Here is a 140037-nt window from a genome sequence, read left to right as displayed (position 1 = left end):
GCCTGGGGATTTTTAAAAGGAAGTTAGATGAGCACCTTGCCGGGGTCATCTGACCCCGGTGCTCTTTCCTGCCAAGGCAGGGGGTCGGACTAGATGATCTACCTAGGTCCCTTCCGACTCTAGCTACTATGAAACTATGAAACTATCATGTGTTGGGGGTCAGTAGGAGGAGCGGTGGATATTTTTCCTCTTAAAAATTGCTATTTCTTTTTGTTAAGTTATTTTGAAACTTGTATGGATGTCAAAGATCCTTGATCTTTCAGAAGGGTGTTTTATTATGCTTTTGAAAATTGTCATGCTGTTTTAATGATCAAACCATACATGTATCTCACTTCAATTATCCAGTAAATTATTGTAACCCGTTAGTCCTGTTCATCACATTTGATATCATGTATTACAAATCCATTTCAAATGTATTTAACCAAGTCAGTCAGTTTTCAGGCTATGTGGTTATATTAGTTGGGGGGGGGTTATACTGTAAGTAATATATAGGCTGCAAGCACACACTAACAAGAGGTAAAATGATACATGAGGGATTATAATCATCCAGAATCCTGCAAGAACTCCAAGTTATGCCTAACTGCCCACCGCTGATTCAAACAGTGTCCCCTTTAGCTGGTGGAAGACAGAAAGGTATCCTTCATTTATAAACTGATCAGCATGGTTTGTGTTACAATTTTAACATGGATTTAAATATTCTCACTGGAAGTCTTTGAAGGGGAGCATAGCGACTATTCTGGGAGCAGTAAGGAATTAGTGCATGGTGGAGGTAATGAAGAATAAGGTTGCTGCACAGAAAGTTTGAAAAGAGACAGCCTCCCGTTTTCAAGGTTTCTTAGCCTTTGCTGGTCTAGTTAGCCATGGAACAGGCTCAGGACTTAAACTGATGACCCTTCAACCTTCAACCTTAAGTGGTAGTGCAACATGCTATAGCTTGGCTGCCAGCCTGGTTTCTTTTCTAAATAATACATAGACACCTAGTTCCACCTGGCGCGCCCCCTAACTTGCTGTTAGATCAAGGATTAAATGCAAAGTGAAAGTGTTTTGGGTAGAGCTGTAGAAGCCTGCTTATTGCTTGTAATATTTAGAATTAATGAGAGCAGGGGTGAATAATTGATGAGCATTTTAACGCAAGCAAGAATTCAATTAAATTTGAACACGAGAAGCCCAAGCATGTGGTAAAGAAATCTATTTCGGCTGCAAACAATCCCATCAGATCTGGTCACTGGCAATGAAATGGGTGTGTGTAAAGAGGAGGAAACCAGATATTATGTTACTTAAAAGTCATTCATCATGTCACAGGAAGGCAGGTATCTGAACTCCCGAAATGGATTATCACTGGGGGTGATCTCTTCACATGAAGGGACTGTAGAATAAAGCTGGTTCCAGTCTGGAAAATATCTGTTATCTAATTAGGCCAATCACTAGGAAAAAAAATTGTGCATGCACAGGCAATAACAGCAGCAGCAATAGTAACAATGAAGAGATTCAAAAGCAACACTTGTTAATACAGCTTTTACATCTCTATCTGTGGAAATAAATTTGATCTTTCTGCTTTTCTTCTATCAATGCAGAGGGCATTACAACACTTTAGTGATACTTTGCATTAGGGTTGAGGGTCTTTAAGGGTGTTGGTTGTAGCCGTGTTGGTCTAAGGACATAGGCAGACAAGGTTCTTTGGGTAAATCTGTTATGTTTTATTAGACCAATTCTTTAAAACATTTTACAGGCATGTGTTAATACAGAGTTACAGTCTGATGCTCTGTAATTGTCATCTCCATTTTAGAGGTAGGGAAACTGAGGCAGAAAGAAGGCGGCAAAGAAGGAATCGAGACTGGAGCTGGGAGTGGAACTCGTCTCCCTTGATTTCCACGCCTCTTTTGTAACAGTAAGATCATCCATCCCCAGCAAGTTGCTTAGTATTTCTTCTATGCTCCTCCTCATGGAAGCTAAATGAATTTAAGTAGTTGAGCAAAAGTGTTACTTTTCACAATCCCTTAACTACACTTCCATTTCTTTTCCTCCCCTCTGTTTGTGGGTCCTTCTTCAACTTTCCTTCTTGTAAGAAGGGCTCTATACAATGGTTGCTTTGTACTGTATATGTGGATGGCTTCAAAAGTCTAACAATCCCAAAAGGGTACAAATTTCCTTAAGGAGAATGTCATTGGAGTCCCTCAAAATAAATATAATCCAGGGCAATTTACTGAGACAGAAAACTGGCAATGTGCCTGGAGTCTCATGGAGTCAGGGGGTCCGGGTTCTGTTCCCACCTCTTCCCCAAATTTCCTCAATGACTTGCCCAAGACTATCGTATTATCCTGTTTTCCTTCCATTGTTCATTTTGGGTGACAATGGTAACTTCACAGAGCTGATGGAAGGTTTCATTCAATAGTATTTGTAAGGTCCTTCGTGGTTCTTGAGGGAAGGTCCTAGAGAAATGCATTTTACATAGTCATCTGAAAGGTGGAACCGTGTGAGGCATTGGCTCAGAACACCCTGCATAAAACAGGCAGGGGGATTTCACTCCATAATTTCCATGCACAGTACGTCTATGGGTTAAATCTACTTGTCTTCCCCTCTCTCCTTCTCAGCTTTACACTAAAATCAGACATCCACTGTGATTCTCTCTTTCAGCAACCATGAGAGTAACTTCCAGTGGTGTATATGCCCAGTGATGGGTGTTACAGTCAGGAATTAGTAATAATGTCAAATGCAAATATTCTATATCAGGCTAGATTTTTACACTAGCAACCATAACTGTATATGATCTGCATGCTTCCCTGCACCTCCTGCTTATATAGGAAGTATAGGATTGCACATTCAGGCTAGAAGTGTATGCGTAAATAAACACACACGTATGACTATGCTGAACCTCTAAATAGATAAAGTTGTATTAAAAAAGTTAATGAAGTGCTGTATAAATCTGAAAAAATATAGTAAGCTCTCTTTCTCTCTCTCTACTTCTTTTATAAGCATTTTGTAAATACAATGAGAAACTCAGCTTTTAGTTGAGTGTTGGCTCATGTAAACTCAGTGTGAAGATACCACCGTGAAAATACCTACAGAGATGCATACAGAAGATGCATGCAGCCTCTTTTTATGCCTGGTCTCTTTGAACAACGAGATTCTAGTAGGAATAGAAAGAAGACAGACAATGTGTGAGTTCTTAAAATCCCTTATCCCATCGGTTTTTGGGGAGCAGGGAGGGAGGTTGGCAAACGTGTGGTATTGTGAAGATGCTTCCCTAAAAGGGTACCCATGTTGTAAAGAATGGACACATGTATTAGAGCGATGAGATCACACAGGCAATGATGAGACAAGGAAGCAGAGAAAATTTACTATTTGAGGTGGGAGCCCATTAAAGATTAACAGGTAGTCTTAGCATCAGTTCTTCCCGTACTTTTAATTTTTAAGCATCACCTAGACTAGGCCCTGGAAAAGAGATACTGTAACCGAGAGAATATGCATTATTAACCTTAAAGCTTCCAGCTCAGTGCAGTTCCTACAGTTTCTAAGGTTTAAGGTTCTGAAAAAGCAGGTGAGCATACTAACACCCATGCCTTTTATAACTGGAATATGACAGGTGAGGCTGGAGAATTTTAATGCGTCATACTTAAGCTCTCTTACTCATTTCAATAGTTAGTAATTAGCCTGTAATGTTATTACTGACTAATCAAAGATCAAAAGTGACTGCAACATAATCTCAAGGAAGATACAGTATCTAGTTCTTATCTCTGAGAAGCAGCCACTGTGTGTATATGAGTATCCATAGGAGAAAGTCACTGACACAGCATCAATTATTAACAATGCTTTACTCAAGCCAGGAAGTAGCCTCTCATACCTACCTGACAGTGTTAAGCCATCTGGGACCATAAACAAGTTCAAAGCAGTTTTGAATGGTTTAGCTGGAATAATTGTTAGCAACTGGCTTGTTCAGCATTCAGGATGGACACCCAGGTAATTTTAATTCTTAGTGGATGTAGTGATAGATGTATTAGTCAGTAGATGGCGATGCAGCTGTAAATAACCTTGTTGTGTGATGCTTCAGCAAATATTTGGTGAGCACATTAAAACAGGTTCGGTTATGACACAGTCATTTTAGATAAATATTCGTAGGAAGCATGTCCTTGACGCAACGCAGGCGTAAATAACCAGGCGCTGTCCAAGAGGTCATGGTGCGTAGACAATTTATGTTAAAAATTATTTGGATGCTACTCCTAATCAGTAAGAGGTATTTTTAGGTAAGACACCTGGCTATTCTTAAACACTTACACTTCCTCCGTGTGTGGTAGTTTAATTTAATTACAAGGGGACCTAGATTGAAAAAAATATCCCTTCTGAAAACAACCTTATATAAGACGTTCCAGCTAAGGCAGCTGGCATGGAGATAAACACTGATAGCGGTGATAGTAGATGTGACCCTGGCATTAAAACAGCCACTTTTTACCTGGATTAGAATAACAGGGGCTTTGAATCAGGTTGCCAGCTATGGCTGATGATTTTCTCTTTGCCACAGGTAGCAGCCAAGTTTAAAAGGGAATTGCTTTACTTGGTGGGAAGGAAGCAGCAGGAAGTGGAGTCTCTTCCAGGCAACACTAGCGCTGCTGCATCACGGGTGCAAGCTGATTGCTGGGTAATGACTAGAACTCAGTGCAGCGGGTTTGGAAGCATTTTGGAAGCCCTGAAGAGTGGCTCGTGTGGACAGGGATCCACAGTCACAAGAGATTACTTCTTGCCCCAAAAACCTCTTTCAAATACCACCTTAAAGCTCATTTCTTCCACAAGGCATGTCAATTCCTGATCAATACCTACAGCAAGCAACTCCAACTAATCCTGACGCTACAGACTACTTTTTCCACAGCTGATTTATTAATGTCTGCACTATACTGCGGACTCCTTTAGGTAGGGGATGGTGACTTCCCACATGTTGAGTCCTTTTTTCATAGATTTCATAGACTTGAGGGCTGGAAGGGACCTCATGAGATCATCAGGTCCAGCCCCCTACCCAAGGTGCAGGAAGTCAGCGGGGGGCCAGGTCAGCCCAGCAAGATAAGCATCCAAGCTATTTTTTGGCTGCCAAAGTAGCTTATTTTTTCCCATCTGTTCTTTACTGAGCATTTGTACACTCAGTCCTGTTCTAATGGAAAATGGTTTCTTCTGTTTCCTCTTCCCAACTCCAAAAAATTACAATCTACAGTGGACAGAGATAGCAGAGCCCACACTCCCAATACATTTGTTAAAGTCACTCAAGCCAAAAAGCAGGGACTGGGGTTGAAAGCAATCATCAAGCAATTTGAAAGGAAAGGGAGTCAGGTCAGCACATGAGAAGCGGGTGGCACTTTCTAGCATAGGGGGAGGCTAGTTGTGAAGATTAATCATTTAGGAGAGAAACTCAGGAGGAGGAGGTAAGCAGTGCGAGGAAATAAGTGACACCAGGGATGTTAACAGAAGTGCTGCTAGCAGAGGGAAGACAAAAAGACAGCTCTTGATGCCGAAGCCAAGGAGAAGTAAGCAAATAGTTTCCAAAATAAAAGAGAAAGGGAGTGCATGATACATTATGGCAGATGCTGTATTCTGAATTGGATGGAGGGAGTCCAGAAAGGAGGTCATCACAGTCCAAGGAAAAGATGAGTTCAGGATATTTTAATTTCCAGTAAGCTGTATTCCTGTTTCTTTCCTTTTACTTCCTCTATATGGGGCAGGCACCAGACTAAATGAAGTAATAGTGTATTTGCATTAATGGTGTCTTGTTACCCCTTGATCTGACAGAGAGACTAAGGGATGTAATTTCTAATCAGTTGTGTTGTTGATGGTTAAACTTGCTGCAAGATGATTTCAGTGTTTGATTCTTGATAGTCCCGTTAGATGCTGCTGGAGCACTGTTTACCACAAATGGTGCTATTTAGTGTGTTATTTCCAATGCAGCTACTCAGTAGGTTGTCTTCCTTTAACCCGTCACAAGTATGAAAATTTATCCCTCATGGTCTGCATGTTTTATGTACTTTGCTGATGAGAACAACGTACCATCAGAGCAACTCTGATCACGTTTCTATATTGCATAGCCTATGCATGCCGAGGTAGGAGTTGATGCCCGTTCAGACCCAGATTCAGCAAGATAGTTATGCACATATTTAACTTGAAGCACATGAATAGTCCATGGGATATTCAAATCACCTTATTAAATCAGGGCTGCAGGGGTGGTCTGTTATCAGAGTGGGAGAACTGGTTTTATGTTCTATGTAGAAGGCATTCTTCCCCTGGAAAACAAAATATATGAGCAGATATATATTGTGAGATTTATTTTTTGTACTTTGACATTAGAGAAAGGAATGTGGATTCTGGTCTTTCCAGCTGTTTTGTCAGACACCTCAGTCAAAATAGAGCTACTAAACAAAAAGAAATCCTTGAAAAACCCTCTTTCCTTGTCAGGTTAACCAGGGTAATTTCTTTGGTATTAGTGATACCAAACCTTTGAAGTCTCCATTCACCCTTCTGATCTTTCAGGGCAGAACAGAGTCAACAAGGCCTGAGCACAAATGTAAAAAAAAGCCTAGAGAAGAATCTCTCCCATCTCACACACTTAATTTTGTCCCTTTGAAGGTCAACTTTAAAGATGCGGTAGAACAAGCACCATGATCCTGACAACACCTTGTAGTAATTCTTCATGCAAAGTCACCCTGTGCTTCTACTCACTCTGCATTTCACAGATTCAGGAGTTCTGATATTGTGACGACTCTTGCATTTCTTCCGGCTCAGTCTGGCATATCCCCCACTATTTGTTTCTGAGATGTCTTATTAATATCTGAACTTGACAGTAGTCTCTTGGATATTTCATAGACATCAGGGCTGGAAGGGACCTCGGGAGGTCATTGAGTCCAGCCCCCTGCCCAAAGGGCAGGGTATGGAAACAGCAATCCCTTATTAAGCATTCAGCATGGGTTTTCCAAAGGAATGCAAAGGAGAACTCTTTCTCATTTTTACTATTTAACAATAAGTCCAGCCTCACCCCATTTGGTGTATTACATGGTCCAAGCACATTGCTTGCACTGGGTCTTGCTCAGCAAAGAGCTAGTTTCTATATTAGGGCGGGCCAGGTAAAAAGCGTTCTTCTAGGATTTGGGTCCCTCTAAGGGGAAAGATGGCCAATTACTATAAAAAGACAAGGAGGTGGCGAGGTAGTGAAAGAAAATGCAATGTAGAGCTAGCAACAACTCCTAGATAGTCTGAACCTGGCTATACCTTACCTCTCCTCCTGGTGCTTGAAGCAAGAAGCAGGGGATTTCAGCAAACATGTATTGTGCCACTAACTGTTGTCATCATCTGAGTTTAGCACAAGACATCCCTGCACCATGCTAAGCAATGAACTTGAACAGAGGGGTGTTTCCAAAGTGCAAAGCTACCAAGTGAAAAAACTTCCCATCTCCACTTTATGTAGGGGACAGAACTGGTCCTGTCACTCATGCTTTACTTTTTGTCCTTGTTCACTACCTACCCAGTATGGATAGGTGAATGTCAAACATCTCACTTCTCTAGTTCCAAGAAAGTTTTGACCCTATAATAATTCTCTGTAATAAAGAAGTGTCCTTGCTGGAAAGAATTACAGACTCAGAAGAACTGACCCACTTTTTCCCCCCTTCAAGGAATAATCAGAAAACACCCTTTGCAGTCAGTTTTACCTGGAGTGGTAACATCCAGAGCTGAGGGTTATTATCCAAGTTAAACAATATGTAAAGCCATAGTAGCCTCTACACCAAGTCAGTTAATATAAAAGTATTTCATTTTAATTAGATTTATTCCCCAAGTTCTTTATGACCAGGCAGCGATAGCAGCTTCTGACTCAGATATGCTTATAAGTCTTAAAGTCCCATATTACCACCTAAAAGGTGCTGCAATAAATGTATCTGGGTCAGGTCACCTATTGATTTTTATTTTTTTAGATTTGTCAACCTACAATTACATTACAAAATCGAATTTTCTCAAGTAGTCACCCATACAGTTTAGGTAGAAATTTAAAAAAAAAAGGAGGTGCAACATATAACTCATTGATAGTTCCAAAGCTGACTGTAATTGCATGTTTCTATAGGGAATTCACACTCAAATGCTTTATTTCCCCCCCCCATATAACACAAATAAAGTAATCTTTTGGGGATAGAACTATATATATTCTCCTCATCTAACAGGCTATTTTTTGATTGAGCTATTAAGTGGAAGGTGATGCCAATGTTGTATCACAGCTGTCTATTTAGTGCAGAATTGCCAAAGCTAACATACCTTGAATATGAACTCATTCCTGCCACACATTATATCTATTTATTTACACTCTCCAATTTTTTAATGGGGACAGTGTTGTGTGCACCAGATTTCTCATTATTCTCAACAGGATTTCCTTGTCTCCAATGGTCTCTGGCAATTAAGAATACTTTTAACCATAAAACCAAACACCTGTGTGAGACACCAGTGCTTCCATGAGGAAAGCATCAATATATAAAGTGCTCATAATGGGCAGCCTGCTGCCTAATGAGAAGGGGTTTTGTTTTGTTTTTTTAAAGGTGTTTATTTCCTAAGTAAAAGTATGGAGGAGGAAGAGGTGGTGGTAAGCTCCTAACTTTTTAGGATGTAATGTGTGTCTTATTGTGGGTGACTTTTGTTGTATCATACATAAGAGGTATTTACCCCTTACCTCCCACCTCAGAAGCTCACAGACTGGTGTTCTGTTGACCAAAAATGTCTTGGGGTTTTTTTCAGAGGACAGGATATGATTTTTGTTCCTCTAAGATGACTTGGAGGGAGTTGAGTGAAGGGGCAAATTATAGTTTTGGAAGTGAAGTCTGTAAAGGAAAAGGACAGATGTGCTCATCAGTGGTGAAAAACAGTTTGTAAGAAGACAAATCTGGAAAGAAATGTTCCTCCTTAATAGCTGTATACACGGCTCTGCCCCTAATAAAAGTACTCTAGAGAAGGCTAGAGATGCCCTGCTTCTGCAACCCTCATGCACAAAGGGAGCCATTCTTGTTATTTTTACTGTAGTGGTTAACAAAAAATGAAACTATTTCTCCAAAAATATGTTCCTTCTGCTTTTTCCCCCCACCAAAAACTGGTGCAACAATATTTTCCATTCCTCTTGAGTAGTCCCCTTCAGCAGAACTACAAATGCTAGCAACAGGGCCTAGTGTCTACCCTGTCCAGTTCTCTTCTTGTTACCAGAACAGCTTTGCCCAACATTTTAGAGAAAGCACAAAAAAGCCTAGTCACAGCCTAGCCTGGCTTCCTCCAGGCTTCTTTAGAAGAACGGGGCACACTCTTACATCATGTGATGAATACACTTCTATTTTTGTACCTACCAGTGCAGGCAGTTGTGTAGGAGCAGGTGGTCTGGCTGGCAGTCTGCACAATGATATTCATCAGTTAAAAGAAAAGTAGCAGTCTTTTAAAACAAAGTATTGTGATTCCTCTGACGATCTCCTCACCTCTGACTTAAGTTCAAAGGCCTTCATGGCTTGCTACCTTTGTGTCCCCTAGATTCGGGACAGAAGTTCAATAAATTGTTTTAACTTAAATCAGTTGAGTCTGATACTCTATCTATCCAGGTTTATTTTAAACCAGTTTTGGCCACCGTGCACTGAACTTCTGTTGTACTACAGATCTGAACCAGTTTCTTATCACTTATACCAGTTTGTGTAATTTCTGTCCCTAGCCCTAGAGACGCTGGGAGTCTGCCTGGTTCTGAACACCATGCTGCCAGAGTGCCTGGAAACCAGGCTGCCTGGCAGAATAAAAACAGGAGCAAATGCTTCTTGGATAGGGATGATCCTGCTTTGGGAAGGGGGTTGGACTAGACCTCTGGAGGTCCTTTCCAGCCCTACATCTCTATGAATCTATGACTTACAAAAGCGTTTGACTACTTATGAATGGCCCTGAAAGAGCTTGCTATGCTACCTTGGTACTATTGTCCACTCAGGACTTGTTGAAATCATTTCCTAACCAGTAAACCTTGCAACTAAACTGTTGCAGTCGCTATGACTAACTACTGAACCACTGGCTGAATACAAATGTTGCATTTCTGTTGCTTAGTATTTCTAAAATAAGATTCGTCTAAAATAATAAAAGGTTTTAATCTGTAAAAGTGAATAGGTTGTAATTGGGGTTATGGAGGGAAATGACGTCACCTGTTGACTGGCAAAAAACCCCCAAACATTTCTCAGTAGATGACACAAGTCAAACAGCAGCTTTTTTTTTTTTTTTTAAAGAATGTGAAAATATGTGAAGAGGAAGAATAGTAGGTGGGGATATGAGAAACGTCTAAGTCAGGGCATACTTGTCTTTTTCTACAATACAGATGGTTGGGGTGCAAACAGAGGAATGGGACTTGGAAATCCAAGTTCAATTCCCATGCTCGCCCTCAAATTTCCTGTGGTTATGGGTGAGTTATCATATCTTTGCCCTCACCTGTTAAATGGGAAGAAAGCAATTACTTCCTTTCTCCTACCTTTTGTGCCCTGTCTGTTTAAACTGCAAGCTTTGCAGGACAGGTCTGATGCACCAAGCACAATGAATCTTAATCTTGGCTCAACTCTCTAAGTGCTACTATGATAAATGGAAAATAATACTTTAGTCTGTAAGGATAATTTGGGCTGTGCAGAAAGTGGAGGCCCCGGCAAACGAGATCACGCTAAACATACTATGAAACTGATTTTTAGGAAGCCTTTACCTTTAAAGGGATAAATAGAAAAAAAAATGGCCTTGATATACTGTGTATTCTTCTCTAATCAGCTAATTTGGTATCTGGCACTATATTTTTGCTAAGGAGCAAAGGTTACTAGTAATGCTGTATGTCTTGTTAGTCTGAGGGGGGAAATACAGCTTCCATTATCTTTGAACATTTCAAAGTTAACATTTCCCTAATGTATTGTAGCTCAAGGACTGTCCTGTTCCTTTACTAGGAGTTGCATAAATCTACTGTCCTTTCTGTCCAGAAGTTGCAACCCTGAGTTTTAGCTTTCTGGTTGAAGGTACCATGCCTATTAGTTAGCGGAAATACTTTTTATGGACCTGATCAGCAGTTACATGGTTTTTAGCAAGACATAATGTTCTGCAAATAATGAAGATTCAGTGCATGCTAAAGCAGCTGTTTCTGGTCCAGAAATAGTAAATTTAAGCCTGTCATTGTTGAAGAAAATTATGGTATTTGCATTAGAAAGCAATGATTTATAAAAAGCAGCACATAAAGCCTTGTGTTAGTCCAACTGTAAATCTTACAAGCCATGTACCATGTTATAAGTAGCCAAGTAAAGCATAAACTCTTCTCTAGTTGCTAGTCACTCCTTCACTTTGGGGCGTTGGGTTGGGATGGGACTGCAACTATATGTACATGGGTAACTTGCCCTGTGTTCAGATGTTGATGTAGTAAAATGATGCACATCAGTGTTAAAGTTATGCAAAAAAAATTAACTGGTAGAAATGATGCGACTTTGATGCATTTTTGCGTGCTGATGGTACCCCATCCTGCAACCAGTTAGATGGTCTGACCTCTCATTATCCCACATTAAGGAAAGATGTGGTTGATCTCCTAACCTGTTTCTGAGGAGTGGGATTATTGACACTAACCCCAAATTTGAGTCCTCCTATTAACCTGACAGGCAATTGTTTTATTAAAGCTGACGCACTGAATGGGTCTCTCTTTCATGATATTCTTTACCTGTCTCATTGTGTTAAAGTGGGGAAAGGAAAAGGGCCTAGGAGAGGAGGGCCTAGGAGAGGAGGGCCTGAGGGAGGGCGAGAGCTGGCAGGTGGAACCGAGTATCAGTACCAGTTTCATGTATTGAACCGCCCAGCTTAGCTGATGTAGAGCGCATAACAAGAAAGAGTTGCTAAGAACAAATCTCTATTGTTCCCTGTCATCTTTAAATGAGTGTCAAAGTAGGCAGGGGGGCTTTGACCGTTAACCGCACAATTTAGCCTGCCTGTTGTGTCCATCAGGCCCCACCTCCTTGGAGTTTCTCAGATTAGAAAAGAAGGCCTCAGTCCCTTATAAATGGGCCAGCTCTTCTCCTTTGTGCGCAGACTGCCCAGTGTGAAATCTGCAGTGACGTTAAATGTTTTCTAATGAATAATTACTGAAAGGAAATGTAGGAATATATGTGTAATGGATTGTAGCGCATTAAAATGTTTTATTTTGCGCACAAAAATGTTGTCCTTCACAAGCACCACGATTGTTTCAAAAAGCCTTTTGTGCAGGTTTGATTCTCAATGGATTATCTGTGAGCTCTTACATTTCAAATAGAAATCAAAAGGGTCCTTTGGCAAACTAATGTTTTTCAAAATGGCAGCCATGAAGCCCATTTAGTATTTAAGGTTTGGGTTTTAAAGAAATGTTTGAACTCTGGAGATTTTCTCACTTTTTTTCTTTCTTTTGATTTATGAAAGTGAAGTGGTTCACCTCGACCTCTCTCCTATTCAGAAAGACAGACAGTCACCCTTTAACAAGTCTATAGTAGACTATTCCCTAGATACAGACAAGAGGCCTTAAGAATTGTTGGCATTTCCCTAGGCTGTTGATTAACCTTAAAACCTTCTTATTCTGTATTCTTTTGAAAAGAAATTAGGTTACAATGTGTAAACGTTTTCCACAATATAATTGTATTTATGGATTCTGTTGCCTTGAAAACTGTGTACTGTAGTTCAAAGATGGTCTAGTTACTGGTTGCAGGCCTTAAGATGAAAGCTTCTTGCAACGTGGCTGAACATAGTCAATATATAAGAAAATTGAAATGCAGCTGACATGTGAAAAACATAAAGGGGTGCCTTGCATATGCCACAGACTTGCTGAAATTTTGAGAGAAGGTTACTGCTCGTAACTTTGTCTTCCTTGCTGGCCGCATTGCAATCAGGAGCTCATTAGGAAAGCTACCTACAGAAAATGTCCTCTCTATGGAAACTAAAAAAAAAGAAAGTATGCAAGGGAAATCCTAGATGAAGACTCGAATTCATCTTGAATAGGAATAACAGAGCTGAGGTTTTCCATGTGCTGTGCAAGTTTAAATCTTTTCATATTTGTGCTGAAGCTGAAGGGATGTGAAGATAGCCAGGTAATAACCTCTGGAAAGGAATATGCCCTCTACACTCCTTTGGGAAAGGAGGGAATAGATCACGGCAATATTTACCAGGGGCTCCTGTGCAGCAAGCAGTCTTCTATTGACCTAGTATTGTTGCTGGTATTTGACAGAGGGATTCAAACGCTGCCTTCCCCCCTTAGCCCTCAGCTCTTAGCCCTGAAAAGCCAGGTGAAACATCTGTTTGCGGACAAATACAACTGTCCGAACAAGCTGATGGTATGACACTATTTATGACGTATCATGTGTATGAAGTGGGATAACAAAGCTCTATTTCAAGCATTTTTTTAAAAAACCTTCTGATGTATTTTTATGAGCTGCATGGAGTCTTGTGGAGTATTCAGAGAGGCTGTTTGCCAAAATCCAGAAACCTCCTTGGATTTGCCAGCTACTGGGATTTTCACCCATGACTCCAGGACCTTCCTGCAAGCAGGCAGTCGTAGTCACTCCCTCTGTTCTGTAATGCTCATGGCAGATGATGGGTTTGAAGTCTGGGAAGGGAGCAGAAACCTGTCTGTCCTCAAACACATACTTGCAGCTGCACTACAAGCTTCCCTCTGCCAACCTTCTCATGTGCTTCGACCCTGACCTTGAATGCTAGGGGTGAGGAGGAAGGGTGCCTCTGCCTGGGCTTATTTAGTCCTTGGTTTCTGCTGACACTGCCATTTGTAGCATTTGTGGGGGCAGGTGTACCATCCAAATGCATCTCCCTAGTAGGGTGGTAATTGGTGAGAGCTGCAGGCTGCCTGCTGCAGGGAAGATGCATGCTTTACATTTCCAAAACCTACCGGTAATAATCCCAACATCTGAAGAAGCAGCCCTGCTGAGGATTACTATATGATCACTTGTTCTCAGGCAATTTCTCTTTTACATCAGTTCTCCAAAAGCCTTTGACTAATGCACTCTAGCCCTAGCCTTTCTGTTTGCTGGCATGTCAAGGTATAATGGTGCAAGAGCCAGAAAGAGGCCTTGGATGTCTTGTATTGCAACCAGCTTGCAGGAGGGCAGCCAAAGGATAGATCTCTATGTAACCACCAAGACCTTGATGTTGTTAAATTTGTCAAACCTGAAATAGGGTTTCAGTTTCCTGTAAAAATTTGCATTACTCAGAATACTCAGCTCCTTACCCACCTAGGGAAAATGTCTCTGTTTGTAGGAGATCATACAACACTGCTTTTACGAGTGTGTTGGGAGGTGTGTACATCATTTTAATAGGCAAAAATAAAAGACTGCTTTTGTCTGAAGTAAAACGTAAGTAATTTTTACCTAACCCCCTCCTCCAAAACAACCCAAAACAGTCCAAAACTTTGAAGGTCAAAAATGTGGTCTCTCTTATGTCTTCCTGTTTTATAAGTTGTTCTGTTCTCTTATTGTAAGCCTCCCTGAGCCTTTGCTGGGAAGGAGGGGGCATATAATTCAAATAATAAATAAATTAAAAAAACAGAGCAAATGAATTGAGGGCTTGTCCCTTTCCTTCCTTTGCCCTGTACTGGCACCACTAAAAATATTCTCCCCTCTCTCCCTGCCTTTACTTTCAGCCTCTAACATCACTGACATCCAGTTGTTTATACATAAGGTAATCTTTTAATAGCTTAGTACCCAAGAAATATAATTAATAGCTCCCAGCACAAGTCAGTTAATAAGCCAGAGAACCTGTAAACGTGACTCGCTGTGACTTACATTTTATTTGAGGCTAATCTGTTTGACTTTTATACTTGCTTATGCAGGCCAGGAGATAAGATTTGCTGAAAAATGGCATAAACAAATGTTGGAGAGTAGTGCATTGCATAGATCAAACTTTCTGAAGCCACGGTCAGCCGGATGGGCCTACAATTTAAGGAAAAGGATCTGCTATTAGTGTAGATGTTGATGGCGTAGCAAAATTGGCTAGGTGGTCAGAAATCAGCCGATCAATCAATGACTCATTGATAATACCTTGCTGTACAAACTGAGACCTAGTAAGGAAAAACCTGTAAGACCTGCTCAACATACTCGTGTTTCCAGACATTGGCTTTCTAGGCCTCTTCTCATGCACCAGTGACCCTCCACAGATGGATAGCCTTGCTTGGGATTGTGCTGAGCCTGACCCGGGGCTGAGTTTGCATCTCAGATGTGAATCTGCTGCATGAAAACACACTACTGCTGCTGGTGGTCTGCCAGGCCTTGAGACATCAGTCCTGGCTGCTGACTTCTCCACCTTTCTTGTCAAGCATCCTATTGTAGGTTGGGAACATCCTCTAATAAGGACTGTATCTTCTAGAGAGCGACTCCTAGCTCCTGGGGTTGGAGTAAGGTAACAAACCTGCTAAAACACACTCCTCCCACTCTCAACAGGTGTTACTCTCTGCAGGGAAAGTATTGCCCCAAACCCTGCCTGCCGATAGCATCGCTTCTCTATGAGCTCAGAAACCTTGCTCCCTTCTCTTCCTGGTCAAGGAGTGAAGGCGGTGTCTAGGACTATTGCCTTCTGCTCTTTTTCCTTTTCCTTCACTTTGCTCTCTGGCTTCATTTATTATTACCAAATATACTAGGACCATCTGTTTGCCTCGTCTTCTATTCTAAGATCTGCAGACCCTTGGCAAGCACCGAGTTTCACAAATGCCCTTGTGATACTACATGCAGAAATTCCCCAAGTAGCTCCCCTGTGTCACGTGCAGCAGGAATTTTCATGTTCTTCATAGTTTCTAGTCCTGATATAACCCCCTCCCTCCCCATTACCCTCAGTGCAACCATGCAAAGTTCAGTGGCAAATTCATTACAGAACCAGTTGTATAGCGTGGACTGTATTTGAAGAGGAATGCTGATGCTCCACCTTCTTTGTATTCATAACCGAATGGATCGCATCCCCTCCCGTTGGCAGTGGAATAACACCCCTCCAGCAATGCTTTACACGGTCAAGCAGCAGTAGGACAGTACTTGTTTCCATTATTTGTCCTCCAGTCCAATCCTATTAATTCATAAAAAGCTTTTAATTCATTTTATCAGACCAACTCAAATAGTTGGAAAAATTCTTCTTTGCAAGCTTTGGGGTATAAATGCCCTTTGTCAGGCTTTGAAAGCTTGCAAAGAAGAATTTTTCCAACTATTTGAGTTGGTCTGATAAAAGAGACCAGATTTACCCAAAGAACCTCGTCTGCCTATGTCCTTAGACCAACACAGCTACAACCTATACCCCTTTAATTCATTTTGGCAGAGGAAAATGAGGAGCTTTATCTGCTAATGTTCTGCAAGCCATCAGTGGTTTGAAAACAGTGTTGTTGGAGACCCACACGTTGCACGTAAGCAGTAGAAGGGGAGGGAACCTTAGGGAAATGTTGGGTTTTAATATGAAAATGAGTTTTATGGTGACCTCTACTGGGGAAACGATAGCAAGAGCTACTGTGAGAGAGGGGGCAGCATGCAGCTTGACACTTGAACTTGAACTAGGCTGCCTGCTGATGTGCCTGGGTTTGCTCCCTAAATTAGGATTTAATATTTGAAACACTAAAGCTTGGGTTTCAGGACTGCGCTGATTCTCAGTAATCTCAAGATCTCCCAAATGATACTGCAAGCACAAACCTGATGGGGCCAGCAGTTTGTTAGATACTTTCCTAAAAAGGGAGGATGTGACCCCTGTCTGAAGGGGCCTAAATTGAAGAACAGACTTGACATACACACAAGAGCAAAGTGCCAGAGTTCGTTTCTATGCTGCTTTCTGTGGCAGTGTTGTTGACAGACTTTTGGCAAGAAGTGCCTCTTAAGAGAGGATATGAAAAGGGAGTGTTATGGAAGGAGACCTGAAGCAAGATCAGCACTGGCATTTTTGAGACCCTTTGTTAAGAAAGTGGTGCGTCTCCTCTGCAGACAAGATTAGCTTGTTGGAGGGTACAGCAGCCAGGGAAGCCTCAGCAAAGTCGTGTGATCTGGGATGGCAATCTGCTGCACTTGTCTCTATTCAAGGTGGGAGCTATGAGCTGATCTCCAGAGACAACGATTTAACAGTGCCATCAGAAATGACTGTGTTCTTAACTTACTTTTTTGTCATAGAGCAAACCGTTAAAAAAGGCAGATGTCTTTGCCTGATAACTGGCTGGAAAATATTACAGACCTGCACTTTTAACATGCAATAGGTTGCCTTCTATGATGAGATGACCGGCTCTGTGGACACAGGGAGACTGGTGGATGTAATGTACCCTGATTTTTTTAGCAAGGCTTTTGATACAGTCTCCTACAATATTCTCACAGGCATGCTAAGGAAGTATGAGCTGGATGAATGGGCTGTAAGTTGGATGAAAAGCTGGCCGGAGCATCGGGGTCAGAGGGTAATAATCAATGGTTTGATGTCTAGTTGGCAGCCAGTCTCAAGTAAAGTGCCCCAGAGGTCGGTCCTGGGGCCAGTTTTGTTCAGTGTCCTCATCAGTGATCTGGAAGATGGCATAGAGTGCACCCACAGCAAGTTTGCAGGTGATACCAAGCTGGGGGGAATAGGATATACTGGAGGGAAGGGCTAGGATTCAGTGTGACCTAGACTAACTGGAGGACTGGGACAAGAGGAGGTTCAACAAGTAGAAGTGCTGCACTTAGGACAGAACAATCCCATGCAGTGGGACAGGCTGGGGGCTACTGGCTGGGCAGCAGCTCTGCAGAAAAGGACCTGGGGGAGACAGTGGACAATAAGCTGAATATGAGCCAGCGGTGTGCCCTTCTTGCCAAGAAGGCTAACGACATCCTGGGCTGCATTTGGTAGAAGCATTACCAGCAGATCAAGTGAAGTGATTAGTCCCCTCTATTCAGCACTGGTGTCCTGTGTCCAGTTTTGAGGCCCCCACTACAGAAAGGAAGTGGACAAATTGGAGAGGGTCCAGCAGACGGCAACAAAAATGGTTCGGAGGCTGGGGCACATGACTTACAAGAGGCTGAGGGATGGGGCTGGCTTAGTCTAGAGAAGAGAAGATTGAGGGGGGATTTAATAGCAGCCTTCAACTCCCTGAAGGAGTGTTCAAAAGAGGATGGAGCTGGCCTGTTCTCAGTGGGGGCAGACGGCCGAACAAGGAGCAATGGGCTCAAGTTGCAACAAGAGAAGTTGAGATTAGATATTAGGAAGAATTTCCTCACTAGGAGGGTGGTGAAGCACTGGAACAGGTTACTCAGAGGTGGTGCAGTCTCCGTCCTTGGAGGTTTTTAAGCCCTGGGTAGACAAAGCCTTGGCTGGGATGATGTACTTGGGGTGGTCCTGCTTTGAGCAGGGGGTTGGACTCGATGGGACCTCCTGAGGTCCCTATAAATTGGAGACATAAATATTTCCCAGCCCTCACGTTCTATGACTCTGTGATAATAGCAAAAGACTGGCAAAGAATTGGCAAGAAGCTTTTTTGTTCTTCGACCAGCTTTACACAGTCTTTTTGTGTTGGCATTTTCATTAGTTAATTTGACACAACATTTCTGCCAAATGAGGTGGGTGAAGAAAAGATCAAGAACTAAACACCTCCTGAGTTTAGTAGTGTTTGAATCCCTCGCTGATTCTTGTCAACTTCAAATGTTGAAAATAAAATCTCAGTGGAAACGCATCAAAAGGCTAGGTGCGAGTAAAATATTCCTATGCAGTTCACTGGCTAGATTCCCTGATAAAATGAGTGAGAAAAATCTATGATTCTCATAATGTAGCTGTTGAGAGGAAAAATTTGAGGCAGCCAGGGTCAAACGAATACCCTACATTTACTACGTGAAAGGTGTATTTGCCCTTCCCGGAACTCGGGTTTGGACCGGGGGGAGAAAATAATGGTGATAATAATTATGGAAAGATGTTGCCATCATCTGAGCAAACTGAGTAAATCAGAGTTAAGCCTAACTTGAATATGAGTGATGGATCTCTGCCTAAAAGTGAGCAGACTGTCATGTGCCAGTTAATGTATTGGTAAAGGAAATAGGTTAAGGAAACTTGATCAGCAAAGCAGCTCCTGGGATTTCAAGATTAGTCATTCTTTTGTAGTTCTGGGCTGAGGAGAAAATAAAACTGGCTCTTTACATTCTGGTGTCGGTAGGCAATGAGAATAATAAATCCATCTTGGCAGTGCAGCTCTGTGCATCACATCTTAAACTTTACCCTATTAAAAAAAAAAGAAGTCTTAACTTGGTTATAGGAGGGTGGCTGGCTGGCTGAAACAGTGAAAAATAAAAATTTCCGACAGGTTGGGAGCCAAGAAGGAGGGAATATGGTTTATATTGTGATGCAGTTTGGGTTTGGATGTTCTTAGGCTAAGTGAGGTTTAGGTTTTCACCGTTCGGTTTCATTTCTTTGGTTTGGCTCATGGGTTTCAGTCAAGGGAAAAAGTGTTCGTGAGGCTTCTTATGAAATATTTATCATGCATATGTTTGGCAGGCATCAAAGCATCTAAGAGATTACTTGCTTATAATGCCTATTGCTTATATTTTCAAAACAGTTTTGCCTGGAATGCAAGTTAAATGATTCCTGTCCCAAGTAAGAGAAACAGAAGAGCTTAATTGGACAGGTTTTTTTCTGAAACCAGTCTGGAGAGGGCAGTGGAGTGGAGACAGGCAAGCATGAAAGGATGGATGGGCTGTTCGGAGAGAGCAGGCTGTTCCTGGCTGAAAGTTGAGGAGGCTCCAGAAGAGGATGATCAATTAATGTAATGCTCATCTTTTCATGGATGAGATGTTAATGATAGGCTCTCAGATAATAGGGATACAGTCCAAAGCATCCTGGGACGGAGCAGTTTAAATGTTTTGCTGATGATTCAAAATGACCAGCTAAGATTTTAGGATGTGTAGGGACTGTCCAATAATAATAATAATTAATAATAATAAGATGCAGTCAGGCCTCCTAGGATCCCAGCCTTGCTATGGCTGAGCATGCTTATCATGGGGAGTAGTGGGGGGCCGTATTCTGCTTTGTACATGCAAGCAACATGGGTTGAAGGTGTTGAATGCTTCTGCCTAAAGAATGCCAGTCCTGGATTTCTCCAGCCTCACCAGTGTCAGCTGCCTACTGGCTTCTTTTATATTTACCCCTTCTGTCTAGCAGTCAAAGCTGTTCTGGTCAATCTTAATATTCCCAAGAGCCTGTCCATCAGGATTGTGTTTTATATAGAGCTGGGTATTTGACTGGTCAATAGACTGATCAAATATCAGTCAAAAATTGTTTTGAAAATTACCAGTAGGTCCAAATAATGCATGGAAAAAGCATAAATTTCCCATTAAGAAATGTGTCAAAAACACAATTTAAAAAAATCCTATTTCTGTCAAGGGTTTTTGGGTAAAAGTGCTATAATCTTTGACCAGTCAAACAATATGCAATGAAGTGACAGGTCGGTTGACAATATTTGGGTAGGCTTGCCATTGCCAACCCTAGTTTTATGCCATGGTTAGTGGGACCAAGCCAGATCATGCTTTCAGTGCTCCAGCAGTAAGCTTGTACATCACGGGCCCACTTGTCTCGACTAGTAATACATAGTAAAGAATGTGGATTTGTGTGATCTGATCCCTAACCCTGGACTACTTCACGTTCACTCGCCTCCAGTCAAAATCCTTGTCTCATCACATCCTATTGTGTTACAGCCGGAATGAGTGTGTTTGATTTGAGACTTGAATCACTCCCTGTTCCAGGGTGATGACAAGTAACTTCTGTTCAGCTGTGACCCTGAGTAGAGGCAGAGCTGCTCTGTTAACTCTGATACGCGCTTGTGCAGCTGGGTCAGGGACTGCAGAAGTTGTGTGCCCTCCCAGGCATGTTCGTGAGTTCCGATTGGTGGGGCCATTCTCCAAATGCAGTTGCCATTGCAACAAGATTAAGAAAGTCCAGATAATTAAAACTAGAAAGTGTTTCTTCGCTGAATGGTGAAGAAAGTAGCAGGGAAGAAACCAGATCTGCAAGGTAATTTTCATTGTTTTTTGTTTTTTTTTTTTTTTAATCCTTGTGCATTCAGTGGCATGTTAGATGCAAAATGTATGCCTGTACCTGAAATACAGCCATATATAATCTTTATATTAAAAAATATAAAGATTAATCTAGGACAGCATTCAATCGTGCATGATTAGGTGTTATCTCCAAAAAGACTGCCTTCATTGTTTTGCAGTGGAAAAATGTCACTTGTACTACTGGTTTATATTTCCCAGGCACAGTAGTATTGAATACCATTCAGAAGGAAAGGGAACTTCATCAAAAGGGCAGCATTGATGATAAATGTACATTTATCTTGTATTTTCAACATACAGCATTTGTTGTTCATATCGTGCCAGATCAGGAAAATTCGAACGGGTTTTTGCTGAAAGTGGATGTTTTAATGTACTAATTGTGAGCAAGTGATACAAAACCCAGGTATGAATGCTTCGCCTGTGTTTCAGAGCAGAGAGATTCAGGGTAATAGCTTTGTTCTAGTCAGAATTGTCATTCATACTGAAAGAGACCACAATTGTCTCTCATCTGTGCACATTTGTAACCCTTTGGGGAGATCAGTGAAATGTGTTCAAACTGTTCTGTGACTAGTGGTAAAAAATGCCAGCGTGACAACTACTGAACTTGCTAATCAGGTGACGGAGGCAAATTCTCAGAACAAAAGCAGTCAGACTTGCAGATTGAAAGCTGAGAGGAAATTTCAATCTCTAATCGTTCATGTTTTTGAGTCAAAATTGGAAACCCACCAGACTGGGAAGTGATTTTTGCCTTGTTTTGTGTGGGGGGTTTTTCTTCCTCCAAAATGACTTTCTATTCTTGACTCAAACAAGAACTTTAAAGTAATTCTGAAGATGACTTTTCAGGTTGCTTATATATTTTGAGTAAGGCATGCCTGATGCACAGGGATAAAGTACTTTATATGTTAAGTATAAAAATCCTGCCATCTACCATGAAACATGCAGCCACCTCTGGGGTGGAACAGAAGCTGTTTAACAGAGCACAGCAGCCATGCCACAACTCGAAGGAAATGAGGAATATTCCATTCAGTTGAACCTAGAAAGAATACGCCATCCACTGGAGATTGGAGTGAGTTTTAGATGAGCAGAGGGCCATTGCTTAAGCTAAAATTTGGTCCAGATGCCATTCTAGTTCATAACAGTAATAATCAAAGCCCTCTTCCCTTTCATATCTGAAAAGTGTGACCAGGATCATTGCTTATTATATGAAACCAGCAAAATGGAAGTACTGGCTGTACTGTGGACAGAAGGAATAAGCCTTCAACAAGAGCTGAAGCATATTCTTTGGCATCAACCAAGTCATGACATCACATTCATGAAAGAAGTTGTGACCATGAGGTCAGGACATTGATATTTCTTCCTCATGTGAAATTGCTGTCAGAAATGCAGCTTTCTTCTTTTATTGCAGGTCTTCCCCAGAGCTGAAATCCAAATAAGTGAAAAGTTAAAAATAAAAGCCTCAAGATGTGTGGCCACTTCTCCTGATCAGTTCCTACTAAATATATAAAAAAATAAAATAGCATTATGACCACTATATTAATAGCCCCTCACTCCATCCTTCTAATGTGGATGCCAGATCTTGTGCGTGTCATCTCTCTGAGCCAGTGGAGTGGCCAAATCTAAAGAACCAATGTCAGAAAGGACAACATGAGAGCAGCACACAGGACTGATGCTAGGTTTCTTTAACTGATGCATCATCTTATAAATTTGGCTGACAGTCTCTAAATTGCTATGTCTGGTCTAATTCACAAGATCTGGTCTTGTTGAAAGGTGAGCTCAAAATGGGCAGTATAGCAAAGAAGAAATAGAACAAGGATATATGCCTTATGCATTAATGTAAAATTAAATGCTTAAAAGTGTATAATCTTTATATGAAACACTAGCAACGTAAATGCTACAGGAGGTTGCTTGCTTGCTGGTATGTAATATGTTGACTTGAAAGCTTTTTAAGGAACAAAAGTGGTGAAACCTGTAAATCTGAGAATTTTAAGAGCTCCATCCCGATAAGCGATCTTTAATTTCCAAGGTAATGAGTCAAAACTGGGTAGTGAGGTGGTCTTTTCCTCTGCAAGTAACCTTTTGTAGAAGGGGGATTGTTAGTCCCTATATTATTATCTGCAGATCACCCTAAAAAGTGCGGTAGAGTATTTTAATATCTAACAAGACAACTGTGTTGTATCTAAGATTTTTGTATTGCTGCACTTGCATTATAGTCTTATGTTCTGTCCAGACCCGTCTCCTTGGTGTATGGAGACATCTGCTGTCCAAGCGTAAAAATTTGTTCTCGGTTTGCTTGCTAGAAAGACAAAAATACAAGATGCAGCAAGATGGGAGTTAACTTTTGGGTTTCCCTGGAAAATCTTAGGTAGGATGTTTCTTTAAAAAGAATCTCCTTTCTTAAGTAGCTCCAGATGTTGCAGTCTGAGCAGCTTGATATACTTGGGTCAAAACCAACACAGCTGGGATTGGTTAAGTAGACTTGGCGCAGAGTTGATAATTTCCCCAAGGTAATTTAGTGATCTTTAGAAGCACAGCTAGGTTTAGGAACCTGGGTTTTCTTTGGTTTCTACACAATTGCTTTAAGGGTTAGAAAATTACTGGACAGGTGAATTTCCGCTCCCCCCCCCCCCACCTGATCTTGGTCTTGCAGTCTATTTTTCACTTGAAATGGCCATTCCTAATTGGGACTGGAGATGGCAGTACTAAGAAATGAATATTCCTTTTACCAGCACTCCATGTTGCAGAGAAATTCACTCATTAGGCGTGCACGCCTGAACATGTCACTTTGAAGATTTGCCCTTGGAACACCCATACACCTGTTTTTCTCTAACTCTTTCCCTCTGTGAAACAGTATGTCTTATTGCAACTATTCAGGTATTTCATTATCGGAGAAAATCTGTTGGGTCAGACATAAATACATACATCCTTTTAATTCTCAGGTACCTTCCATCCTTTTCCCTTTGCTAATTATCTCCAAGCTTCTGATGCTGAAATCTCCCTCCTTCTCTTCCTGCCTTTCCACAGTGTCACGAACCAAGTCTTAATGTTGAATTGGCTCCACTGCTGTTACCTGGATCCTGAATATTTAGTTGTTCCACCTTTTGGAGACCATCCTCACACCACGATAGGGCACTATTATTACCCCTGTTGTTCAGATGGGGAACTGAGATGAGAGAGGGTGGGGAGAGACTATAGGTGATTTACCCAAGGTTACATGGGGAATCTGTGATGAAAATCAAACTCTGGTGTTCCAGGACCTCAGTTACCACCTGGACCACAGGGCTATGAGGATGGTGTATGAGGTTAAGGCAGGATTTACTCCAAGGTAACAGTTTCCCCTTAAGAACAAGGAGAAGATCCAGAAAATATTATTGGATCGTTTCCCCTTTCATTGTAGAAAGAAGAGGAGGGAGATAACGTCACCCTGAACATGGAAGGGGCTCTGATAGCCCGAGACAAAGTTGGGATACAGGACTTTGTTCTCTTGGATCCCCACACCAGTGAGAGTGCTTTCATGGACAACCTTCGCAAGCGATACCAAGAGGACCTCATATATGTAAGTAAGCATATTTTTATGGTTCTGCAGCTTTTGTGATGCTGCTGATGGGGCGCATTAATGCACCGATTCTAGGGACCGAGGTGACTTGCATCATAACTTACTCACTTGTATCTGGCCCTACTCCCAGAGCCAACTAGTCTTCCTACATCTCCCCAAGCTTTCCACTGAAAATTATTAGGGTAATAATGGACTAAATGTATTTAACTACTTTACTGACTAACCATAAAATCAGAGTGTAAATATTGTTGGGATTTAGGAGGTATGAGGTTGGATATATGGAAATACTGAAACCCTGGAATTGTTACAGAAACATACCACGACCACCACCTTTCTTCTTGTGGTGGCCTGATGTTTTTGACATTTTGCTCCTTTAGGAGAGCTTGCTTTAATTCTGGCACTTGCATCCTACATCTGTGCTTCCTCCTTCTTCTCACAGACCTATATTGGTACCCTCCTAGTCTCGGTGAATCCCTATAAAGAGCTGGATATCTACACAGAGAAACAGATGAAGCTTTATCGAGGAGTGAACTTCTTTGAACTGCCACCACATGTGTAAGTCTCATTAAAGGCCTCTAGATTTCAGTTTCCTTGAACATGTTGACTTTCTCTTAAGTGTTACAGAGTGGTTGCTATTGTGTGTAATGAACAGTTTAAAAGCTATTTAAAAACCCCTCTTCTCATACTAGCATTCTTACCAAGTAACGCACACCGTTTGGGAATGGCTTGTCAAATAACTATACCATTTTAGGTGGGGGTCCAGAAGGTGCACGGTGCTCAAATTGGGTGTCAGTTTGGGAGGAAGGTGATTTCTATTTGGTGGTATGAGGAACAACTATACAGCAAAATGAAGGTGTCATTTTTGTAGTCTGTTACTGCTAGCACGGAGAACAATTGTAGTGGCTATGTGGTGGTATGTGCTAAAGTCCATGCTATAATAGGGAATGTGTTCAGAATCCTTGGGGAATTGTATCACTGGCACGTTGACGACGTTCGGTGAATGCTGATCTTCACAAATTCCCTGAGAGGGTAAGTGAGTGTTTCTTGCTGTTTCACAGGTGGGGAAAATTGTGAAGGTAATTTGTTAAGAGGCACAAGAGAGGTCTGTCAGACGGGGTTAGTCTAGGAGTTTGTTCAGGAGTTTCAGTGCCAGCACTGTCTCCCTTCAGCTGGTCTGAAGTATTCCCTCTTTTTATCCTTCCTCTTCCCCTTGGGCTCCTTCGCACTTAGCTCTGCCTATTGACTCTTCGGTGCTCATGCATTTTTCTCAACTTGTTCCCCCTCCACTCAGAGTTCAGGGAGACGGAAGTGGACTGAAGTCAACAGTCAAAGCCAGAAACTTAACAGCTTTGCATTTTTTCCCAGTGGCTCATTCAGCGGCGACTCTGCTAATTGCTTAAAAATAACTTTATGGGCAGAAGTCAGGTAGGCTTGGCCAGCCCCTTCTTTTGCTTTGAAAGAACACTTTAAACCAGCATGTCTGAGTTCAGATGAAATTTCTGCCAAAGTATGGGTAAGGCATGCCAGGCTTCATAGCCAACAGCACATAAGAGGGTAACGCAGTTGGTATCATCTCCAATCACTTGACTGTCCGGCCAGGATGGATAATGGTTCCTTGTGAATGCAGGGAACTGGACTTGGTGGTCCACATGGTGCCTTCCAGTTGTATGACCCTATGAATGGCCAGGGGCATTTGGGGTGGGAGGTGGCTTTTGATGTGATTGCAGACCAAGACTTGAACTCACATCCCCAGTGAGATGTCTTGCCTGTTTCACAACTACAGCCTCTCCTTTGCTTGGTGGACCTGCAATGTGGTAGGCTGCATCTGACAGGGGTTCAGGCAACCCAAATGAATTCTGTTAATAAAGGTCCTCTCTTCTTCTTTACCCTCTCCACCGTTCAAGCACCCACTTTGAACTCCTTCAAGAGACATTTGGAAGTTTATCTTGCTGGGATCCTATGACCCCCGCTGACTTCCTGCCCCTCGGCAGAGGGCTGGACTCGATGATCCTCCGGGGTCCCTTCCAGCCCGAATGTCTGTGAAATCTACCTTACTCTCAACTGTGAATTAAGTGTTTTTAATGTGAAGACCCAGGTCAGTAAACTTGGCTTAGAACATGCTACTGTTTCCAGTCTGTTGGGTTAGTGCTAAGTGTCCCATGAAGTGCTGATCAAAGCTTTTTTTGTCCTATTTTGTATGGGCATTGCACATTCCGAAGATTTCTTAATGCTGAATTCTTGACATTGTCTTTGTTCAGATACGCCATAGCGGACAATGCCTACCGGGTAATGTGTGCTGAATGCAATAACCAGTTCATCCTCATCTCTGGGGAGAGTGGAGCTGGGAAAACAGAAGCCTCCAAGAAGATCTTGCAGTACTTTGCAGTGACTTGTCCAACAACGGAGCAGCTGCAAATAGTCCGTGATCGCCTGCTGCTCTCCAATCCAGTTCTGGAGGTAAAGGCAAACCTTTATCAAGGAAAAAGGTTATCGTGGCTGGTGTCCATGGGCTGAGGTCCGCCAGAGCCCTCTGTCTGTGTGAGACTGAAATGTTTCTAAATGCCCTCTCCCTTACCGACATTTGCATTAGGAAAAGGAACTCAATTCACCAATGAGCTCCTAACCCTATGCAGAGGAAACTAAATACAACCCCCCTCCAACCTCCCAATGCTTCCTCTCAAGCTTAGAAAATGGATAAGAATGAGTGTATTATGCTGATTTTTGCTAAAAGTTCTCACGGTACAATAATTCTCTGTTTATGTAAAGCCACAGATCTTCCCCTTGAGAGATCTGCTGTGTAAATAGGGAATTTTGTCAACAGTGTCTCAGGGAAATAAGGGGTGGTGGGGAGGGTACTGAGAACATTTGATGCAGGCTGCCTTGTGTCCACAAATAAACACACCTCTCTGAGTATCCCTCCCTCATCCTGTGAGCTCCCTGATCTGCAGCAAGGCCAAGTATCTTTGGATGTTTCTATTAAGGGCAGCTCTCAAGAACTCTCCCCAAACTGAGCTGAGCCCTGTAAGAAGATTCATAAGATGCAGTGTTATAAATACAAGAGTAGTGTTTTTCCCAGAGTTTCCTAAAATTAGCTGCACATTGGCTGTGAGTTGGAAATGTAGGAGAAATTGGATGGAACACCTAAAGCTGTAAGTGCTTATATTGCCTGCCACCAACTCATCAAGGCTGCGGACATAGAGCCACATTCTGCTTAGACATACCATTGGAAATGCAGAGTAATCTGTTATACTTGCACCTGCATAGTTTTTATCCATTCGGTGTTTCAGTTTGACTAAAGATGGAGCAGCACGTATTGTTTGTTGCTAGAATGTCTGTCCTTGTCCTTTGGAGGGTGTCATCCGGGACACTGGGCTCTCATTTGGAAGTTCTCAGTTGGTCTCATCTCTTTATCCCCAGGCTTTTGGAAATGCAAAAACTCTGCGCAATGATAACTCAAGTAGATTTGGAAAGTACATGGATATCCAATTTGATTTTAAGGTAAGAACAAATATAATGGACCAGTATGAAAACAAGCATGTCTGGCACAGGTGTTGGAACAGTTGGTTTATGCAATTTTATTGCACAGCCAGAAGCAACTCTCATCTGACCCCTTATTTTGCAGCTATTGCTTTTAATGAGTGATGTGTCTGCATCCCTATCTGTATTTAAGGAATTAAAGATAACTAATTCCTTAGCTACAGAATGTGCTTCTTCCTAAGGGATGCTTTTAGTAAAGATGATGAGGGAGAGAATGGCTATGCTCTTACTCTGACAGATGGACTCTTAGTGATATAACTGCTTGTGTGAGACTTGGGGGAGGAGAGGAGTCACAGTGCTTCTGCTGAGTCCGTATCTCTTGGACCTTCTGAGGGTGGAAGGTGTAACCTGACTACTTTTTTCCTAGGGATGTGCAGTAGGGGGACACATCCTCAGTTACTTGATCGAGAAATCCCGAGTTGTCCACCAAAACCGTGGGGAGCGGAATTTCCATGTCTTCTACCAGCTGCTGGAGGGTGGAGATGAAGAACTGCTTAAGTCTCTTGGACTGGAGCGTAATCCCCGGAAGTACATGTATCTTATACAGGTTTGGAAACCGCTCCATCCCCAACATGGAACCACCTCTGGGCTGTTATGGGCTGAGTTTGGTGGCAGGTATCTGCATTACCTTGGCTTGCAAAGGTCATATAGTGGGCTTACTATAACTTGGAGGAGAACAACCACTAGGAATTTCATTATGCTGAAAGTCTTGACTACAGCCAATGACTTAGAAACCATAGTTTCTAAAACAGTTATTAGTATGTGTTCTTTTTTGGCACTGATTTGTTCTAGAGATTAAAGCAGGTGTTCTATACATTCCTGCACCCATTGATAAAAATGTAGATTTATCTGAGCAAACTGCTGCTTTGTTAACCATTTATTTTTTTTATGACTAATGTGCAAAGAATATACATTAATAATAGCAACTGCATCACTGTAATAATAGATATCTGGAAACCAAACACTTAGGAAAGCTTGGCTGTAAGTGGGCTGAGCACTTTAGTACCCAATCTCCACACATTCGTGCTTTTAAGTAACTCAGTAAAAGACCTGACCAGTAGACTTCTGAGGTGCATAGGCCATGCTGGAGCAACCATCTTAGTAGATGACTAAAAAGTGAGTTTTGCTTTGCAAAGTATAGTAAACTAAGACTCTTCTAGGGGTGCTGGGAAGCCTTGGGCTGGACCCGATGATCTTGTGAGGGCCCTTCCAGCCGTAATGTCTATGAAATCTATGAGAGAATGGGGAATCAGACAAATAATCCAAGTGCAGTGAATTAAAAGGGGTGAAGGAGGGTGGTTCCCAGAACAGCTGATTCATGGCACTAACAATCTGCCTGCTCTTAGTTTGTGGTAAATGAAATCTTGGATAAGGGAAACTAAGCTCTGTTACATTCAGGTGAATGTCAAGCCAAGGTATCTCTAGTGGTATCTAATCAGCACACCAACAGGATTACTATGGATGCAACGTCTTCATGTACCTCTCTCACGCTCTGCAGGGTAAATGTGCCAAAGTGTCCTCTGTTAATGATCGGAATGACTGGAGGATAGTCTGCAAAGCCTTTACCATCATTGACTTCACTGAAAAAGATCTTGAGGTATGGACACATATGTCTTATCCAAAAAAGGCAGCTACTGACTGCCTGGCTGTTCTGGCGTGTGCTGGAGAATTTCCAAATAACGGCCATCTAGCTATTTTTCAAGGAGGTGATGTACCGACGTGGTACTGAAGTATGTGCTGTAGTACAATCTTGCTGGTTTCAGTATTCCACCGAGAAGAATGATGTCTAGTATTATGCAACCCTTCTTGCTAGTGAGTAGTTTTTTGATTGGCCCCTAGGCTTTTTTGCAAGTGTGTTTGTGATTTTTATAGCTACCACAGTGGTGAAAACTGCCATAATGATATAGATGGAGATGGACACCAGAAACACATGATGCTAATGAAACACTATAAAAATAAAGGGTCTGTTGTTACTCTTCACACAGTTAAAACATCTATGTGATTCACAGATTTTCTTTCAAAACTGGAAAAGCTGGTCTGAACTGATCTCCCATGCTACCTAGGATGGACTTAGGAGTTTCTGGGGGAAGGGATGGTGATGAGAGATCAGTTTGTCTTTCTGAAGAAATAGAACAAATTAAAACACACTTTGCTTCCTCAACTTCTCTTTCCATCCCCTACCAGCAATGGCTTTTGATGACCTTTGGTCACTTTTAGTTCAAAGCTTACATGCTTCTCTAGCTTTTACAAATGTAATGGTTCCCTTTGACTTAAATGCATCATGTAGCAAGCTGTCTCTACACTCCCTGAAGCTCAGTAAGAGGAGGAGCTATGGATAGAAAAAATGGACCCAGAACCAGAGGGCCCGAGCTGGAAACTATGTCATCAATGTGCATTGGTATTTGGATGACCTCCTTCACCTCGCCGCTTGGCCATAGTGATTCCCACCAAGTAGATGTAGGCACTACCCCATTCCTTTTAGGCTAAGCGAGTGGCTGCTTAACTCTGTGGGGGCTAAAGATCCCTATTACTTGACATGGAGCCCGATAAAATCCAGGAGCAAGTCTAGAAAGTTGCCAATCTCCCTCAACAATAGCTTGTTTTGTGAATCAGGGTATCCACCCCTAGGCCAGCCAAGAGTCTGTGCTGCCACTATGCTGTGGCACTTACCACTGTGACTCTGGCTTCTCTCAATCTCTCTGTTTCTTTTGTCATCAGAATCTATATGGGATCATTGCCAGTGTCCTGCACCTGGGGAACATTCGATTTGAAGAAGATAGTAATGGTCACAGCATCATCCGCAATGGCACCCAGATCAAATGGATCTCCAAGGTATCCATCCCCTGATTCTAGCGCCAATGTTGTTGCTTCCTTCCTTTGCTAGGCACTTAGTTTTATGGTAGCACCTCCCAAGGGGAGGCCTGACCCTGAAGAGCTCACACTGAAACTTGGTGTGTGCTGCTTCATTTTACTTAAGGATACATGCCTGAGATCTAGTAATGCCCTCTGCCCCATAACAGCAAACAGGTCAAATGGAAAATTTGAACTAATGGATTCACGAGTTCATGGGGAAGCATACTTCTCTTTTTGAAAGTGCTTGCCAGTATAGAGATAACCAGGCAGTTATCTTAGCCCTGTGCAAATAAATAAGAATGCAGTTATAATTAATGTAATCCCATTGTGACAAGTGACACCATAGTTATTCAAGTGGCTGACTGTGTTTTTTCTGAAATCTTAATTTCACCACTTATCTCTGGAAGCAGAGAAATCCATTTGTTGATTGCTGTATAACAGCTTATATTTTCCAGAGTAATAGACATTAAATCAAGGAGCCTGAAAAATTTGCTCCACTTTAAAGACAAATATGGGATTGTACTCTGTGTGTTAACTGGAAGTCTCTTTCTCTCTGCAGTTACTGGGTGTCCACTTATCGCTTCTACAGGAAGCTCTTACGAATAGGAAAATTGAAGCCAGATCAGAAGAGGTATGTATAATTTAGGCCAGTGTCACACTTACCTGTTCACTGGGAGTCAGTCTGATCTAGGGGTTAAAGCATGAGATGACAAGCCCTGCTCTTGATTTGCATGGGTGTTTTTAGTAAGCTTGGCCTGATTTGTTTAAACTTGGTGTGACTGTTTTCCCACTTGCACAAAGCCAATGCTAAGAACCCTTTTTTTGCTTGTTTGCTTCCAAATTAGGGGGTTAATCCTTAGTTACCAATAGTCCAGTGTTGGTGCCTCTCCTCTACAGCCTGTCCTCTTACTGGAGATATAAAGCTACCATCCTGCAGCTTCCCTTTACAAAGGACAGGGTATGGAGTGTGCCAACTATTTCAAAGCTGCCCAGACTTTAACTCTGTCTCGTAACTGTAAGACTGGATGAGTCTCCACATGCAGCTGAATGGGATGTGGGCAATAATAGAGCACAGCATGGAGCCTCAGAGTTAAAGGCCTAAACTATTAGTCCCACCAAGTAGCAGCAATGGTATGTGGAGCTGTGGTTGGCTCAGTTGTTCTTCTCTGAAGACCGAATGTGCTGGCTTGTACGTTAGGGTGAAATGCAGGTGGTCAGGGTGGTGGCCTGCTCTTGATCCAGCAGTGTTTAAATTATTTTAATTCACTGTATTATATGTTAGTCCCTTGCTCAGGCACTCTGTATTTCCCTTATGGCTTTGTCTTTTTTTGGTTCATGAATCTTAACATTTACTATATTTCCTTTCTTTAGGTCTTGACTCCATTGAATACAGACCTGGCAGGCTGTGCTCGGGATGCCATGGCTAAGGCAATTTATGGACGGACTTTTACTTGGCTGGTCAACAAAATTAATACCTCTTTAGCCAACAAGGTTGGTTCCCATTCTCGCACCTACTTGGGTATTACTGATGTGTCACGTGTTGAGTGTTAGTGTTGCCAGAGCGTGACATGACTCTGGGTTCACCAAAAAATAGTTTGCATAACTGCTATCTGATGTTGGATACCAGACCATGGAGTTGGAGTTTCATGTTCTGGATAGTCAGCAGTCTCTTCAGTTTTGTATCCAATGCTAAAAGTGCGTTGTCCAGCAGCTTTGGCAACCTGTGCTCTTTACAAGCATCTCAAACATGATAACAGAGTGTTTTAATGTGTTTTGGCAGGACCCCAGCAGGAAAACTGTGATTGGGCTGCTGGACATCTATGGGTTTGAAGTATTGGGTACAAACAGGTAAGTGCACATGAAAATGGGGCTAAATTGTATTATCCCCACTTCACTCATTGTCTCAGGTATGCCTGACCTCTGCTGTGTGCACCACAGTGTGTAAATGTAACTGGAGAGGTGAGCCACCCTGGCTGGGTCAGGACCTTTTAATGCAATTTTAGAACCTGGTGTAGCACTGCAATTTGGCTGCTGCTTGAATGTGCCAAGTCGGCAAAAAGGACCAGGTATCTTGTGCATGCAGCTGTTCAGTGAATACTCTGGCATTTCCTTCTGGAGCCTGCAAGTGCAGAACTGCAGCATAGCCACAAGTGTGCACGAGAGGAGGGGAAGGGAGTTGGGGCTAACTGGGCTTTTTCCAAACTCTCTCCTTGCGGTTGGATGTTAGGGATGAGGTGTGGATGGGAAGCTGGAGAGATGGGTATGTAGACCCATTAAACACCTGCACTAGAGACCCTTTTTAAATATGGCATGGGGTGTTTGTAGAAGGAAGCTTCCCAGTGGGAATGCAAAACCACAGCTATTTCCTGGACTGTTTGTACCAGAAAGAAAGATTTTTATTGTTGTTGTTGCTTTTTACCTAGTTTCACTAAAAATCTAGTGGCAACTAGAAATCAGTTCTTCCTCAGAAGGACAGTTCTAAAACCATCTTGTTTTTAAACAAATCTTGCATTCCTCCCACTTACTTTACTACTTAAAAAAAAAAAAGCTTTGAACAGTTCTGCATCAATTACTGCAATGAGAAGCTCCAGCAGCTGTTAATTGAGATGACCCTGAAGGCAGAGCAGGAGGAATACGAGCAGGAAGGCATTGAGGTAACTTTCATTGCTCTTCCTTCTCTTAGCGATAACTTACTGCACACTAACTAGTGGTGAGTGATGGGAAATGTTCCACAGGCCCTGAGTTAAAGGGCAGGCTACCACTGAATTCAGTTGCTGCACCCCAGTGGCATTGGGATTTGAGGGCACCGGAGAATGGGGGCGGTTGCAGGCAGCATTGAGTACTGACACCTCCCCCTGAGCCACCAGGGTTAGCACCCAGGACACAAATCTTATGAGCTATGCCTCTGCACATCACGCTTGTTTTGAGATATCAAGGTGTCTTCAAATTGCACAACTTTGTGACAGAAAAGTTGGTCTCTCTTAGAGTAAGACCTTCTCGACATGCTGTTCATATTTTGTCACACTTGAACGATGTGTCACTTGGGACACTTTTGCCCTGCATCGGGTCTCGGCCTCTTCTAAACCAGGAGTCCCCTCCTTCCATTGGCCAATCAGGCAAGCAGAGGGCAATTGCACGCTGTACTCCTTGCTTCTAACCTATGGAAATATCATGCCTCTGTTACCTAACGTGACTCACAATTGCCTGCTCAGCCTTGTTTTTCCCTTGCCCTATTTTAATAATATCATAGAAAATGGGGGTTAGTAGGGACCTCAGGAGATCACATCTAGTCCAATCCCCTGCTCAAAGCAGGACCAGCCCCAACTAGATCATTCCAACCAAGACTTCATCTAGCCAGGTCCTAAAAACCTCTGAGGGTAGAGTCCACCACCTCTCTGGGTAACCTGTTCCAGTGCTTTATTATCCTCCTTGTGAGAGAGTTTTTCCTTATACGTACCTAACCTCAACTTGCCTTGCTGCAGCTTGAGCCCATTGCTCCTTGTTCTGTCATCTTCCACCACTGAGAAGAGTCCAGCTCCAAACTTTGATCTCATCCCTCCTAGCTGGACGCTTTCTGTTCTGATGAACTGTTTAGTTTGTGTGCCTCGAAGGAAATAGTGGCAAAACCAGGGCTCATTTCTCAGAAGGATCTGCAATGAAATGCCTTTGCAGAGATGAGATGGATCCTTGTGAGAATCCAAAAGAGAGAGCTGAGAAAATAAGAGCAAAACTGACACCATGCTGCAGTGTAGTGGCCTGAAAAAAGGGAAGCTGTCCATGCTGCCTAAAGAAGGAAGATGTAGAGCAGGGGCTGAGTCATGAACCCTTCCAATATGATGTTAAATATGACTAACTCCAAATGCTTTCAGCTGAGTGCGTAGGGGTCTTGTTTGAAATGCCTTTTAAAGGAAGTTTTCCTTTTGTGATTCCAGTGGGAGCCAGTTCCCTATTTCAACAACAAGATCATCTGTGAGCTGGTCGAACAGAAACACAAAGGAATAATCTCCATACTGGTAGGAACAAACGTTTGTGCTGCATCAAGTCTAATAATGCTTTGTACAGTGCTTCCCCAGAATTATTTCAAAGCTCTGTGGCTGCAAAAGTTCTTTCTCCAGAACCTGGCTGGCAAAGTTAAGGCAGAATACCTGGCTACAGAGGCAATGGTCAGCTCTGAATAACACCCCCCCCAAAAAAAACAAAAACAAACAGCCCTTATACAGCACTTGCCACTAGTGGATCTCAAAAGGCTTTCTGAGAGAGGTGAGTATCCTCACCTCCAGGTACCATAGTTTCCTCTTCTGTAAAATGGGGGTGAAGTGACTTGTCCAAGGTCACTTACCAGGCCAGTAGTGGAGCCAGGAGTCAAACTCAGATTTTCTGATCCATTGCCTTATCCAGGAAGCTATGCTGCATCCCAAGACCACCAAGGTGGTTTTCCTAGGACAGGGGAAAACCACGAACATGGCAGGGGCAGTAATGCATAGTTAGCTTCCCACTTTCACTTCCAGTGGGACGATCCCGGCTACATGCTGACTTTATGAAAATGGGAGCCTCCTCCCTGGCTTGCTCTTGTGGCCATATGGCTGAGGGCAAATGAAACTCGGGGGCATCTGAACCCCAAGTCTCCGGGCTTGGGCCTGCATGTAGGATGCCTGCCAAAGGATTTGGAAGCATCTGAAGCCCCAGGCAGGGGGGGAGGATGTTTGCTGGTAGCAGGGCCACATCTGGTTCTTGAATGACTCACAGATCTGGAATTGATTTGGCTGATTCAACTTGGAACATGAAAAATTTCCCATTTAAAAAAAAAAAAAAAAGAACCATAGGCTATGTGCTGAGATTTTTCTCTCTTTTCCCTTACCTGTTTGATGTCTCTACTCCCAAAAGCCCCTGCTGCAGTAGCTACCATTCTGAACATGGGGTCCAATATTGGAAGCTCCATCTGGAGCCTCTCATCACAAAGGGGGGCTGCTATAAAGTGCAGAGCAGACATATCCTCCTTTGGGGTTAAGTGTCCTGACTGTTAATGGGAGACTGACCCTGGCAGAAGATCAAATTGCTTGAAACATAGCCATATAGCTATTGTATCATGGTCAGGTCTTAAGTGTGTATGTGTAGAGTATAGCAGGAGGGTAAGATTTATAGGCACATCCTTCCTGTAAAGAGGTATGTAATTTAAGAAAGATGTATGGTACCTTGACACCAGCCAGTCTTGCTGACTTGCTGATAGAGGAGTGGAGTTTATCGCATGGATACAGGAGTCGAATGATTCATGCCTTGTAGCCCTGGGCTCCTGTCTACTGGAGCTTAGTGCTACTGTTGCTGTTGTAATGAAATGTTCTTTCAAGCAGAACTCTTGTATATCTAGCGTCCTGGCAGAGTGTGCAGCGTTTTGCGGGGAGGGGCTAGGCAGAGGGAAGCTGAGAATTCAATAGGTTTAGGTTTTTCCTGGACTCTGACTATGGTTTTTAGTAAAAAAAAACCTGGTTTGAGGATCTTCAGTGTCCCTCTTACCGGGTCTCTGTGCTTAATGGTGTCTTCCTTTCACCCTGCCATCTTCATTTGCGACTAACAATAGCATTATGGACCAGACAAGGAGAGAGAGGCAGGGAGTTGCAGACAATGCAAAACCATCTCTAACCATATATTTTTGTCTTAAAAAGAGTTTTGGAATTAGCAAGGGGACATAGAGGTATCTTGTATGAAGCCAAATAAGCTTTCAGTGACGGTTAAGATTTTCAGTTTACCATGGTAGTGCCTGGCAAGTTGCGTGTAATTTTGTAATTGCAGAGATATGTTAATTATCATGTAACGTCGTACTAAACAGTCATGACATTACACAGTTGTACCTGGGAAGATGCATAAAGAAGTGCAACATAATATGTATGTGAACATGGCTGGGATATAGATGCTGCTGAGATTACGGTGGCATTTAGACAATGCCGTAAGACAACGTTTCATTAGACTGTAATGGTAACTACAGCAGGCAGATGTATGGTGTTGGATTATCATTGCTATCCCCGTAGCACCTTGGCACTAGCCGCGGACCAGCACCCTCTTGTACTAAGAGCTGAAACAAACACTGAACGAAAAGATGGTTCCCTGCCCAAAAAACTTAGTTGAAATATAAAACCAACCAGCAGGTGACTTGACAGATATAGGAGCGCAAAGAAACAGTGAGACAGAACAGGTCAGCATGATGGACACTGGCTGAGTTTTTTGTAGGCAGCATGGCAAATAGTTTTAATGAGGGGTTTAGTGTTGGCCACCTCGTTTAATTCACTGAAACAAGGTTTGAGGCTAGCAGGGCTGAAAATCTGTAGTTTCCATTTGATATTAATTGGAACTTTAAATTCACAAGACGTGGGTCATTAACTTCTAAATTCACCGTGCAAGTACAATAGTAATGTACTCTATTAACAAAAAAAGAGGCAGGAAAAAGCCCTCCTCAATGTCCAGTTATTAGAAATTACTTTAAAAAAATCCAAACGAGCAGTCTGAGGGGTGCGGAGTTCTCTGAAGGGACTTGTGTCGTCTTACAGATTACAGAAGATGCTCGCATTTAGCAAAACTTGGCTTATTAAATGCTGTTCCTAATCCTTGCTGATGACACATTTGGTTGGATTAAGATACCGAAATGTTTCTTCTTTTGAAGGATGAAGAATGTTTACGACCTGGTGAAGCAACTGATTTGAGCTTCTTGGAAAAGTTGGAAGAGAAAGTAGGAGATCATGCCCACTTCCTGACGTATGCACTTAGTCTCTGTAACCTACCGTAGAGGAAACGTTCCCCTCGTGTTTCCCCGGGGTTCAGTTTTGATTCTGAAGAGGAACAGCCCTGTTTAGTACCAGAGGAAAGCAAGGCCTACTAGGCTACTTCAAATCTGCCACTTTAATAAGCTACACAAAATATAACATATAATTATGGGAGCAAATGGGTGGGCGGGTGGGTGTGGCACGGAGGGGAGAAGGGAAATTCTTCTGTGTATCAATAATTTGCTAATACCTGAGTCCAGGTGATCTGCTTTTCTCTGTGCTTATATATATAAAAAATAATATAATATAAATATAAAAAAATAAACAAAACTAGAGACGAATTGTGTTTAATAAATACATTACAATAGCACCTGCAGGATTCAGGGCTTGATAGGTGCTGGGCAAATGCACCTGAAAATGAAAAATTAAGCCAAAGGCTCTGCCTTGGAGTTCATAGCAGATGCCTAAATAAAACCCAGTAAGTAGCCATCCATCTCCAGACTCGAGCATCTGGAACGCTATCGCTAGATATCTGAAACTCTGGGCAGTCTTTGTGGAAAGTTGGTAACCAGTCTGTCCGTCACCTTTTGTGTACCTTATTATCTTACTGTCTTTCGGCTAGAGATTATTAAGTATAATTACATTTAAGAAGAAAATGCATTTTTAGAATGTGCTTTAAAGGGAAAGGAATCCTTAACACTAGCACAATTCAGTTGCATGGAGGATACTTTGCCGTTTTTAACTATTTACCTTGCAGTAGGGTTCAGACTTGTTATATTAACATTTAAATAAAGTAGCAGCAGTGTCATCTTTGCATGCTTTGTGTTATAGGTGGGGGGGGGGTTACTAGTCAGTGGTATTTTCATGAAAATTTTAATGTGTTTTTTGCCTATTTGGGGCACCTTTTTTTTCATGGTGAAATAAGGCACTGGCATTTCTGCTTTTGATCTTGCAGATCAAGTAATAGCCTAAATATTTACAGTGTATTTTCTGCAAACAGATGTTGGCACATCCTGAGTAAGTGATATTTTTTTCCACTGACAAGGGGCAGGTGACACAAGTTTTGGAACTGTCATTGTACTATACAAACCTCGTATCACTAAAACAATTCATTAGCAGTTGGCTCCTGACCAATTCTTACATAAGCCTCCTTTAACAATTCTTATACAAGTCTCTTCTGAATGAAAGAGGGCCACAAACTGGGAATCGGATCAATGCTAATTGATAGTTAACTCGATTTTTTGCATCTACTTCTTAATAAATTTTAAATAATCATCCTTATAGTCTGCAGAAGATATTTGGCATCTTGTTTTTCTTGTTGGTTTCTTTCTGCAGCCGCAAACTTGCAGATCAAAAGACTCGGAAATCAATTGACTGGGTGGACTTCCGTCTCCTTCACTATGCAGGGGAGGTCACTTACTGTGCAGTAGGTGAGTGTGACCTCTTTAAGACAGCAAAGCCAGCTGTAGACTTCCCTGTTCCAGCAGATGCTATTTTCTGGCTCTCTCCTGGAAGTTATTGAAGTTTAAATGTTATGTTTCAAGCTGAGAAGTTTCTCTAAGTATGGGAAATGCGCAGGGCATGGGTATGGGAAGAGACTGAACTCAATATGTGGAATCACATCATGCACAAACTGGGTAGGGTGGGTAACTGGACTCACACAACTAGTCCAATTGAAACCAATGGGGTCGCTCACTAGCACAAAGGAACTCACGTGCCTAGGTGTTTGACAGCAAGATCCTGATCCTTAGCTGCTGATAGGAAATTGGCAGGTGAGGACTCTGGGTCAGATTGTGAGATGGGGTAAAAGAAGCAGTGCTGCTGGAGCTAATGGGACTACACCAGAATGTGGCAGCCAAGGATCTAACTGATCTGGGTTGGTTGAAAGGTCTGAGTCCAGCCAAACTGGATCTCTAATCACAAAGCTTCTTTTGCTGAGCTGCTTTAAGGCGCTCACATCTTCTGAATATGCATGATACAAATGGCTTTCACTGGAGATTTGCCCCATCTTCTAACTTGTTAACTTTTGGATTCTTCAGGCTCTTGTAGAGGAATTCCCTTGATTTGGTTCCCAGTTGCATTCTGTGTTGGGATCTGTCGATTAAATCTGAGCTCCTAGCTAGCTCCTGGGGCCTTCAGTGTTTGCCCCTGATTACAGAGAGCAATGGGACTTCTAATTTGAAGGATCAGATGAAAGAACGTATTTTTTCTCTTTAAGGCTTCTGTGTGCTACACTTCTGTGTAAGGTTACAAGAAAAAAGTTATGACTTTTCGAAATATCTCTGTTTAGCTTGAGTGACTTGTCTCTGGCTTTGAATACCTAATAGAACTGAAGCTGTCTTTTGACGGACAGACTTCTGTGTACTTGGCTGATTTGGGAAGATGCCTTTTCTGGATCAGTAGGAATGACTATTGGGATGCAGAGCTGGACAAAGGACAGCCAGTCTGTGTTACAGTGGCAGATGAGGTTTGGAAATTTTATTTTCTTCCAGCCCTGGATGGAAAATGAAAATGGAGGCATGCTAAAATAGCACTTTCCAGACCAGCATGTTGGCTTTTGCAGGAGGGAGAGACTTTCACCCTGTATAGTGTGGTGGGAACAGAATTAGCCTGGAGTGAAAGAAGTGTCCCTGCTCTGCATGTCTCAGTGTAACCTGGGATGGAATAAGCAAAGTGGGGATCGATGCTTGCTCGCCCGCATGTTGGACCAGTGCCTTACCCAGACAGTCATTTAGTGAGAAAATCTCTCTTGGTTGATACAGCCATCTTCATGGAACATGTAAGTGTATCTATGCAAAACCCCACCAACAACTGTTCTGACCAGGCAGGAATATGGTGGAATATTTTTTTTCCGGTGTATCAGAGTGGTTGCTATGAAAACCACGTGATGGCCTCCAACCCAAGCAGCAGATTCGGCAATAAGTTCCTAAGAGTTCTCTTTTAATTGTTTTCAACACAACACTCAATGTCTTTTTCAAACTTTCAGGCTTTCTGGAGAAGAATAATGATCTCCTGTACAGAAACCTGAAAGAGGTAAGACCCTGTTGAAGCCTGAGCTATATCTTCGGTTGTTGTTTCTTGAGACAAAGAGCTATATTGAATTCTTTGGTAGAATATCTGGAATCCTACTGCAACGCTTACTTTTGTACCCAGTGACAACTCTTTTATACGTTTATCATAATGCGATCTACTAACAATGATTAAGTAAACTGGCGGGTTAAAAATGGGATTCCCTGGTCCTTGATGTTTTTCAGCCATAGGCAAACCTGCCTATGCTCTCTGTTTCCTGCTGGAACCATACTGAATAAGTAAGTGCCGCCTTTATAGGTAATTCTTCTGGCCCCTGCAGTAACATGCTATTTGGGGAGCATATGTTGGTCTGTAAGGAATAGTCTTTTCTTGAGACCAGAATGTTGTATTGCTGTTCTGAAAAGGCAAATTACAGGGTGTGGTGTCAGTCTCTTGATGCCTTTCTGGAAGGCAGTTTGCTAAAACACAAGTTTATTAGGTTCAGGATGTGGGTAACAGTGATGCTTTACTGGGTTGTACAGAAGCTTGTAGCAGATGACCTCTTGATTCCTTCTGGCCTTAAACCAGAGGTCCCCAAACTCTTTCTTATTGCGTACCCCCTTCCAGATTTACCAGCTGCCCACATACCCCTACCAGCATATGTTTTATATTTTAACCCCTTGCGCCTGTTGTTATAATGAAAATTAAATCCACCATTACATAATTTCTCCTGCATGCCCCCAAGAGATTTTGTGTACCACAGTTTGGGACCCCCTGCCTTAAACTCTGAATTGGAGCTCTTTGAAATGAGATGGGATCTCTTTCTGGCAAGAATATTGTCATTAGGCTACTGGAAGGACTGCTATGGCCTGTAAGTCCAGGAGATCATAAAAAAAATAGGATTCAAGTGGTGATCTAGTTAGAGGTCAGACTAGGTGATCATAGTCAACCTTCTGGCTTTAGCGTTAAGAATCTAGTAATCGCAAGACGGGGAGAACCAAGGCCAGACTATGACTGTCTAGTCACCTCCACTCCTTCATTTCAGCAGCAGCTAAGCAGAGAGGAGCATGCATGTTTGAGAGCTTTCCATTTGTGTTTCAGGTACTCTGCAATTCTAAAAATAACATCATTAGAGAATGCTTTCTTTCCGTGGAGTTGGACAATAGGAGGCGGCCTGAGACGGTAAGTTGTTTTTTTCTTCCATGTGAAAGCATGAGGAGGAGCAAAGTGACTTCCAAAATAGCTTGGCTCCCTGAGTCTGACTCCTTTCCCTCTCCTTGTCATCCACTTGAGTTGAAGCCTTCAAGGGAGGACCACTATGACTGACTTCCCTGAAGAAGAAAAACTATCTAGTGCAGCAGCAAGGGAGGTAACGCCTCTCTCTAGGAGTATTCTTTCTACAGTTTGCTCATGTTTTAGGGCCATTTGCCCCCTCTCTGAGGGTGTCCTGGGTCATCGCATGCTCCAGACTGCGCAGGCTCAGTTGGGCTTCTAAAACACTTTACTAGGAAAGCAGACATGTCTGTGTTTTGAAGTTCAGGGAGTGAAGTAATGAGTTAATTGATGACCCAGCAACAGCACTGTCTTACCTGTAAAGGTAATAGATCTTCAATGTCTCGACAGGTAGCAACCCAGTTCAAGAACAGTCTGACCAGCCTAATTGAAATCTTAATGTCCAAAGAGCCATCTTACGTCCGATGCGTTAAACCGAACGAGGACAAAGAGCCCGGTAAGGGATGCATTTTGTTGAATGTAAATGCTAATTGGGGAGGAGGGCAGGGCTTTTGGCTGTAACGTAATTCTTGACTCCTCCCTTCCACCTGGTCCAGCACTCCTGAACAACTGCACTTTCACTCTGGTGCTGCCAGATAAAATGAAAGACCAGTTCAAGGAAAGCCCTAGAGCATTTTATAATGAAAGGTCAAACCTAAGTGAAAGTGGGGCTGCCCCTATTCTGAATCTCCTAGACCTTTACCTCGGCTGACATAAGAGTTGGACTATTGATATTTCATACAGCTGATGTAAGCTGCTCATTAGTCTTCCTTGAGGTTTCTTCCTAGGAACAGCCCCTAGAATTCATCAGGACTTGCCTGGTACTCTCCCACCATCACTTGTATGGAACCAGCACTTCCCTTGCTAATTTCCAAGCATGATTTGGAAGACACCTTCCTGATGCAAAAGAAAAAATGAAGCCATTTACTGGCAGAAAGTTCAGACATTCATATACAGAACTTCTTCAAATAAACCTACCCTCTGCAGTGCTCCCGGGGCCTAGCTACTTCCTTGCTTGTTAAAATACTCCACGTAAAGGCATTGTGTCTTGGTCTAAAGTCTACCTGCAAAGGAAGTGCTGGCACAGGAGACTTGCAGTCCAGCTTCCTGGAGTCTGTTCCTTCCTTTGGATGGGAAACGGAGTCTGAGGGGGGTACACAGAGGGCCAGGATTTCCAATTCTAGTCTTGGTCGCAGTCAGTGGCAGTTTGACCTAGGTCACTTGTATACCCACTGCTGCACAAAGCAGGCAGTGAGGTGAGGCATGCCATACCGATCATTTAGGCCCTTTGGAAAGGTCAAACATGTCAAAAGAAAGCAAACATCCTAGAAGCCCCATGGCGGATGAGTCATCTACCATTCGTTATTTACTGATGCTCCCTGCTGAAGCCTTTCTCTTCACCATCAGCCAGGATCTAGGAAGCAGCAAGCTGCAGCATAGACTTACTGGTAAACTCTTCCTCGGTGGCTGTACTAAATTTTCCAGACTAGAGATCTGGATTGCACAAGCCCTTGTTCATCCATTACTCGTCTCATTCATTTTATGTTCCTTTTCCTTGGTGCTCCAGACTCTAATCTAAGGAGTAGCTCCCATGGCATTTAAGCTGCAATGATCACAGCTGGCAAGAACCTGGGCATCTACGGTGTCAGCAAAAAGGCCTGTCAGGGGGTACAGTGTTGGTTACAGCAGCCTAAGATTTCAGGCAGTGCTGGATGGCAGTGGTGGTTCAGTCACTGGGGATGCCGTCCTAGAGCCCTAAAGAACCCTTAGGTTCAAGTCCTTTCTGCTACAGACTGCCCGACGTGAACTTATGCCACTTGTTCGGATGCTTTGAAAATGTGATCCAAAGTCACTTTGGAAGGTGCGACCTGGCTAATCTTGAAAATATTTAGTCCTTTTTTTTTTTTTTTCTTTTCTTTGCATCTCAATGTTGCCTGCCTCAGAGGGGTGTTGTGAGCATAAAGTCCCTTGAAATTGTGAAGTGCTCAGTTCAAAGGGTAGCGGGAACCATAAAAGTCTGTAAGATGGACTGAAGCAACTGGCAATAAATCAGCGGAAGGTCCTCTGCTATGATCATGTTTTGCTTGCCCAGTTTGCTGCAATGTGGTGACATGAAACGTTGCCTTTGTGGAACAGTGGGCGAGGCGCGCCATTGAAAGTGCTTCTGGGTGACTTCCTGTTCTGCCTGTTTCTCTCTCCGCCACAGGAAAGTTTAACGAGCTTCTGATCAGGCACCAGGTGAAGTATCTGGGGCTGATGGAGCACTTGCGGGTGAGGCGAGCTGGCTTCGCTTACCGGCGGAAGTACGAAATGTTTTTGCAAAGGTAAATGAAGGTCCCTTTGAAATGTTGCTGCACCCCAACAGCTTTTGAGTGTGCTCAGGCTTCTTAAATCATCCTGTGGAGTGCAGTGCCTCCAGGGGACAGAGGTGCACAGATACTGCCCACTGGGTTGGTCGCCTCACTTTCTGTATCTAAAGGATTTCAGTAACTCCAGTGTCTGGCACCTCTCACTCGAGCCAATTCTGGAAGGCTGGAGGTGATCAGATCTGCACATTCTGGCCCCTGCTTTGTATTTGCTGCCTTTAAATGCAACTTGTGCAGACACTGCATTAGTTAACTTGGCCACCACTGTTCCCTGAGTATGTTTAACATCCACCATTATATGTTGTCTGCAGCTGCCAATGCACGGGCTTCCTTGGGCTCAAACTGTGGGTAAATTAAAAAAACAAAAAGACTCTCATGGACTTATTGCTGTCTCTTCCAGGTACAAATCCCTGTGCCCGGAAACCTGGCCTCAGTGGCACGGGCCAGCAGCTGAAGGAGTGGAGAGGCTCATCAAGTACATTGGGTACAGGCCTGAAGACTATAAACTAGGAAGGTACATTTCCCTTTCCTCTTGTCCCAGTGTTTGATATCGGTGCCAATAGCTGTGGAGCTGAGCTGCACTTCAGACCCCGTCTCCAGCCCTTCTCAACTGCACCCCTGTGGGGCCAGGGCAGGTCTCCTTCACGCTCACGGGTGGAACCTGTGGTCCGTCTCTTCTCCGTCCCCGGACTGCAGCTCTGCTATCTGTCAAGCATGCAAACTCAAGAGGCTCGGCTGAGTTCGGCATCTGAGTCCTCTTCCCTCAGGACCCTGCAATAGCTGCTGCTTAAAGTGATTTTAAACAGCTTTTTCCAAACAGAGTGTTTGTTCCAAAGGCACGCAGCACACTGAGCAAAGAGATGGAGCGGAAGAGCTCACATGCTTGTATTTCCCTTGAGATAAAAGCTAATACTTCCCTGCAAACTGAAATTCAGCTTAGTTACCTCCCCTCTCTGAGCTGGGAGGAGACAGCCCTGCTGCAGAACTCTGTCTTCTTGCTGACCCAAGCAACCAGCTCAATCCCTTTTAATTTTCTAGGCCTGGGGTCTTTTAATGGCCTTGCTCACTTCCTTTTATCCTGAGCTCAGGCAGAGGAAATAAATCTTGCCAGCCTGGCTAAACCCCAGGAGGGGCATTCTCCATCGTTCCCTCGAGGTCTGTTTTCTCCAACCTTGTTTTTGCCTTTGGTTTGTTTCCTGTTCAATTCCCTGCCAGCCTTCTCCAATGTACTCCTCACCCTTGTGCAGAATGCCATCACCTGGGTGAAAACAAGGTGAAGGTCTTTATCCCGCACCTCATCGCTCGTCTGTAATGCACCTCTCCCTAAATTGGTTGGAATGGCAATTCTGTATTAATAGGCTCTGTGTGTTCCTCTTTTTTTTTTTTAGGACCAAAATATTCATTCGTTTCCCAAGGACACTGTTTGCCACTGAAGATGCATTTGAAAGCAAGAAATATCTGCTAGGTACAGTTCCAATTTACTACTTCTGCAATTAGTATGAGAATAATTACTCCCTGTTCTTTTAAGACGATGTCTCTTTCATTTGTGAGTAAATTTTAAAGATGCCAGAAAGCATTCCTGGAGGGGATGTCCAGGAGCAAGAGACAGGAACCTGAGTGAAGATTTTTAGACCTCTGACTTCAGAAAGGCTTGAAGGCTAGGTTTTAGGCCACATCCACTTGCAAGGTTACACCTGGCATGCCATTACCAGGATTGCATGGGCAGATGGGGTATTATACATGCAAATAAGAAGTTGGGCACCTTTTTAGCCACACTGTGAATGTGGATCACTGTGGTCCCAGCTGTCATTGTTGCCTATGCCAATGTCATGCTAAATGCATGTCCCAGGTAGCCTCTGCTGCTTAAACAGGCAATTTCTGAAAAGTGTCCTAAACTTGAGGATGCATTGCAATGAGTACAGTATTCTAATATGCATGCATGCGTCTCCTCCCCCCACCCCCCAGCATCCCTTTGATAATTGTGGCAACTGTCATCCACTTGCATCCTAAAGTCCTGAATGAAAATTGCTTTGCCTGCACCAGAAGCCAACTGTTCCAGAGCACGTGGTAGCACTTACTGAGTGGCTTGGCCAGAGGAACCGGCTGCTCTCATGCAGAGATGCTTCCTGTGTACTTCAGTAGCACAGAAGTGCCTAAGCCTGTAGCAGAGCATTTGGAGAGAGACTGTAAGAAACGAAACCTACCAAGTTAGGAATAGCTGCTGGTTGTTGAGCTATGGCTTTATGTAAGAGATGCCGTGACAGGAGGTGGGATTCAGTCTGCAGGGTGCTGTTGAGGTCTCGACCAGGGATAAGCATTACCAGAGCATGGAACGCAAATGAATTTTGCTTGGCACATGGCAGCACATGCCTCGGGGAAGGGGCCAGGACTGCGCTGCCATAACAGCTTCCCTGCTGTCTGCCCCTGGCATGCCAACATCTTAGAAATCAAGGTTGTGGGTGTTTTGGGCACTCTGCCCAAAACCATTGCTGACCCCTGTCCTAGAGGTATCTGGGGAGGAACCAAAATGGGCAAACCACGTAGGCTTTCATTGCTAGGCATATCGGACAAGGTAAGTCTATCGGCCCTATGGAACGCACTTAGTACAGCTGTAGAGTTATCCCCCACCCCCCAGTCACTCTTAAGAGACATGTCCTTCTGCTTCCAGTTATGCCAGCAGCACGCATTCCCTGGGGTTGAGAAATATCTTCCCCCACAGATGGGTAATCCTGTAACTGTCCATTAAGGAGCTGCTTCCACCCACTTGTGACTGCCCTTGGAGACAGGTTACTGAGCTGGATAAGCTGCTCCTTGTTAGTCTGATTGTTCTTGTGTTCCTGTTTTGGCCATGAGGCCCTACTTGTTGCTTAGCCCACATGCCTTGATTGTTCAGAAATAAGCACCCCACATGCTCCTCTATAATGCTGACCCTGACACATGATGTACAAAGGGCAAGTTAAATTTAAAAGGTATTTCTTTGCAAAGTTGTTGCTCAGAAATGGTTGCAACTCCAAAGTGTCAAGAAACTTGTTTCTGTTTTCAGTGTCAAGACTGCAGGCCACATACAAATCAATGCTTGGGAGGAGAGTCTACCTGAAGAAAAGGACAGCAGGTGAAGACTTTGGAATGGGGGTGTGATTTATTTCCAAGGGCTGCGTTTGTAATTTTGGGCAGGTAGGAATCCTTCCCCCAGCAAGCAGCAGCCCTTGTGATATCCTTCCCCCTCTCTAAAGATGTATAATTTGGCTAGAACTGCTAAATAACCCTGCAGGAGATAGCAGCACTAGGGACTTTCAGCCAGTTTCTTTATTACTCCATTAGCTCCTGACCCTGTGTGCCACCACTTGTGGGTATGTCCCCAGACCATGGAGATATAGTACTAACTATGTAGTGGTAGCACCCTCTGCTGTACTATAAAACATAATAGGATACTGCAACACTGGGAACAGCTTTAAGGTACCGAGACAAGGTTTTGCTCTGTTTGCTAGGCACATAAAGCAGCTTTGTTCCTAGCTTGGTGGCTTTTCATCACTTTTAAACACTGTGTGTTAAAGGACAGCTTTACTCACCAAGTGATATGTGAAATAAGAGTTGATCTGTAAATCCATTTAGCAGCTTGCACTCAAGATACAATGGCCTGATTGTCATTTGGACTTGGCATTGCTCGGAGGAGCTAACCCCCATGTTACCTCATTTCTCCTCGATAGAGCAGTTGGCATATAGGCACTGCTGGGCCCAGGGAGCTATACGGTACTTTAGGAGAGGCATGTAGCATCTGTGGCTTTAACCTCCAGACCTACTAATGCGGGGTGCTGTATAAGAGCTAGATGATATTACGGAGGGCACTCCTCTTGCTTCCCAAATTAGCAGTGGATTAGCAGGATCCTACAGCAGAGGGATGATAAGCATTGCTGACTCTAATCCTATTGACCTGGCTGACTCTCTCTTACAGCCATCAAGCTTGAGGCCTGCTGGAGAGGGGTTATGGCACGCAGAGCAGCCAAGAGAAGAACGTGGGCTGTTCAGACGCTCCGAAAGTAGGTTTTGCTGTGGGAAGGCTGAAGGGGGAGTGAGAATGGGCACCTTGGGTATGGGCAGGGTAATGCCAGCTGCTGTGGTGATGTCTGCCCCCATATAGGCTACAAAACACCATTTTAAAGCCTGTTGCTTATCAAGAATATTGAGCTCATCCTCATGAGTTTTTTTTATTTTGATTTTTTTACCTGCTGTACATTTAGAAAGAGCATCTGTGCTTTCTGGGTGATAACCTCAAACCAAACCATTAGAAGGTGGCCCGCTGTTTCTTTAAACTGGATTCTGACCTGACTCCTAATACTACTTTGGAGTCTAAGTTCTACAAGCAATAAGCAAGATCTCCTTTTAAACCTATGAACACAAAACGTCAATGAATTGAATTAATTAATGGCGTGAAACAGAGCATGGGTTTTGCGTGGAGCAGCTTTCATGGTTTGCTGCATTGTTAAATGGGAGAGCCCATGGTAAGGAGATGGGCTTGTTGCGGACATTTCTCTGAATGAATGTCAATGGTCCGGTCTTGGTGACTTGCCCCCCTTCCCTGTGACCTTCTGAATGAGCGTTGTTTAAAAAAACCCAGTTCTGACGAGGTTTGCTTTTTGTAGGTATGTAAAAGGTTTCATCACACGGAAAGATTCTGTTGGCTCAGAAAATGTGGATTTTATAAGGCTAGCACAGTACACCTACCTCATGAAACTCAGAAACCACGTTCCAAAAAACGTCTTGGACCAATCGTGGCTCAAGCCTCCTTCTATCATGGAAGAGGTGAGGTTTGTTGTAGATGTTGTGCTCTGTGCTTATCTGTGCAGCTCTCGCAGTGAAATACTGGCTTCCAGCCCCCTGTGTAGATGCGGCTAACTGCTGCTGCTTCCGAGGTTCACGGCCCTCGGGTGTCCCTCATCTGGAAGGTCCAAAGTTATCTCTGTCCCTCCACCAAATCTAGCATGCTCTTGCTGTTACTGGTGACAACTGTTCACATAAAAAATTCAGGAGAGAGATTGGTTATTTCCTCAAAGAAATGAACCTCGCAGCATCTTAAATTTACAGCCCGAGTAATGGGCATCCCTCGTGTTGGTCCTTGTTGCGTATTGTTGTGCCAGGTCTGAGTCCTGACTGGTGAGACACCACGTACAAGGCGTCTGTTCCTTTGACCCTTGCTGTGGTGGTGCTGTCGCACTGGAGATACTGCAGCCTCCCAGTTTACTCTTGCAGAGTTTGAACAACCCTCTTTTAAGCTCTCTAACTGGGTTCAACAAATTGAATTGGTTCAGCTTCAGTAATAATTTAAACTGTTCAATCACTGCTGTACATTTTTAAAGCATTGTAGACATCAGCCAACTTTCCTCTCCCCCCCGATGGTGCACTCTTCCACAGATGAGGAAAACTTGCACCAAACACAGATGCAATTTGGCATCCGGGCTGAGGCTGCCTGTTCCACCTGGGCAGCCTCTCAGTCCTGGGCTTAGTGCACAGCTTATACTGCAAAATGACCATTCTTCTTTTCACTTCTGTGCAGACTTCGGAGATGCTGCGGAAAATCTGTCTGAGGAGCCTTGTAAGGAAATATTGTCAAGGACTTCCAGCTGAGAGGAAGGCACAGGTAGTGAATGTGTGGAGAGTGTGTTTAAAAAATATCTATCTATCTATCTATCTATCTATCTATCTATCCATCTATCCATCTGCTGGGAGCATTTAACATGATGGTAAATGCTCCCAGCAAATAAGTGTTCTTGTCAGTTAACTGTATAAAGCAAAAACTATAAATTATTGCTTATAAAGTTTAGTTTTATACTAATTCAGTCCATGATGCTATCTATGGGGGTCATCGGGATTTGTGCCTCTCAAAGCCAGGTCTCAGATATTCTTCTCTATAGGGTATTAGAAATGCAATTCTTCCATGTAGCTGGAGTTGAGACCTGTGTCATAGAATTATTCCCTGTTGCTTTCACATAAATAGTGAAATAAATAAAGAGCTAAATACTGTCTAAGAGATGGTTAGACTCCTAGTCCTCTCCTTAGAAGCACAGACAAAGAAAAAAAATGTGGTAGAAGAAATGCAGCAGGTTTCAGCTGCCTTTCCTTCACCACCTCTGATCTATGCCTCAAATGGGAAACTCTTCCAGACGGGTAAACTGTGTTTTGTTTTCTTTTCAAATAGTTGCAGCAAAAAGTTGTTACAAGTGCCATTTTCAAAGGGAAGAAGGATGGCTACCCACAGAGCATAAACCAGACTTTTGTGGAGACCCGGCTAAGTGAGTACACGGCTAACAAACAGTAGTGCCTCTGTTCCTGTGTTCCTTGCCTGTTTGGAAAAACTGGGCAGCAAGTTGGATTGTTTGTGGCAAATGCTGGGGATCTTTTACCTGAGTGAGCACTCATCAAGCGGGCACTGTTTGAGGCAGCAGCCCATGCTGGGCTCATCTCTAAAGTTAGCATAGCCATGCTCTATGGGTATAATGGACATAATGCCTAATGACCCTCAGGTAGCTAGTAATTTTTTTAACGACTATTTAAAAATAAAAAATAAAAAAAAATTTGCTTTGCAACTCAGTCATCCTAGGATATGATCATTTTGGGCCTCTCTGAGAGCCCCAAGTACAGCATAGAAGAGAGAGAGGGATGGCTGGACTGTGTGTTGGTGGAAGTTAGCCCAGCACATCAGAGCACAGAGAACGCACCCTGTGAATTTGGATGGGGCAGAAGAGAAGAGATGAATATAACATTGCTCTGTGTGGTGAATAACTTCTTTTAACTTCTCAGGACAAAAATATTTTCCAGGCACAGGCTTAGCTCTAAGTGGATGTCATGAAATGAGGTACTGGGTTAGTGCCCAGATACGTGGGAAGCTTCATGGCTTTAAAACAAGGACTGTGGAGGTTGGCTCCATCCTGGTGCAGGCAGTTTGACAGCCCACCCTTCAGTCTGAGATGTGTTTCTGTTTTTCTGCTTAGGTATAAAAGAGATAAACTCTAAAGTCTTGCAGCTAATTCAGAGTGAGATGGTCAAGGTAAGGAGAAGAAACCAGCAGTTTCACACTATCTGCAACACCATCTTGCCCTCGGTCTAACTTGGATTGCTTCCAGGGCCTGAAACATGGTATTATGCATGTACCAGAGTTAAGCTTTTGACCTTCAAGTGTCAGACCCAGGTCTAGAGGACAGAAGAGGCAGTCCAGAAATTCCTAACAGGCACGATCCATATAAAGACACACAACTTAAAATACACATCTTATCTTGTGTGTTGGAATGCATATGCCCCTAAGAATCAGATGAAACATGGGGAAATTTATTTTTTTTATTGTTCAGTAGATCCTTTAAGACTTTATTTTGGGCTGGGGAGAGGGATAGCTGATTGCTCAAATCTCATCCATTTGGGAGCTTTAAAAGGGTTGTATCGAATTGAATGCGGTAATAGCATTTTTAGACTAAGATGCAGGTCTGTTGAGCGTAGTGGCAGGAGTTCTTCAGGAACTGAGGCTGCTTGCCACACCTGTTCTTCATTTTCTATCTTATTAGATCTGTCTAAAACAATGAAATGCTCCTGGTGGGGATGCCTCAGAAGCGTATTGTGCACTTCCCCATGACGTTGCGGCATAGTGTTGGGGGGTTGTAGAAAGGACGCAAAACAAACCAGGTTTCTCAAATCTCACAATGGTGCCCCCTCCCCACAACGCCAGCGTTAAAGCAATGGTTCTCAACTGCTTATCCAAGGTGTTAGTAAATGACTGCATCATTACAATTATATTTTATTCGGCCCACTGACATTGCCACAGCTGCCAGGCACACATTCTGCAGACCCAGGTCAGGGAGCGGCTGTAGCAGTGCACCAGTTCTCGCCGCAGCTCTTCCCAGTCCAAACTTACAAAGCGTCTTCCAGAAACGGCGCACCCCAGGGCAGAAAGAATCATCCCATGCATCTGGCAGGTTTTTGTGGCCCCTTCCCCCACCGTGACACCCTGGCTGAGAACCACTGGGTCAAAAACAAAAACTGTGTCTACTTCCAGACCATTTTAAGCAGCGGTTGGTGACAACACCGAGGCGCCTGTCTCAGGCTGTAGTTCCCAGATCGTGACTATTTTCCGAATTGTCTGCAATCTGTCTAACCCTGGGTGGGCCTGCTAACGTGTGTGTTGTTTCAGTATGTGACCCAGGTGGTGAAGTACGACAGGAATGGGTTTAAACCGCGGGAGCGGCAGCTTGTTTTCACCACAGTAGCAGCTTACGTGGTGGAGATGGCCAAGATCAAACAGAGAATAGAGTATGCGACTCTCAAAGGTAATGGGCCCAGTCCTCTTCCAAGGCCTTGTGATGAGCATGTCCTTCACTTCCGCACTGAACTGATTCACCCCTTCCTTAATTCCTCGTCTCCTTCATCTTGCCCTCCTGGGCCTGAACAAATTATTTAAAAGCCATTGCTAATGGCATTTGGGATATTCTCACCCACCTGGGGTTATGGCTTCAACCACTTTCCTTGCTGACTTCACTGAGCCTGACTTCAGCGTGATGTAGCATGATCTGATGCGAAAGGGCAGGGTGACGTCACTCCCGATTGGGAAAATGTCCAGTTTCAGCTAAATTTCCCTGCTCCGCTGGTATTTTCCTCGTAGACTCTCACAGGGCCAAATTAACTGCATGAGTGCCTATATATGTGTAGTTACTCCCCCTTGCTTGAGAAATACCTATCTTGGTTGGTAGTGAAAAGAGCAGTGTGACCAGAATACTTCGGACGAGAATCTGAAATGATGGAGGAGATTTTAAATCTCATTTGGGGAACAAAAGTACCAGATCTCACTCTATCCCCTGCATAGATCTTTTTCACACTACAGATCATGCATATTTGATGCCAGCTAGTTTGCAGCTGGGAAATTAGATCACTGTTAATTAGCAGAAAACAGGCTCAGGGCAACAGGATGCAAATATTAGAGTCTGTGATGTTTGTGGAAATTTCTGCTCCCTGTAGAGAAGCGCAATCGGCTCATGCATGTGTTCACGAAACTGCTGTAATGTGAGGAAAAATCATTACACATTCAAAGTAGGTTCTTTAAATAAAAAAAAATACAGATTTTTGTCTGGATCTGTGAACTCTTGTGGAGAGCAAAGGTCCCAGCAAGGTAGCGAAGGATGTTCTGGACACAACTTTCAATTCTGAAGAGAACTAAAACAATAGAAAAGATGTAAGCAATGAAGACCAATGCCAATTTTTGGACAGTGCAAATGGTATGTTTCCTCTGTGGTTCTTTTAGCAAGGGTTTCCTGGGGCTGATCAGCAGCACAGCAGGCCTAAAAAGGCTGCAATTTTGTGTACAGGAGTTAGCTTTTACTGCCTTTGTTCTTGTCTGAACAGGACAGAGCTACTATAAAGAGAATCTCCCCTTCCCCCAGACCCCCAATGGGCACCCATCTCCATCTGGGAATGACCATGATCTACAGCTGGCTCTTAGCTTTTCTTCTTTTTAACGCTGGGGTTCCTTTCCAGGTATTTCCCTCAGCAATCTGAACGACAGGATCCTGGTCATTCACATTCCTCAGGACAATAAGGACAAGAAGGTAAAGTATTACAATAAAGCAGCCTGTGAGTGCAGGGCTACACGCACTGTCTGCACATGAGACAGCCGTGTTGCCATGCTTCCTACCTGAACCAGAGGCAGTGTTTTAGCAAAGTTGGCTTCAGCAGAACTGTTTGTCCCTGTCTAAAGAAATCTGCTGAGCCTTTCTCTGTCCCTCATCGCTGTGTCATTGTGAAAGCATTTCCCCCTATTTAGAAATGTCTCTAGTGGAACTGCTGGACCTGCAGCGAGAAGCTCTTAACCGTGATACCTGCTGACTCCTGGTGTCCAAGCCCATTGATTTATTTTATCCATGTTTCTGGCTTCCAGGGGGATGTAATCCTGCAGTGCGAGCATATCTTTGAGACGGTCACTAAGCTCTGCATGCTGTCCAACAGGCAGAGCGCTATCAGGATCGTGCAGGGAAGGTAAGCGGTGACCTAGAGCAAGCTGTACTTTGTGAAGGGACACAAGCCCTTTGGTCCAGATGGTACAACCCTATGGAAGAATGCCATGTGCAAATAGATCAGAGGGCCAGATTTGCCCTTAAGCAGGTTTATTTGGATAGTAATCTACCCTTTTTCAAACACACCAGTGTTTCCTGCCATGGAAGAGAGCCAGCAAGGCTATGCAACAACCAAACAGGCTTGCATTTGGGAGTCAGCTTCTGGACATTCAGTTAAAAAGAAAGACTCCAAATCCTCCTTTGGGTGCTTTAAAGCCTGTGATGATTTAATGGCTGGGTCTCTAGCCTGAGTGGTACTGACTTGGCAGAGGGCCTAATGGATTTTGCCAACAGGGCCCTTCAGGAAAATGCTGCTGTCTGCCCTGAAAGGCACAAGCTCTGGAGATACCAGCATACAGGCGCAGAGCAGAGGCTGCGCTTTCCTGATGGCCCCTCCCAGTGTGCCAGCAACATGAATGCAGCCTGTCTTGCTAAAGCCCCTAAAGCCTCGTGAATAGACTGAAAGTGGTGGAATGTGAAAGCTGCAATGGATATTTGCTCCTGCTCTTATGTCCCTTCCTATGATCTCCGCATTTCCATTGCAATGAAAGCCAGCCTAGATATTAATGCTGTTCCAGGAGTGCCACGCTCGCTCTCGCAGGCTGACTTCTGTCTCTGCTTAACTGTGCTTGGAAAGCATCTCGTTTCAAGGGCAGTGGGTCAGGCTAGCACCTTCCATTAATCAAATTGGTCTGGGTTGTGTTGCACTGGTGCAATTGTTCAGAGACCTTGCTGCAGCCTGAGGGACTTGCATCTTTTAACTCAAGCGTGTCAAACTCGCCTTGTGCCCTGGGTCAGACCCAGACTGTGAGGTTTCCTGGGCCACAGGGTGGGTTTAGCTTGGAGCATGTGGCAGCAGCTCTAGCTCTGGCATGGGAGACGAGGCAGTTTCAGCATGGGGTAGGGGTAGAGCAGGTAGGTGAGGAGACGGGGCTGCAGCAGTGGCAATAAGAGAAGTGGCGAGAGGGCAACTGGGGCTGTATCAGACATCGCTCACCCTCCTGCCACTGATGGCCATGGTGGGCTGTGGATTCTGCAGCAGGCCACCCCTGCTGCAGCCCTCGACTTCTGGGGGACCTGCAGGGAGTCCAGCGGGCTGGACACAGTGGCTCTGTAGGCTGCAGGTTTGACACCCTTGTGTTAACCTGATGAGATTTTAGTTGGGAAAAGAAACAGAAGAGACTAGCATAAAGCCTCCAGTGAGAAATGCCTGTAAATGAGTAATGCCCTTCTGTGCTTGCAGCCTGCAGTTCAGCATTGGCCCTGGGAAAGAAGGGACGATGGTTTTCACTGTTGGGCAGGAGCCTCAGGTCTTTAGAGCCAAAAATGGACAACTAACCGTGGTAAGGACTTGTGTAGGAACCAGGGCCCTGCTTTGCTTGGTGCTAACACCCCCATGGGGGTGCATTAAGTGAGCAAGTGCCTGTAGCTTGGGGTGTTCCTTGGGAGAGGGAGCCCTGTTGCGTTCTCCCTGGCCGAACATGACTTGGGGTGCAGTGGTACGGTCAGATAAATGATGGTGCACAAGCTTCTCGTACAGTGGTGCTTCCCCTTAAGCCATCTGTTCACCTGGGTCACCCTCCCACTGCTGTTTGCTCCTCCTAGCCCTGCAGCTCCAAAAGGGCTGTGGGACAGGGAGCAAGATCCTCTGTGGTGTTCATCTCCAGAGTTGACTACGGTTGCCTGCCGACCCCTTGCTCTGCTCTGATGGCAGCACGGGAGCTGAAGCTTGAGCCCAGCTCAGCTTGTCAGACCCCGGGTTGGGTTTCTGATGTCGATGGTTGCCCAAGCAAGCCAAGGACCTGGGTTCCCTAAGAAAGCAGGCCCTTCTGTTACCACCGGCAGCCTCCCTTGAGGCATGTTGGTTATTCTTCAGAGACCCTTTGTGGCTCTTTGTGCCAATCCCCAGTCGTGCACGCCTACCATATGCCTTTGCCTGTAGCTGCCCCAGACCTGCAGGTGATTGCAGTGTAGTTCTGCTTCCAGACAGCCCTGCCTGAGCTTGAATCCAGGAGCTGAGAAATGGCTCATTCCTTTCTTTGCAGGTGGCCACCAGCGGAAGGTCCTGATGGGAAGCTGGGCCCCCTGTTCTGTCTGTCAGTCTTTGCTTGTGAGAGGAGCCTGGGATGGGATCAGCACCTGCGTCCGGCGGCTGAGAATTTTCTGCGGTCACAGGACTGTTGTGACTTGAGCATTCATTTGCCTTTTTAAGCTCTTCCATTTCCTTTTTTAAGCTTTGAGCTTATCCAGCTCTAGGTGACTAGATTCCATTGGGTTGCTGTCACGTTCAGTGTACGCGGGTTGTGGTCGGACAGATGCGTGCTACAATTGTGCAATGCTTGAAACCAAAAGCTGAAGCTCTCAAACATGTAAAATATCAGTTTTACGCACCCATGAGGTTAAAGCTGAGACCTTTAACCAGCCGGGAAAGATTTTCAGGGTAGAAAAAAAAAAAAAAGGGCTTTCCCCAACCACTGCTCCTGAGCCATTTACTGTACTGAACAGGAGCACAGCACAAATGGTAGATCAGGGAACTTGGCACCGTGGACTGGAAACCCCCATGCTCCCAGAAATGCTGGCAACCATCGAAGCTGGCACAGCCGTGTATCCGACCGAGTCTGAGCAGGCAGAGATTTCTCTGAATGCAGTAGGGATAAGGGCTAGCAAAGGTCTCGTTACCTGAATCAGTATTTTAGCAGATGAGGTTGCACAGCTGGGGACATCGACATGCCCAGCTTTCTTTCTGGCCAATCGCTTTCTAGGGTAGGGAAAAGTTTTTTCTATTGAAGTAACTCCATGTTGTTTCTTCCTATGCTAATGGCTATGCACAGTGCACTGTGAGAGGTATGGGGCACTGGAATCAGTAATGAAAATAAAAGGTGAAAAAAGTTTTTGGCTTGACATTGAAACCTGCTGGGTTGATAGGAAGTTTCTGAACAAGATGGTTCTGTGACCCCAGGTGAGGCATCTTTGAGGGTCTCCCTGCAATGAGGTAAAATTCCCTTCCCGAACTCCCACAGAAGTGAACAACCCCGGCTGCTGGCAGCTGGAACTCAGCCCCTGTTCCAGCGACAGGTGTGTGCTATGGCAGGTGTAGAAGTTGTCTCCCCCTACAGCTGTATCCCCAGTGGGGTTTGCTGTCTCACGTTGAGACAAAAGTGCCTTTGCTCAAGTCAAACCCAAAGACTCCCAAAATCTGCTTGGGATGAGCTGAAGCCATGTGAAATACCTGCCACTTGCTGCCTCGAAGTCCTGGGGACACACTCCGAAGGGGGAAGAGTCCTGCGTGCCAGGGTGCTAGCTGTTCTACTATAGCTGGTGCTAGAAAGTAACACCAGCAGACGTGGTGATGGGCACTTAGCTTGAACTGAACAAGGAGGAGACACACTGGGGTAAATATGAAATGTTTCTGATTTATTTTGCATCTAGTCGAAAGAAGAATGGAAAAATCCACACTGCAAACACCACCTGTACACAGGACTTGAGCATGAGCTCTTGGTGCACAGCTGTGCAGAGTGGAGAGGTCCGATTGTACCAGCTGAATTCATTAGTGCCACACTTGGCCTAACCTGTGGAATGGAGCGATGCGGCGAAGAGCTAAGATTAAAAACTGAGGGTGCGGCTAAGCAGCAGTGCAAATGCAGCTGACAAACTCGCACAAGCTTTAAAACTAGCTACACAGCAGCCTGCCAAGGACCCAGGGTGGATAAGCGAGCAGCTCACCTACACTGAGCTCTGTGCAGCCATCTGTAGCTAGCTCAGGTGCCAACTGCTTTAGAACTGTTTCCATGGGCTGCGCTTTCTACTTCTCAGCACTGTGCAGACATTATCCTGAAAGCACTTTGAGCTGCAGCTTTGTAAGCTGCTGCTCTTTACCTCGAAAGACAAAAACCCTTCCCAGAACTTGCTGGCTGTCAGTATTACTGCCTGGTGGAGGGGGAGGAAAAAGTGTCAACCCTGGGTCTGACATGAGGGACTGTTTCCATTCGCTCTTAATGCCACACCTTTGCAGCTGCCAGGTGTTCAGGTTGCACGGGGCAACAGTCTCTAAAAAGGACCTGGTTGTGTTGCAGCCTATTCATTGTGTGAGTATGGAGGCAAAACCTCGGGGAGGCAGCTGCTGAAAGTACAACTTAATACATCAAAGCAAGGATGCTTTGCGTGATGGCACTGAAAACATCCGAGACCAGCAGTCTGGTCTAATGTTCACAAGTGCAGCAAAACCTGCCCAAAGCTGACTTGTCAGTGTGTAACGTGTTGTGTTCAGCAAGGCACTGCCCTGCTCTTCAGGCTGCGTGTACAAGCTAAGGACATGGACTGCTGGTCTTCCACCCTGGCCCAAATGATTCTTCGTTGTGTGCAATCAAGACTGCCATGCAAGGTGGTGGGTATCCAAGTCAGGGGACACTCGGTAATCCAGGTGCTGACCAGGGTGGGGAGGGACAAGCTGGGTCAGGAGGTCAGTCGGAGAACAGGGTCTAGGAACAGGCCAAGTCAGGAGCCAGGGTATCAGGCAGAAAGCGCAGACAGGGAGCAAGCAGGGTCGAGATGCTGGCAGATCAAGCAGAGAGTGAAGCTGGAGCACAAGCCAGAGGAAACAGCAAAGCAGGCTGGGGTCAGGTTGAGTCCTGCGGCTCGGACACTTCCTGTTCTGGGTCAGGGGGTTAACTTGGAGAACTGAAGGATCAGTCCTTCAGGCTAGGCCCCGCTGGAGGCTTCGGGACAGCTTTGACCAGTGTTGTTGACCAACTGTAGGCTGGGATAAGCAGCTGAACTGGTCAAGCCGAGTTCGAGGCTGTGGCCCACCAGGCTCTTTATAACTTCTACCTTCTAACAGACCTGTACTACAAACAGGGGCTGCTCTTCAGCACCCTTCAGCACAGGCACTGAGTCACAATTCCTTTCCATTATCAGATGCAATCAAATGTTGCAGGTTTCCTCTCAGACAGGAGACGACACTCAGGCTGTACTGTGCAGCTAAGGCAGCAACAAGCAGGCACTGAATAACCCCCAGGAATTCACCACTTGCTTCTAACTTGCAACCTATCTTGCAGAAAAAGCCTTCACCCTTTAGGCTTGGCGAAGCCTAGTTTACTGCTGGTGCAGGTCCTGGTGTAGGATCTACACCAGCAGTAAAGTGTTTCCCTGGGAGGGTGAGACGTTATGTTGCCATGAAGTAGTATCAAAAGAGCCGGAAGAAGAAAGCAGTGCAGGAAGCTCAAGGCTGTTGTTTCCTAAAGACTCCACAGGTAGGAACTTTAAAGGGGAAACACTTAAGGGGTTGAAATGCCTAAGTTGCAGGTGCCTGGCCTCTGCAGTGGAAGCCCGGGGCCTGCACTGGGGGCCCAGGCACCTATGCTGTGCACGTGCAGTCATGTACCTCGCAACAGGACCTGCCACAGCTGGCAAGCTGCAGGTGTGGCTGCCTGGAGCTGGCCAATGCTCAGCACTGTGGACAAGCCCCAGCCCTGCCTCCTGGTGATGGCCTGGGATCCCGACCCTGACGCCTCTCCTGAAGGTAAGCGTCAGCTTCTGTTTCCCAGAACAGAGCAGAGAGCAGCGGCCTCCTTGTTAGCCTCTCCTTGAGCTCTATTCCTGCCTCAGCCCGAGGAGGATGAATCCCCACTGGGGGTGGGGGTGCCCTAACCATTGGGTTATCTGTGGTGAGGGTGGCAGCACTCTCCATCCCCTCTTGAAGCCGTACCAGAGTAGACGATGAAAGTTATGGACCCAGAGCCAGCGGTTACTGCACTCACATGGGAGGTGGTGGGAGTCTGGGTTTGGTCCTTGCTCTAAACGCTGATTGCACACTTTGGTTAAATACACCCATTGTTGGATGAGAAGGAATTTGCTGTCCTGTGGGGATGTGAGCAGCCTGGGACAAAGACAAAGACACTGAGTGAGGTGCAAAGGCAGATTTCATGCCAGTGGCTTATCTAGTGCGTGAAGGCTGTGTGGCCACAAGGCTGATGCCTGATCAGCTCTAGCAGCAAACACTGTGGCCCCTTTTTGTGTTCATGAGCTCCGTGCTTGGCCAATGAGGAAACACCAGACTCATACACACAGCCCAGCTTGGAGCATGCAGTCTGATAAATGCACAACCTTGAAGTTCGTGAGCATGGGGGGGTTCTGTCTGCACAAGACTAAAAATAAAATGGGATGATCTCATGGCATCTCACTTAATGAGACCAACTGAGACAGGAGAAGGAAAGGGCCTTCGTTGCGACTTCCAGAAATCGGGAATGCGTGCTGTACTGGCAGCAAACCATCTACCGTGAGGAGTGAGGGCTTCTCTGGGGACTTATTACAGCATTACACACGGCACAGATATGACTGCACTTTAATGAAGCCTGTGACTGGAAGTTACAAAGTGATAACTCACGATGCTAAGCAGTTTAATTAGATTATAATTCACTCTGCTTGGTTTTTGAGACTAGTTTGTGTCACAGGAACTTCGATGTCTAATTCAGACACTGCTTATAGTGATGCACAAGGACCGAGACAGATGTTATACACAAAGCTGCCAGGAGGATAGTATTGGTTTAGCACTTGAATTCTTTGGCTGATGGAAATGGTCTGCAAACTCTTTAAACCTATGCCTGGAGCTGTACCACCCATCACAGAGAAGGCTGAATGCTTACTCTCTGTGTGCGGGCGGGACCATTTAAGGATTTCTGTGGTGATGCCAGCTGGTGAGCGCTGCCTTTGGTATTTCAAATGCTAACATATCACTTCATGACTAACTCTGCTGGAACCAAGTGCACCCTTATCTCGCTGTATGACCCTTGCTTTCATCAAACCTCCTGCTAACCAGGTTACAGGGGAACAAGGTGGGAGGAAGTGCTGCACTGCATCAGCTCTGTGGTCTATCTAGTCCAGATCCCTGTCTCCAGAGGTCAGCACTACATCTTTCTGGTGAAAGACTCTACAAGAGGCAGATGTCTATTGATCTTCCTCCGTAGAAGGTCTGGCCCCCGTGCCCAGTAGGGACTGGCTTTGAGCTCTGAAGCAGTAGGTGCCATTATAATCCTATTCTTATCCCTCAATTTCCAACTCCTCTGAATAATACATGAGATTTCACTACAATTGCTACTTGACTCCATAATAGGCAACAAGAGACTAGGAGGTAGATAAAATATTCATTTGCAGTAGAAGAGCAATCTTAGAAAACTAGATCTATACAGTATTCTATACACAGGATTTCAGCTCTGTCCCCCTCACACAGCTGCTGCTTCCCAGTAGATTTGGACTGACTAGGAATAACTGCACATGGTCCACAAGACACTGAAAGGGGCTTCTACACCACTTCCCAAGGGGAGTCTCTCCAGTTTGAGAGGCTCCTGCTGGGCTGGCAGTCCATGCTGCAGCTCTGCCCAGGGCAGCTGTGGGAAGAAGCCTTTGCGGTTGAGCTGGGAGTAGGTGGGGAAGCAGTGGCCTAGCATGAACATGCAAACTCCGCTCTGAGGTCAAGAGGGGGAAAGCATCTAGCAGTGACCAGCTCTGGCCGATACAACGGACACCTAAGGCAAGACGGTAAAGTATAGCTTGTTCCTCAAACCCTCCCCTCACCGAGGAGTTTAAACAGCCTGCATCCTTTAACTGCAGCTACAGGAAAGTTGAGGGTTCTCCACTACCCGCTATGGCACCAGCTTCACAGAACCACTGTGTCAGGTTTAAAAGAGAAGCTATGCTGTGCCTTGGCCAGCTTTTCAGTTGCTTGTTAGACAGATTAGCTCTCAGTACTTAACAGCAGAGTCCCTACACGTGCTTGCTGGAACCTGCCAGCCAGCTTTGGTTCTAAAGCAGTACCACAGCGAGCAGGTGGATTCTCTAGAATATGGAACTGAAAGGCTGATGCCCTCTGGGGCTACTAGCCCGCTGCCTTGTTGCCTTAAGGGTCCAGCCAGAAGGACACCTTAGAGCAAAGCAGTTGGGTTAGCTTTACTGTGGAGGAGAGCTGCATTGCTCCTGTATATTAGGCTCTGGGGCTAGGACAAACGTGGAGCCTGTAGAGAGGTGGGCTGCCGTTTTGAAAATCCCAGGGAAAAGTGCAGAATAAATACTAAGAGCAGAAGGGAGTCACTCCCTTCCTAAATATGAGACAGTAGAAAAGAGTGCTATGAATTTACAGGCATTTTCCAAGTGCTCCGATACGGCATTACCAGGCTGATCATGTGCCCGATGCCTCATTTCTCTAACAGAATTACATCCTGTTAAACACCCCCCGGCCATCTCCTCCCATTACAAAATGGAACCCGCAGATTTCACTGAACATAAATAAAACACCTGGTTCCGTCGCAGATCAGGCTACAGCTGTGCAAACGGAGCCATGCAGTCTGCACCTGTCCCTCAGCTCACTGATGGAGATGCGCCCGGTCATCGGGGCGCTTGATGTGGATCCTCCGCACGCGCTCGATACGCTCCCGCTCTTCATCCTCGTCCAGGTGATGGGAGCGGCCTGCTGCCCCACCCGTGGCCTCCAGCAGGGCGTTGTCAGGGCCTCGGCCATCCTGAGACTCATAGAGCAGAATATTCAGCGTCTCTTCATAAATGCGAGCTTCGGGGAACTCTACCTGGACACCCAGAACAGGCAGAGATTAGGAGAGGTGAGATCCACCTTGCTGGCTGGTGTGAACTTCAGCTCAGCCCTGACATTTTCTCTCCCTCTCCATGCTCTGGGGATGGCAGTACTTTGAACTGAGTGTGAAATCCAGCAAAAGTCAGACGTTAAGAGGAACTCTTTTCAGCAGCTATGTTTGAACTTCTGCTGGCTTTCACCTCAGGCATGCAAGAGTTGGTATCCCCCAAACTGAGCCATTACTGCCTAAGAGGCAGACAGCAGCAGGATCCTCTCTGAACAGGTAAGCCCCTATGTGAATGGAAGGCTACTGCTTTTCATAAATTCTCTACACAGGAACCTTAAAACAGTGAGTGAATGACTGGGCTCAGAGATCAGTCTATCTGCTCTGTGGTAGATCAGGACCCCGTTGTGCAAGCCACTACAAACTAAAATCCCTTCCCCAAAGAACAGTGGTAGGTTTGATTGTCCTGTTTTATATCCTCTCCCTTTTACCAGACATTGTGATGGTCCAGGGAGACTAGGCTATTAAAGAGAGTCCTCAAACCAGAAGGCCGTGGGCCAGTCTGAGGATAGTGGAGGTCAGCTGCTAGGGAGTGCTAGTGAGTTTCCTGCCTACCTTTGTCTGTTTCTTCTCAGTAGCGTAAACGATGGAAGTGCAGCAGACTTCAGCAATCTTCCGCCCCTGTCCGTAGAAAGACCAGCAGCAAATTTCATCTCCAATCACATCCTTTATGAAAAGGACTCTCCCATTAAACCGCAAGGACAGCTTATCGAACAGCTCAATGTTCTTCAGCATATTGTCATCAGAATTGCTGTGTAACACCAAAACAGCCTCAATGAGAGTCCAGGCAGAAAGGAGGATTCAGGGTAATTAATGGTTGTGGATGCCTAAAGGTCTGCTTCTAGGGCTATCATGCGGTAGTGAATGACATGCCCCTAGGACCAGAGGAAAGCCTCCTGCTGAAGGCTGGCCTTCAGGGGTTCTGCGTAATATTGCTAAAGGACACTGTACTTATGTATGAAAAGCCATCATCCTAATTAAAATGTTTTTTCAGCTCAAGCTGGGCATTTGCTGGGCTGTGACTGACACGTGACATGAGTCCGATATGGACAAATACAAGACCAACCCCGACTGTTTTATCAGCTGTTATAAAACTGCCTCGTTCAGAAGCATGTTGGCAGCTAGCCAGGGGTCAAAGGGCTCTGCCAGGTCTCATGATGGTGGTGAATGGTCTATGGAGGACACAAGTCAACACCAGAGTGTACTAGAGGCAGCTGGTTCCCAATTAAACTATATGATGTCAGTAGCTTTTAACTGGGGAACGGTCACTCCCTCTTAAACTAGTTAGCAGTGAATCCATGAAGTACGTGGGGAGGAAAAAGCAGTCACTGCCCATTAATAATACTGTTGGCTGGCTCTGAGCAAAGGGAAGGCAACTGCTGCTCTGTGAATCTGATTTTACACTTTTTTAAAAATCCCAGTGGAAATGGTTGGTACAGTTGAAGTCAGGAGACTTTACCTGGTGTAGGAATATTTGTTGTTACTTCTGTTATACAGCAACTTCACTGCTGGCTGCAGAGAGAAAGCATGGTTAGAGCAATTTTTAATTGGCTACAGTTACAGTACAGCTGGGGGTCTACTCGGAGAAAGATGTGTGTGCTGTGAGGTGAGTTCAGTGCTGTGACATTTTGCTGGGGAAAGGTGCTCAAGTAACAACCCTTCAAGCAGGTTTCTGTTCATCCCCAAGATAGGGACAGCAAGAGCTTTCCCAACAGGCATCTCTTATCAGGCCTGGAGAGGGCTTCCCTGCTGGGAGGACCGAGTCAGAATTCATTCTCTGCTGTCCTTTCCACCTTTGCCAGGAGCAGCGTGGTGATCAGCTACTAGAAACGGGAGCTGCCAACTCATTCTGTCTGAGGTAAGTGCCAGCCCCTCCCAGCCTGGGCTGGTAAAGCAGATGAAAGGCTCTGAAATATCCCGTTACGGAACCCTTACATCAGCCTGCCCTCTGCACTCCCTTTATTTTGTTTAGACCTAGCTTAGTTGCATCTGATATCTGATTTATGTGGAGCGTTCAAGCTGAGCACGTATCGTTGTGGAATTAAACTACTGTGCTCCAGAGTGCCTGGTAATGCTGAGGGAGAGCCCCCCCGCCCGCAGCCCCCACCGCAGGGACATGGCCCAGCCCATGCCTCCTTACCTTATTAGAAGTTGCTATGAGTTTCTGCTCTTCCTTGGAAGATGTGATGACTGGCACCTTGCAGAAGGGCTCGTACGCGTCTTTGTTCTGCTGAGACAAAGCCAGCAATGAGAAGAAACTGATGTCAGGGCCCTCCTCCATCCTGAAGCCTGCTGTTAGCCAGAGCAGTGGCTCGTCATCTCCTGGAGCTTGGCAGTGGCCTGCCTCTCCGTAGACACAACAGGGTATGGGGGCACTACCTGCTGCTTCCCATCTCAACCCTGCCCACTGAGGGGAGGAGCCGTAAGAGAGACTGCTGTGGTATCTTTGGGAAACTGGGCCTTATGCCCAGAACCACGTTAATTCATGGGTTCTATCTACCTGTGATTACGAAGCTGGCTTCTGGGGTCATGTGTCATGACTTCTCTTTCATTTACGTGAGTTTTTCTAGCCTGTTGACATTTTCTTTTTCCGCAGTATAACTGCTGCGGGGAGGGTTGGGAGGGCTTGTCTGCTCTGCATTTAACAGAGTCATCCTGCAGTTGAGACATGCGGCCACGCAATATAAATCTTATGCCACCATCTTCTTCTGCTCTGGATGATGCTGGAGATACAGGTGACAGAAGGCTGAAAACCAGGCCTCTTCATGCAAGACATGAAGAGGACAGTGAGGGATCATGAATACCCTGAAGCAGAGACAGAAACCCAGCCCTGTGACCAGTCGGCCTGCGCACACCCAGCCAGGAGCTGGAGAAGAGTGGGAGCAGCTGTTAGCTTATGCTGGGTCTCCATTACAGAAAGCGGGTGGTGCTGTCAAGAGACATAACTGGTAGTTTGTGGGTCTGCTCAGGGCTCCTCCATATTGGGAGGATGCAAGTCAGTGGCGTTTCTTTCACGTACACAAGACAGAGGGGTTCTGCCCAGCTAACATCTGAGCATTTTAAATGTCCCTCAATGCTCCTCACCCACCTATAGAGCACAGACTGTGTATTTCTCTCCTCCTGTATCCAGTCTGCTGCTACAACACTTCAATGCCATAAGCTCAAAATAGCAACCACTCCTGAGAGAGGATACCACCATCCGCCTCCCCTTCCACTGCTCCCTTCTCCATGTGCTTTTTCTTTCAGCCTGCCAGGATCAATACATTATTTCCTAGCATGGATATACCTTCTGAGGACCCAGCGCTATGTGGAAAAGTGATACAGCGATGACAAGTCCAGCCACCTTTGCACATGGGAGAGGAGCCATGTACTATACAGCCAAGTAGCACCCTGCCATGTGGACAAGCTCAGTCAACAGAGGATTGGAACATGGACTTGGAAGCATTAATGGTCCCAAGTGAGCAGCCAGTTTCCCTCAGCACCACCCACCTAGGAAGGGGGCCTGATGGAACAGGTGGAGGGGACTGAGCCTCCAAGCAGCTGAGGCTGATGCCAGGACTCCTCACTAGCCCCGTAGTAAGGAGGCTGACACCTACCTGCAGGGCGGCCTGGCACTCATCCACCAAACCCTGGACCAGGTAGTACTTGGCCTCAGCCAGCAGCTCTTCAATCTCTCTGCGGCTCTCAGGAAGTGGCACGGCTCCATCACGCAGATAGTTTAAGATGGTTCCGAAGTGCTTCCCGCAGCGGTCGATCAGAATCCAGCCTGGGAAGAGACAAAGTGGGGCACAGCTGGAGAGGAGGAAGGGAAAGCTTGGCAAAATCCTCACCCTCCTTGGCCCACGAAGTCAGCTGGCTAGGATGTAGGCACAATGTGCTGCAGCGTGATGGACAGGAGGGTCTCACATGGGGCTTGCACTGGAGGCTGCGGGGTGACTAACTCCAGAATCCCAGCTCTCTGCCCAAGCTGGCAACCAGCCCAGCAGCAGGCTGCACTTGCACAGGGAATCTGCTCTGTCTGCATCTCCCACACTCATTTAAGTGTGCGTGTAGGGGGAGGCAGGAAGCTCACTTTGTTTCCTTCAGCTCCCCAGCCACAAGTGAATGGCTAAAACTGAAATAGTGACAACTTCAGTAGCTGCTTGCCTCAAACCAAGCAGCTGGGATCTGTTTCTTCTGTGGTATCCACACATTCCTTCCCCTGGAATCCTGCCTCCATTTGTGGAGCTGTTCGCCTGCTCCCCTCCCCACCCAGCATGCCACCTCCCACAGAAACAGCTACCAGGACAACTTTGTACGGTTGCGGCTGAGAAGATACCTGAATGGGGCAGACGAGAAGACTCACCAGCTGGATGGAGCCTGTGGAAGCTATGGCTAGTCAAGAATGGACACAGGAAAAGAAACCTGGGAGTCTGAACTCCTGGTGCCCCATCACAGCTCCTGGACCCAGGTTTCTGGTGGCCTACAGCTTCCCTGCTTCAGGAGCACTGATGAATGGTTAAGCCAACTGGAATTGTGTGTTGTTCTGCGACAGACTCCCCCTCCCACAACACAGATTAACATGCATTTCTTGCCCCATGCCTGGATGCTGAAGAAGTGCTTTGCCTACTCCATGCCCAGACACTTGGGGGACTGCTTGACTGCTGCCCTAGCTTTACTTTTAACAGCAGCATGGGAAGATGTGGGTTGAAATGAACCCCTCCCCCACGTATGAAGGCTGAAGAGGAAGGAGAAAACCAACTAGCAGATGCTCCACATTTTGGGCTGTATCCCTTTCATCCCCATTCCAGTGTCCAAACAGCATTGAACCAGAAGAGCGGCATTGAACTAACTACCAGCAGCCCGTTTCTAAAATTCCCATAGGTGAGAGATGAAAGGCGCTCTCATGCTGACAAGAACGCTTTGTAGCAGTATTTGCCAGGAGTACTAATGGAGATGAGAAGAGTTCCAGCACGAACCAGAGTGTTTTTCCTTGTGTAAGTCTGTGAACAGTGTGTCAGTGTTTCACCTCTAATACCCAGGCCTCTCCTGAACTGGACCAAATGAACCCTGAAAGGTGTTATGCAATCTGGAGGCTCAAGTTTCCACAAACTACCAAAAAAGCCTTTTATGGGCTTGGACTCAGGAATGCACTAAGGAAATACTTGTGGGAAAGGATTCATATTTTGGACAAATAAGGGAAAGCAGGGAAAATGCACACCGGATGTTTTAAATGAGTGGAATTACAAGTAAACCCTGATTTACTTGGGTAATGCTTTGGGTGCAGCATAAGCTTTGCCTGCTGTTCAGCTAATTAGTAAGACTCCAACAGGACTCTTCCATGCATTTTTCCTCCACAGCTATTAATGTAGATGTAAGACTGAGGTCAGGGTCTGGGTCCATAGGGGCTGCAGGGAGCCAGGATGGAAATGTAGACTTGTCGCAAACCAATGAAAGGATGAAAGAACATGTTGTCTTGGAGCACTGCCATCTACACTACAATAAACACAATATCTGGCTGCAGCAGAAGTGAGGATCTTTGTCCTGTGCAGAGATACCTCAAGTGGTGGTATGCCACCGAAAGGGGGAAGAGTGCATAAAACAAAGCAGTAAACAAAGGTGTCATCTACCCAAAGCCCAGAGCTACAGTGGGCTAAACAACTGGTAACACAAGCATCTAGGGACAGAAAAGGGGCATGTCCTGAGCATAGGACTAGGATCCCAAACCTCCTCAGTTCCCAGCTGACTGTGATGCCTCCTGCAGACTGGGTATGCCAACTTCTGTGGTGGTTTTTCCTCCCAGCAGCCTGGAGGAGTGCTAACTTCCCTATGCCCCCAAACAGTGGGAGGGAGGGTGAGAGAGAGTTTCCAGTGCCAAATACAGAGAAAGCTTCAAGATAGACAGCAACCCCACCAGAGTGACTTCACAAGAGCTTCTGCTCTGTCCAGCTAGCTTCAACACACAGCCTAAAGGCAATGACTAACCCATAAGAAGGGGGCCAACTGCCACTCGGTCTGACCTAGGCAGAACTGGAAAAGCAGATTTCACTGGTAGCCCTTTACAGCTGAGTTTTAATGACTGTAATTCAAAAATGCCTGTGGATGCATCCACTCCAGGCAGGGCTTAATATCCCCAGATGGTATAATAAAGATATGCTACACTGTTAAGAAAGATGAGAATTTAATCTGCTCTACGAAGATGGCACCCACATACTGAAACCAAAGCAAGTTACACCTTCTGGCCAAGGCTGAACAAGTAGCACCGTGGCATTGAAGGCAAGAGACCTGGAGTGCTCTTTCTTAAAGTAGATGAGGCTAAATATTTTCTCTCAAATGCTGTGCAAAAGGCTGGCAGGGGGGATGACACACAGGGGACTAAGTAGTTTCACTGGAGAACTCTGGGAGGAGAGAGCATGATCCCACAAAGAGCCTTTCTTCTACCCTGCCACAGCAGTAAGATGCAGTTTTGTCATGGTTGCAACCAAACCTGCCAACTAAATGGAAGCATCTGCCAAGCACAGCCAGAGAATGGGGGCAGTTTCTCCTGTGGGCTGAGAAGTATATTTCTATTTAGGTAAGGGAAGAGCCTAAGTGATGGCAATGAGAGCCAAAGAAACAAGAGGATTTTCCATGTGAAAGATACCACAGCTTGTTTAAATAAGTTCCCTCATTCTTTCCACATTCTTCAAGTTGAGCTGCTCTTCCTGGAAACCCACTTATTTGTACCAGTTTGGGTGTGACCAAATACAAATATTTCGAAAGCTTTCAGATAAGAGTGCCTTCCTTTATAGCTCTGTTGCTATTGTCCTGATTTCCAAATATACTCCCAAGAAATTCCAGGGAGTGGAAATTCAAGGGAAGATAAAAGTATGAACTACTGCAGCATGAAATATAAAATAAGTAGTGTTAAGGTCCCAGTAAAACGCGAGTGCCAACTAGCAAATGAGGCATTTTCACAACAGGACTGAGATTCACAAATCTTACAGCCAAAACTTAGTACACTTCAAGTCATCTTTATGCTCCTCTTAATGATATCAATTTCAACTCCTGCCCTGATAGGAAAGTGAATGTGTCCCTTCACAGAAAAGCCAAGTCCAAATTCTAAGGACACACGGTATTAGCATTCTGCACTGACACCATGCATCTGATGCCATTTATCAGCAAGTGAGCAGTGCAAGCAGCTATTTAAATCAAGTCCCAAGTGTTATTCATATCACCCTGCCCTTTGGCAAGAAACTTAGCTTCTGGGTATGTTTCTTCATCTGTAATACACGTAAGGCGTTCTCCCTGAGAGACCTGGGGAAATAGCATTTGCACAGCAAGATGGAAGTGCCAAACATTGCTATTATCTTGGTTCTTTCAGTGCAGCATTACACTTGTTACTGCTGAAATCCTCACCACTGCTGCAGAACGACTAGATTGCTGTACCGTGCTTGGTACGTTGCAGTATTGTATTGTCTCCTAAGTGAAAGTGGTTGAGTAGGTGGCATTCTTTCTGCACAATCCGTACTGAATCACCGCTCCGCTGTGGTGCTGGCAGTTGTGTTGCTTCATAGAGTCTCTCAGAAGAATGGTAATAACAGCCCCACGGTAAGTAAACTTCCATGAGACTCTGCAATAATTGTAGCTAATTTGGATAGTTATAGCCCACCTACTCACCTACGATGTCTCTGTGCTGCCCATGGGAAAGGGGATTCCTCAGTCCCTATCCTAAAGCTTCTGAGCAATGTTCTGTACCATTAAACTCTCGCTATGTCCCACTCCAGAGACATCTGATTATTAATGACCAGGCAACATGCTTTAGCATTCATTCTACTCAATACCTGAAAACTTACAAAAACACTATGTAAAAACTGAAACTTGTTTTCCTGGCTGCATAGAGGTAAGCACTCTATCTAAAATAGCAATTTCTAAATTAAATGATATTTGCCCCTCTCACAAGTTATCCATGAATTCACCACCACCTCTCACAGGAGAATGTTATGAAGGCGCTGTCAAAACTACTGCTCACTTCTCACCAGCTCTAAATGTGAGAAGTCTTTGCACTGATAACCCAGGTTGAAATCTTCTGGCCAAGGTGTACTAGGCTTTGGACCAGTTGAAATGACATGTTCAAACATAAATATATTCACCAGCGGAATAGAGGTTGAAAGCTCCTAAGATCAGTCCGCTAATAAACTATGGATAAAGACCATCAGTCCAAACGTGCAAACTAGAAAACAGTCTGAGGCCACATCTACAGGAGACTGCAGACACAAGTACTAAATGATTCCACAGTAACCAGAGTTACTGTGCAGTAGCATCACTGAACGGCTTTTAGGTGATGCTGACTGCGCAGGAGCTCATTACTTTGCGCCACGCAATGCTACTGTACAACAGTAACAAGCTACTGCACAGTCGCCATCTTGTGTAGATGTGGCCAGTGTGTGCGCAAAATTGCAACACCCAAAGAGAAAACTGTTTTTGGAATGGCAAACAGTGATACTCCTAAATTTGGGAAGGCTGATATAAGATGGGGCCTTATATTCTGAACAGCTATTAACAAACTTTGCAGCCTAAATTAATTAATACATCTAACCAAAAAAAAAAAAAAGCAAGCTTTAGTAAGGTTGGTGCAGGTACATTTCAGAAGAAAGTAAGTCAGTTTGAAGAACAGTCTTTTGAAAAAGCACAATTATGCACATTCCAGGTTCTCTATAATCAAACCCATCTAAAGAGAGAGAGACTCCTTCACCAGCTTTTCTACAGATTAATTGCAGGTTTTTGCTTGGCTGCTCTGGTCTACGTGCATTAGTAAGCACGCTGCTGTCAGTAAGCCGAATGCCACGTCCTACTGCTTCCCTGGTTTCTTTTCTAGAATCCAAAAATAAATACCCTTGCACGTAAGATGAAGTTACGCAGGGGTGGGAAAAATGCAGCCCACCAGGCCATTCTATCCAGCCCATGGGGCCCCTAAAAATTTAGAAAATATTAAACTGCCCCTGGCTGCCCGTCATGAGGCCCTTGAGGCTTGCAAAAACTCAGTAGTGGTCATCTGCCTGAAATACCTGTCTGCCCCTGACAGCACCCTTTCATCCAAGGATCTCAGAAGGGATTTACCCATACCAAGGTTCACAGCCTTCAACAGGTAAGTTTTCTTAGCCTCGTAAGAAAAAGGAGAAGAAATTAGACACGTCAATTAATGTTTGGGAATTGAACTAAAAAAGCAAATTCTGGCTCTTAATCCCTTGTTCTAGCCACAACATAGCACTTTTCCACAGAACTGAAGTACTTAAGAGTAGATTAGAAGTTGGAACAATGGTGCTTGACTAGGACCATGGGACTTTACTGTCCTCTGAATAATGGGGAGAAAGGGAAAGTTGCAACTTTCTATGAAGCCAGTTTTCTGTCTTTTCTCAGAGGTACAGACTGTTAACCACAGTCAAAATTAGCCAAAGATTTCTCTGAGACTATGATGGATTCACTTCCTAATGCTTGTGCCAAATTAAGTTCTGTTATCCCTAGAAAAGATGACACACATGGCTGTCAGCAACGTGAACAGCTGTCTCTTTACCTTCACTGTCGGTAAGAACCTCCATGCGGCCACTGAACATAGCTTTGAGCATGGTGTCCTGCTTGGTCAGGGTCTGCATTGTAGTGTAGTAGAGAGCACCGCCTACGTTCAGCTTCACATACTTGGAACTGGGACTGGACCCTTTGAAAGAGGTGGTGCGGGTGGCAGCTGCTGGCACTGTTGAGCTCACCACGCTTTCTCCCGACATCTCTTCCTGCAACAAAGGGGTGACCCATTAGACCCAGCGTGCAGCGCAACTTGCTGCTCCTGCCTTTCTTAGACAAGTACCAGCACTATGCTGCTGTTGTACAGCCCTGCCAGGGAGCACGTGGTGCCTGAAACTTGCTGGCTCTTTGTTTTACAAATGCAGAAACTAAAGTCCCAAGAATCACTGCCCTGCCTAAGCTTGTAAAGCTGGCAGCAAACTTGGATCTGTCTCCAGCTCTTAGCACTAAGCCTCACCCTTGAGCAACTGCTGTTCCTAAGTCAGTGGGTCATAATCCCAGAGGAAGGAGGGCATGATTCTTGCTAGTGCCTTTTGCAAAGTACTGTCTAGCTTCTTGGCCTTAAACAGAAGAACATAAGCAGAGCAATACTGCATCAGACCAATGGTTCATCTAGCCTAGGATCCTCTCTGGGCAATTTCACTGGTTGGCGTCCACAGGCTCCTTTAATTCACTCGGGTGGGGGGGAGTGGGTGCTGTCCAGCGTGCGCCTTCCAGATTCCTTGTTATTAGCCCGTGAACCTTGCTCCCTTCCCTGTTTTCTTGTTATTTGTCCCCTGTATTTAGTCAATGTGTCCCCCCGGCCTCCCTTTAAGGGAGGATTATAGTTTGGCCTAACCCCACGACCCCTTGGGCACATCAAACAGTCCTGTCTTCAACAACCCACTCCTGTCCCTGTAACTGCTTTAGCTGTCCCAACACATCTGTTGAGGCCCACTTAATAGTCCCCTATATGAACAGAGGGGATAACCGGTTCTTCATGGGCCTATGGCTGTGATCCTTGTGCACCAAAGGTCCCTTCTATGGATCGCATATATTATATAATGAACTGGTAAACTGTGAAATAAATTGAGATGAACCACATGTGTGAGGTCATGATCACATGATAAAAATGCCTGACTAGCTATAAAAAGAGCCAACTAGCTACCAAGTGAGTGCTTGAGAATGTGTAATAACTCTTATCACTGGTTTCTACCCAGCTTTCCTTTGAATGTGTAGCAGGGCCCAAGCCCTGGGTCAGACCCATAGTTCATCTAGCCTATGAGTACTAGGCTCTTACACACCTGTGGTGGCAGCTCCATAAATCTGGCACAGTTTGCCCCTTCCCCCAGAAAAGGGAAACCTTGGTGCCCCCCTACCTGGAGTGCACGAGGCTGCAGCCCCTTCGCTGTCTAGCCTGGACATCCTGCCAAAGTTCTGGCTGCCTTACTCCCCACACCTGTTTGTGTACGCTCTCCCCATCCACAGCCCCAAGGGACCAAGTCCTGAGACCTCCTGATCCACCTCCTCCTAGTCTACCTGACTAGGCTCTGGCTGGGGTAGACCCCCAGGGATTGTGGGGCTGCCTTCCTGGCCCTGGTCCATTTACGTCTCTGGGCAGCTTCCGCTGGCTGCTCAGACGTGTTCCAGGGCCAGCGGCTGCTGTGCAGTGTGCTCTGCTCGGTGCCCCATGTGGCTGCACTCGTTCTGAATCTGTGCCGTTGCTCTTGTCCCTGCTCTGTATCTCGTTTGCCCAAGTACTCTTGGACACGGCCTTCGTGGCCTCCTCGCTGAGGCAGGACTCTGGACTGGCAGCTCCAGAGGCCTCTGAGTCTACATCAAGCAGCTGTGTCTCTCTTCTGCATTGGAAGAGCGACGTAGCTGCAGCAGTCTGGAAACGAGGCGAGGATCCGAGGGAGATCCTTCTTGCGATGCTGTCGGGATAGAGGCAGGCGAGCTTTCTGCTGCGCTGCCACCTCCCTCTGGCCTCCAACGAGAGCTGAGGAAGCCGATCCGGGATGAGAACGCTTGCCCGGCCCCAGAACAGCAGGTCCAATTAAAAGAGACCACCCGGGCACCGAGCCCCGGGGAGTCTGGCTGGGCTGGGAAATGTCCCAGTTTTGTGAGGGGGTCTTATTAACTCGGCTGCTGAGTGCGGGGGGGGGGGGGGGGTCTGGCCTCACCCCACTGCCCCCCCATATCCCACACATTCCCCCCTTCCCCCACCGCCATATCCCAAAACCCTTCTCCCTCATGTCCCACACCCTGCCCACCCCCCCGTTACCAGAGGGTCCCGTTGCCGTAGCAACACCCCTTTCTCCCGTGTCCCACATCTCCCCTTCTCCCTCAAGTCCCACACCCCGCCCCACACCCCGTTACCGGGGGAGGGGCCGTTGCCGTAGTAACACCCCGCGAGGTCGCCCCGCGCTCACCATGAACAGCCCCGACACAGCGCTTCAGCCAGGCCGGAAGCAGCCGGGGCGGGGCCACTTCCGCCCCTCTCTCGCGTCACTTCCGGGTCCTCCCTCGAAACCCTTCCCCGCGCGGGGTGCGTAGGCGGGGGCCGGAACTTGCGCGCGGGGTCGCGCGGCCGGCGGAGCGCTGAGTGCGGGGCGCCGCCCCACGGGGAAGGGTCTCCCTCAGGGGCCCCCGAGCTCCCCGCGCGTCCCCTTCCGCCGGGCCGCGACCATGTTCAGCGCGAGCCAGTCGTCCCGAGCGCAGTTCCTGGACAAGGCGCGGCAGGCCCGGGAGGAGCGCCGGGGGCTGAAGGAGCGGGAGCGGGCTGCCGTGCAGATCCAGGCCCTGACCCGGCGGTTCCTGTGCCGCTGCCGGCTGCAGAGAGAGATCAGGTGTGAAAAGCCGCCCCCCGCCGCGCCCCGGGCACGCGCCGCCTCGCCGGGGGGTTTCACCCGCTGTTTGGTTCCCCCCTCTGTCCCCAGGAGAGAAGTGGATGACTTCTTTGTGGCCAGCGAGCCCGGGGCGAGCAAACGAAGCGCGCTGTCCGTCTTCAGGACCGCCCGGAAGTTGCTGTTTGTGTTCACGCTTCAAGAGGACAAAGAGGTGAGGCGGTTGCTCTGCCCTGGGTTCGTCCGTGCGAAACGTGGAGCCGGCCGGCGGGCCCAGCCCAGCGCGGACGAGCCGTGGTGCGCCCGCGGGACGATCTTTGGTGCCTCGCGGCTTCATGGAGTGAGGAGACGTCGGGTCTCGCAGGGCAGGACTCGTGGATGAGAAATCCTGCCTGCTGCGGGGCTGCGGGATGAGGTGTTTTGGTGCCTGCCTGGGACGCGGGTTAGGGGCAAGAGCTGAGTAAGCCCCTGAGCCGCCTCTGCCTTAATATTTCAGCTGATGTCTGGGAGTTTTCTTTTGGGGTCGGCCCTATTGGTCTGTATGACAGGCAGGCTTTTGGTTCCAGCTGATATCTTCTATTAGACCCTGTTGGAGAAGGCAGTGGATCAACATCAACCCAAGTGGGTCTGGTAAAAGATACAAATTTGAACCAAAAAACTGTCTCAGCTGATGTTATTCTGTTTGTAAAATGAGAACAGGGGAAGTACATGCCTCCCGGGGGAACGGTGAGGGCTTGTTAGGAAAAAAGCCCTCTGGATATAAAAGGCCAAGAGCGATCTGATCGACTCTTGTTGCTGGCTCTTGGTTGCTTTTTCCCCAAGCAATCTCTGCTCTTTTCTATTTAAGTGCACAGCACTTAAGACGGGTTATGTGTGTATCCTGAGTGTGCACTTGCCTGAACTCAGCGTAAACAGTGCCCATTAGCTACTCGAACAGGCTGTGCTAAAGTATGGACATCTCATTAAAGCTCCTAACCTGGTGTCTCCGTACAGAAATGGGCACGACCTCGGCCCTTCAGGCAGGGCTGTTTTAGAAGCTTTGAACTTGAAGTCTTCTGCTCGCTTTCATCCAATTGCATAATTATTATGCAATTAACCAGGCTACAATTAAATTGCAGAGTAAACTGTGGTGTCCAGAGTTTATATGGATTTAAAGGGTTTATGCACTTCATTATCTACATGGTGGTTATCAACAACCAAAAAATAGGGAAGGTGCTGTGTCACGCAGTGAAGCAAGTTCTGTCCTTATCCGCTTTGTATGCAAGTAAAATATGCTACTTCAAATGCCCTTGTTGACTTGTGTGACTGCAAGCCTCATCGTGTAGTTTGTATGTGTGAGGTACGTGTTTTAATCCAAACCTGTGATCTAAGCTATCCCATGTATCCAGTGAAGATTTTTCTTAGCACAGGGTTGCTGGCTAGGGGAAAGATTCACCCTCTGTTGTCTCCCAGCAGAACTATGGCTTGCTGCAGATGCAGCTGCAGTGACAGAAGAGTGCTTTTGTCAGTGTAGCTTGCCTTAGGTACAGTAGGCTTAGCCATGTGGGAGAAAACTCCTACTGTCAATACACACCACACCCCCGCTGAGGTGTCTGCCAATACAGCTATATTGGCACATCTAGAGTGGCAGAGGCTCTGGCACACCTACAATGGTACAAGCAAGTCCTGAAGAAATCAGCAATGAAGATTGGCAGAAACTGGCTGCTGCACTCAGGCGGGTTTGGGCTGTTTTTGTCCCAGATAACTCTCAAGTGTCATTGTGGGAATAAGCTCTTATTTATCTCTCTCTCTTTTTCTCTCTTTACAGAGGATTGAAAAGTTGTGCCGCTGTATCCTTAATAGCATGGATGTTGAGAATGAACCCAAGGTCAGCAGGTTGAATTGTGTAGGGTGGGGTTTTGAGTGAAATTTTTGTGCTTAAAGATGATTGCTATGTAAAAAAATAAGAGGGTGGGAAACATCTGGGTTAAACATTTCATCATTTAACATCATGCTGACTGACACTCGGGCAAAGCTAGCAAGACGGACCCATGAGGGTCAGAAAGGAATTTGTGCCCGTGGAACATCTTATAAGGCATGAATTGGGTTAAAGAGAAGGGAGTAACTCTGGTCCAGTGCTGGAATCAGTGTGGACGGTGGAAGTGGTTTTAATGTGCAGTTTCCTGGTTTTATTTTGGTTAAACAGTGACACAGAAGAATTTGCCACCCATAACTAATCCTGTCTTCCTCACCTGTAGGTGTGGTATGTGTCCCTAGCACTTTCTAAGGATCTTACACTCTTATGGATCAAACAGATCAAAGACATTCTGTGGTTTTGCTGCGAGTTTCTCAAGCAGTTGAAGGTAAGATCTTTCCTTCCTTTCAGCTATAGGTGCCTAGTGGTTCTGTGGCTTGGTGCTGGAGATTTGTCTTTTACTGCTGGGATTTTTATTGTTCTAGCCGGACATCTTACAAGACTCCAAATTGGTCAATTTGCACCTCACAATGCTGGTCACCTTCACAGACACCTCCACATGGAAAATACTTAGGGGAAAAGGTTTGTATGGCTGTTTTCCATACCCTGTACTCAAACCATGCTGCTTTCTCTTTGTTTTAAAGTCTCCCAGTTTGCTCGACTGTAGAAAGAAAGATTGTTTTTCATTTTGTTCCCTGCAGAGATCCATTATCTGTTGTGTGCTTATGGTACCTGAAAACACACAATAAAAATCCATGCTGTGGATCAGAGATTTCCCCTCATCATAATAGTGCAGTCAGTGGTTACATCTCTCTTCTAATTGCTCCACTGTGTGGATCAAAAACTTCTTTGATGTAAAGCTGTGTTGACTTTGACCGCTCTGGAATTTGGTTGAAAGTACTTGCTGCATAGTACACCTGTAAAGGTTATCTGCAAATAAGTCTTTGAGAGGCTGACGTAAAGCTGTTGAAAAATCCAAAGCATGTTTTTAGGGGTCCATTTCACCATCTAAAACATTCTAAGAAGCTGTTAACACTGGCATGCTGTACAGCATTGCAATGCGTGGAGGAATGACAAGGTCAATGAAAACTTGTTCTAATTCACACATGCAGGTACACGAACAGTTCAGTTGTAACATTAATTACAAAGAATATCATTTTGTCTTCACAGGAGAAACCCTGCGCCCTGCCATGAACCACATCTGTGCAAATATCATGGGACACCTCAATCAAAAGGGATTCTACTCTGTGCTGCAGGTTTGTCTGAGATTTACCTGCTTTGCCAGTTCCTGTGCTACTTTCTGCCTTTAAGTTCTTTGATTCTCAAGGTGTATCGTCCCATGCTTGGCTTGGGCACAGTGTGGCAGGGACTTGGTACTTACAGTCAGCAACACAAAATTTCACCCTCTCCTTGTTTCGCTCAGCAGTGTTTAAATTCCATATGATGCATACCTCATTGTGAGACAGGGCAGGCAGCATGCAAATATTGCAGCCTCTTTGAATGGGGTTTCTCTGTTCTGCTGGTCCCTTTACCAGAAAGCCCACTGATCCAGCCCTGTGACTTGGTATTAAGCAATACCCCCTCTCTGATTCCATTTGGCATCTCTTGAAAGTGACCGTGTCCTTCAAGAATGCACTTGGGTTCTTTCTCTAACAAGTGTTACTATTTTCTTTTCAGATTTTGCTAACAAATGGCTTGGCAAGATCCAGACCGTCCCTGTCCAAAGGCTCTTTAACTGCGATCTTTTCTCTCGCATTGCGGTAAGGCAACAAAAGCAGCTGGGGATGGTGTGGGACCAAAGTTGCATGTCTGTACAACTGAAATAATCTCAGTCTGTTGGTTTCTTACTTTTCCTTTGTCTCTGGGTGCACCATATAGGCACAGAAAGCTGCTTCAGGCACAAGGCTCTATTTTTTTTTCCCACTCTGTACTCTTAACTTCAGAGCCTTTATAATTTTAGTTCTGGTCAGTTTTACAGTGCAGTGTATCAGCTCTGAGTGCTGTATCTCTGTGAAGTGGACAGGGGTGTGATGGATCACTCCTCTCTGGTATAATTTTCATTGCCCAAATGAATTGTAGGTATGCCTTTCCTTACACAAATGTGGATACAAGCAGTCACCATTGCACTCCCAACACAATAGATAGGTGCCAATTCTGTCCCCAAAACGAGCAGAGTCTTAGCCTATCTCAAAGCAAAGCAAGCCCAGAATCCCATCCTGGGTCTCCAAAACTTGTCTTGAATCCCAAGGAGTGACCCTAAAGTCTTTCCCAAGTCAATGTTGATAGTGGGGCTTTAGGACAGACTGACTTCTGCATTTCTGACATTCAGCCTAGCCTGAACGGTGCAGCTTCCAGTCCATGACGTCCCAGTGATTTGCGGCATGGCCTTGCTTGGGTCACTTGATCTCTGCCTGAGTAAAATGGATACTACTTACTGGCTTCCAAGTTATGTCATAATTCAGTAAATACCCACAATGCTCTTTGGAGATCTGGCGGTATTGTGTAAAAGCAACGTTGATGAGTAAGACTTTCTCTGTGCCCTGTGTCTGGCTTTTGTTGATTCCCTGGGGTCATGATGGCTGTTGCTAAATTGTCCTGTAAGCCGAATAAGTTGTTTCTTTTAAATCTCGTCTCTTTAAAGAGAATAGATCAGGTGCCCCTTGTGAAACCCTTTAGTGCAGGGTTGTCCAACCTGTTTGAATGTGGGGCTGGATCACGAACTTTTTATCACCCAGTGGGCCAGTGAGCCATATTCAGAGACCTCATAGGAAGTGGTATCACATCAGGAAGTGATGTCACATGACCTTTGACACCAATGAAGTTGCAGGAAGTGACAATGAAATGGGTCTAACCAGTTCAAAACTCTCCCTCTATAGCATCCACCTCTGCCACTGTTCAGGACAGGATACTGAGCTAGATGGAGCATGAGGCTGACCAAGCATGGCACTCTTTATGCTCTCATGTTCAGAAGCTTTTATGTTCTCTGGCTGAGCTTCCAAACTATGGCTGAGATTTGCAAAAAGGGGTAGACAGGCGTGTTACAACGTTGTCATAAAAGATTTGGAGCCCTCTAAATCACATTCATTTTAATGGAAGTTGGCCTTTTGACTCAGCTTTGAAAATCTCAGCCCAAGGTGCCAACCAAATAAGTCAAAATATATTTTGCATTTCTATGCAGTGCATCTGTGGGGCTCTCCAAGCATTTTACAAACATTAAATGAACCTCAGGATGAACCCAGCCGGAGCAGCAGGGACTCAGCTGCACTTTCCCCCTACCTGCGCTGGTCAGTCCCAAGTGGCACAGGGCTCCACCACCACTTCTGCTGGCTGGTGCTGACCCGGATGGGTCTGTCCCATCCGGAGCAGCATGCAGCTGAAGCTGGCTTCCCACGTGCTGCTGGGGACGGGAGGAGCCCAGCCCGGTCGGCACCAGCCAGGAGAAGCAGCAGCGGAACTGTGCGCCGCTCGGGACTGACCAGCACAGGTAGGGGGAAAGTGCAGTTGAGCCCCTGCTGCTCTGGCTGGGCTCATCCTGTCCCGAGCAGCACACGGCTACTCCTTTTCCCACACGCACTGCGTCGGCAACATGAAGCTGACACAGTGCATGTGGGAACCTTGTCCCTTCCCCAGCCCTTCAGCAGCCATTAGGAAGCTGTTGAGGGGTTGGGGGAGGGACAAGGGGTGGGATCGAAAGTAAACAGTGTTTACTTTTGTTTCCCATCACAGCACCGTGGGCCTCAGAAAATGGCTTGGCGGGCTGCATGGTGGCCAACAGGCCGCATGTTGGACAAGCCTGCTTTAGTGGAATGGTTGTGCACTGCATGGGAGATACCAGCCTCCTAGCGTCTCAAGTATTTTTCTCTCTCCAGCCCTGTGATTGCTGCTCAATTTTCTGACAATCTGCTGAGATCTTTCCTGATTCACATCATGTCAGTGCCTGCTATAATGACTCATCTTGCTACTCTAACCCCTGAGGTAAGTGGGCTATTTTCTCACAAGATCCCAAGCCCATTGAGAGTGTAACATAGGCCGTAGCTAGTCCTTGGCTGCTCTGTATAATTAAAATTCTGTGCTCTTCATTGCTTGTTACTTTAAAACTGAACAATAAGCTTTCTCCCTGCTAATATTATCCCTTTAAAATGGAAGCCTCTAATCTTTCCCACCTTCTTTATGTCCTCCTTTGCATCCATCATGCCTCTGTAGTATTCTCCTATGCACAAAAGGCTTGCCAACAGTCTCAGTAGGATTTTGCAGCTCTGGGATTGGTGTTGCCCAAGGAGCCCTGAAACAGGAATGGAGCTTGTGGGGTTAAGGTTGTGGGCTGGGACTTGGGAAATATGGGTTCTATCCACGGCTGCTGCAGGCTCCCTGTGTGACCTTAAGCAAGGCTCTTAACTTGTCAGTGCCTCCATTCCCCATCTGTATAATGGGTAGGAAAAAAAGGAGCATTATTCTCTCTGGTTATTCAGATTCTTGGGACAAGGCCTGTGTCGCAAGGGGACCCCAATCTTGGCTGAGAGCTGTAGCTGCTGCCATGATAAAAATACTGAATACAACAGAGCTGTGTTTTGTTCTGCCCTTCCAGAATAGTCTGATCCTCTCTATAGGGTTGTGTACTTAGAACCTATGCATACCACCTACCACATAAGATACTGTGCAGAGCCTGTTCTGGGGGAACTGGTGAGATGGGAGACTGCTGTGGAAGTTCAGTTTTTTAGGCTTAGTACAATGCTTAACATGGCCAGCAGTAGGTAAGTTTTGAGGAGAGTGCTTCTTAGGTATGAGACTCCAGACTTCTTGTGGCTTGTCAGTTTTGGCTTTTTGTTTTGCCTTTCATTTCCCTGGTAACTTTGTGACAGGAGAGCAAGTAAACCACAAGAGACACTAATCACACATAGGAAGAGATCTTAGCTGGGCAGTAGGTAATATACTCCCCGGTAATGTAGTATGGTGTCTGCTGCAGGAGAATTTCACGGAACAACAGGGTTTTTTAAAACTCTGTAGACTTGAGCAAAATGAAAGTTATCCTGGTGACTTGCTAGAAAGTGCCCAGTCATGGCAGGAGATGTTCTATGGCAGGGATTAGTTACCGATGAAGCAGGGCAGTAGATTGAGGTTACTGATGATGCATCAGATATGGTTGCTGTGCGTGATGCCCATCTGCCTAACTTGTAACTTGACTGAACGATGCCATTTTGTCTTTCAGCGCCTGGCAGTGTTAGAATCTCACGGCCTTTTCCGCAAATTCATCTTGTATCTAAGTCGCGAAGCCCAATGCCGAGACGTATGCGTGTGTCTGGAAGGAAGTCACACTCTTTGCTTACTGGGTAAGCCGGGGATCTGGAATCTCAGCTCCTTGCGTGTAGAAGAGGAACTTTTCCAGAGTCTTACCCTGCTTTGAGAGGGTCTCCGTAAGTTTGGAATGAAGTCAGTCCTTCTGCAGGGCTCAAAATTTCATAAAGAGCCTGGATTTTAATGTGTTCTTGGAGGAGGTTCAGGAGGATAGTTTGTGCCATAATGGAGTGTAATCCTGGTGTGTTGATGTACCTGCTGGAATCAGGGGCCACTGGCTTTTGGAGAAGCTGTATGACAGTCTTCAGAATGCTGCATTTTGGTCTGTTCTACTGAACCACTGCAAAATGGTCACCTGTGCAAAATCTGAATCTCACGTGGGTGTGATATTGCTGAACACTCTAGACTTCTAAACTGTTCAGGCCCTTGTTTCATTTCAAAATACTAGAACAAGTCAGGGATCTTAAGCTAAAAATGAAGTTGTTGGCTACAAAGCACCAACTCACAGTATCATCATAGAATTCTAATTTATCGGACGGATGCAAAAGTCAGACCATAAGCCTTGGTGCTGATTCCCTCAAACACACATTCACGCACGCACACACAGTAGCTAGCTCTGAACACTAAGCACTGGTGTCAAGATATACCTGTCCCCAAGCGCTGGAGTCCACCGTCAATGACCAGTTGAGGTTTCTTTCAGTGTGATGTTACTTCAAAAGGGGGTCACCAACTGGTCTTTCTGGCTGGACAGGCAGGGTGCTGGTCAGGTCAAAGAGGGGGCCATTGAGGGTCATTCTTCACTACCTTTTTATCCCTCTCTGGCAGACTTTGGTGACTCCCCAATCTTCGGGCTTACCCAATCCAGGGGTTGTTGACCTCAAGGGACATCTCTCTTGGTAGCTGCTGGATGGCATCTGTCAGCCCCAGGGGTCATGTCCTCATGTACGTGCAGTCTCAGGAGTCCGTTAGTGAATTTTCATTGATTCACTGCCGTGATGCCAGAGCTCTGGAAGTGGTTGATCAGTGGGTATTTCAGCCCCAAGGGTCTGTTCCCAGCATTGATTAGTTCAAACGGGGGCTTCCATACCTTTAACAATGAAGTTTCCGGGAATTCCTGGCTCTTTATTGATTCTTTCTTCTCCTTGGTCTCTGATTTTGTAGGTGTTAATTGCTGCTCATTAACATACTTATCCAGACTAGCTACTGTGTTACACAGTCAACCACGATTCATTCAGTGACATGCTCCATACAGAGATTCCTGCTCTTGCTAACATTGTCACATGGTACAACTTACTTTTAAACGTAAAGTACTTTTGTAAAAGCATCTACAAGCTCTATTTTCACTACATTATTCTTTTTATATAAGGTGTATTTGGTATGATAAAAGAAAAAGAGAGGAAGGAAGAAAAGGTAGAAAAGAGAAAGCATCCCCAAAAGGGGGCAAATACTAAAAGAGGGGCTTTTGCCATATGGAGGAGCTTCACATTTGAAAGGGGGGCAGACAAAAGGGTTTCTTCTACAAAGTCAGAGGATCTAGCTCTTCACAATAACCCTTTCCTTCCATTGCTATCAAAAGCCTTCACTTAACAAGAAAGAGAGCATGAATAGCCTGATCTGAAGTACTGTGGAAGGTGTTGGTAGCAAGCAGTCCAGTACTAGCAAGCAACAGGGATGGTGATGATGGAGAGGACTGTGTAATCTCAGCCCCCTCTGTCTTCAGTGGATGCTCCATGCTCACTGTAAATCACAGCTAGTGGTTTTTTGGTTTTTTTAGGCAACCTGGTTTACCTGGGCTCCTTGAATGACAAGGTGCTGGAAGAGGAGACAGCTTTCTTTGTAAGCGTACTCATTTACATGCTCTCCTACTGCCAGAAGTATGTGTCTCAAAAGAAGTCCAACCTCACGCACTGGCACCCCGTCCTGGGCTGGTTCTCCCAAACCGTGGATTATGGGTAAGCAAATGGGACCCAGGAGGTGTTCTGCTCAGGGGTTTAATTTTTTTCTGTAGGAGTACAGTGCCTGCAGTGCATTCCAGTTGCACAGGATAGAGAGTAGTCATGCTTACCTTGCATTTCCCTAGCTGTGTTGCAATGGTGCCAGGAGGCCTGGGACTGCATTCCTGTGCCATGCATTACCTGAGATAAGTGTATTATTACATTCCTGTCTCTCTTCCTCCTGACTTCTTTTTCAGCTTAAATGAGTCCATGCCTCTGCTGACTAAGCAACTGCAGCACCTCTGGGGTGTCCACATGATCCGCACCCTCTTCAGTGATGTTCTCAGCAAGAAGCTGCTGGAAAATCCAGAAACAGCCCATCCATCAGTGCAGCCTACTTCCCCTCAGAACAGCCTTCCCATGAAAAGTAGGTTCAGTTCAGTAGGTCCCTACATACATTGTTTGGGTGTTGCTTCCTCTCTTGCTGGTGAATGTTTGACTGGCTTCCCTTTGAGCAGTTCCCCGCAGCAGCTCTTCCCAACTTTGAAACCCTGCTTAGACTCTTCAGTCCCGTCACTTACTTTGGTGTCATGGAGGCACTTCAAGAGGGCCAACTTCAATGAGTTGAGAAGATTAGTGGGAGAGGCACTGGGGTCCTGGAGAGTAGGGGAACTGGGCGCCCAAGATGAGTGGTCATTCCTTAAGGAGATGATACTCAGAGCCCAAGGGGTGACAATCCCAATGAGAAGCAAAGGGGGCAAGAGTGCCCAGAAGCTCTCCTGGCTCACCAAAGGCATTTGGGAATGCCTGATTGCCAAAAAGGAGGCATACACCCAGTGTAAGAGAGTGGTTATCACCAAAGAGGAGTATACCTCCACTGCTCGGGTCTGTAGTGAGGCTGTTAGAAAAGCTAAGGCAGATACAGAACTAGGGCTAGCATCAAAGATAACAAAAAGTCCTTTTTTAAATGCATAGGGAGCATGAAGAAGGCACTGGGTGATGTGGGGCCCCTGCAGAATATGCTTGGCAATCTGGTGGTTGTACTAGAGGAGAAAGCAGACCTCTTTAACAATTTCTTTGCCTCAATTTTCTTGTGCAGGGACTGGGACTCCCCTACCGAGATTCAGGACAGACTCAGGAGAAACTCCGCCAGGCCTAGGGTCAGGGAGGACTGAGTTAGGGAACTTCTGGAGGGGCTGGATGTGTTCAAGTCAGCAGGTCCAGATGCTCTCCACCCCAGGGTGTTGAGGAAATTGGTAGGGGTTATTCCGGGGCCTCTGGCATGGCTTTACAAGCACTCGTGGTGCTCTGGCAAGGTGTCGGATGACTGGAAGAGGGCCAACGTGGTCCTCATCTTTAAAAAAGGGAAGTGGGAGGACACGGGCAGCTATAGGCCCGTTAGTCTTACTTCAATCCTGGGGGAGCTCTTTGAGAAGATGATCAAGGAGCACATCTGTGATGGGCCAGCAGCAGGGATGATGCTCAAGGGCAGCCAGCACGGTTTCATTAGGAGCGGGTCCTGTTAGACCAACCTGATTGCCTTCTACAGTCAGGTCACAAAATCAATTGGACGCAGGTGTCATGGTGGATGTAGTCTTTCTGGACTTCAGGAAAGCCTTTGACACTGTCTCCCACCCCATACTCATTAAAAAGCTAAGCGACTGTGGCACTGATGCCTACACAGTCAGATGGATTGCAAATTGGCTGAGGGGCCACACCCAGAGAGTGGTGGTGGACAGATCATATTTGACCTGGAGGGAAGTGGACAGTGGAGTCCCCCAGGGCTCGGTCTTTGGGCCCTCACTGTTCAATGTCTTAGCAACTTGGACGATGGGGTGAAAAGCACCTTGTTTAAATTAGCAGATGACACCAAGATTTGGGGTGAGGTGGGCACACTAGAAGGGAGGGACAAATTACAGTGGGACCTGGACACGTTACAGGGGTGGGCAAATAAAAATAGGATGGGATTCAATACTGACAAGTGCAGGGTGCTGCACTTGGGCTGTAGGAACGAGCAGCACACCGATAGGCTGGGAAACTCCCTTCTCAAAAGTGGCAGAAGGAGATCCTGGAGTCATTATTGACTCCAAGATGAACATGTCTGACAATGTGAGGTGTCAGTCGGTAGAGCTAACTGTACCTTGTCGTGCATCTATGGATGCATCTCGGGCAGGTCCAAGGAGGTGATCCTCCCCCTCTTTGCAACACTGGTCAGGCCGCAGCTGGAGTACTGCGTCCAGTTCTGGGCGTTGCACTTTAGGAGGGATGTGGCCAGCATCGAGAGGGTCCAGAGGAGGGCCACTCGCGTGATCCGGGGACAGCAGGGCAGGCCCTACAAGGAGAGGCTACGGGACCTGATTCTGTTCAGGCTTTGCAAGAGAAGGCTGAGGGGGGACCTAGTGACTGTCTATAAACTTACGAGGGGGACCAGTGGGGATTGGGAGAGACCTTGTTCCCCCGAGCACCTCCCGGAGTAACAAGGAATAACGGCCATAAATTGTTAGTGAGTACATTCAGACTAGACGTTAGAAGGCACTGCTTCAGTCAGGGCAGCTAGGATCTGGAACCAGCTTCCAAGGGAAATGGTGCTGGCTCCTACCTTGGGGGTCTTTAAGAGGAGGCTTGACGTTTACCTAGCTGGGGCCATTTGAGCCCAGTTTTCTCTCCTGCCCAGGGCAGGAGGTCAGACTAGAAGATCTACAAGGTCCCTTCCAACCCTACATCTATGAATCTATAAAGCTGGTTGTGCAGCTTTAATTTTTCTTGTGGTATTTAAAGTAGAGCGTAACTGGCAGCCTGTCATCATCTCAGGGTTTTAGTGTCTTACCAGGATGAGCTGGCTATCTTACTTTTGTAGGTGGAAAGGGAAACAAAACTAAGTTAACTGATCCCCAAAACTAAGTTAAGGTCCCCAAGAAGTCATGGCAGGAGGGTGGATTACAGCCCAGAAATTCCTGTTTCACAGTCCCACTGTTATCCTCCCATCTCAAAGCCTACCATAAACAAGTGCCAAATAGTCTATTGCAGGGGCGGGCAATTATTTTGGGTGGAGGGCCGCTTAGTGAGTTTTGGCAAGCCAGCGAGGGCCACATGACAGGCAGCCAGGGGAAGATAAATATTCATTTTCTAAATTTTTTAAGATGGAATGGCCTGGTGGGCTGCATTTTGCCCACCCCTGGTCTAGTGTGACCTAGCTGCTCTGATTCTGAGAAGGTTTTTAGCTCCAGAGAAATGACTTGAATTGTGCCGTTAGAGAACTTTGCTTGTGTTTCTGGAATTGAAGCCATCCTTTGTAAGACATCCAGCTATGGTGAGCTTGCTGAAACAGGCAGGTTTTGTATGTTGGCCCAGTTTGATGGCTGTTCTCATTACCCAACCCTAATGGTTCCAGGACTTTAGAGTAAGGCAGGCTGGGAATTGACTTGCTCTCTTAGATCCACCTGCACGTGTCTTCTCCACCTTGTCTCCTGGCAGATCTGTTCAAGCGAGCCTTCCAGAAGTCTGCATCGGTACGCAACATCCTCAAGCCAGTTGGAGGCAAGCGGGTGGATTCAGCCGAGGTGCAGAAAGTGTGCAGTATCTGTGTCCTCTATCAAACCACGCTGGCGACCCTCACACAGATCCGGCTACAGATCCTCACAGGTCAGGCAGGGAATGTGGTGGGTCTTGATTCAAAGCGTCTTTTGGAATAAAGGTGGGGAAGAGGCTGGGGGGAAGCAGGAGAAAAAATGGTGCTTCTCGTTAAATGCCTGTGACTTTTGCTGATGGTTTCATTCCTGGAGACAATTTATTGACTAGCTGGAAGGAAAACACATTCCATCCCAGATCAGACATTTGATTGATAAAGTTGTTTGCTTTTTTTATTGGACATTGACACTTCTGAAGAGTAAATAGGTTTTCTATAGGGAAACCTTGACAGGAAATGAACTGTGCATTGGGATCAATGTTTCTGAGAAGTGTAGTCACATGAATGCTTGTGGTGCTAACGGTAAATGTTTCTGGTACATTAAGAACAAATTACTCTTCCCTACGAAGGAGGGAGGAAGAAATCGCATATCTGACATTGTAGTTTACTAGCAGTGGAGGCTCATGCTTCTCTGAACCTATTAGTCTCAAAGGTGCCTCCTTGCCCTACCTACTACTTCTCTATGGGGATAGCAACGATTCTGTCACAAGTGATTTAAATAGCAGCTGAAAAACAGTTGGGAGGTGATTGCCTGAAAGGTACAGTCTACATACAAAACCTTACCTGCTTATTAAGAGGGAATCTTTCTGGCTCCAATCCCTGTGGAACTACTGTTAAGAAAAGTCAAGCACCTGATCTGAAAGGGAAACCCTCATTTCTGCTAAATGAATGGTGATCTACAACCAGTCTTGCTCTTCTCTTTCTCTGTGCAGGGGAATGGGGATGTATAAAGCCTGTCTTCCCTTTGTTTGCCTCCTCCAGGCCTCACTTACCTCGATGACCTATTACCCAAGCTGTGGGCTTTTATCTGTGAGCTGGGACCCCAGGGGGGCTTGAAGCTTTTCTTGGAATGCCTGAATAACGACACGGAAGAATCCAAGAGACTGCTGGCCATGCTGATGCTGTTCTGCGACTGCTCTCGGCACCTTATCACGTAGGTGACTTTCAGGTGGCTCTGTCTACAGATTTTTAACAGGGAGGTCCCGTGTTCTGTGGAGGGGAGATGAAACAGTGCTGCATCTACATATCAATAGGTAAGGTGAAAAAACAGCATTGGTACTTTTCAAGCACATATGGTGTGCCAGGGGTATGCAGGTAGTGGAGGAAATGACTGATCAAGTAGCAGAGCACTCGGTATCCTGGAAATCCCATCACAAGGAATGAGTGAGGGAAGAAGGAGCCTTTCTCTGTGTATGTGCATCAGCTTTTTGTAAATCCAGGTCACATTCTTTTCAGGCTCAAAAGATGCTTGAAGGAATGACCTTCTACTGTAGCAGCAAGTCTGCTCCCCTGAGAGCCAGGGTGTCTGGGTTCCACCCACAACTGCATTGCTAACTGGCTGTGTGACTTGTTGCATCTTATCTACATCAAAAGGTCTCTCTCTAAACCAAAGAAAAGAGCACTTGCTTGCACTGTTAAGTTCTTTGTAAAAAGTGCTAGCTTCCAGTTTGAGTTCTAATCGCAGGAAACAAGAATTCCTGCTAAATGTGCCAGAAGAAATTTGCTCTCAAGAAAACCTCTTTCAAAGGTGAAATATCTGGCTGTTATTTTCCTTCTCTAGAATTCTTGATGACATAGAAGTCTATGAAGAGCAGATCTCATTTAAACTGGAAGAGCTCATCACCATCTCCTCTTTCCTAAACTCCTTTGTGTTCAAGATGATTTGGGATGGAATTGTAGGTGAGCTGTTTTTATTTTTTTAACAGCTTGACTGAGGGGACCAGAGTGACAGAAAGGAGACATGAATTTCAGAATCTGAGGCTTTAGCTTGCAGTAGTTTGACCAAATGCTTTGCAGATTAAGCTTTATAAATTCATATCTTGTTGAATACAAAAACGTGTATTGTCCAGGTGATTGGATATTGGTGCCATGTTGAGTACTGTAGAAGAGCCTAATGAATTAGTATTTCATTGGAATAAGAATATCTGGGCCAGCTAGGTTTTCAAAACTGTGGTCCAGAGATGCACTAAATTAAAAAGCAACATTAAACTTTGTCCAAATCCCACAATTACAAGACTTCACATAATTACTGTATTTACTTGATACGATGATGAGGTTCTCCCCCTGCCCCCTTTAACATCAGGGGGGAAGCCCCTTACCTTACAATTGAACATGAGGCAGCAGGGGTTTGCCAAATGATGGCAATGAGGCACACTGTTTCTTGGCAGTCCCTATTGTGTAGGAAGTTTTGAACACTGCTTGTGTTTGCTTCTGCAGAAAATGCCAAAGGAGAGACACTGGAGCTTTTCCATTCTGTTCATGGCTGGCTGATGGTGTTGTATGAAAGAGACTGTCGCCGGCGCTTTGCTCCAGAGGATCACTGGCTGCGGAAGTAAGTGTCTGATCCTAGTCTGAGGTCATGCATGACTGTCTGACTTCCTCGTTCTCCCCTCACAACAGTTCTTTGTAGCTCATCTAAGAAGGCTGAGTTAGACGTGAGATGTGAAATGCCCTGTTGTTCTATGCCTCTACCTGGGCAGGATTGCTCTTCATACTACATTTGCTTTCTTTAGTTTTAAGAGGTCCCCAGTGGTGGTACTTCCTAGTCTTCTGTAGAACGATGCTCCTTGTGCAAGTTGCTGTTGGTGGAATAAATGTTTCCAAAGCTTCTTAAATCCCTTCTTCAAGGAGCATTTAAGAGCCTGATTAGTGTTAATGTGGCTTCCAAAGTTGCCAAAGTCACTGAGGTGCTTTGGAAATGCTTGCCTCCTGTTTGTTTTGCAAAGCCCCCGTGTTCACTAGGTGTTTTTTGGGCGTCTCTGAATTATATGCCTTGCTTTTTAAGGGACCTCAAGCCCAGCGTGCTCTTCCAAGAGTTGGAAAAAGACAAGAGGCGAGCTCAGCTGCTCTTGCAGTACATCCCTCATGTCATCCCCCACAAGAACGTGAGTGGGACCTGGGTGGGGCTGGGTGTTTGCACTCTGAAGGGCTGTGCTCTGGACCACAGGAAGCAACTTCAGTCTCCAGTATTTTCTGGTGCTAAATTTGAATCTAAAATGCAGTTTTAAAAATGGCTCACTTCTGCTTCTTGTCTCCTGCTAGTTTTACCTTCTCCATTCAGGAGCGTTTTGTTTGTGAGGGTAGTTGCTTACACGCAACTGATGTAGGCTGCTAGTAGTGCCAGTCTTGCTGTCAGAGGCAGGATAACCACAGACCAACCAAGCTGTAACTTTTTGAGCTGCCCCACGTAAGATCTGGGAGGTGGGGAAGCAGGGGCTTTCCCTTTGCCAGGCTGCTATGTTGCCAAGGTGGAGTAGGAGCTTTCCCAAATAGGAAGCTCTCTAATTGTGTAGGGATCAATATCTCAGAGGCAGGCTCTGTGAGATCCCTCTGCTTTTCTGTGAGCAGGTCTTGCTGACATCAGTCAGCCTACTCCCATGAGCAGAACAGTAGCTAATCCTGAGGATCCCATCCTTTAGCAAGCTCCCTGCTCCAGGCTGCAGCTGGCTTTTAAAGCCATAGTCTATTGAATGGGAATCATGGCTTTTAATAAACTGCATCCTCGGCATAAGACTTGTTCATTTGCCTTTCACTTTGGGATGGGGGGTGTCTTGTCGGCACAACTGAATGCCTGGTCTTTGTGATGACCTATGCTTTTCTGTTTAAGAGGGTGCTGCTTTTCCGAAACATGGTTACAAAAGAAAAGGAGAAGCTGGGGCTGGTCGAAACCAGTTCTGCATCGCCTCATGTCACGCACATCACCATCCGCCGCTCCCGCATGCTGGAGGTGAGTGGCTCAGCTGGCAGAAGCTAATCTACACGCTGGTAACCTGGCTGCTCATTTGTGACCGCAGTCTGACTGCGTGGTGTGGTGTTCATCCATAGTGGTCTTGATCTAGGTCCTTTTGTGATCTCCTTGCCATAGCATCAGAGTCTATCTGACATAAAAATGGCAGTGGCATCAGTCCTTCTCTGTCCTTTGGTGGCCTAAAGAAGAATCAGCTTGGTTGGCATGTGTTATGTACTTGCCTGTGTATGAGGAAGTGAAGGGAAACAAGGCTGAGCAGCACTGGCTCACTGAGTTTTTTGCATGTGGGGTCTTATTTCTTGTAGCAGCGAGTTCTGCTGCCTCAGCACATCTTCTGGAGTGGTTCTATTTTGCTGCGCCCAGATCCCCTCTCTTGGCGATGGCTTCTTTGTTTCAGTGAGATGTAGCTGTTAAGAGATGTTTCAGATGTGGAAATCATTCCTAAAATGAATCTAACAGTAGTAATTGAGCCTAGAGATCCTAAGCGTGTGGCCTACAAGGTTAGGTAAATGTAAGTGGGCATATTTTTGTTTGCCTGGTGCTTTGGCATCCAGCAATACTATGGCATCTCAAAGTGCCCCAAGGCAGCGGGCTGGTTTAGCCAGCTGAGGTTAAGGGAAGACAAGATCATCAGGGTGCTTCCTCAGTGTTGCCTGGATTTGACTTGAGCCAGCTGACCTTCCTCCAGATCTTGATGATAGCTGGGGATGTTGCTGTTTGTGTCTGATGTGACAGCAGCGTAGGACTGCGTGCCATGCATCTCACTGTGTCAAAGGCTAAATGAACAGCACCGTCAGAAGAGCAAAACACGAGTGCAGATTAGTGAGTCCAGGCCCAACCTGTACTCTGAGTTCCTTGGAGCCCCTGGACACAGGCTCTGTACAGATGCAGAAGCCCAAGTGACTAAGAGACACTATCAGCATTTTTACGTCTTTGTTTCCATTGCAAATAGAGAACGCCAGCAAAGAGAATAAGCCCTGTAGATTTTGTTATTGATCTTACTTAGAGGGCTGTTTTATATGCCAAGAGATGGTTTCTTCCCTGGCAGGGACTGTGAGGATAGTGGTTTCTTTTCCATTTAGCTGTAACAAGCTGTGAAACTTTCCCTTTCATGCCTTGATCAGGCAGTGGGATTTGACATCCATCTGCTTAACATGTGCACAGCTCCATTGCCAAGCGATCCAGCATGTGTTGACATGTTTGCAGTGAACTGTCAAAGTTTGGTTGATGGTGGAGAGAAAACGTGCCTGCATAGTCGTGCAGTCGTGTTCTCCCCCACCCGCATCCGCCCCAAGTGTGTGCATCAGCCAAAGCACTCCATTCTAAGCCACTTCTACCCCAGTCTCTTGCCCTCCAAGGCTGACTGATCACACTCAGTTCAGCTCAGCATCTCGTTCCACCAAAGGTGCATTTTTATGAGGCTTAATTGCTATGCTTCACCTTGCCCTTCTTTAGTACTTTCTCATTGTGTCTTTGGCATCTATGACTATCTCTTGTTGAGAGCTGACCGCAGAGTGAAAGTGCCACATATCTGTTTTGGAGTAGAAGCTTGGACTGGGCATATGTACCCAACAGTCCCCCTCAATTTGGGGTTCTGTTGAATTTGCATGTGCTTAAATAGTGCAAGCCTCGGATAGACTAGCCAAAGAATAGATATTTCTGCCCATCTTGAATTTGTCTATTGAGATACTTAGCAGTCCACGGGCTGGTAGCTGATACCATGGTGATTATGCTAAAAATAAAAAAAAAATCCCCTGTATGACTGACTAGTTTTAATACATCTCTGCTTTCCCTCTCTGTACCCTTTGGCCCATTAGCCCCTTCTTGTCTCTCTTAAAATGCTTATAAGCCACTGAAATGCCTGCATGTATCTGTCATTATCTGTTTGGTTTTGCTCTGTCTGCTTATACTCATCATTTTCTGAATAATTTGCTGACTGCAGTGTCTGTCATGCCACACCAAGGCATGGAAAGTGCAGATTCCTTCCCAGAAATCTTGTGCACGGGGTTTTCCAATTTTTGTATGAAACTAAATGTTTAAGGAACAGCATATTGTGGTGTACTCCCCAGCTTCCTCATCTCAGGCATTGATGCCAGCGTTCCCCACTCCAAAGGTGATGAACCCCACTGTAAAACGCAGGCATGTGCTTGTCAGTGCTGCATACGTGGAAGGGTGTTTTGTGTGCCTCTGTATGACTGATGTGCCTGTTCCAATCTGGGCAGGATGGGTACGAACAGCTCCGGCAGCTTTCTCAGAACGCCATGAAAGGAGTTATTAGAGTGAAGTTTGTGAATGACCTGGGGGTTGATGAGGCTGGCATCGATCAAGACGGCGTGTTCAAAGAGTTCTTGGAGGAGATCATCAAGAAGGTGTTTGACCCTGCACTCAACCTCTTCAAGGTACTGAGGCTGGGCCACAGAGACCCTGCTCCCACCGGGACATGCAAAAACCTAACTAGTTCCTGACCTTCTCCTTCCTGTTTTGCCTTTATTGCATTTCTGTAGACGACCAGTGGTGATGAAAGATTGTATCCTTCCCCAACATCCTACATCCATGAGAACTACCTCCAGCTCTTTGAGTTTGTTGGGAAAATGCTTGGGAAGGCTGTGTATGAGGTAAGCTGAAGGAGAGTGGGTATTCATTTTTACAAAGCATTGCTCAGATTCAAGTCATGACACCCTCAGACAATTGGAAGATACAGGCTATTGCAGTAGGTACTTGGAGATATGCATGGCAAGCATAAAAAGTTCAAAAAGCATAAGGTCGCAATATATGGAGTCTGGCTACAGCACTGAGCTGTGATGTGCAAAGAAATCTAAGGGAAATTAGGCCCCCCAAGTCCTACTGACATTCAGCTTCTTTTGCCTCCTTTGGAAATCCCAGCTGTAGTGTTCTAAGTATCCGGTGTAAAGTTGACTCAGCTGCTATGAAGTATGAGAGAAATAAGCAAAGCAGAGTGGATTTGATTTAAATTGAATTGATTTAAATCGCTGGTTGAGGAGCCTCGATTTTAATTGTTTTCTACAAAAAGTGCATTCTTGTTGTTTGATATCCTTTATTCATTTAACTTCTTGAAACTTTGCACTTTTAGAGAGAGGTAAGGGCTTGACTGTATGTACACAAACTTGCAGAGAGACAAGAGGGCTGATGGGTAGGTAATCAGGTCCGTTATCTCTCATCTCCATATCCTGCTGTTAACAAGGATGTTCTGTCTTGAGACACAAATCCACAGTTTGAGAACTGAAACTGAGCATCGTGGAGATGCCTACCAGGATCTTCTAGACTGAGCACTGAGTCCCATTGGGTAGAGTGGTTTTCTTTAATTTTTACTAATCTATAGAGGAGCCTCTGGGCACCCCATAAGATTGGGCCCCTAATATAGTCTGTGGCCTGTTGTGACTTATTTATAAACCTTTTCTAAAAAGGTTACGTGACTATATTTTCTCAAGTAGTATATAATTAAAAGTTATAACCCTATTCTGTGATCATATCTTTGAGCTTTAACATATCTCAAATTAAAACTTTCTTTACATATAGGGTTTTTTTTTTAATTTTAACAAAATCAAAGAATACAATTAAATAAAAAAATCTGATTTTAAATAAAAAATAAAATCATTGGTTTTTATCTTCCCTGAAGCAAAGCCAGCTTTTGCTGAAATGCCCCCTCTGATGGCACTTACGTTTAGAAGGTACTGTTCCTCAGCCTTGTCAGGCCCTATTTTGGGCTCTTGCATCATATGAGCCTTCTGCTCCGACTGTGAATCTTTAAAGAGGAAACCAGCAAAGCCACACTAGTGTGATTCACACTGCAACGGGACTGGACAAACAATGGTGTCTGCTGAGTGGAAAAGGACTGAGCCTTCAGTATGCAGATTGCTCACAGAAATTCACCTGAGTACTAAAGCAACTAGTTAAGCCATCTCTGAGCACTAGCAGTTATCGTCAGTTATCTTCTGGAGCTTGGCTGCCATTCTAGGGAGGTTTATTTATCAAAAGAAGAAAAAGACAAACCTGAGGAATTGCAAATCACTAGAAAAATCCTAGAACAAATGATTAAAGAATCAGCTTATGAACTCCCATAGGATAATAAGGTGTTAGCAAATCAGTATGGGCTGCTTTAAGAACAAATTGTTATGCCTAGCCAATCTGCACCGCTTTAAAAAAATAAATGAATAAATAAAAATAACGGCCTGGTGGATAAGATGGTTCACTGGCAGATGGAGAGGGCATTTCAAGTGGTGTCCTGTAAGAGCCTGTCTTGGGCCAACTTCTGCTGATTCTTCTCATTATTGCCTTGGATAATGTAGTAGAGTGCACACTTCAGACTTGCAGACAACCTGAGCCACTTTAGAGGGCAGGACCAGATTTCAGAGTTCTCTTGAGACACTGGAGATGTCCCAAGTTTAACAAAATGAAAACGTTAAAGACAAGTGCAAAGCATTACAACCAGGAGGCAGGAGTTGAACAAAATGGGGCATAACTAGCTCAGGCAGGAGTACTGCAGAAAACAAATGGGGGTGGATAGTTAATTGCTGCCTTCTCACCAGTCAGTAATGCATGGCAGTTGCAAACAAAAGTGGGATGTCTCAACATGCATCAGCAGGAATGTTGTGTGTGAAGCAGGGGAGGTGACTAGTTTGTTGGGTTGGGGCTAGGGGGCTTCAGCAGGACTACTGTGCCCAATACTGGGCAGCCACTTTAAGAAAGAAGTAGACCAATTGGCCAGAAAGGGAATGGTGGAAGTCCTCAGCTAGATAGGGCCTAGCTTGGCTGGTGTGTGGCAAGACGCACTGCACGTAGCAAATGGAGGCAGGAGATTCATGTGCGTTCTTCTTTCTTCACTACAGGGAATCGTTGTGGATGTTCCATTCGCGTCCTTCTTCTTGAGTCAGCTGCTTGGGCACCATCACAGTGTCTTCTACAGCTCTGTGGATGAACTTCCTTCCCTGGACTCTGAGTTCTATAAAAACCTCACCTCCATCAAGGTTTGCCTTTATCCTCCCTGCCTTCACACTCCATGGTAACTGCTGCACGAAGGAGTCAAAGTGATTCCAACAAGGGTGATGTGAACTTTTGCCAGCTGAGATGTCTTGGCTGGGTGAACCCTCTTTTAGGTGACCACAGACACTAAGCCAATTTTTCCTGCCTTTTATATTGAGGGTGGGAGCTCTTCCATCTGTCTACTTGTAGGAATAAGAGGCTTACTGTCTGTCATAAATGCTTGCAGGTCATTACAGGTCTGAAGAGATGTTCCTGGATAGCTGAAACATTTCAGCTTGTAGGAGAGAGTGTGATCCAAGAGCAAGGTGCCTGTTAACCCCGTTCTCATTAAGAAACTGGGGGCTGTGGTGTCGACGCCCACACAGTCAATTGGGTCGCCAACTGGCTGGAGGGCCGCACCCAGAGGGTGGTAGTGGATGGGTCCTTCTCAACCTGGAAGGACGTGGGCAGTGGGGTCCCCCAGGGCTCGGTCCTCGGGCCCGCACTGTTCAACATCTTCATCAGTGACTTGGATGAGGGGGTAAAAAGCACCCTGTTCAAATTTGCTGATGACACTAAGATGTGGGGGATGTTGGCACACTAGAAGGAAGCATCAGGCTTCAATCAGACCTAGACAGGCTACAAGGGTAGGTGGATGTGAATAGGATAGGATTCAACACAGACAAGTGCAAGGTGCTGCACCTGGGGAGGAACAACTGGCACCATACCTACCGGTTGGGGAACTCCCCTCTTGTCAGCACGAAGGCGGAAAAGGATCTTGGAGTTGTCATTGACTCCAAGATGAACATGGGCCGGCAGTGTGGGGACGCAGTCAGGAAGGCCAACTGCACCTTGTCCTGCATCCACAGATGCATCTCGAGCAGGTCCAAAGAGGTGATCCTCCCCCTCTATGCGGCACTGGTCAGGCCACAGCTGGAGGACTGCGTCCAGTTCTGGGCACCGCACTTCAAGAGGGATGTGAACATCATCGAGAGGGTCCAGAGGAGGTCACTCACATGATCAGGGGACAGCAGGGCAGGCCCTATGAAGAGAGGCTATGGGACCTGAACCTGTTCAGCCTCCACAAGAGAGGCTGAAGGGGATCTAGTGGCCTGTTATAAATTAGTCAGGGGGAATCACTATTGCCCCGTGCACTGCCAGGAATGACCAGGAATAATGGTCACAAGCTGGCAGAGGGCAGGTTTAAGCTAGCTATCAGGAGGCGCTACTTCACGGTCAGGGCGGCTAGGATCTGGAACCGACTTCCAAGAGAAGTGGTGCAGGCCCCTACCCTGGGGTTTTTAAGAGGAGGTTGGATTAATATCTTGCTGGGGTCATTTGACCCCAGTATTATTTCCTGCCATGGCGGGGGGTCGGACTAGATGATCTACTCAGGTCTCTTCCAACCCTAGAAACTATGAAACTGTTCAGGCTCCTTCTGCTGTGTATGAACCATGGAAGGGAGAGCTTCTGCGATCTGTGCACAGGACTGGACCAGGAGTCATGAAATCTTGGGTTCCAGCCTCTCATTGCAAGCCACCCCACTCTGTTACCTACAGCAAGATATGTACCCCTCTGCCACACTGCCTGTGCTAATGCATCATGATGTAGGAGGAAGTGGTGCAGGTGCTGGGTTGTTGCTTTGCTGACTGGAGTTGACTGCCTTTCCTCTCCCCATCGCTAGCGCTACGATGGAGATATCAGTGACTTGGGCTTGACACTCTCCTACGATGAAGATGTGATGGGTCAGGTAGGCCATGCACTCCCTCGTGCTCATTGACTCTTTGCATTTGGCTGCACAAGGTCGTTCATACTCAAAGGGGCTGTTCTCAATTGCTTATGACTTCAGCCACTTTGGTTTCCAGCTGCAATGTGGTAGGCTTGCTGTCTGCTTTGGAAAATGCAAACCAGAACAGGGTTTTTCCCATTTTAAAGGAATAAGCAAGGGGAAAAAGCAGCTTGACTCAACAATGTGTGTGTGAATATGACTATAGCAGGCAGTCCTGAGGCTGCAGCTGGCAAACGCTGGTTATTTGTGAGAGTTGTTACAAGGCTTTAATTAAAGCAGCAGCTTATTTGGCTTGCACATTGTTGGTCAGAGAGTGAACAGAGCTCTGTAGTGTATGGGTCTGGGTTCCAGAACAGTTCGGTCTCACTCACCGTAGCTGAGGGATGTGCTGTAACTGAGCCAGTCTGCCAGAAGGTGGATCCCCTTTCTGGTTAAGCACTGGGTTGGGGCCCAGGCAAACTGAGCTCTTTCCTTTCATGAGGCTTCCTGCATGACAGGGCTCAGGCTTGACCTGCACCACAGAGCCTTGCCAGCCTAGCTGTGCTGGCTGGGGGTGGGAAGAGATCTATTCCAAGATAGAATGAAGCTGCTGGTAATGTCCCTCTTCCCATGGCTGCAGGCTCACTGATATAAGAGAGCTGCTCCTGGAAGGAGCATCTCTTGTTCCAGGAAGGAGCTGAGTTGAAGCTGTCAGAAAACCCCTTCTGCTGCCACACCCAAAGTCTCCCTCAAGGGACCTGTCAGCCAGTTTGTGGTAGCAGGAATTCCACAAGGGTCTCTGCAGCACAGGGATCACACTTCCCTGCCTCCCAGGAGTGCTGCAAGGATGAATTCATTAGTGTGGAAGGGTAAAAAAAACTACCCCAAGCAGCAGCCCACTTCTCTGAGCACTTTCCCTCAGATGCAGTGAGGTCCCAATCCAGAACCCACAGAACTCTATGGGAGTCTCTTCATTCTCTGAATCAGGAATGAAATGAGGGTCCTGTAAGAAAAATGGGCTTCGATCTTCTAAGAAAAGACTGCTGAAATGGAAGGAGTCGAGGCTGGGTGGAGGAGGAGGTGGCGGTGGGTGGAGGTGTCCTGGCTTCCCTTGGCACCTTGAGTGTATTTGTGACATCTCAATGAATAACTCCCTAGGAGATGCCAGGCTGGGTCCTCTGGTGGAAGGAGAGTTCCCTGCTGTTCAATTAGTTAGTATTTAAAAAAGGCACCAATGTGGGATGGAAACAGGATGACTTTAAAATGCAAATCCCAGTGTCTTACTGTAAAAATATGGAGCTGTAGCTTCAGAAGGGTGTTTCTTTCCGGTTATGGTCCCCGGTAGTAATTAGCAATGTAATCCTTTCTTCCATCAGCTTGTTTGCCACGAACTTATTCCTGGAGGGAAGACCATTCCCGTTAGCAACGAAAATAAGTAAGTACAGCAATTAGATTTGTTAGGTCACTACTGCAAAGCACTTCATTCTAGTTCCTTGGGCTTTGCATCAGGAATGAATTGAGATAGATTGGAGCAGAAAGAGCCCATAAATACTGTAATAGGATTTACTGGTTACAGCTCATCGGCAGAAATTGTATTAAATTCGATTTGCAAAATAAGAATTGACAATTTGCTTTTTGAAACGGCACTTCTAAGGTCACAGGCAGCCAGAGCGGGATGTTCTGAGGGATTTAATGATGGTGATGGATACAGACAGATGGATTCAAAGCAATGGAGGGCACAGATGCTCAAAGACACCTTGGAGCAGACGGATCTTCTCGGAGTGATAGCATGTGGCAGTTGTATAAAATACTGCTCTTCACCAGACGCAGTGGTGAATTCACATGCAATAGACAGCGCTACTCAGACACCGGAAATCAGAGGAGACATGCAGCCCTGTAGCTATTTTCACAGATAATCAGCTTTAGATAGTTATCATAAATGTCAATTTTGGAGCCTAAAAACCAACCCTTCCCACCCCCTTTCACGGATAGGGAGAGCTGGATAAGATCTGGAATATGCAGACGCGGATACGTGCCTAGCAATTAATTTACAGCCTGCTCTCTCTCTCTCTCATGGCAAGCTAGGGCTGCCTTCTACCTGAAGATGCATCTGCATCAGCTGCACTTTACAATCCAGAGTTCCCAGTCAGTCTTTTCCTCCTGAGATTATGTCAGCGAGTTTAAATGTGAAAGAAATATCTCTTTACTTGTCAGCTTGCCACTCAGGAAGAAAACTGAAAGTCCCATGTGGCTTTGTGCTCGCCACATGCTGCATCTTTGAGGTGTGTTTGCGCACGCATGCAAAAGGGCAGTTGGCAGGAAAGCAAATGTGACAATGGAACATAATCCTTGAGTTTTTCCTTGGACTGGAAAGCAGGGTCAAGCTAAATGCTGCCTTCTGGTGGGCTGATAAATACAAGGGGCCAAGTCTATTTCAGCTGAGCTGGAAGGAGACTTGGTCTTTGTTCACTAGCTCACTTGTAAGATCAGCGTGTGTGTGAAGGGCAGGATGAGTCACCCCTGAAATCGGTGGTTGCATGTCTCCATTGAATTTGGGTGCTGGGTTTACAATGCCCTGCTTAGAAGAATGAAGTGAAGAAGTGGCTGCAGACAGCTGGTGAATTCAAAGGTGTCTGCAGCCAGCTTTGTTCTGTTTGGTTTGTTTGAGTAATACCTGAGCCCCGAGAAAAGAGGCTTGCCTGGCTTTTGGGAATGGGCTGGGCAGACGGGTCAGTGAGACGCTTCCCCCGCTTCTGATGGCTCCTTCTCCACACTTCATAGGATCAGCTACATCCACCTTATGGCCCACTTCCGGATGCACACGCAGATCAAGAGCCAGACGGCCGCACTCATCAGCGGTTTCCGCTCCATCATCAAACCCGAGTGGATCCGCATGTTCTCGGCACCGGAGCTGCAGCGGCTCATCTCTGGTGACAACGCTGAGATTGACCTTGAGGACCTGAAGTGAGCGGGTTGTACCCTAGGCCGGTCCCTCATTTCTGTAATGCTCTTAGCACAGGAAACTAACGCTTTCCAACCCTTCTGCTTCTTCCAATCAAAAGTCAAATGACAGCCTGGGAGTGGAAGGTTGGGAAATAGCATGGCCTATAACATGGGAGTGGGCAAATTGACCTCAGGGAACAGCTGTACCCAGGAGACAAGTACCAAATATCTGTAGCTCCTTCAATGCTCCGGCAAGCCTGCCGGACATGGTGGATTGCAGAGAGCAGGAGCGGAAGCCTCTCTTTATAACTGAGGGGGTGGGGAGGTCTCTAGGGTGGATTGGAGAGCTGCAGCCACCTATCCGCAGGCGAGCAGGACGCTGTGACCTTGTCTGATTATGAGCTTTTTGTGTCCTGTCCTCAGGAAACACACAGTGTACTATGGTGGCTTCCACGGCAGTCACAGGGTCATCATCTGGCTTTGGGACATCCTAGCCAATGACTTCACCCCTGAGGAGAGAGCGATGTTTCTTAAGGTAAATCTCTACCCAGGCTCCTACCCTGCCTGAGTGGGCCCTGTGTCTGTGCACCTCTGGCCTTGGCAGGAACACAGCTGCTGCCTTCTGGCAATCCTCTGGACCCTTGCTGCCTGTGAGCGTCTTTCCCTAGAGGCAGAACAGTACTGAAAGGCCTGACCCCTTAGAAAATGGCAGACTGTTTTTCCCCACAAGGGTTGTCCCTAGAGGGCACCGTCCCTTGCAGTGTTATATTGCCATGGATGCCCTTCTCTGGGGGTGAGGAGCACAGTAGACTTCCACTCCCAGTGTGGCTGGACTAGCTATTGATAGAGCAGGCAGGTCAGCAAACGAATGCACCGTGTGAAAAGCCGTGTGTTTTTGTGCTGGAATAGAGTCTCTGTGTTGCTCTTTGGAGATGCAGTTGCCATCTTTTAACCACACCTGCTGGGTTTTATTCAGTTTGTCACCAGCTGCTCCCGGCCTCCACTTCTGGGCTTTGCCTACCTCAAGCCTCCTTTCTCCATCCGCTGCGTAGAAGTCTCGGACGATCAGGTATGTGGCCGGAACGGACCTGGCCAGCGTTTCCTAAGCTGTGGTGCAGGAAAAATCCCACTCTGATTCCCAGAGGGACCTTCTCCAGGCCTCTTCCCCTCCCACCCTGCTTCCACCTTGTCTCTGCCATCACCTCAGAGCTCCTGTGGGTAGAAAGCGGGACACTGGGACCAAGTGAAAGTGCACTAGCTGTAATGGGATGTGAGGCTGGTTGGTGACGTGGCTGTTTCCTTCTGTGCTCCCTGGTGTCTGCCTTCCCTTTGAGTGGTCACCCTGCCTTTGCAGCTGGTAGCACTCCTTGCGATGACCTTGCTGGGCCCGTCTGATTTGGTTCTGTGCTCCTGAGTCTACTACCCTTTCAGCTTCATGTGCTATGCCTAGTCAGTCTCCGATCACTTTACCCCGAGGCAAGTGTACTCTCCAGTGGTTGGAGGTTGGCCACCTGGAGTCAGGCCCTGTCGCTGCCCCAGATGTGGGCAGGGTAACGTGTCTCTCGCTATGTTTCCAGGACACTGGCGACACACTGGGTAGCGTGCTACGGGGCTTCTTCACCATCCGCAAGAAGGAGCCGGGTGGCCGGCTCCCCACCTCTTCCACGTGTTTCAACCTGCTCAAGCTTCCCAACTACAGCAAAAAGAGCATCCTACGGGAGAAGCTGCGCTATGCCATCAGCATGAACACCGGCTTCGAGCTGTCGTAGCTGCCTTGCCCCCATGGGCTCTCAGAGCCACCTGCTAGCACCAGAGACACACGGGGCAGGTCAGCACCCAAGGGGGTGCTGCTTGCCAGCTCCAGGACTGGAGAGATGCTCATGGTAATAGAGAGAGCCCTTGGTCCCACCCAGTGTGGGAGCTGCCTAGGCTGCCATTAGATCCCTAGGGTAGGCACCAGGTCTGATCCCAACGCGCTTCACTTGTTGCCATGTAAATTATTAAACACCAAACCCAGGGGAGACTGGGGGCAGTGCCCAGGCCGAGCAGGTCTCATGCCCGAGACACAACCTGGTGTCAGTGTGTGGCAGGCAGGGAGGAGGTCCTGCTATGTGGCTGGGCAGACACTGCTGCAAGCAAGGCCATGCACTAGACATGCCTTTGGCTGCACCAGGGCAGGAGTGTGGTGGAGCCTGCTTCAAGGCTGTCTCCACTGTGCAGTGCCTGCTCCCCAACCCCCTTCACTCAGGTCAGGCTTAGCAATGGGGATGGACTACAGCCCTGCGTACCAGGTGAGGCCCTCGTGGTGGACTCTGAGCAAGATGGTTTCCCTGATCTGGAAAAGCTGCAGCCAGCACTGGCAGGCACATAAAGCCTCTGCTCTGTGACGGCAGGGTGAGAGTACAAAGCATAGGCGTGCAGCTGGGAGCGCCGGCCCCTTGCACCTCTGCTTAGCTCCACGTGGCTGCAGAGGAACCATGCTCTGCTTCCCAGGCAGTACACATTAGCTTTCTTTTTGCTTTCCTCTCATTGCTGGGCAGGAAATGGAGAGGCACTGGTGCTGTATCCAGCTCCTGGGCAGCTCTGAAACCAGCTGCTTGTGTGTGAGCGGGATGTACCGATCTGCCAGCAGCCCTCCCTTGTGCTCAGTGAAACCCATTCTCTGACCTTCGTGGAGATTTTGACCTGGTTGCCCTCCTGCTTTCTGGCTGCGGCCTCTGCACAGCACAGTGGCACTTGCCTGCCAAACTCTTCAATAGTTTTGGTCTTGCGGTTAGCTGAAGCTCCTGTGCAGCCACACGGCTTTTCAATCAGCTTGTTCTCAACAGAGGGCTCCTTTTCAGGAAAGTAACCATTGTACAGGCTGCAGATAGCCTTGCAGTTCTGACCTCTCATGGGCAGGTGGGTTCTGCCTCCAGCCCAAAACCCTTATACTCTGCAGCAGGACACTGCATGGGGTTCTGGTGTCAGGGAAACCACCATTTAGTCTGGAATTTAGATAGATTTTATTTAACTTCCTCCCTATCGTGCCTCAGCTCCTAATGGTTGCAGCATGAGCTCCTTTTAACGCTCTTCTCTCCTCCCCTTATCCTTTCTCTTCTCATTTGTATGGAAAATCCACGGTTTTAACCTGGTGGTGCAATCCTGGGCAGATCCAGCAAGTAGACATGGAGCAGCGGATGCTCCAGTGCCAGGCTGCCCACCCTACCTCATCCTCTCCAGCAAGCGTGAATGGCAGGGATTTCCAGCCCCAAGCTGTGTTGTATAACACACCTCTGCACAGGGGGACTGGGCCCCAGGCTTTTGGGCAGCCCCTTTTAATTGCTGCTGAGAGAGCAGGCATGAAGCAAACCAGAACATGCTTCTAACTGAAGCCATTCAGAGATGAGAGCAGCAGAAATGCCCTTCATGTTCTCTGTCCTGCCTTAATTAATTAATTAATTAACAAAACTCAATAGCAGTCCTTCTCCACGTAGCTTGGAAAAGCACGTCAGCTCCCACTCGGCTGGGGGCCTTCTGTTCTTACTGAACACTCGCTCGTTAATAGGAATGACCTACTCCGTTAATGAAGGAAAGACTTGCCTGCCTTCGTCTTGCCGCAGCTATTCTATGGGCATGACCACAGGAATTTAGAGAGGGCAGGGCATGGCTTCAGATCTTGTGTAGGGATCAGTTCACATTTGGTAACCTGTACTGGTGTAGCTGGAGAGGGTTTGATGCTGGGCTGGTAGTTGACTATACTTCAAAACACGATGCAGTATCTTTTTTTTTTTTCCTTCTTGGGTTAAGGCGGTGTCAATAGATTCCACAGCCTGAAATTATTTCTTAAACCAAGAAACTTTGCTCCCCTTCTTGACTCTTTTTTTTAGATTTCCCAGGAGCACTTTCCATCGAAAAGGTCTTAATTTCATCTCTTTTCCCCAGCTAGAAACTCCAGGGTTTTAAGAGCCTGGTAATATTGCACTATATGAAACACTAAATCTTTTAGTTTTGTAGCTAGTGGATGAACTGCAGTAGGGTAACAAAGGCCCCAATGGCTGTGTGTACAGCAGTGCATCTCATCGGTAGCCAACTTCTGTATGACTCGAAGGCTTGTTACACTTCCAGAGAGGACTGGGAACAGGTGACAGGCCCTTCTCTGGCTCTCGCATGATCTGGGTGAGAAGGGAAAAGTTTTGCCATAGGAGATTCATGTGTTTATTTTTTCTATAGATTAAGTCCTGAGGTCCTGGCACAGCCCGTGTGACCACGCCACAGGGGAAAAAATAAACTTAACATCTGTTGAGTAAGAGCGCAGGCGTCTTGCTGTCAGTCTGTGTGTAGGCAGCAACGGGCTTGGCAGTGGGAAGGTAATGCCCCTTCCATATGGGGCAGGCCAAGGTCATGGGGAGTGGAGAGGGAGAGGGGGAGTGCAGGGGCCTTCAGGCTGGCTTTGAGAGATGATGGTGTTCTCAGGTTGCTCTTCAGTGCTGTGCCCTCGCAGATGGGTAGAGTTGGGTGTATTTTGAGAGCTCCCAGAAAGCCTGTTTTCTCCTGAACCTGGTGGGGTCCCAGTGAGGTTTGGGGTGAGGAGGGCTGCTGTGCAGTGGATTTGCTCATGTATCAGTGTCTCCTCGGGAGGACATGCTGGCCAGTTGCTCCTGTCCTAAACTGCTTGCTTGTAGCTTTCTGCAGGTCTCTTCCTCCTTGAGTGCTGGGGAGCTGTGGGGCGCCGCGTCTTTGGTACGCAGATGGCAGAGAGTGCTCCTGCAGCCTGGCTGAGGCTGGGGCATGGACGAGAGGCAGCTGCCTGGGTGGTCCAGGTAAAATAGGCAGTGATGGGTGAGTGGGGAAGCATAGTAGGACACAGCCAGTCTGCCTCCAGCACAGGTGCTTGAGTGTGCTGCCTGGGGTCTGGTTGAAAGTCCCTAAGGCTCCCCCACAAGCACCAGCATGGGGCTTCCCTACATTGCGCATGCTGTGCTGAGGCCACCACGATGCATGTCCTGCCCGGCGCATGGCAAAGCCTGGAGGGACCCCAAGCATAGCCAGGCGCTGCTGTCGCATGTGCTCAGGGCTGCTGCCAGCTGGCTGCACTGCTTCCTTCCTGGGCTTTTAGGTGTGCAGAGTTGGGAGCAAGAGGTTGATCCCAAGCCCGGCTGGCTGATCAGAAGAGCCCTGTAGACACAAGACAGGGATGCTGCTTGCAGAGGCCTCCTGAACCTAGCATTCACTGGCCCTGCGAGGAGAGCAATTCACAGCATGATCTGCTGCATGTTGTGGTAGCAGGTCAGTGTTTTAGCCCAGTAGATGGCACTGCAAGGAAGCAATGGTACCTTGCCTTGCCTTAATTGCAATCTGTTACCCAGGAAGCTGCTCCTTCTCTCTTTGGCCTGTGCTGCCACTACAGCCCCTGCCCCACAGTGACCAGCCCTACCGTCAGGATGGCAGAGGGGTGCCCTGGCTGGCACTTGGGCCTCCTTGCCCTCTGGCTCACCTTGGGACCTCGAGGGACAGGCAGGAATTGGAATCAGGGCCTGGCAAGAGACACCGAAGGGCAGTTTCTGGCAGAAACCACTGAAATGTCCCAGGGCAAGAACTACCAGCAAACAGCCATGCCCTGTGCAATGTGGCTGGCATCAGGATGGCTGGAGCCCTGCCAGCACCAGCCCACTCTGGGCTGGATGCCCCAATAGCTGTTGCAATGTAGACTGGCAGGGTCTTTGCTGCCCTCTGGCTCTGTTTTGGTCCTCATTATCCTAGCAGCTGGCCGGGAGAGAACAGGACAGCAGCCACTAACTGAAGGCTCCCAAGGCATCTGTCACTAGCCTGCAGGTCCTCCCTCAGTGACCCAAGACCCCCTGTTCCTCCCCCATCCCTCTGCTTTCCAGTGGGTGACCACTGCCCTGGGACTCCAGTCTGTGCTCTCAGATGTCAATGCTGCAGCCTGCCTGTCCCTGGGGCCCGGGTGCAGGAGCTGTTGTGCTGTTCCCACTGGCACTGACAGAGCTCTGACTTAGCGCCGTGTGGGAGCTGCGACACCTCAGAATGTCCTGGTCCAAATTGGAGCAAAGTCCTGACTCGGCGCAAGTGCTCCATTTTTGGCTCTAAGGCCTTGACTCTTCGCTGGAACAGCCGAGTACACATGCAGTCAGAGCAAAGGGTTTCAGCCTTGTTGCAGTGGAGCCTACAGACGCTGCCTGGCAGAGGAGTTGGAGGTAAGGGCTGTGGTTCCATAAGCTCTTGGGGTTTGGTTGAATAAGTGTGTCTGGCAGAGACCTGTTTGGTGGAAACCCTCCAGCCCAGGCTGGTCCCCACTGCTGCAGTCAGGAGCGGTGGGCACAGCTGCAGGTTGTAAGGTGCCTGCTTGGTAAAGAGCTCCAGGCTCCCTTGACTTTCCTGCCCCTCCTCTTTGTCCTGAGCCTCCCTGGATGGGTCAGGTCTGAAATCTCTCAGCCTGATGCCACCATTCTGCAGAGCTCCTCTAAAACCAATCTCTTTCTCCTGCTGGCTGCAGGCCCTCCTGGGATAGATCTGCTGTGCTGCATTACACCTGGAACACATTCCCAGTGCTGGCAGCCAAAGGCATGTCTTCTCTCTGCCTCTAGTAGTCAGCCTGTTCCCACGAATCGAAGTCCAACTGCACTCCGTTGTGCTGGGTGAGAGTCGAATGCCAAGCTCTCGTGTCCGGCAGCATGTGGTTCTTTGGCCTGTACGATGTGCCCCTGCCGTTCGTCTCCACCTCCCCGCTGCTCCTGGACGAACAGTTCAGTGCTTGCTGGATAATTTCCCTGCAAGTTAATTTGAGCTTTGCTGGTGTTGGGGAATATAATTAGTGCTTTTGAATTATATCAAGGGCTTGCATGGAGTAATTAATCGGGCAGGTTTATCTGGTGCTTGGCAGGAAATGATATATGACTCTCATGGGGTAAGCGGCACCTCATATTGCTTGGAAAAAATCTTACTGCCAAGGTCAGGCTTGTACTGTGGTGGATTTACAAAGCACTGACCCTGCTTCCCTACTTGTCACTACAGCAGCTCAACCACTGGTCAGCTTCTCCCATCTCCACGGGAAGTCACTCCATTCCCTTTAGCCTCACCCTGCCTGTGTGGCCCCTGATAAGGTGGTTATGCTAAGATCTGGTTTACATTTTAACCAACCACCAAGGGCCAGGATGCAGCCCCCACCGGCTGCATAGGAAGAGTCCATGGCCAGTTCTTCCTGGTCATCATCACAATGTACCAATTGCAGCGGGGAAGGTTTAATGCTGGCCGTGAAGGAAAGTGCACAGCTCCACTTGCGGCTGCCTTGTTCTAAGCGTTTCCTGCTCTCCCAGGTCAGAGGAGCAGACTCTCCTACCTGCCTGGGGGAGGGGGGGTTGTGGACATGTGTGAACAGGAAGAGCAGCAGTAAGGATGGCCAGTTCCCCCTGCCCCAGAATCTAATCCTTGTAACAGTGCAAGTCTTCTGGCCTCCAAGTCTTTCCCACACTACACTAAGCCTATTTAAAAGGCAGTCAGCAGGCTCTGTCTCTCTTCCATTTCTCAGAGGAACCGCTGGCTTGTCTGAATTTACATAGGACTTGGTAAAACGTATGTCTGTGTCATTTCTGCAGGAACAGCGGTCGCCCTGCTGCCTGCATGGTGTGGACGTAATAGAGGCAGCTGAGTTATAGTTCGACTTACTTCCTTTTACAGCTCCTACAGTGTTAACAGATGTACCGACGTCTGATCCAATCATGCAGCAAGAGGTTCTGGGGCCAATCCTTCCAGGCTTGACAGTGTGTAAGCTAGGAGATGCCATAAATTTTCCAAACAAGAATAAACGACCCTTAGCAACATATGTCTCCTCTGACAGTTCCAAGGTAATCGTAAATACTGTTTTGCCTTGCAGGGCTTTATCTGGGCTCTGCATATGGTCAGGGTGGACAAAGCATCTGCCATCCTTCCCCAGCTCCTCACATTAATGAGGTGTAGGAATGGGTCCCTGGGGAGCATGGGTGTGCATCAGCTGGATGGGGACAGGGCTTGTGAAGTCAAACTTAATCTCAGTCTTGGAGTGTGGGGTCAGTGGAGAAGAGGAGTCTGCCTTCATTTCATTTCCATGCCCTAAATCCATTCACCGAGTAACTGGCTCTTGCTGCTGATAACCTATTCGTGTGTGCAGCCCAGCTGTTAGCAGGGGCAGCTCAGCCAAGTTGGAGGTTGTCTTCAGCTGAGAGCGGTATAGTCTGCTATCAACTTAATCTCCTGCCTTCGAGTGGTGGAGCTATTGTCTGCACCCCATAGCCCCTGGTCTTCAGGATGTACACACAGTCAGGTCTTCAAGTGAGCGATGCTGCTACTGGGGTTTAATTTACTCTGTACTGCATGAGACAACACTCACTGAAGTCCATGCGAGTCCTTCCACTGGGTCAAGTCTTGGGCTGTTGCCTCCATCACGAATAGCAGGCACCCCAACCTGCTCAGCTACGCAGGCAGGGAGATCACACACTAAGGGGTTAATCCAACATGCATAGTGTAAGTAACTAATTGTGACCTTTACCCAGCAGCTCCCCCATTAGGCAAACCCTTAGGCATTTGTGTGGCTCTGAGCCTGCTGCTTTCTCTCACCAATGAGATTTTAAGAGACGTGTTCAATACTACTACATTCCAGCTCTGGCTGAGAGACACATATTTAAATAAGCCCCAGCTTAGACAGCAGCCTTCCCCCTAGCTCCAGTTCTATAACAGTTTGCCCAGAAATCTGTTAAGAGGGGGAAACATTTAAAAAGTTCTTGCGCAGGGCATAACAAACTGAATCTGCACATCTTGTTAAATGGTGATGACTAAATAATACTTGCGTTGGTTCAGAAATGCTAGTGAGATTTCTATTTGCCCTGCTGGGAAGAAAAAGAATCCATCTCAGAGCTGATTTATGCAGCATTCGTGAAGAATTTATTATACGAAGAATTTTATTCAATTAAATTTGGAAAAGCCTCTGGATTCTTAAGGTTCACTAGTGATAACTGAGACACAGCGATCATAAAACTGGATGGCCTGTCGGCAGTAAGTACTGAGAAAATGCCTGATGTGACATTGCTGCTGAAGGTAGAGTCCAAATCAAGAACATTTGTCATTGGGATGTGTTACAGGCTAAGGCTTTGAAAATTACTCTGTGAAAAATGTGCGTTAACAATAGCCATGAAATTATCTGTTAAAGAAGAAAAAGGTGACTAATGAGACAGCACTATCTATTAGTGATAGGCATTCTTCACTCAGCCCCAGCTCTGATTAAAAAGTTAACACAAAAGCAAGAGGGGGTGGGGTAGGTTTCTTGTGTGTATTTTGCTTAAGGTGGTTCCCACTTAAATACTGTACTGTAAAGGTGGTAGGATTTAAATGCTCCCAAATACAGGCTTGCAGTAATTTATACTCAAAGAATTTAAAAGGGTAAAAAAACCCAGTCACTTGACAGGCATTTTACAGTGGTAGCATTCTGAGGTTCTTTAATGCTTGTTTTTAAGTTGTACAAGATCCTGTGGTCGAGACACTTTTGCATGCTCTTCCAATCTACATTTCCATGCTTTAAGGGCTGGAATTGGATGTATGAACCTTTACTGACGGCTGCTCAGTTTGAGGGAAAGATGCCTATCACGCTGTTAACTGGCTAATTTAGATGTGTTGCGCTGATGGATATGAACGGTTTTCCTACAGCCTTCAAGGCAGCAGACCAGCTAGAAAAGCTGTGATACAGTTGCCACAAAAATCTCAAGGTGGAGTTGGCTTGCAACTTCAGGTGAATTAAAGGAGCTTTAGCCTTTTTTTTTTTTTAAATCAGCAGTTTAGATTCCTTTTTTCACCTCACTTGTTAAGCATCACTGTGCTCAGCTAGAAGGGAGGTAATTTGCTGCAATCTCTCTATCCTTGACTCCCTACCCCAAATACTCCAAATAAAGAAATAAAGATTTAGAGGCAACAGATCCAATATGTTGCAAGGGAGTTGGATAACCCCCTGTTCAGGTGCTGTAAGCCAACCCCTCCTCAAAGGAACTCCTGTTGTGTTTTAAGGTGCTTTTCAGCATCTGGTGACAAAGCAGTTGTACTTGACTCAATATTTTCTTAGCTGAGAACAGTCCCTCCTAGAATGAGACGTCATGCAGGCCTCTGTCTAAGAGCTGGTCAAATATTGATGAGGTCAGAGCCCTCCTGGTGCAGGTAAGACTCGTATTAGCCACAAGGCTGGGCTTGTCTGCGGAAGGACTGTGAGATTTGGCCCATTGGTTCTTTAATCTCTTGTCCTTGCACTAGCCCATAGCTGGCAGCGGATGTGCTGCAATACCAAGTGATTCTCCACATGTGCATAGACAGGCACTTAGCGCTCTCCTTAAACCTATGAACCCTTCCTTCAGCTCCAGCCAGAATTGATGGAGCGCAGCCAGCTTAAAAAGGGAAAAAGCAGGCTGGATTTGGTAGCAAAGGGACTTTCTGATGCAAGTTACTCATGCTGTATTTTAGAGCTTATGGACTAGGTCCCTGAATCCATGCCCTGGTTCTCTTTACTATTGCTACTTTCAGCTTTTAAGAGAGATGTCACGCACATTTTTCTATTCCTTTCATCGGAGTGCTGTCAAATTCCTTCAGCAACACCTGCCACTGCTCTGAGAAGTGAAATGGGATTTAACTTTCAGTCAGCTGTCAGAGAGAGTCATTCTGAAGCCATTTCCAAGGCAGTTATTAGAACTGGATGCTCAGATCTGGAAACTAGCTAATGGAAGCAGGTGAGTTTTGCAGACCAGCTGAGCACTCCTTACAGGTTTATAAAGAAAGACCCTAAGCTAGTTCAGTCACAGGATGGGTGGGCAATGGGTACCCTGGATCCAGGTGCAGTCTCTCTTCCCTACAGAGAATCTCTACCAGATTTAGCTTCTCCTGGTATAGGAAGAAGTATCACCTGCAACTTACGGCTCACTCCTGGTGTATATTTTTTCTTCCTTCCCTTCCTTCATTGCAACATAACGTGCCAAAACGAAGAGATAATCACTGAGTCTGGAAGGCAGGGAAAGGAAAGCAGTAAAGAAATGCACATCTGTCATCTAATGCGTTTGCAGCTAGCCACCAGTGTGGGTAAGACAGCATGCTGAATTACAGCACCGGGAGCTGCGAGGGAAATGGAGCAACTGAAACAAAGTAAACAGCAGCAATGCCCAAAATGGCAGTCACAATGAGGATCAAATGAGTGCTCCCACAGGACCTGGGAAGCATCTGTTTTTTTAGGCTGCTGCATCCAGGTACTAGACAAGCAACCTTGCTTTCCAGCTCAGTCTATGTCAAGCCTTAGACAAGCTGAAATCATTACATGGAGCAGCATCCTCCCTGGGGATGCTGTGGCTGCTGATGGCTAGAGGAAACTAGCACTAGTGCATCCTTGCTGAGAGCAGCAATCCCTGCATTTGCTTTACCTGTTCAAATATTTGGCCACATTTGGATCCGCTTCTCCTGCTTGCACTATGGGAACCACACTAAAAAGGGAAAAACACAGAGTGAATGGCTGTGTCAAATCTATTGGCTGAGCACACAGATGAACAGACTTGTCTCTGAGGTTTGGAGATGCTCAAAACCTCAGGTAGTTAATAAGAGTCTCTGTATTCTTCATGAAGTGGATCGTAAGCACTGAAAACCTGTAGTTATGGCATGTAGGAGAGTTGTAACTTTAGGATAAAGCATCAGTATAAATGGTAACTCATAAGGATAACTATTGCTGGTGAATCCACTCCCTCAGTATGAGCAGGGCCTAGTCTATTCTCTTTCCATTTGCTCTGAGCATGAAGCTATTCTGCAGAGTTTTACTGATATGTGCATCAATACAATTATACCAACTGCCATTTAACAAGAAACCATAAGATATTGGGTTACTTGCTGCCAAGATATCATTGTTCTGTTGTTACTCCTATATATGTTGGCTTGCAAAAGGAGTTCTACAGCCACAGTCCTGCAGAGATGCTGCTGCACTTTGCTTATTGCTTCCAGAGTGCAGGGCTTAAAGCTGGCCTTTTGGCCAGATGCTGCAAGAGCTCTCAAGCTAATATTTCCCCCTCATTCTACTGCAGTTTTGCTAAAAATCTGACTTGAGACCAGTTGCATTGGATGCTGTTTTGCATGGCTCGGTGGCTGCTGCAGCTATCTGGTCTCAGTGGATCTTTTCCTCAGTTTTATTCAGGTTATGCTAGCAAACACTTACCATCTCTCTGCTCTGCGGCAGATGGCCCTGGAGAAGTGGAGGGCAGCGCTACTCTTACCTCCTGACTGAAAGAAAATACATTGATGCCTTGTAACTGAAACTAGATCCCATCTTCTAGCTTCCTGAAGTTTAGTAAGCTTATGACATACTGCACAAAAGCAAGCCATATTTGACTCGCAGAAGTTATATTTCTCTTTAGTGTTACAGTTGTTAGGCATTTTGGAACTTATTTTAAATACAACAGAACAGCAAGTGTTAATCTCTTCCATCCTTTCAGAGCTGTTAGTTGTAGGTTCAAACCCCCCCAAAGCAGGATGGAAGCATGTGTTGGCAGGACCTCAAGATCAACCTCATGTTTAGGTTTATTATGAACTGATAACTGGTTTTAGATTCAGTCATCAATCAAACCACCTAGCAAACCTTTTGACTTCAGTAATAAGCATAAGCAATACCTACAGGCAAAATGAAAGCAGTGAGAGGTGGAAGTTGTTCTGTGTATTTATCAATCCACTGCTCCAGCTCCAGCACTGGCTTTTCAGTAAATGAGGTCCGTTCTAGAGAAGCAAAGAGGAAGTGACTTAAATGCTGGCATGAATTAATTGCTCAGCAAGATGGATCTTGCATGTTACATTTGTTGTATTAAATAGTCAAGGAAAGTGGCATAATTAAGGCTCGACTGCCATAGGCCTGAACTGCTCAGGCAAATACTAACAGAAATTCACTACCAGCTTTCCTAAATACTTCCAAACTATGTGGGGAAGTTCAAGTCTACAGCCATTATGTTAGGAAAAAGAGAACTGGAGGATTACTTAAGTGAGCCTCCCTGGCTGAAGAGATGGGGGTGGCAATGTTGGCTCCGACATCCTGCAGCATGCACTGGACCTGGAGAGAGCAAAAGGAAGGGGGGGGGGGAAATGAAGGCTATTTGCTACCGGCAAAGCACAGGCAATGAAATTGCAATTGCAGAGATGATACTTGATGCTCTAGTGAGACAGTGAAGAGGTAACTTGATGTTCCAGAGCTTTAAATAAGCTGATATTGAACTCTTCTGCACTATGTGGCTAATCAGTAAACCCCAAATGTACCTAGGTGGGAGCTGGTTTCTCCCTCCTCCCCATCCTCACTTCAGTATTTCTTCTCTCTCGATTTTCAATCTAAGGATGCAAGACAGCAAGGCTGACCCAAGCGTGCATGAAAATGGATCGGAAACAGCTCTGTGATGGATTTGCTGCACAGCTGACTCACTCCTCACTCTACTGGTTTCCTTCAGGGTATTGTTAAAGAGAAGAGATTTGTTTCTTCAAGCAATCAGGGCTGAGATTTTTCAAGTCAGCCGAAAGGCCTGGGACGCGGGATGCCAGTTGTTTGAGAGCTGCTGAGGGGATTCAGTCCAAGAGCTTTAGAACTCCACTGGTCAATAATGCAAGCATAATGACTACGTTAGATCCCCCCACCCCCAAAAACATAGTTACTACTCACTTTGTGCAGTTGTTCGGCAAATGTATGGCCACTTTCACTACTTAATTCACTAGCAAGTCTAGAGTGAGAGAAAGAGTAGTTAGTCATCGGGCACAAGAGTCCAATTTGGCATCTCTTCTATATTTACTACTCATCTTATAAAGACTGTATGTGCACTGGCTCACAGGGACTGTTGTACTGCAACAACTAAGGGGTCACATGTCCACAGGTTGATCTTTTTTTGTCACTCAATCCTTCTTTAAAGGAAAACAGCATGTGCACAAAGAACAGAACAAAATGCAACTAGGTACAAGCTGTTCCAGCTTTGCTGCATCCTTTCATCGTAAGAAGTTTCATAGCAACCACAATTGACTGTAGTGGTGTCAACTAACAGCAAAGTAAAAAAGATGAACTCCTAAGCACAGTGTCCCCTTTACAAAAGATCTGTGGCAATAGCATGACATGAGCATCAGAAGTTTGCTTTTGAGAGACAAAGGTCAAATAACAGAAAATGTATAGTTTTGTTACCCAATAGCTGAACTCAATTCATCTGTTGTTCCCAAAGCTTCAAATACTTGATCGTCTTTTGACCTCCTCTCGCCTGTGAATGTGCTGGAAAATCCTTTAAAAACAAGCCACAAACATGAAAAGGGTTTGGAACACAACTGGAACTGTGGAACAACTTGCTCCAGGGGCAGTAAGCTGCGGCCTGCAGAAGTAGCAACCTTAGCTGTGTTACAGATGCAGGAGGGTGAGGTTTCTGTCTCTGTGTCCTTTAGAGACATGCTGCACCCAGTGCACTGGTATTTCCCTGGCATATTTCTTCCACTTGAACTTCCCTAGACCCTCCATCACTGACCTGAGGGTGGCTGTTCTCAGATGGGAGCCTTTTAAAAACTGATTTGAATGGGAAACCGCAGAACAAGCAATCAGCCAGCAACTGCACTGCATCAAGCAGGGTTTAAACAAGGACGATGGATTCTGCCTCCCAGTACCTGGACTCGTTTCAGTGAGTCCTTTTACCTACAGGTTTGCTAGTTTCTTCCAGCCCTACTCACACCCCCCTCAGCTCCCCCGGTCTTTGCTGTTCCAATTGCTCTCTCTTTTTTATACTCCGCTTCCTGCACATTTTCTTACCACATCTGGAACAAGTGAGCTCTAGGTCATGAAAGCTCATGCATAAACAAATATATGCATAAACAAATATAATACCCATCATCTCCAGCTCAGGAAACCTTGTGTTCTCACTCTCTCTCTGCCTACAGATTCGTATAGATCTCTATAGATACAGAACACAAGGTTTCCTGCACTAGAGGTTAAATCAGTCTCTATCTATATTATCTCCAGGTCAAGAAACTGCGTGCATGCTCTCTCTTGCACCAGGTTTTCTGTGCTGAAGACAATTCTCTCTCAGCACAAGGTTTCTTCTCTCTCTGCACAAGGTTTCCTGTATTGGAGGTATCTATATACAGATTGGGGATAGATATGTAGATCCCTACAGATACAGAGTACAAGGGTTTCTGTGCTGGAGATTAAATCAATCTGTCTATATGTAGATACATCTATATCATCTCCAGTGCAAGAAACCTTGTTGCATACTCGCTCGCTCCCTCCATCTCATACAAGGGTTCCTGCATTGAAGATTATATCTATCCTTCTTCTGCAGTGCAGGAAACCTTGTGCTCTGTATCTCTATACAGATTAGAGATAGATGTTTAGATCTCTATAGGGGCAGAACACAAGGTTTGTGCGCTGGAGATGAGATCTTTCGATATCTTCCTCTCATCTACAGTGCAGGAGACCTTGTGCATGCTCCCTCTCTCGCTCCCCTACACTGAGGACTATGTTTATCTGTCTGCCCATCTATCGCCTCCAGCACAGGAACCCTCGTGTCACATCTCTGTACAGATTTCAGGTAGATACATAGATCCCCGTAGATACAGAATACAAAGTGTGTGTGCTGGAGATGAGATCTCTCTCTCGCACCTCCAGTGGAGGAAACCATGTGTGTGCTCCCTCCCTCTCCTGCACCACGTTTCCTGTGCTGAAGGCTACATCTATCAGTCTATCACCTCCAGCATGGGAACCCTTGTGCTGCATCTCTGCACAGATCAGGGGTAGATATGTAGTTCCCCATAGATACAGAGGACAAGGTTCGTGTGCTGGAGATTAAATACATCTATATGCACATATCTCTCCATCACCTCCAGCACAAGAGCCCTCGTGCACACTTGCTCTGTCCCACAAAGTTCAATCACTGAAGATGATATCCATCCATCCATCCATCTCTCCACCCACCCGCCCATTATCTCCACTGCTGGAAGCCTCGTGCATGCTCGCTCTCTGCCACACGGTTTCCTGCGCTGAAGACTGTGGATACACCTGTCTATCCATCCTCTGCCCCCCGCGGGGCCGCTACCTTTGTCCCCGGTGCGGGTGTAGACCCGCGGGGTTCGCGTGGCGGGCGGCTCTGCCCCGGCATCCGGCGGGCCCGGCGCCCCGCTCCCCCGGCGGCGCAGCCCCCACAGCGGCCCGGCCCGGCCCAGCCGCCGCCAGCCCTGCCGCAGCGCCGCCGCCGCCATGACACCCGCGGGCCCCTCTCGGCCGCCGTCGCGCTGCCCTCTGACCCCTCCCTCCTCGGGATTGGCCGGCCAGCCGGCGGCGCGCCCCTATTGGGCGGCGGCGCGGCCTATCGGGGAGTGGGCGGGGTGCGTCAGTGGAGCCCTACGGCGGCCGCGCAGCAGTCCGGTCATGCTGCCCGAGGTGCTGGTGGTGTCGGCGCCAGGCAAGGCCATCCTGCACGGGGAGCACGCCGTGGTGCACGGCAAGGTACCGCCCCCCGGCCCTTGGCCCGCCCGAGCCCCCGCCCCCGCCCCTGACCCCTGACCCCGACCCCTGTGTGTGCGCAGGTGGCTGTGGCCGTGGCCCTGGACCTGCGGACCTTCCTGCGCCTCCGCCCGCGCCGCGACGCCCGCGTCCTCGTGGCCCTGCCCAGCATCGGCGCCCGCCTGGGCTGGGAGGCGGCGCCGCTCCGCGGCCTGCGCGCCGCCCTGCCAGGTGAGCGCCCGGGGGGCTGGGGGTGGAAGGGTTGGGGGGTTTTAAACCTATTTTGGGACCGTTTTAGTACCCGGGTGTGAGACCCGCCCAGAAAGGTGTGAAGTAAAGATCGGTTGGAGGAAAATCTTTTTTTAAAAGAATCGCAGGTTGATTAAATCTGCAGCGACAGACATTCCCGTCCCGGGGGTTTGAGAGGCCGTGGGCGGTGTGAGTAGGTAGGGCAGTCCCAACCCTACGCGGCGCCTGGAGGAGAGAAGCGGTGGTGGAGCAGCCGTGTTGCACAACGCGCCCTCGCTTGGAGCGTGGGAGCTGCGTCGGTCGATGCTCCCAGCAGTATTAAAGTGTCTCTTGCAGAGGGTGACCAGGGAGCCAAGATCTGGCCCAGCAGGAGGGGTGCGGCCCTGGGAGGGGGGTTAGCTGCAGCCCAGGCTGGGGCTGTGTTGGTGTCGGCGCTGCTGGGACGTTGCACCAGAAGTGAGAGAGTCCTGCCGCCGTGATCCTGGTCAGGCTGACACTGTGCTGGGGTTTAGGAAGAAATTTGACCCCTTGGGCCGGGGGGGGGGTAAAATGCCTTCCTCTGTCGCGGGGCACGGCCTCTGCTGGGATCTCTTGAGCACATCATCAAAGCAGGGCACTGCAGTTCCCCTGTGGCAGCTGCGGGGTGATGTCTTGTGCCGTGTCGGGGTTGACGGTAGTTTTGCTAAGAGGTTAAGCTGGATTTCTATAGGCTGGTTTGGGTGGGGATGGTCCTGCCCTGCGCAGGAGTTGGACCTTGTAAGGTCCCCTCCACCCCACTGCTGGGCCAGTCTCTGGTTCAGGGAGCTGCAAGCACATCAGGGCCATGGCATCAGGGGGCAGCTTAATCCAGAGCTGGGTGGGAAGGAGGCTGCTGCCAGGTCACCCTCTCCTTAGCTAGCCTGGGAAGACGATGGGGGAGAGGGCTGCCCTGTCTTGTCGGTGCTCGCTGGCTGCTTCTGGAGCTGTGCTCGCTGCCTGGAGGCTGCAGCTGCCTGGTCTCAGAGGGGTTTCCTTGGCACACATGGGCCTGTCTCAGACGGGGAGTTGGGCTAGATGACTTCTGGAGGCCCCTTCCTGCCCTATTTCTCTATGATTTCTACAAGTTACTTGGCTCGGATCCGAGCACGTGCCAGGACTTGCATTATGAAGTGCCACACCAGGTCTCTGCCGCTAGGCTATTTGTATTGTATCTGCAAAGATCAAAGTGCCCTTAATCAGGCGTCCTGTCTCCTAAAGCATCCAGTAGCGGCCTCCCACTTTGAGGGGGCCCTGGAATATCTCCCCTGACTACAACCGTCTCACAACCGCGTCTGTGCGTCTCGTACGGTTCCAGGCACTGGTGATGTGCTTGCGTCTCGGTTCCTGTCCTGAAAAGCACAGGAGGTGCAACACAACGGGAAGCCCAAAGGCAGGAACAGATAAACTAGGGTGACGAAGGCTGCTGTGGGTGAGGCGAGAGAAGCCATTCGTCAGAGGGGCTGCTTGTCTCTTGGTTTAGTCTTCCTGAGTCCCTGGTCATGTGCATGTCCCTGTGAAGCGGGAGGAGCCGTGCTTGTTCTCCTCTCAAAATGTCTCTGGTTGAAACTTCCTTTGTAAATGCTTGTCCGCTGCTGCGTGCTTCCCTAGGTGACTTGGAAGAATCGAAACCTCCAAGCCCAGAACAACTGGACAAACTGCGGGAGTTTGCTGGGATCGCCCATGGAGCCCCAGCCACAGAGAGTCTCGCCACCCTGGCATTTCTCTATTTGTACCTGGCTATTTCAGCTAAATACGGGTGAGATTTTGTGCCTGGATAGGAACGTAACATAATGTCCAGGGGATGCAGTGTTCTCTGCTGACTCTTCTCTCGGAGAGCCACAGGAACCTGTTTAAAACTATAAGGCTGCAATAAAAATAGAGAAGAAGCAGGGGGAGGGGAAGAATTTGCTTTGTAATCTTAGGAATTTACCTTGGAGGAACTTTTTGAAGTTGAGTGGGTGGAAAATTGGCAGGGATGAGCCCCAAACAGACAATCTAGAAATTGGGTGAATTGTTTCATGAAATGTTCTAGGCTCCTAAGCATGGTTACTGTGGGAGCTGACAACAGTGCAGGCTATTGAAAAGGCCTTGAATGTGATGTGATCTAGCTACTAATGATGTCATGACTCATCAGCTGTAGCAAGAGAGGCTGAATCCCAAGCTCTGTTTCAGCAATGAAATAAAGCATTGTACAGGTCTGTAGCTACACAGGACATTGCACCAAGTGTGCTCTGGATTCCTTGGTGATAGCTGGAGTCTAGCTGTGTTCCTCAGCTGAAAACCGGAGGTCTTCACTGCGTCTAAGCTACAAAGACTCGCCTTTAGCCATTAGTGCTGGGAGTCTGATGCACAGATGAGCAGTTCCAGATCTGTCCAGGAGACAGCAGCAGTGGACAAACGTGCATGGCCACATACTAGCCAGATCGTCCGTTGCACCAGGATGTATGCTGAATGTAATCCCGTTCCTGGTTTTGGATCAATAGGCTGCTCTTGGAGCTGTTATAAATATTTTTAAGGTACCTTCCTGGGGTGGTATAAATACTAAATAATCCCCCCAATACAAAGCTTAAGAGACTGAGTTTAGCTGGGCTTTCTTCTAGTGCAGGGGTGAGCAAAATGTGGCCCGCAGGCCTGATGTAATCTGCCAGGCCATTCTCTCCAGCCCGCAGGGCCCCTAAAAATGTAGAAAATGAATATTTAGCTACCCCTGGCTGCTTGTCATGAGGCCCTCGATGGCTTGCCAAAACTCGGTAAGCGGCCCTCCGCCTGAAATAATTGCCCACCCCTGTTTTAGTGCAATGGATTTGCAAGGCTGGTCAGCTGCAATAGCTAAAAACTTTTACTGAGGACAGACTCTTTGTATCAATTGGTACCAGCTATTGAGCAATTGCTTTGCTGCAACATTTGTGTTGTTGCACAGCATTTTCATATTCAGGAATGTTTCTGGCACCTGATTTCTCCCTGGGATTTCAAAAATGCAAAAAACAGCCACACGTTAGTCCACGTGTCTAGCTTCCAGCCTGCTTCTGCTGTGGTAGCAATGTTGGGTTGCAGTGGCTGTTGAGGTTCATGTTTGAATGTGGCATTCAGTGTCTTAGCCAGTCTTTTTCTGTTCCAGGGAGGTGCCCAGCATGGATATAGTCGTGTGGTCCGAGCTGCCCACAGGTGCTGGGTTAGGTTCAAGCGCTGCCTATTCTGTTTGCTTGGCAGCAGCCCTGCTGACTGCTTGTGGAGCCATTGGCTGTCCGCTGGAGGAGGGGAAGCCTACAGCCAGGTGAGGTGTCTAGTGAATGCACAAAACTGAGAGAGCTCAGTGCTCCCTAAGTGGCTAAGGAGGGATAATTGAAGCCTTTTTTTTCTTCACTTTGTTTTCCTTGCTCTCCCAGCTTGTTGTCAGAGCACTGGGATATGAAATGGGAGTTGGAGACATCACCTGTTAAATACAAATGCTGAGAAGGGACGGTCTGAGGCAGTGGGTGACATGACTAGGCAGGTACGCAGAGCTGGTACTGCGGTGCCGAATCTGTCAGACCTTCCGCACATGTTTCATTGTCCTTATAACCTGTCTGTGCGGCACGCTGCGGGTCACAGCCATTGTAGAGCTCCCCCAGCTGAACGTTCACCAGGCTGTTGTATTCAAGGCCCGAGGTCCTCTCGGAAGGAGGGTGAGCTCCTAGGCTTCCCTTGGTCTGAGCAGGCTCCTGCACTGGGTGTTCCTGTGGTCTGTCTGGGCACAGGCACCCTGTTTTTTGAGTCACTGCAGAAAGGACTAGCGTGGCCCAACTGCCACCACCTCCGCTACCTGTGACTGTCTTCGGAAGGGTTTCACAAACCTATCGCTGTTCGCTTTCACAAGCCCAAGGAACATGTGGGTCGTGACAGCCCGTCCCCACCTCTTGAGCATTCTCTGGACTTTGTGGCATCCTCTCATCAATCTGAGATCCTTTCTTCCCTGTCTGCTGTCATGCTCATGTCACTTCCTGGACTTGGAGAGTTCTTCCCAGGCAGCTGGTTTCCTTTCATGCTTCTTCCCAAGCTTCCTCTTCTGCAGCGGTCTGAGAGAGACCCTTTTCCTTAACCTCCCAGTTCCCTTATCAAGTGCCACTGCCCAAAAGGTTGGGTTCCCCACATAGGGGGACTCTTGCTTAATAATTTCCCTGCCTCCAGAGTTTGGGAGAAACAGTTTGCCCTGTGTAGGAGCCAAGGCTGCTGTGTTTGAGACATGATCATCAAAATCAGAGTAGTGAGACAGCTGACAGCTCTGAGCCAGGGGCAAGGATTTCTCTTGTCACTTGATGTCGGTTTTATGCCTTTAGGAAGCTAAGAGAACAGGAGTTGGTACCCACACCCCAGATTCAGAATAGAATTTGCCATCTTGTACACACAGCTTCTGATATTAAACCCTTCCTAACCTGTACATAGACAGAGTCCCCAGAAAGTTTCACGCACACAAAATCCCTGGTCCCAAATTAGGCAAGTGGCACAAATCTCTTCAACCTTCTCCTGTGGTTTTTCAGCTGCAGTTTTACTACAGTGTAATTTTCAGTTCCAGTTTGAATGCAGAGAAGTAAAGGACACTTTTTGGGGTGTTGGCTTTCATGTAACATCACACTTTTTTCTCTTTTTGCAGTGTTCTGACTTGTGCAAGAAGGGGTCTCAGCTTTTCAGCCCAAGAACATTAACTAGAGGTCATTTATGATGAAGTTCAGTTTTACTTTGACCAGTGGCATTTGTGTGTGCTGCATCCCAAGTGCCCTGCTAGCCAAATATCGACAAATGAGGTCAAAGGGCAGATAAAGAGCTGATTTTTGGATGAGCTCTGAAGAGGAGAGTGGAAACTGCTGGGGGGAGCGGGGGGAGGGCGCTTGGTATTTCTGCCTTTCATTTGCATGGTTCAGTGACTACACTCATTGTTGCACTTAGGAGTGTGTGATGCCTGCGTGAAATCAATGTTCGTGCCTCTGCCCCATCATGTAATTACTATTCTGGTCCTTGTACTCTAAAAACCTGTCAGATGCGTGTTCCCCCTGCTTTGATCTGCTCAGACTACAATTGATACGGAGACGTCTGATATTAATATCACTGTCAATGCGTGATACACTGTTGGAACAGTTGCTAAGAGTGTTCTGGAAAGGAGAGGTTTGCAGAGCTTCCAGCACATGCTGCAGCCTGCCTGGAGAGTGTCTATGTGTGTGTGGACCCACTAAACGTTTATATATAAAAATGTCATGGGGTGAAGAAAAGGATGGGGAGCAATAGGCTGTTTGTTCTGATCCAGGCTAATAGTGTGCTGGGGAAGGGCATTGTAGACCTGCACACAAGTCCGTTTCCCCCAACTATCTGCTTTGTTAATGGTTATTAGAGAACAAATCCAAGAATGGCCGGGGGGGTGTGGAATATGGTGTTCTTGGTGGGTTTGTAGTGGAGGCTCAACCCTGAAGCAAAGTGGAGAATGACTTTGTAACCGGGCAGTCTGCCCATGTTGTTTGTCTTGCAGTAGCGCATGCTGTGCCCTTAGTCCTCGGTGTGTCGGACAGAGCCAGTTCTTGTAACCCCTTGATTTAAGAATCTCCAAGCAGGTGCGACTTGTGTTGTGCTGCTGAGTCATTGCTCTATGCTGAGCCATGCAACTGGCTTCCTGGATTAGAAAAATGCCCTTTCTCGGCTCCAAGTCCATGCTCAAATTATCAGAGTCCAGCACAGCCTGGGACATTACTACATCCTAAACATCAAGGTGCTTAATGGAAATATGAACTTTGTTCTAACGATGTCTCTTGACCCAGTTGTGAGGGGTGTGAGATTTGAGCAGCTGGCAAATGGAGGGAGGAATTGTGCGTGTGAAATGCTACTTTTAATATTCCTTCTCACCTCACGAATTCTGCGTCTATAAATACGCCATGCTGAGTTGCAAACACTTGAAAGGGGAGGGAGTGTTTCTCTGAAGGCAGAGGCAGGCTGCCTAGCCTGTATATCTAAAGCTTAAGCTACTCTGGTCCTGACTTGTTCCTGTCGACGCCCTGTCACTGGGTGCTCTTGGGAAGCGATTCTTTCCCAGCCATCCTTGGACTAGTCCTTTGGTTTGTTTTTCATTGTCCTGCTGTCAGCAGAGATGTTGCCAAGTCTCTCGTCTTGGACTCTCCTACTGGGCATCCCTTATTGCTGCTTGCTTTTTTTTTTAAAGGATGATTTTCTTAACCTTTGGGTTCCCCCTGACCTTTATATTTCTAAAGGGGATTTTCTCTCTTGTCATTAATGGGAAAGTATCAGGCAGGAGCATACCACTTGGCTCTGCAGCATCACTTATCGTGCTGTCCGGCCCCTTCCTGTGCAGGGGTTGAAGCAGCTGGCACCATGGCTCTGTCTACAACCTTCAGGAGATCCTCCCAGCTTTTGCTGCTTTAGCCATACTCTGAGCAGTCCCAGCTCTGTCGAGCACCTTCCCCTCTGTTCTCAGGGCTGTGCTCCTCTTCTGCCATGTGCTACTCTTACGGGGCCACCTGCTAAAGCTTCCCACTAAATAATTAGCGCAGCATGAGGCTTTATCACACCTGGGGCCTCCCACTCACTCCATGGACCACACTGTGGGATGGTGCCTGCTCTTCTGGCACCACCTGGCCTTCAGGGCTCCCCTTGTCTGTTCTTTGTTTCTCACCTGTTGTGTTTTTAAGCTGTTTTCTTTCCTTTCAGGTGGACGGAGGAAGAGCTGGATTTAATTAACCGCTGGGCCTTTCAAGGGGAGCGCATCATCCATGGCAATCCTTCTGGGGTGGATAATGCTGTTGGGACTTGGGGTAGGTTGTTTTTGATTGCTGTTTCTCCTGGCTTCTGAAAGGTCAGGGTGTCAGTTCTGGCCCATATTCCCTGCACTGGTTTGGAGCGGGGAGGAAGAGGTACATGCCAGTCCTGTAAAGCTCCTGATGGCAGATAGAGGCTCCACTCAAGGGGGACATTCTGAAGCAGAAATTTTGCACAAGATAGAGGTGCTTGTGAGTGCTGCAGTGAAAGCCAAGGGCTTTTCAGGCTACTACTTGAATCCCTGGGCTATCTGATTCAGGGTAGATGATGTAGCGAGGCATGAGCATCTCCATCAAGCATCTGAGTACACTGAAAAGGCATCCAGAATCCAGTCTGCAGCTTTGCTGACCTTCACCAATTAGCATAAAGTCTGACTGTCTTGGCAAAAGCTTGAGTAGAAAAAGATGAGCAAACCTCCCTGCAGTATCCAAGGAACAGGTCTGTTTTGATCTGGTTCCCTTGGCTTTACCAGCCTCTTCTAGAAGAGAAGGGCTGTGGTGTTGGCAGAGAACAAAGGGGAGATGTTTTCTCCAGAACAAACCCGCTATACAGTACCAGTTCATTATGAGCCAGGTAATGTAGTATGCACATGAGGCAAAAATAGGGGGAAGAGGGAGAATCGGGTCCTGATCCTAGCTTTGTCATTGGGGATTGGGTGTTACCATCCTGTACCTCAGTTTCCCCATTTGTCAAGTGTGAATAATACAGACCAGAAAGCCTAATGCATTAGATGTCTGAAGTACTTTACAGTCTTACCTCACTTATTCCGGTAGGAGAGGAGAACCTTGCTGCAGGTGTCTGAAATGTAAAAATGTAGAGGCCTTGCACAGGTATGAAAAACAGCTGCAACCCAGATGAATGCATTGCAGCTGTGGAGGCTTAATTAAGATATGCTTCAGAATGCACTGTCAGTGCGCTGCAGTACTTTGTTTAAACAGTCTCGCTAACGAGACCCGATTACAGCAGCAGCGCTCTCATTTCATCGCAAAGTGGGGAAAATGAAAATCTTTCAGCTAGTGCCCTCTCTCTGAATTGGAGTCGAAAGCAAAGAATCCTTGGGCAGATTTAGACTCATTATTTGATTTTTATTGTAGACCAGTGAAGATTTTAGTCTAACTAAGCTTTCCCCGCCTTAAAATGCCTTTCGGTTTTGACAGTCTAGCACCGCTAAGAACAACATGGAAACACACCAACCAATTTTATTCACACCATTTGAAAATCTGCCTTGTTCTTATGCCTCTGTTCCTTGTGGCTACTTACTCCTGTAGTGGGTGAGGTGGTAAAAGTGAAAAGCTCCTATATGTATGAAAATAGCATGTTCCCTCCAGGTATACTGTGTCCTAAAACTGTGCATTTTGCTTTAGGTGGAGCTCTCCGGTACCAGTCAGGAAAAATCACACCATTAAAGAGGTAATGCAAGTTAATAACATGGATACGACAAGTGAAACATGGCAAACTTAACACGTCCCTGTAGTGTCAAGGCATGAGGGTAACAAAATGCTGAGCAGAGCAGTAGAAGAAGCAGACCAGTCTGTGGGATGGGGCCCGCAATAGCTTTAACACTTCTAGCCAATTTTGTCCTGGTAGGAAAAGAATGAGATCAGGGATGTTGGGTTTCTGTCAAAGTTAGACAAAACCAGTGCAGGGAATCAATATTAATTTCATGGCCTCGTGGGCAGTGGCATCTGGTCCGCTCCTGACAGCAAACAACTTTCTTTTTTTCTCTTTTAAAGAAGCCAATAACCCCCATCCCCACAAACCTTCCTGCTTATAGAATTTCAGAACAGTGCAAAAACTGAGCTGCAGAGCCCTGGAAAGGGAGACCAGCCCCAGGTTTCACACGCTGCCTGTATATGATTGTCTTGTTCTGGAGGGGGCTGGTCTGAAAACAAGGTGGTGTGCTGTGACTAAGGTCATGGTGCAGTAGAGAGGAACAGGTGACAGAACCTGTTGCAGCTCCTTGACTCGCTGCCCTGCTTTGTCGCAGCCTGAGTTAGAGCATCCTGTTTGCTCCCAACCTAGGCTCTTTGCCGTCCTTAGCACCTACTTCAGATGAAACATGGAGGATTTTTTACTGAGTGCCTTCACTTTTTTTTATATTTAAATCACTGCCATAACCCCAATATTTTGTGGGGCACCTGAGGGAAAACAAATTAACCAGCTTTTGCTAAAATGATCTTCCATGAAATATGTGGCTGCCAATGTCAACTCTATTAGGCTTCAGAGTGAACGACTTAATGAAATAAATGGCCTCTCATAGTAGTTGCAGCCATGCCTGCTATGGGACAGGGAAATCTGGGTGAGGGGGATCCCCTACCCTCCATAAATGCTGACCTTGTGAAGGAACACCTTGAGAAGCTGGATACCTTCAAGTCAGCTGGCCCTGACAATCTGCACCCCAGGGTACTCAAGGAGCTGGTGAGTGTCATAGCCCAGCCCCTGGCACGGATCTTTGAAAACTCCTGGCGCTCTGGTGTAGTGCCTGAAGACTGGAAGAAGGCCAATGTGGTGCCGATCTTCAAGAAAGGGAGGAGAGTGGATCCGGCTAACTACAGGCCCATTAGCCTGACTTCTATCCTGGGAAAGATCCTAGAAAAGTTTATTAAGGAGGCCATCCTTGAGGGACTGGCCCAGACTAACATCCTAAGGGATAGCCAGCACGGGTTTGTTGCAGGTAGGTCTTGTTTGACCAATCTCATTTCCTTCTATGACCAGGTGACCTATCACCTGGACAAGGGAGAAGAGGTTGATGTCATATATCTTGACTTCAAAAAAGCTTTTGATCTGGTATCCCATGATCACCTCTTGGCCAAACTGGCCAGTTGTGGTCTTGGCTCCACCACGATCCGCTGGCTGGGAAATTGGCTCCGTGGTCGGACCCAGAGGGTTGTGATTGATGGCAGTCACTCATCGTGGTGCCCTGTGACCAGTGCGGTCCCTCAAGGCTCTCTCCTGGGACCCATCCTGTTCAACATCTTCATTAACGATGTGGACATTGGAGTCAGGAGTGGACTGGCCAAGTTCGCCGATGACACCAAACTTTGGGGCAAAGCATCCACGCCAGAGGACAGGCAGGTGATCCAGACTGACCTGGACAAGCTCAGCAAATGGGCGGACGAGAACCTGATGGTGTTTAACACTGAAAAATGCAAGGTTCTCCACCTTGGGAGGAAAAACCTGCAGCACCCTTATAGGCTCGGCAGTGCTACATTGGATAGCACTACAGAAGTAAGAGACTTGGGGGTCATCATTGACCACAAGATGAACATGAGCCTGCAATGCAATGCTGCGGCTAGTAAAGCGACCAAAATGCTGGCTTGCATCCATAGATGCTTCTCGAGCAAATCCCGGGACGTCATTCTCCCCTTGTACTCGGCCTTGGTGAGGCTACAGCTGGAGTACTGCGTCCAGTTTTGGGCTCCACAATTCAAAAAGGATGTGGAGAAGCTTGAGAGAGTCCAGAGGAGAGCCACGCGCATGATCAGAGGTCAGGAAAACAGATTTTACGATGACAGGCTGAGAGCCATGGGACTCTTTAGCCTGGAAAAGCGCAGGCTCGGGGTGATCTGATGGCCACCTATAAATTTATCAAGGGTGACCACCAGGATCTGGGGGAACGTTTGTTCACCAGAGCGCCCCAAGGGATGACGAGGTCGAACAGTCACAAACTCCTGCCAGACCATTTCAGGCTGGACATAAGGAAGAATTTCTTTACTGTCCGAGCCCCCAAGGTCTGGAATAGTCTGCCATCGGAGGTGGTTCAAGCACCTACATTGAACACCTTCAAGAGTAAATTGGATGCTTATCTTGCTGGGATCCTATGACCCCAGCTGACTTCCTGCCCTTTGGGCAGGGGGCTGGACTTGATGATCTCCCGAGGTCCCTTCCAGCCCTGGTGTCTATGAAATCTATGAAATCCACAAATACAGGAAGCATCACGGCATTGCTTCAGTCTTGACTTGTGTTTTCAAGTTAGTTTGTAGGTCATAAGGGTGGAGCATTTTTTTAAAAATTTATATGGAGGCTTGAGAACATGCATCCAAGTGACTGCAAAATCATGCCAGCACTTGCAGCAGTGGGACAGCTGATACAGAAGCCCTATCTATATCAAAATATAAATGCATGCCATTGACAGTATCCTGGGTGAGGAAAAAAGGAGCCGGGGGATGTGGAACAAATCAAGGGAGCTGTGCAGTTAGTGGAAAACGAATGAGCCTCAGAGTCTCTGTTCTTGCTTTCAGGGTGCCGACTCTGCGAATCCTGCTGACCAACACCAAAGTGCCTCGAAGCACCAAGATCCTGGTGGCTGGTGTTAAGGACAAGCTTCTCAAGGTGCAGCATCTCTTTTGATTTCCCCTGGTAGGGACCTGGGACAGAGCTTGTTCACTAAAGCCAACACAACGGCATCTGGACTGGGCATTGAATAAATGGCAGAGTGGAGAGAGGGGGTCTGCGTCCATGAGGAACTTCAAGGTCCTTGTTACCTGCTGCTTAGTGCTATTTCCCTGTTTCCCCTTGCTGTGGCAAGGCCAGGAAGCAGGAAGGAAGAGCAGGCTCTCAGCCCAAGGGATGGGGTAGGTCCAGAGCATCTCGCTAAGGCAGCACTTTTAATATGACCGTCACTCTGTAGCGTTCTCTCACCCCAGCAGAGTCAGCTTCTTATAATCGCTCCTACAGGACTCACGGGTGTTTCTGTTGTCCTGGCCTGCTGGAGTGGAGACTTGTGTATTGACTTCTCTCATTACTCTGCATGATAATCAAGCATAAATCAAAGCCCTGGCCTAGGGCTTCACCCTCTTAGCTAAAAATTAGGACTGTGCCTGACTCTTCAAGCTTTTGTTGTATGGTAATCTGGCTAATGCTGGGCATTTTGGAAAGCAGAAGACCTTAAAAATATCTTCTTTGGCTTTATCTTCTGGTTTTACAGCCCTTTAGTGTTCCCTTCCTTATAGCGTCCTCTTCACTGAAGAGCCTGGAAGCATAGCTCAGGGAGAAGGTTAGTGTTTGTTAGAAAATTACGTGACTCCTGACGCTGGAGCTTCGAGAAACTTGAATATCAGGTGTCTGGCTGCAATATTGCTAGAGTCCACAGTTCTGAAGTACCCTGTCCTGTGGCTGAGTCCAAATCTCTCTCTCTTCCCTCTGTCACCCCCAGATGTGACCACCTTGCCTAATTGGCTGCATGTTAAAGTGGATGTCCTCGGGTGGGTTGGGACAGGGCAAGGCATCTCCCAGCCCCAACAGCACAATGAGGATGCACAAGAGCCCAGACCCATCCTCATGTCTCTCATCTACTTCCCGCAGTTTCCTGCTATAATGAACCCCGTGCTCGACTCGATAGATGCCATTTCTCATGAGTGCGAATGTGTTCTGGAAACAATGGCTGTGAATCCATCACTGGAGCATTACCCAGTCCTGGAGGTAAGGGTCTCTTCCGCCTGTATTTTTAGACCCTGTTATAGTCACCCATCAAAATGTCATTTAAAGAACATTAAGATAGGGAGAGACTTTCAATGGCAGGAAATGTTCACTTCAAACTGAACCGCAACATTCTGCCTTCGTTAACACTTTCCCTCCCTCTGAACTAGCTGAGGCTATCGGCTCCCTCATCGGAGCAGGCATGTGTATAAAATGCATTCACTCATTATATCAGTGCCATACACTTCATTTCCCTTAGTTGAAGGGATGAGTGAGTTTTGGATCCAAATTTCATCTCCTGTTGAACTATTTGCACTCAGATGCCAGCAGCGTCCGGATTGGAAATTGCTGGCTGTCAGCAGTGTGAATGGTAGCTTTACAAAGCCAAAAAGGAAGCGCAGAATCCAGCATCCTCTGGTTTTGATGGACTGTGTATAACCCAATCCCCAGCATTTTGTGCTCATCCTGTCTGCTGGCTCAGGAGAGCGGTTAACAAACGTGCCCAGCACTGGCCTGACATTTGATGCATGATGTGAATTCAAAGCTCTAGGTTCATTGGGCTCTGTTTAAAGCCCAGGGAGGCTGACATAGGGGAAACTCTTCCACAGGAAAGGAGGGTCCTGCAGTGGTGTCTTCACTGTCCATAGAACATGCCCGTCCTTAGTCTACATATTTTGGGAATACATTTCCCAGGCTGAAATGTGTCCCAGTGGGTGCAAGTAGATAAAACCACCTTCGTGAAGGAACACCAGCATTTCACTCATGGGACTTGTGAACACTTAAGATGATCAACAATTGCTCTGGAGGACTTATTTTGACCAGAGCTCTGGGAATTGCAGTAGCCCTACCTTCCTGTAAGGGGAGCAGGCTAGAGGCATGGGTGGAGGGCAAGGCATCCTGGTCCCTCTGCCTTGAGCCAGGTACACACAACCCAGTGTGTTGGGGGCGGTGTGGTTCTTACAGAAGCTGCCTTCGCTGGGAATGGAGATACTGTGTTTCCAGGCTGTGCCTGCATTTAGTTTTCAGCTGCGCAGCATGATAGCAGAAGGACTTAGCGCTCCTAGTCAAGACAGGTAAGTCTTCTGTGCTATCTGCTAGCTGGAGCAGGAGATCCTATATATGGGTTCTGTTCCCAAAGTTGCACTGCTCCACATAACCCCAGCAGTTCACTTCAGTTTGGTGTCCCCTTCTGTCCATCAGCTAACGGGAGGTGTGGGTGACAAGGCTGAGGTGCTTTGAAATCCCCCAAGTGATAGATGCCAGAGCAGTCCTGTTTGCATTTCTGGGAGAGCAAACACTGCTATGACAGCCGGTTTCTGTTTGTCTCATGTCTGGAGAGCCCACGGAAGCACGGCTGATTTATATACAGCATACATGTATCTCTTCAGCTCTTGCTGTAGCTGAAATGCGCAGTTCTGGCTGCCTTGTGTCTGAACCGTCGAACTAGTCTGCTGTGTCATAAGCTGTCATCTGATTCTGGCAGCTTTTGGATGGGAATATGACAGATGTCTGGGATCCTCATAGACAGCGCTGCACGCTGCACTTAGGCATATCCACAGGCCCCTAGGTGGACATCTGTCCAATCCGGTGCACAGAACTTGTAGCACGCCTGCTAAACGCTGCAGGTTAATTCATCTTCCTTCTTTTATCTAAAATCCAGGATAAATGTGGGGAGTGGGGGATGGAATAATTACATGTCATCCAACTCCCGCCTTGTGCTTGCATGAGACCCGTGCATGGCTGGAGAAGGAACTGACCGCGGTTGGCACCTGCCACGTCACGCGGCACCTTCCCATCCTGTGCGGTAAGAGCGTGTCAAGTGGAACATTTTCGGTGGAGAATGGGTACTGCCCATAGGCGAGAGGCAGTGCAGCAATGCCTCCTCACAGCACCGAATGAAGGGACCGGCTCTGTTCGAAAGTGAGGCAGGAACTTCTAGTGGAACAGCCTGCCACGGTCCTCGCTTCCTGTGGCTGGCTCTCATGGTGACTCATGTGGCTGCATTCTGCCACCATGCTGTGGTCCCACCTTGTGAAGGCCTCCTGCTGAGACTGCCACCTCTCAGGGGTCTGAAAAGGGTGACAGTGCTGCGAGGAAGGCCATTAGGAGACCTCGGTTGGCTTCCTGGCTCTGGTGCATGACTTGCTATGTGATCTTGGGCCAGTCGCTTCACCTCTCTGCCCCTTGTTTCCCCTTCCGTGCCACGATGGCAGTAGTCCTGCCGGCCCTCCACCCCTGTTAGGTCTTGTCAAGCTGTGCTATGTCTACACTGCAGCCTGTCGCATCAGGCAGAGCTACCCACACCAGCTGTGCAGCAGCTCATTGCTTGGGCTGCAAAACCATCCCAAGGGGCAGGTTCAAATAGGTCGCTCTGCCCCCTACACTGCCACTAGTACCAGAGCCAGCCCCTGGCCTCACGGCAGACTTGGCCCAGGACCGCCTCAGGGCAAGAGGTGCCTTTGACAGCACCTAGCATAGCTGGCCCCAGTCTTGCTTGGGGCCTTGATGTCCTGCTGTAATTCAGGGCAGTCTGTTTCGGTCCTGAGCTCCTCACTCAGGACTATGGCTAGGTAGAAGCAGCCCTGGGAGGGGGAGGGGGAGTGGGAGAGGTGGGTCACACTCATTTTGCTAAAGGAATCGGAGTTGGGAACGTCCTTCTGGCTCTTCTTTGAGGAGGCTGCTCAATCTCTGCCCTCTCCCCTTAGCTGACCTGCTAATTATAATGGTGCCTGTCCATGTACACTTTAATTAACATCCTGGTGTGCGGCCTTCCAGGGCTGCGGCTGGACCGTTCCCTTCTCTCAGCCACTCTTGTCTCATTGCCCCATTTTTCAGTGCTCGGCAGGTAATTGTCTGGGCCTTGGCTACGGCAGCCTGTCAGCCAGCTGCTCCCTTTTCTCATTTAACTCCTTTCATCCTGGGTTTGTGTTTCAAAAAGGTCTTGTTATTCTCCCTTGCATTTCTGTGAGGGGGTGTCCAGCACTGGCCTGTTGGCAACAAACTCTGCAGTTGCAAGCATGGCCCCTTGCCTATCCTACCAGGATACCCACTAACCTGAGGTGTGCCCACTGCCAGGGGAAAGGGGCTTGTTCAGTCACTGTGGGCTGCTTGGTCCTTGGCAACTCTGGACCTGTCGTTCCGTCTTGGCTTTGTGGCATGGACGTGTGCATACTGGGATTGGGTGGAGACTCTTGCTAACTCATGGCCATTGAATAGCCATCTCATTCAGGCCTGGCCTGGGTTGATTTTTTTGCTCTTCTGAAGGTGAAGGTCCTGCATCGTGGTGGTGGGCTCCTGGCACACTGAGGCCTTTCTGCTACAAACAACTCAGTGTAGGAACAGCAGAGCTCAGTACCTAATACTTTGGTTTTGGACCTTGGGATTCAAGCTGTTTGCAATAGCTGAGCCCATGGTAGCTATAGAAAATATCATCTCTGCTTGGAGAAAGCCTGTTCTGCACTTGCGTGTCCATAGCTTGTCTGAGATTTGGCAGGTTGGGAAGAACCTACAGGTGCCTAGGGTCCCTGCCTCAGGGTGCTGAGAAGGTCCCGTCATTTGCCTGGCCCCGTGCCCTGCGGGGGTGGGAGAAGGGAGTGCATCATGTCACTGTCCCCTTGACTGCCACTTCTGACGTGTTGTGTCACTTGCCCTATGGTCTTTGTTATGTTGGATGGATGGCAGGACTGGGGATAGTGACTGCCAGGAGCAGGAGAGATCCCAGCAGGATCCTCTTCCCAGCTAGGGAGAGGTTTTCAGTGTGTCCTGCCCAACACGGGCCTAGCAGGGGAGAAATGGAACCGGTTAAGACCCCTTAGAGAGCTCACTGGGACCTCCACAGGGCACCAGATGGAGGTTATGCAACACGTTGATATTGTTACATCCATAAGTGGCCATGAGCTGCGTGGGGTGCTTGCAGACGTGGCCACCTGGCTCGGTGTTGCTTGCCCCGAGAAGCAGTTCGCTGCTAGTGAGACGGTCCTTTTGTCCTCGCGTCTCTTAGGTGTTCCAGAGCCCGGGCCAAGTGCAGGTGACTCAGACTCAGCGGTTCAAACCTTCAAGCTTTGCTGCTGGCTTTGGGAAATCCCATCTCATCAATTTTAAAAAAGGGCCTGTCTTTGAGAGACCCCCCGCAGCCTCCTGGTGGAGTTCCTTATGTCTGTGTGACTTTCTCGTTCAAGGAGCTGTTCGATATCAACCAGCATCACTTGAATGTGATTGGTGTCGGCCATTCCTCATTAGACCGGCTGTGCCAGGTGACGGCCTCACACGGGCTGCACAGCAAGCTGACCGGTGCTGGCGGAGGCGGCTGCGGCATCACTCTGCTGAGACCAGGTCAGGAATCCTTTTGCTTGCTACGGTTCATTTCACCCTTCGTCTTCCAGCAAGCTCTGAAAGGCAGGATTGGTTAAAAGCAAAACCTTGTGCCACATCCCTTAAATCTGTTCGACCTATACCAAGGGTAAGCCCTAACCTCTGTTTATAGCATTCTTTTGCATTTCACAAATAACCCCGTGAATCCAGGTGGCTTTGTATCCCAGTCCTGCTGAGATGTCAGCTTTTCGGAGGTGCCAACTATCAGAGCCAAGCCTGGCAAGGTATATTTTATCAGTGTCCGAGGTGTCCGTAAAATGTAAATGGAGGGAGGCCCAGACTTGCCCTTATGTGCTGAAAGATGTATTTCTATTGAGGCCCATCCCTTGGCAGCCTAGCTTTGTATATTTGGAGACCATCATTGAAGTAAGCACCCAGTGGTTGGACTCTGTACCACTAGGATTCTGCTTTTGGAGCACACCGATCTGGACTCATTATGGCTCTGGCAGGGTGCACGGTAACAGCTGGAAAGTCCAACATGGCCATGAATATGGCATAATACATAGCTGGCCAGTATGACAGAGGTTTGCATATTAACTCCCCGAGGTAATTTCAGCCTTTCTCACTTAAAGGCAAAGAAGAGCATGGTAATAACAGGTCCCTGCACATTTAAAATACTGATCTCTCAGCAAGATACTGAGGCATTTGGTAAATCTACTGGGTTCCCAGGTGTCCATTTAGGACTGCATGCAAACAAAACCTTAGGGAAACCTGTCAGCAAAATGACTGGGATGCGAGCATGAGAGTAGGTGACTGACTTGTACCCGCCGTGACTGCCAAATGCCAGCAGTGTTTTGGGCAGCGGTGTCCTCTCCGTAGCAGACAGTCCAATCCAGACTAGATGCCCAGCAATCCATTTCGTGTCCCAGCCTAACCAAGCTGAACTTAACCACCTGGTATAACCTCTTCTTGGCAGACACCCCCTCACCAGTGGTGGAAGCAGCAAAGCGAGACCTCATCACCTGTGGATTTGAATGCTGGGAGACCAGTATTGGGGCACCCGGGGTATGTCTTCGCTCGCCTCCCTCTATGAAGGCAGAAATACTACAGGCCTTAAGATAACATGGGCTATGACTCTTCCTGGGTTCTTGGTGCCACAGATTCGGGCCTGATCGCTGTTACCTCTTTGCCTGTCCCTGGGATCAAACACTAGTTGCTGCTCTCTTGCCCCCATTCCCATCCCTGTGGGACTGCTTAAGCTGTTGCAACTTAGGGGCAGCTTCGATGAAGACAGCAGTGACTGCTCCTGCCTACCCCAAGTTCAAATTTACCTCCTTGCGTGTCAAGCTCCTCTCTTGAGCATCCTGACTAGATAGTAGCTTTGCCAAAGGGCATAAGAGGAAGCATGTTAGCCCTGGCATCCTGGCCAAATTCCAACACAAATGCGTTTTGCGGCCTTCTGCAGCTTTGCATAGATGCTTAGCTCTTCTACACCTCTCCTTTTCCCTCCATGGGGATGACGGGGAAGCTGGAGTAGTTAATGTATGCCAAGTGCACTCAGATTTCTGGACAAAAAGCACCAAAGAAGCAGAGATTGTGAGAGCTACGCAGTTTCTGCTAAGGCTATGAGAGGCGTTCCTGAGAGCAAGCCATTTTAAAATGGCTCTTACTTGTCACTACTTAGACGACGGATTTGTAAAGCTAGAGAAAAAGTGAAAGTGCTGATAAAGATGCACCGTTTTTAGAGGGCTTTCCCGCAATCCTTTTTTCTAGGCTAGGAGTCATCAGCCTATTGCTTTGGGCTGAATCTGGCCCATGAAGCTGGGGACAGTAGTGGCAATCAGCAGTGGCAGCCTGTCTTCAGATTGAGCTGTGTTTTAATTTGGCCTGCTTTTTCTAAAAGGTTGCCAACCCCTGGCCTAGGCTGTTTCACAGACCCATAAGCAGAGTTTCTGAGCATATTATGACCTGCCTTTCACACATCAGGACCACAGCGTCTGCATGGGATAAGCTTTAAAGCCGAAAGAGTTTCCCATTATTTATAGTCAAATTGAGTGCATTGAAGTTCCTCCTACTTAAAGCCCAGTCTGAATTTTGGTCATCCTGCCTGCTGCTGGAATATGAAGCCAATCACGGTGGATAAAAAGAAGTGACTTAGGTCAATGTTCTTAGTCTAACTCAGCTTTTATTTCTCTTCAATTTTTTTTTTCTCTAATGGACCAATTTGCCAGCCTGCAAGAGTCTCAGCTTCCTCCATTTAAAATAATGTAAATAAAATCTTATTCAAGCAATACAGTCTTGAAGAAGGTCAAACTGTGGGACTGACCAAGTACCTGGAACCAGAGCTTGCTGAAGTGATAACCAGCTTGTGACAGCTCCTGCCTCATCTGCACCTGCTGATGTGAAGAAACGATTTTCATTTCAGTTTATTTTATTTGGTTCAGTTCAGTGACTGACTTTTATTCAAAGTAAAGACACTGGCAGGAGGAAGAAGTTGGAAAGCTCATCCCCACCCCACCCCTCTCCCCTTCCAAATTGTGACCTAAAAGTCAGGTGCAAGAGGCTGAGATCTACTAGTTTCAAAATGTTTGGGAAACCAAAATAATTAGTCCAGCTTACTAACTATAGATCACATTTCTTCCATTTTAATATATGGGTTTACATGCAAATCACTTTTTTTTTATTAAACTATTCATGTGTCTGGTCTTAGTTTATTAAAGGCAATTTTAAAATGGTGGTTTTCTGTATTTTTAAGTGAAATTCCAATTTCAGTCCAAAACCCCTACCTTGGGGGTCTTCAAGAGGAGATTGGATAGATATCTGGCTGGGGTATTATGATCCCAGCACTCATTCCTGCCCAGGGCAGGGGGTCAGACTTGATGAGCTGTTCAGGTCCCTTCCGACCCTCGAAACTATGAAAAGAAGCTTGCCACAAATCGCGAGTAAATAAAAAATAGTTTGCCCTTTTTTTGCTAACAATATAAATGTGAGAATCTGCATGTTTAGATATAATCGCTTAACTATGTATAGCAGAAGCATCTGGTTGGGTAGAAGTGGCACTAAATTTAGTATAAGGGCTAGTGTGTGTGTGCGCGCGTGTGTGTGTGTGTTGCCAAAGGGGTTAATGACAAAGCATAAACCAGATCCAGTCCCGAAGTCCTCTTGCAGTTCCCCAGCTTCAGTAAAGTGACCCAATGCTTTCTAACACAGAGAAGGGCTCTTATTATCTACTCGCCCCGTGAACCTCATATCAGCCACTTCTTCTGTGTATGAAGATGGTGCCTTAATCCCTTACCACCTGAATGTGTTACATGCAGATTGCAGCTTGCATACCAGAGTCAGACCCGTGCAGCCCCCTCCTTCTGCTTCTATATTGAGCCCTGTTTGGATAAGGCTCTATGGATGCCATTCAACAAGTGTAGCTGTGTTTGGCACTGGCATGCCGAACTGCTCTGTGTGATCCTTCCCTCCCCTATGCCGTTGGGTTTGTGGCTTAGCTGTGGGATAGGCCTTGAGACTTCTCTAGGACGAGGGGTTAAAGTGTTGCAAATAATTGGGTATGTGGGAGTGACCTCCCATTTTGGACCTGTCCTGATACCTGTTTCACGTGCATCTCCTTCCCCAGTGGAGAGCTGCCCATCACCAGGACTTGTCTGCATGCAGGGACGCTTACTGGCACAAGTCTGCCTCCGGTTATCCTGGGCGAGCACTCTTACCAACCCAGTCAGATGACGCTTAGTCTCTTTGCTGTCCCTAACATGCCGCCAGCTGTGTGTCTGTCCTCCCCTAAGAAGCATCCTTTGCATCCTCGTGTCTTTGGGGTGTCTGACGGGTGCACAGTCCTGGGAACTGTAGAAACCTGGTGATTGAAAGCAACTGGAACTGAATGCCTGCTACCATTCAAATCCGGGTCTGGATGAACACGGTTTCTTGGGCTTCAGCTTTTTATGTCTTCCCTTTTTTTCATGTGAGTTGTGCTGCAGCTGTGCCCCTCAGGCTGGCCGCTGAACAGCCATCAGCCCAGTCCCTACCAGCACAAACTGCCCTTGTTTTGCCTCTGCCGCGGCCTTGGCCCAGGGAGGCTTGCCCCAAGTTACGAGACCACTTGGGTTTCCATGCCCCATCCTGCCCTGCCAGCTACGTTGCTGTGCCTGGGCTGCACGCTGAGCAGAGCCCATGAAGCTTGCTTTGTGTTGGACGTTGGATGGTAGTAACCTTCAATCACCAGTAACTCCACTCAATATTTAAAGCAGCTTCTGGGGTGTGGAAGCCTCTCCATCCTATTACCAGCCCCCCACAGCTGTTCGGGCTCCCCCTCCCTTCCCTTCAATAAATAAATGTGTGCAGTCCCTGTGACGCCTCCATTTCATCCTTTGCCTCTTTATTATGCCGGTTCACAGCTCGCAGTGCGAGGATCTCCGTCCGCAGGAGAGGGGGGAGGCAGAGCTCTTCCAGCCTGGCTTCTGTGGCCCCTGCGACAGTTCGTCGGGGAAGTGAAGAGCGACCGAAAACCTGGCCAAGGCCAGGAGCTGCAGTGTACGAGGGACTGGCACTACACTCAGTGCCAGCAGCACCTTTCCACTGCCAGTGTCTCTTCCCTGAGCTGTGCCCTCCTTCCCTGAGGGCTCCTGTGGCTGGCGTCTGCTTGGCAGCCGTGGGAAAGCCCCCTGCTTTGGGTCGCTACCTATATCAGGTGCTTGGACCCGATGACCTGCCCCTCTCCTGGGCGGAGAAGGACTCGTGGCTGGAACGGGCTCCTCAAATGCGTCCCAGCCTTTCAGGAATCCCTCCAAGCCACTTCTGCATCTGACGGAGGGGAGAGAGCGTGGACCCTCACCCTTGGGCATGGGAGCACGTGCCCTTCGCAGCCCACCATTCTGTGGCTGGCCACACGGGGGCAGCGCCGACCCGCTCTGCCGAAGCGCCAGGCCTGCCAGCTTCACCTGGCCTGCGCGCCAGGCACGGGGGAGCCAGCACGAGACGCCCCTGGCATCGGAGCAAGCTCCAG

General features: G+C 46.9%; 5 protein-coding genes across 9 annotated transcripts; 3 read left to right on the top strand and 2 right to left on the bottom strand.

The window, feature by feature from the left end:
• The first annotated feature begins 20767 nt into the window (after positions 1-20767).
• MYO1H (myosin IH) lies at positions 20768-57687 on the top strand. The gene is made up of 32 exons (XM_090062364.1): positions 20768-20979; positions 24415-24573; positions 25013-25128; positions 26832-27030; positions 27991-28071; positions 28478-28657; positions 29609-29707; positions 30829-30942; positions 31523-31594; positions 32335-32454; positions 32744-32811; positions 33512-33617; positions 34896-34976; positions 37616-37707; positions 39051-39145; positions 40702-40748; positions 41826-41906; positions 42348-42453; positions 44203-44320; positions 44763-44876; positions 45751-45827; positions 47406-47474; positions 48315-48399; positions 49003-49162; positions 49914-49997; positions 50556-50649; positions 51349-51404; positions 52536-52671; positions 53873-53943; positions 54273-54370; positions 55691-55790; positions 56493-57687. Exons 2-32 carry the CDS (start codon positions 24448-24450, stop codon positions 56514-56516), a joined length of 3069 nt encoding a protein of 1022 aa, XP_089918490.1. The 5' UTR covers positions 20768-20979; positions 24415-24447; the 3' UTR covers positions 56517-57687.
• Positions 57688-57840: 153 nt separating this feature from the next.
• KCTD10 (potassium channel tetramerization domain containing 10) lies at positions 57841-75173 on the bottom strand. The gene is made up of 7 exons (XM_090062366.1): positions 75038-75173; positions 72622-72835; positions 66686-66855; positions 65230-65316; positions 64549-64601; positions 63645-63840; positions 57841-63020 (listed from the first exon to the last, which is right to left on the bottom strand). Exons 1-7 carry the CDS (start codon positions 75038-75040, stop codon positions 62802-62804), a joined length of 942 nt encoding a protein of 313 aa, XP_089918492.1. The 5' UTR covers positions 75041-75173; the 3' UTR covers positions 57841-62801.
• Positions 75152-106047, top strand: UBE3B (ubiquitin protein ligase E3B). 3 transcript variants are annotated; one of them, XM_090062361.1, is made up of 26 exons: positions 75152-75454; positions 75545-75665; positions 77259-77318; positions 77689-77793; positions 77891-77987; positions 78576-78661; positions 79083-79165; positions 81275-81380; positions 82612-82732; positions 84472-84649; positions 84889-85058; positions 88106-88273; positions 89079-89250; positions 89878-89996; positions 90534-90648; positions 91102-91201; positions 91924-92043; positions 94287-94463; positions 94569-94679; positions 96912-97049; positions 98729-98794; positions 100189-100247; positions 101594-101776; positions 102179-102290; positions 102732-102824; positions 103333-106047. In XM_090062361.1, exons 1-26 carry the CDS (start codon positions 75294-75296, stop codon positions 103522-103524), a joined length of 3213 nt encoding a protein of 1070 aa, XP_089918487.1. In that variant the 5' UTR covers positions 75152-75293; the 3' UTR covers positions 103525-106047. The 3 variants fall into 3 exon arrangements, with proteins under 3 accessions (XP_089918487.1, XP_089918488.1, XP_089918489.1); XM_090062362.1 differs by lacking the exon at positions 102179-102290 and having other exon boundaries at positions 103333-103471; XM_090062363.1 differs by lacking the exons at positions 75152-75454; positions 77891-77987 and having other exon boundaries at positions 75466-75665.
• Positions 106048-108980: 2933 nt separating this feature from the next.
• MMAB (metabolism of cobalamin associated B) lies at positions 108981-118039 on the bottom strand. Of its 3 annotated transcripts, none has more exons than XM_090062370.1 (9): positions 117832-118039; positions 115941-116034; positions 115434-115491; positions 114764-114836; positions 114411-114508; positions 113955-114019; positions 113176-113235; positions 112668-112762; positions 108981-110227 (listed from the first exon to the last, which is right to left on the bottom strand). In XM_090062370.1, the coding sequence occupies exons 1-8, from the start codon at positions 117992-117994 to the stop codon at positions 112675-112677; spliced, it is 699 nt and encodes a 232-aa protein (XP_089918496.1). In that variant the 5' UTR covers positions 117995-118039; the 3' UTR covers positions 108981-110227; positions 112668-112674. The 3 variants fall into 3 exon arrangements, with proteins under 3 accessions (XP_089918496.1, XP_089918493.1, XP_089918494.1); XM_090062367.1 differs by having other exon boundaries at positions 112679-112762; XM_090062368.1 differs by lacking the exon at positions 108981-110227 and having other exon boundaries at positions 111195-112762; positions 117832-118038.
• Positions 118040-118096: 57 nt separating this feature from the next.
• On the top strand, positions 118097-137763 carry MVK (mevalonate kinase). Its single transcript, XM_090062365.1, has 10 exons — positions 118097-118241; positions 118322-118469; positions 120114-120261; positions 121624-121779; positions 125193-125296; positions 126665-126710; positions 129542-129632; positions 130605-130721; positions 134897-135050; positions 136006-137763. Exons 1-10 carry the CDS (start codon positions 118164-118166, stop codon positions 136149-136151), a joined length of 1188 nt encoding a protein of 395 aa, XP_089918491.1. The 5' UTR covers positions 118097-118163; the 3' UTR covers positions 136152-137763.
• Positions 137764-140037: the final 2274 nt, after the last annotated feature.

The sequence above is a fragment of the Crocodylus siamensis genome, chromosome 9 (assembly GCF_052110815.1).
Source record: "Crocodylus siamensis isolate JL-2025a chromosome 9, ASM5211081v1, whole genome shotgun sequence".
NCBI lineage: Eukaryota > Metazoa > Chordata > Crocodylia > Crocodylidae > Crocodylus > Crocodylus siamensis.
The sequence above is the reverse complement of the archived record's forward strand: the minus strand, read 5'-3'. Positions and strand labels throughout refer to the sequence as shown.

Excerpts from the sequence above, each read along its gene's own strand:
- MYO1H (XM_090062364.1), top strand. The coding sequence starts at position 24,448 with ATGGAAGGGGCTCTGATAGCCCGAGACAAAGTTGGGATACAGGACTTT. Across the intron at positions 31,595-32,334 it reads TTGAAGCCAGATCAGAAGAG|GTCTTGACTCCATTGAATAC; the intron begins GTATGTATAATT and ends TCCTTTCTTTAG. Across the intron at positions 53,944-54,272 it reads AGGACAATAAGGACAAGAAG|GGGGATGTAATCCTGCAGTG; the intron begins GTAAAGTATTAC and ends TCTGGCTTCCAG.
- MMAB (XM_090062367.1), bottom strand. The coding sequence starts at position 117,994 with ATGGCGGCGGCGGCGCTGCGGCAGGGCTGGCGGCGGCTGGGCCGGGCC. Across the intron at positions 115,492-115,940 it reads GAATTGAGTTCAGCTATTGG|ACTTGCTAGTGAATTAAGTA; the intron begins GTAACAAAACTA and ends CTCTCACTCTAG. Across the intron at positions 113,236-113,954 it reads TGCCGCAGAGCAGAGAGATG|TGTGGTTCCCATAGTGCAAG; the intron begins GTAAGTGTTTGC and ends TTCCCTTTTTAG.
- UBE3B (XM_090062361.1), top strand. The coding sequence starts at position 75,294 with ATGTTCAGCGCGAGCCAGTCGTCCCGAGCGCAGTTCCTGGACAAGGCG. Across the intron at positions 81,381-82,611 it reads TTGCTACTCTAACCCCTGAG|CGCCTGGCAGTGTTAGAATC; the intron begins GTAAGTGGGCTA and ends TTTGTCTTTCAG. Across the intron at positions 91,202-91,923 it reads ATGTCATCCCCCACAAGAAC|AGGGTGCTGCTTTTCCGAAA; the intron begins GTGAGTGGGACC and ends TTTCTGTTTAAG.
- KCTD10 (XM_090062366.1), bottom strand. Across the intron at positions 66,856-72,621 it reads GGTTCTTACCGACAGTGAAG|GCTGGATTCTGATCGACCGC; the intron begins GTAAAGAGACAG and ends GTCTCTTCCCAG. Across the intron at positions 63,021-63,644 it reads CTGAGAAGAAACAGACAAAG|GTAGAGTTCCCCGAAGCTCG; the intron begins GTAGGCAGGAAA and ends CTGGGTGTCCAG.
- MVK (XM_090062365.1), top strand. The coding sequence starts at position 118,164 with ATGCTGCCCGAGGTGCTGGTGGTGTCGGCGCCAGGCAAGGCCATCCTG. Across the intron at positions 118,470-120,113 it reads CCTGCGCGCCGCCCTGCCAG|GTGACTTGGAAGAATCGAAA; the intron begins GTGAGCGCCCGG and ends GTGCTTCCCTAG. Across the intron at positions 125,297-126,664 it reads TAATGCTGTTGGGACTTGGG|GTGGAGCTCTCCGGTACCAG; the intron begins GTAGGTTGTTTT and ends ATTTTGCTTTAG.